The sequence below is a fragment of the Sinohyriopsis cumingii genome, chromosome 2 (assembly GCF_028554795.1).
Source record: "Sinohyriopsis cumingii isolate HCF-2022 chromosome 2, ASM2855479v2, whole genome shotgun sequence".
NCBI lineage: Eukaryota > Metazoa > Mollusca > Bivalvia > Unionida > Unionidae > Sinohyriopsis > Sinohyriopsis cumingii.
This window is the reverse complement of record NC_142962.1, coordinates 25,229,524-25,373,702: the sequence shown is the minus strand read 5'-3', so window position 1 is coordinate 25,373,702 and position 144,179 is coordinate 25,229,524. Positions and strand designations below refer to the sequence as shown.

Below are 144,179 nucleotides of genomic sequence, written 5' to 3'. Positions count from 1 at the left end.
TGTTATGTACCACCAACTAACACCACAACAACTAGAGCACCTACCACAACCACAGCAATACACAGTACAATCACAACAATGCCAACAGTCACAACCAAAACCACAACAACAGCAACAACAAAGACTGCATCAACGTCCACAACTACATCAGCCTTTACTGAAACCACAAGGATTACAGCCCTCAACGCAACCACAACACCACTGACAGCAGCCTCAACCACAAGCACAACTACAACATCAGCAGCACCTACCACAATTGCAAAGACAGTTTTCTCGTCCACACCTATATCAATAACGCCTTCAACCACAAACAGAGCGACAGAACAACAGGGAACGACGAAAACCGCCGTTACTGTGCGTTTGGACTACAACGTGTCTTCTGCTGACAATTTATCCGACAGTGGCACCTATTCTCGATATGTCGATATCGTTGGAGAATCTGTAAGTATATTTTTTTCCCGATGAAAATCTATAACATCGACGAAATGTTACAATTGCATTTGGTAAAGTCATACATAGTACGTGACCTCTTTTTTAAAATAAATTTTTATGTATACATCAGTGTTACACATTATGGACCTCAACGCCTGGTAGAATCACAAATCATGTGTTACCGACATTTTTATGTATACATCAGTGTTACACATTATGGACCTCAACGCCTGGTAGAATCACAAATCATGTGTTACCGTCATTTTTATGTATAGAACAGTGTTACACATTATGGACCTCAACGCCTGGTAGAATCACAAATCATGTGTTGCCGACATTTTTATGTATAGAACAGTGTTACAAATTATGGACCTAAATGCCTGATAGAGTCATATATAATGTGTGAACTCTGATTCAAAATACATTTGTATATACACGTCCATGCTAGGAATCCACTACCTAAATATTAAAATATAACATTTGATGGATTGTAGTAAAGGCTTAAGAAAGAAATAACGAATAACGGAAAAGTAGTAAGAAGAAAGAGAGTACCTTGGAAAGATAGAAAAAAAAAAAACCCACGAGAAAGCTGAAGAGAAATGAGTATACAGGAAACATATTAGTACAAATTTTAGCTGTATAACGTACTACATTATAATGAAGAAAAAGCGTATCTACGACAAAGTTGCCCCATGTTTATTGTAAGTAGATATTTCATGCTGTGTGTTGTCTACATAATATAGAATAATTGTATTTTTTAAAATATAAGAAGAAGAATATCAAGAAAATAAGTGTTGGTTCCTGTGAAATAATGTGTAGCAATTATGTCATGTTTTGGAAATCATTGAATACTCGTGTGATTTTTTTTTTAAATTACAAGATTCAGAAGGCGTTGTTCATGCTTTCAGCTGAGAGAATACTATACGAGGAAAGTTGGTCAAGACATCCAAATAAATATTCGGGACATAAGGTAATTGTCTTGAAACACACACACACACATACATACATACATACATACATACATACGTACATACGTACGTACGTACGTACGTACCTACCTACCTACATACATACACATACATACATACATACAAACATACATACATACAAACACATACATACATACATACATACATACATACATACATACATGCATGCATACATACATACATACATACATACATACATACATACATACATACGTACATACATACATACGTACGTAGGTACGTACGTGCGTACGTAGGTAGGTACGTACGTACGTAGGTACATACATACATACATACATAGAGCTGAAAGCATAGTGCGAAGCAGATGGTTACCATGGTGCGATGATTAAGCTGTTTGTAGTAAGAGAATTGAGTATTGCTTGGATTTTCAGATAAAGCAATTCATATATACGTCAACCAAAGCATGGCCTCAGATCAGATTGGAAAGTATATTGTACAAATTTTAATTTCCTTATTCATCGATACATTTTTATATCATATCTTCACTGACAGTAAACTTCTTGCTTAATGAAATTACTAAAACTATTTTATAATATCGTTTAATGAGTCCCAGTGACATGCCCAGTCTATAGTCGCAAAAGGTAATTATCATGCATCGCCTTCAAACAATGTACGGATTGACCCTCGCACTCCCAACCCCGGTACTGAAATAAAATGCATGATACAATATTTAATTCTTATTCATCCATTTGAGCTATCGATAAACAGACGAGTAAGCACTACGTAACATTGTAGGAAACTTAATGCATGTTTACGACTTTTACGTTGCTCTTAAAAACATTCATGGCATTTTAGTTTATCTAATCATGTACTATAGAATATCTTAGATTCATCAAATGCAGTACAACTGTAAAGCAACCCAATATAGCGCGATTTCTCAAATAACACGAGCATTCGTGTTGATCCCATTTGGTGATGACTATCACTGGTATGTTGTACATACAGCTGTATAAAAAGATCCCCACTGCTTGATACTGTCCACAAAAGCGCGTTATAGTGAGCGACCTGGTTATTATATTGTTTTCATTATAGGAGAGGCAGTCTTATCGTGGAATACGACGTTGTCATTAAAAACATACAGACAGCTCAAGTTGCTCTGGCCAAAGCTAATATAGATTTGGCTGCTGGGGAAAACATCAGAGTGGGTGGACAAGTATTAGGTGTGGAATCCATGGTAGTTGAGAACATGACAGGTAAGAATACCTTTACGAAATTGATTAAACTAAGAAACATTGAAAATTTTAAATCATACTGATAGAAAATATAGACCTAGCTTGCAGTATTTTAAATATGGATAGTTTTGTCAAAATGTATGATTTATGTCAGTACTTGATATTAAACTTATGCACAAAGAAATATTTATATTCATTTCAAAAATTAAAACGAAAGCTATATGATCAAATTGCTTAAATGGCATAATTCAGCTTTGTAATTGGGGCCCCGAGTGGCTGAATGGTCTAAAGAGCTCTCCGTTATGGATCACTGCCATCTCACCTCTGTCTGCGTGGGTTTGAGACTCAGATTCAGCCAATGTGGGTAGAAAGCTTGCCAGTAGCTTCTCGTGGGTCGGTGGTTCTTTCCGGGTTTTTTTCTGGGTTCCTCCTCCACCATTAATACTGGCCGCCATGTATAGCCTATCGTGTGCTGAAAAATGGCGTTAAACCCTACAACAACAACAATAACAGCTTTGTCATTTTTTTCGCTTCTGTAATTGACATATCCTTTTTCCTCTATTTGCAGTGCCGATTGGTAATAGCAGTAGGGATCGACTGTGTTCAGTATATATACTCATAGCAGGAGGTTGTCCTGACAACTATAAATGTGTAGTGTTCAACAATTCTCCAATGTGCCAGTAAGTATAAATAATAATAATAATAATGATAATAGCAGCAACAACAACAATTTAATTGAATGAGGGCTGGTAAATCCTAGTACTGCGAAAACGTATCTAAAAAGTTTCACTATAATTACCTTGTTGCATTCTATCCTATTGCATAGATAGTCAGAGTGTGGTGCAATTGTCACGATTAATGATTTTTTTCCGATGAACGGGACTGCCAATGTACTGGATATCTTGAGGTGACCTCTAATGGGATGAGCTCTAAAAGAAAAGTCATATTACCGCGGTAGTCGAGAAATACAGTGACCCTCGTTAAGAAGATATCAACGCAAACAAATACACAAATCAGGAAATATGTACAGTCAACAACATTTCAACACTAAGTTCATAAATTTAATAATGTCTAAATATGCCGGAGACGTTAGTAACTCCATTGCATAATTATGTTTTTTTTTTTAAAATATACTTATGTTGTTGTACATGGCATATTCATTGTTAATCCCAACCCACGTAGACGTAAATTGTGATCCTTATGTCCAAAAAAGCAACTTTTATGAATCTGAAGGTATGACAATATTGATAATCTTGCCTTTATAACTACTGATCAAAGTACCCACACTGAGAAAATACTCACCGAGTTTGGAAATACACCCTTAATACACACCCCCAAGTATGATAACATTTTTAACAAAGAGCGCCAGTCGTGCCATCTGTTCAGCGTGTATTGTTTAAATTATGAAGCAAACAATCTGTAGTCATTGTGGTCAGCACGAGTTTGTGTTTGAAAAGTGCAAAATGAGATTAGAACTTGATATGGTACATGTGTGATTTGATTCGATAAATTACTTACTGTACATGTACAAGAAATCTACCGTTTTGTTCACATTGAATATAATTATTCTTCAGAGTCTTAGTATTCGCTGCTACGTCAACATCGTAGCATTATTATGTCCACACAGGTTATTCAGATGTTTCACATGCTGACATAACTGAACACAACTTTTTAAATACGGCACTAATAGGCAACCGCGGTAATAGGACGTGCCGCTGTATTTGTTCTTTTAACAATTACTACTAAAAATAGAGATAATATAATTGCATATGGATGAACTTTTACCAAAGATGTGGAACAAGTCCATCAGCGACAAAGAATATATTTATTTTTAGAACACCATTAAGAAGAATCACAAACCCAACGTAAAAACGCAACGTATTACTTATGTTTACATTCGATTCACCCCTCGTCCTGCCCTAAGTGTAGGTTCAGTTCACAAGCGTCTTCGCTTAAACCGCCATTAGGATTACCAGCGCCTTGCCCTTAACCTAACTTGGGTTCACCAGTGTCTTGTCTTGTGTCTACATTAGGTTCACCAGTGTCTTGCCTTAAGTATACATTAGGTTCACCAGTGTTTTGCCTTAAGTATACATCAGATTCACCAGCGATCTTTAACTTCTTTTCAATAAACATATTAATTGCAAATGGAAAATGCATGATGCTCCTATAATATTGATGTCATAGTTCTACAATGTTAGTTTACTTACGTTCCACTTATCTGTTTGCTATTACATTTCATCAGGCTAGTTTTTTCTATCAGATCTCTGTCTTTTCGAATTTGTCGAATATCTCTGTCAATCAACGCCATCGACTGGAACAAATATAAGTATATTCAGTGAAAGTTCATATCACATTATGCGACAGTTGGATTAATGTCATTATTTCTTTTTCTTAAAGGCCAATAAAAACTACAATGGGTAAGTTTTATTTGAATTTGTCCACATCGTAATTTTAATGTTTACAGTTGTTACTGGTTCTGGTTTATGTACGACGTTATTCATTCATCCGCACTTTTATAGCCAACGTAGAAAGCGTTTGGCCTTGAGTCGCTTGAAGACCGATTCAGAAGGAAGTGTTATAACATAGCAAAATAAAAGTTATAACATGGTAAAGTTTAATTTTTATTTACAACAATAACTGCTAACTAACCTTAATACGTAAATGTTAATATGAAATTATATTACATCTCTTACTTCATCTGGATATGGCAGGAATAGTTAGCAAAGAGAAACAACATACACTATTAGAGGATACGCGATATTAACATTGCCAAAAACAGCAAATCATATATTTATGGGTCTCTGATTATCATTGTAAAACATAACAAGATTGTACCAAAAGAATCATTCTAATAATAAATATGATAATAATGAGGCGAAGTGTTTGACAATATTACCCAAACAAAATAAACCGCAAGGTATGTGTCTATCGTTACAGATATAGTCCCAGTTACTGTTGCGGCTGCAGTGTCAGGGCTTGTTATCGCCATTGCCGTGGTGGCTTTAATATGCTCTTTACAACGACGATCTAAAAATAGAGCCAAGCATTTGGCTGACCTGTCGAATGATAGCAGCTCAAAAAGCCAGGTAAATCCATTTTTTAAAATTATTTTGTATCATCTGCCTGAAATTGCACCAGTTAATTTTATGTATTAATCCAAATTCAAATCATTATGGGAATACCGCATTTTCTTTAATACATCTGAAATATAAATTCTTGATTTACTTCTGTATTCATTTCTACACTTGCTTGCAAAATGCAATGTTATAATGCTATACAGGATAAATATGTCAATGTCGTATGAAAATGATGTTCTCTCAGATGTGACGGAACTTAAGAGGATGTGTTACCCCTTTTTGTATAAATTGTTTTAGATAAACTGTACGTATTTTACACAGGTATAAATTATATAAACGATACAACCCGACTGTTTATATTTATTTTTGTAAAGTTTCTTTTATTTGCAAATTCCAATATGTATTTGTTCTACAAAGGTACGATAATATAGAAATAATTCATGTTCCTTCAACACTTCTGCTGACCACGATCTGCGATTACGATTATTTATTCCATACAAATGGGCAACAGTATATTAAAAGATTTTCAATACGTACGAAAAGATCTACATGCATATTTTGTTCGGAGACAGCGGGAAAAACGAGTTTAATATGTCGCAGGGTTACGTCGAGACCGTGGAACCGATATGTATTCATATAAAGTCTGAAACGAGTTCTTTCCCCGGTTTGTAACGAAATACGAAAGCGGCTTTGTATTTATGACATAACCCGTATTTTGAGCTTTTGAAATAGATTTGAGCTTTATTGTATGAATGAAATTCAAAACAAACTGGGATTTATTCTACTGGGGTCAAGAAAGATACCTACGGTAGTTCGAATCTGGATGTGTGCTACGGAAATATTGATTAAATAGCTGTATGGACCGCCAGATCAATCATGTGGATGAAATGGGTATATAGAAAGAGAGAGAGAAACCCACAGTTGCTCGATCTAGGCCGCCTGAATGGCATATGTTAAGAAAGTATTCACAAATACTGTACATTGTCTTACCCCACTGTCGCCTGCAAAGAAACTCTCTCTCTCTCTCTCTCATATGTATATATATATATATATATATATATATATATATATATATATATATATATATATATATATATATATATATATATATATATAATTTTTCGGCGATATAAAAACATTTTTTTTCATCATCTACCAATATCATTAATCAACTTTCAGATGGAATTGCCGCGTCCAGCCTACTTCAGTGAAGGCCATCCACGGCACGAGTTATCAAATGATCAATATCCGAACAATTTGCAGATGCGCACGAATGGTATCCGGGCTATGACCACAACAACACAGCTTTAGATGGAGGGAGTGGAGGAATAAATAGTCACTACTATTACATTGATCTTGAATATTAATACTAATTATTTTATGTACATCATTTACCGTTACAGTTACTAAACAACTAGAAAATGGCATAGCAGACATGTTTTTGATGCTCTATTTTACTAGAAAAATTACCAGTTATAAATAAAAAAAGATATAAAGTTATGGGATTATTTACAAATATACGTACTATGTACACATGTATTGCAATATTATGAATATATTTAATAAGTGTGCTATATAGATGCAGGAATCTTGTTTATATATTGCTTAAATATATTAGATTTTGAGACGCTTTCTGTGTTGGTATGATCGCTTATTTTATATCGACGATGTTTACATGGACTCCTTTTTAACTAGTGAGTTATATTTTCATTCTATTTAAACGGGAACATCATTGCTCCTAATTTACGGTGAACATCGTGGCTCCTAAACATTCAACTAAGATTAGCTGAACGCATATTTTACTTTCAGGTCACTGTGACATGCGTTTGATATTAAATCCACTTCTCGCAACTAAAGATGGACTTTGAAATTTTACCATTAGTTCAAAGTTCAAAGTTCATAGCTATAAACACAGTCTTTCTTAGCATTACAAAACTAATTGTTTTTATATTTGTATTGTCTTTTGTAACTTGTATTTTTTATTGTTGTAATATTTACACACCTGCTGTTCACAATCATAAAAGGAAATAAACTATTAAGAACTTGATTTGAATATGTGTGTAATCGCATGTGTGCTGCAGTCAAATACACGGGGACTCAAATTTGAGATCCATACACAGGTAATCAACAACCTCAATTATCAAGGCGATGTTGAAAGTAGCGACAACAAATTTCCATGCTGTTTCAGAAACGTCCCCATTATTTATATGCAAGTCTGGTTCGACCCTTACAAAAGTACTGCCATGTAGAAGGCTTGCCGGTGGAAGGGCCTTTCCATAGTGCGAGCTACATATCCCATGAATATGCGTTGTTTGATCAAAAATGGAACAAAGGTTTCACATACTGATACCCTGTTTTCCACCATTAACAGCTACCAAGCCAGCTTGTGCTAAACAAATGTTGAATGATAACGAAAGTCTTATGCTAGAGTCAGATTCACTGGCCTCAGCATCGAGCTTTGCGCGAGTTCTAATGCATGGGTCTGGGTGGTGTCCGTGATAATACATTGTCCTAATGCATGGCTCGGTGTGGTGTCCGTGATAATACATTGCTAATGCATGGCTCTGGGTGGTGTCCGTGATAATACATTCTAATGCATGGCTTTGAGTGGTGCCCGTGATAATACATTGCTAATACATGGCTCTGGGTGGTGTCCGTGATAATACATTGTTCTAATGCATGGCTCTGGCTTGTGTCCGTGATAATACATTGTTCTAATGCATGGCTCTGGATGGTGTCCGTGATAATACATTGTTCTAATGCATGGCTTTGGGTGGTGTCCGTGATAATACATTGTTCTAATGCATGGCTCTGGGTGGTGTCCGTGATAATACATTGTTCTAATGTATGGCTCTGGGTGGTGTCCGTGAGAATACATTGTTCTAATGCATGATTCTAGGTGGTGTCTGTGATAATACGTAAGACAAGACAGTAAGTAATACCTGAAAACTCCAGTTTCCTCTACAAGTGTACCTGTAATGCACTCAGTTTTGTATCAATACTGGACACAAATGATATGGCACATATCGTTTAACGCATATGTGTCAAACTCAAGGCCCGCGGGCCATATCAGGCCCGGCGTACAATTATATCAGGCCCGAGAGGTCTTGACCGGCGTACCGTTATAATTTCGAGCTTTTTCGTAACCCATTTGCCATAGACGTGGAAACTGCACCTATAAATTTGCAGATGGAGCTAATAGAGCTGCAGTGTAATGGGACACTAAAGGCAAAGTACGACACTGTGGGGCCTGCACAGTTCACTCGTTTCATTCCTGAAGAGATGCCCCAGCTTCGTTTACATGCGGCTTGAACCTTGAGCATGTTTGGTAGCACATATCTGTGTGAGCAGCTGTTTTCTGTGATGAAGATTAAGAAAACATCACACAGGAGTCGTCTTGCAGTCCATCATGAGAATCTCAATGACACAGAACATTACTCCCAACATAAACGAACTTGTAGCCAAGAAAAGATGCCAAACATCCAGCTCTGACAAATTGGCATAAGAGCGAAAATGGGTATGCCAGTGATTTTTTATTATTAAACTTTTTCTGTTTTAATTTATATTAATGTTTAAAAAAGGTTTAATTTTCCGCTTATTGAATGTTCATCCTGTTCGGCCCGCAACCTTACGTGTGATTTGAGTTTTGGCCCGCTGAGCGATTGAGTTTGACACCCCTGGTTTAACGAATAAAAAGTGTTTAAATATCGTCTCATTTTTCGTAAAGGTGGTTAAGATTGGTTGTGCTTTCTAGGCGGTTAAGGCCGCCTTGAAACTTGATAAATTGGTAAAAGTTACTGATTAACTCCTGCTCATGTCAAACAATATTGTCAACTGGCTATTCCTCATACTCTTGACATTCTGTGTCACTTTGACAGACCTTCCATTATTATGAACACCTGTAAGACCTTGCCAGATATTGTATTTTTCTTGACATTCTGTGTCACTTTGACAGACGTTCCATTATTATAAACACTTGTAAGACCTTGACAGATATTGTATTTTTCTTGACACTTGCTATTGGCTCTAACATATATTCTTTTAACTTAACACTTGCTATCTCCTTGACAGAACAAGTATAAAAAGATACTTTTGCTAAGCCGAATTAATGTGTGATTTGGATTTTTAACGTAGCTTTAACAATTTTTCAGTCATATTGCTACGATGTCTGTTGTGTGACAGTTTATAGTGATGTCTAGCACTGGGGAATCATGCCTAACACTGACCTCTTATTGCTGAGCGCCATGCGAGGCAGCTGTTAGTACCATTTTTGTAAGTCTTTGGTATGACTCGGCCTGGGATCGAATCCACGACCTCCCGCATCCGAGGCGGACGCTCTAACCACTAGGCCACCGGAGCTGTTATTTAAGCCGGATTAACATAGGATGTTACTACTGCTTCAAAGTTAACACTATACGTAAACTAATGCAAAATAAAGCACACATTTTGATGCTCAGTTACTTTCATCCGACTCAGACTTCGTATTTCCTATTTGTCGCATGTTTGTTAAACACGAATTCTCGATTGTATTTACTGTTCTTTGATGACAATTTACTTAAAATCAATTAGTTTATTTTTTCTTTCATCCCGAACAACATTCAGGGTTGATTTTCAGATAGATTACTTAAGAATTTCTATATTTCGGCTTTGAGACAAGCAGCTTTTCAAGACAGCATAGCATCTCATTGTCTTGAAAACTTCTTATGTAAAATACATGTTTAGTAGCAATACGAATAACGGGGCCACCGAGTGGCCAAGTGGTCTAAAGCTCTCACCGTTACGGATCACTGCCATCTCACCTCTGTCTACGTGGGTTCGAGTTTCGGGTTCGGCCTATGTGTGTATGTGAGAAAGCTTGCCAGTAGCTTCTCGTGGGTCGGTGGCTCTTTCTGGGGTTTTCCCGGGTTCTTCCTCCACCATTAATACTGGCCGCCATGTATAGCCTATCTTGTGCTGAAAAATGGCGCTAAACCCCACAGCAACAACAATGTTACGAATAACAACTTCAGCATTTTATTTTATTCTTTCAAAATCACATTGCTGTTATTCCTGTCGGAAACGGTTTTGAAGTATATCAACGATGTTTAAACATCTACTTGCCAATGAGACCAGTGCCTTTAGTATAACAACTGAATATTGACATGATATATCTCTCACATTCGTAAAAACAATCGACAATATTCCGAAAGTGCATATCGTTATTATAAACATAAATTATGATATTTACTTCTATTCCATTCGTATATTTACCAAAGGGAATCATTTTATAATGCACATCTCATACTTTTAACGATGGTTCAGTTAATTATTTCTGATGAAGTAGAAATAATTGTAGATAAGTGTGACCAAATGATATTTTTTCAAAGACGAAAACTTTATTATATTCTTGCATTTGTTATGAATATTTGCATAATGAAAACCGTGTAATAGAATCTTCATTCAGTAGACTGATCCTAAACTCTGTATTTGCTAAATGTGTGCACAATATATTAATTAAGATGGCTATTAATAGAAAAATACATGTATGCATTAGAATGACATATATTTTAACCATACCCAATTGGTTTTCAAAAATAACTGATACGTTGTAAATTCAAGAATCTCAGTTATCAATTGAAATATTGTAAATGTTGGCGGCTGATGAAACAAATAAAAATAATAGATACGTGTATTTATACATTATAAAACTTACAAATACTATTAATGCTATGCTTTATTTGCACTATTAGTTAGCATGAAACTAGTGGCCTAATCCTCGTACACTGACCAGTCGACCGCTTCGGTGGCCTTAGCGGTTAGAGCGTCCGCCTCGGATGTGGGAGGTCGCGGATTAAAACCCCGGCCGAGTAATATGAAAGGCTTTACAAAAATGGTACTAGCAGCTGCCTCGCTTGGCGCTCAGCAATAAGTTTAGTGTTAGGACTGGTTGGCCTGGTGTCAGGATAATGAGACTGGGTGGGACATGATGTTACATGTCTGCGGCATGTTTCCTTAATGCTAGACATCACTATAAACTGCCACACTGCAGAGATCGTAGCGATAGAACTGAAAAATTGTTCAAGCTACATAACAAATATCCAGATCACACACACACACACACACACTCTGCCGGATCAATTGTGTTTAAATACTACAGATGCAATAAATAAAATGAACTTTATCGACGAAGTGCAATTATACCATAGCTCAAGTTTTCCTTTTAAAATCAAGGAATAATGCATATGCAAGTATAGTAGTTGGTGTAATAAAAAAGTATACATTGTTCAATTTATTAGGTACATGTATATATCTTGCGTACAAAGTAAGTCAACGACTAAGTATGGAAACAATGTTCACATAGAAATCGTTCGCAAACGGCTGTCCTGGCAACCTCATAACTTTAACAGTGAAATCCCGACTTGCACATCTAAAAACGAGGAAAAGGGGTTGGGTTTAGATCAAATTCTGCAACATAGTGTCCATAAAATGAACACAGTCGTGTACTACAAATAATTTTAAATTTATATATCTATTGACATAATTGGGCTCGATGAAACTACTGTCTATAAAGAATTACTCTTTGTGTCGACATATATTGCAAATCTCTTATTTTGCCACTGGCGTTTATTTCCAATGAGATTACGACGTGGAGGTTATAAACTTGAGATGGTTAGTTATTCTCTCCTCTTCTGTATTTTCTATCTCTTTATATTCAATTATAGGACATATTTGTTTATATTCCGACGATAAATTGTTTTATTTCTTAAAAATGGTGCCACTCCATATCGTTACAAGCAGCAAGATAAACCTATTAAGGAATACGTTCTTTTGGCGTGAAGTGTGGATGTCATCACAATGTATTAAGTCACTAATAGAAATCTGTAAAGGAATATATGTTAGATGGACTGAAACTGGAATTTCTCACTATGTATCAGGATATGCAATAAGAGAGACATAATAAGGAGTACATCTGTTAGGTGCCGTGGAGAGTATTTCATCACTAATCACGCTTGCATGGGATTTAACTACACATCAACACAATTATGTCTATAGAGTCTCGAGTGAATTTATATATCCCATAAAAGCAGTCAGAACAAATATATAGGCAATCAATACATTGCACAATCAGTTTTCTGATATAAATCTCACTCTTTTAAAACGTCTAAGATATTTTCAGCTGAAGCTACAGCACGTGACGCATTCCACAGAAAACAGGATGCATCCACCCATCGCCTCATACGACATGATTAAAAAAACGGGAAAATTCATATTATCATTTTATCATAATTATTGTTTGTTTTAAATTTGCAACTTTCAAAGAATGGCAGATTTATGTTAGTCTGGTCCAAAAGTGGATGCTATTAGTAATACACATCTTTTTTCCTTAACCCCCCCCCCCCAGTTATCACGGCAGTTATTTTTACGATAATATTTATGACAAATAGCTTCCTACATAGATGATCCCTTTTATCGAATGGTATTTGGTTTTTATTTTTATTTTACGAATAAGGGTCCAAAATTGATGTAGCAGTCTATGCAAAATCAAAAACAGACTTATTCACGAGTTTGCACGCATTGAATCAAAAACACATAATACTAAATGTGAAATAAATGTACATACATAATTAGGACTGTATGTATTTATGAATAAAGGCTTGTATGTACTTGGAAACAAGCATACGTATGTTAATATAGCGTTAACAATAAATAGATGTAACACCCAGTTTTTCAGTTGCTTTTAAATAAAACCAACTTATTTGCACAAATATTTCTGTGATATATGTTCATAAAGAAATGCTTATAATGCATTTATAGCATTCTGTGATTTAGATACTCGTTTCAGATAAAACATTTCACAGATGTTATCACACATATAACTATTCCATGTAATAAAGTCTTGTGCCAAACGTATAGGTCGCGGATGATACTACACAAGTATGTTCTTTTTTTTTTCTCTAATAAAGTATATTTCTGATGTATAATCAGGTAAAGAAATAAATGCACGCGTAATTATTATTAAACAACAAATTGGGTGTACGATATCTGCCCTAAACGAAGTGGAAAAACTTCCGTTGCTAATAGTTTCGTTATCGCATCATAACTTTCATTCTTTCTTTCAAATATAGCGTGCTCTAGAATCTTAAAATATATTTTTGAGTTCATGATTTACTTTCAGTTGTTGGACTTCAACACCATAGATGTATAAAAATACCACATGTGTCAAATATGTTTTCAACAAATAGATACCATTTTGTGGTAGTTGTAGACAATATAATTTCAATTAATTAGAACTGATATAAATATTCGATCAGCAAGATATCTTTCTAATTCAACAAAAGCCCAATAGTATACTATGTGAAACTCCAATATGATGAGGAAAGAACCAGCTCAGTGATTTACGTTTCAACCGACAGGTGATTAAAAAATCGAGGCTTTATACATTATTTTATTAAGTCGGTATGTAATGTTACCTGCGGCAATTATGGGTGATGAAGAATCGCTCTATCCATTTCCCAACAAAAACAACCCCCTATTTTGTAACCAGTCTTTGTTGAGGTCGTTAGAGATTTGTCCTAATCCAATCCAAAGAAAATAGTATGTGTTTTGCGTTGTTTTTTTTTTCTTTTTTATATTAATGCTGATTACATAAGCTGTGGAAATAAAGTTAAGATTTAGTGATATCATATCATTTAATTAACACTTATCTTTTAAATGTCTTCCGGTTACACTGGACAACAAATTTTTACAAAAGTCATGTTACTGAAATAAAATTAGTCAATTCTTATCAATTTTTATGTGCTGAACACGAATATGACAGTCAAATTGCAAAATTGGCTCTAGTTTTTTTGTAATCTGCAAGAAATTAATGTTTGCATAACGAAATGCATTCCAGTAGTAAAAGGTCAACTGTAATAGCCTACCTATAAAAAATCAAGTCATTGACTACATCTTAGATTTCTTCGCCTGTCTCTTGTACAGCTGTTCGGGAGCATCTCTGAGGAGTGTCCAGCAGTAGTCAGCCAGCATTGTAGTGGACCATTTTCCCTGGTATCTTTGTTCCATTGTTGCGATATCTTGATGAAAACGTTCGCCGTGTTCATCACTAACAATACAACAGTTGCTAGGAAAGAAATCCAAATGGGAATGAAGGAAGTGAATCTTTAGAGACATATTGCAGCCAAGTTTCTTATACTTCATCAACATGTCTTCTACTAGTTCCTTATAGTTTTCTGCCCTAACATTTCCGAGGAAGTTTGTAGAAACTAGGCGAAAAGCATTCCATGCTTGTTTCGCGTCACCTTCCAGCAAGTTGTTGAACCGGTCATCTTTGAAAAGCTCTCGAATCTGAGGACCCACAAAAACTCCCTCTTTAATCTTTGCTTCGCTGAGTCGAGGGAATTTTTCATGCAGGTATCGGAATGCTGACAAAGTCCGGTCAATGGCTTTCACGAAGTTCTTCATCAAACCTAGTTTGATGTGAAGGGGTGGTAGCAAGATTTTCTGAGCCTCAACCAGAGCTGGGTGTTGGATATTCTTCTCTCCAATGGCTACATTCTGCCTGTGAGTCCATTCCTTCCTCATGTAGTGCATTTCCCTTGCTCGGCTATCCCACTCGCATAAGAAACACATGTATTTTGTATATCCTTGCTGCAGTCCCATTAAAAGGGCAACTACCTTCAAATCACCACAGAGGTGCCAGCTGTACTTGTTATACTCAATGGAATTCAGTAGCTGCCTTAAGTTATCGTATGTCTCTTTCATGTGGACAGCATACGCTACTGGAATAGATGGAAGAATGTTTCCATTGTGCAAAAGCACAGCCTTGAGACTCAGTTTCGAAGAGTCCACAAATAGTCTCTATTCTTGTGGGTCATGAGTGATTTTTAAAGCATTCATGAGGCCCTCAATATCGGAACAGAATATCAGATTACTTTCCTTTCTGAAGAAAGGCTCCAATTGCTGGTGGCGCTTTCGATATGCAGTAATTGTGACATCTTCTTCTAGAAGATTCCATTGTTGGAGTCTTGATCCTAGCAATTCTGCCTTGTTCTTTGATAAGTCCAAATCACGAATCAGGTCATTTAGTTCTTCCTGTGTTATTCTGTGTGGGGTTGATGATGCACCACAGTGAAAATCTGGATCACTGCATGCTGATGGACCAGGAGAAGAACAGGTCGACTCACCTTTGTCTTCGTCAGATGAATCAAGAGAATATTCTGCTGGAGGTTCTGGAATAGGAAGTCCCTCACCATGTGGAACTGGTCTCAATGCAGACGGAATGTTTGGGTAGACTATTCTCGACTTCTTTCGCTTCGTTATTCCGCCGGAAAGAGGAGGAACCAAGCAGAAGTAACAGTCATTTAGGTGGTTGCTTGGCTCTCTCCACACCATTGGGACTGCAAACGGCATTGATGACCTTTTGCAATTCAACCGCTGTGAAAGCTGTGTTGTACATGTAGCACAGCATATATGCGGAGCCCAAGGCTTGTCTTGGTCACCAACCTTGCATCCGAAGTAAAGATGATATGCCTTCTTCACTTGAGAATTGATACTTTTCTTCTGGTTGGCAAATGTCACTTCCCCACAAATATAGCAAAAATTGTCCGCGGTATTAACACACTTTCGAGGCATTACTGTTCTTTATTGTACGTAAATGGATAAAATAATAAGTTTTATGTAACAGTAGCTTGAACTGTCTCGCACAACGTCTAAAATATTTTAAATGCTGAACCTATCTGATTGGGCTTTATATAGTACACTGCTTACGTCAGCTTCAGCAGCCGCCTGGCATTAGTATAATAGGCCTACACATGTATAGTACACTGCTGACGTCAACTTACTTCAGCAGCCGCATGGCATTAGTATTGCATTGCATCAGAAAATGATGCAATCAACTGTGGATGATGTGAGCATGATGGTATTATGCAATGTTACATCATTATTCCGGATGTTGCTGCAGTCCTACTGGAGAAATTTACACAGTGAAACATAGAAAATGAGGTATATGAATATCTTCAAAACGAGAGCCAATACAAATTTTTCACGGTTATATTCGTGTTCGGCACACCAAAATACTACAGATTAGGGCCTTTTCAAGTCAGTAATGATTTCACTGTTGACCAGTGTTATTCGTCTAGGTGGTTAAGATTTAACACCTTTCCAATATGGCTGACGAGGACTGGAAAATTGATAAGTTATCAAATGTTATTTAACCCTTGTTTATATAAAGCAACATATACAACTGTTTGTTTGTAATCAAATATTCAAAATATTTATATATCAAGAGATAGATAAATTCACAAGAATATTACACTTTAAAGGCTGTAACCGAGTCTTCTTAACACGTTTTTTTAATACATTTTCTTTACAAAAATAAATTGAAGCTACGCTTTTCACAGCAGAAATCATGTAAATAACGTCGTCTGATAAAAATAGAAATAAATACCTTAACAAATAAAAATAATATGAAGCTGTATTAGTAAGAATATTCCTACGATTTAAGATCAACAAGGATATAAGCTGTCATTTGGGATAGTTAACCTGTCTCGTCACAGGTTCTTCGCAGTATGTCATACACTTTCTTCAATACTTATTGTCATTGTAACCTAGACGAAATGCGTAGATTACACTGATCCATTCTTTGCATCATATTTGTTATTTAATCAACATACGTATCTATAATTTGTGACTGAACATGTAGCGAGCTCGCTAGCATACAAACGTCACACACACACACACACACACACACACACACACACACACAAATCTGGTTGTGTTATTTAGACATGCAAGCTCCAACACGGCAATAGCTGGAAGTGTTGCTTACGCGTCATGAATGAAGCCCGATCTACAAAAGCAAAATAGAAAATAAAAGGCGAACCTCCTGCGTGGAAAATTCAGGGCTGATTTATCGTATACTAGTTGTCCGAGTGTGGTCAGATATATCAAATGGAATAAATAAATTGAAGTGGGCGTGCCGAGTCCATACCATTTGTCATATTAATATGATAGAAATCTACAATAAGCACCAATTCGTTTTCGTTTTATCTATAACGAAAAGTAACGTATGGAGAGATTATTAGTTTTGAAATAATATTTACAACTAGTACGATGAGTAGCTTCCTACACATTGGATCCAAGTTATATAAGGGTAGTTGCTTTTAATCTTTGTTATTTCTATCAGGGCCGAAAGTTGTGGTACCAGTTTATGTTATACAACAAATCGATTTATTACTAGTTTTGCAACCGCAATATAGAAAGCCTTCTGTTAAGTATATTATCCAGGATGTGGAATGAATGTTATCGGTAGGTATAATCAGGGTTTGTGAATACCTACAAACATACAGATGTGAGTAAAGATACAGAGTTTTCAATAAATGAGTGCTGTACGATTGCTTTCAAATTAAATCAACTTATTGTTAGAGAACTTAAATTCAGATAGCTGACCACTAATCGACTTCCCAATGCACATAATGCTGATATATTTAAAAAATAAAATAATTTCTGCATTAGGTTTACATACAAACAAACAGGCTTCCATTAGTTAAAGTTAGATATAAAAAACGTTTTTCGCGTGGTTATTTTTTTGATCTTTTTACTTTATTTAGGTACGTGCTATTAAAGAGATGAACCCTCTGGTCTGCGTCAAATAACAAAGCTATCCAACAGGACTTCATCTGCTATTTTGTCAGAAAGAAATTATATACAGGATATCAAATTGAAAGTAAATATATTGTCGTCAACTAATCTCCGTCGTATAAGTTTATTAAAGTGTCTATCAAAACAAATTTGTATAACCGGATGAATACTCGCTGAAAACTCGACTGATTCAATCTCAACAAATCCAGAAAGATCGATGTTTGATAGTGGCCTGTTTATTGCAACTGGTGTCATTTCGTGTTTTGGGTGCCCGAATCGTTCAAGATAACGATGACACTCGCCAGGTCCAACAAAAGTCACCGGATAAGCAGCGATATTGTCAGCAGAAATCATATCGGAGGAATTAAAATGTTGCGTTCTAAAGACTGCCATGATCAAATTTAACACAAGATTGTGATACATTATCGAGAAATTCTTTTCTTTGGAGTTGGTCGGTATGAATGTTTTTGTTGGGTTATATACATAACAGCAGACGGCGCCGTAAAACAGTTATTGAGTAATTCATCGTTGTCTATGTTATATTTTAACAAAATAGGGTTGTATCATTGATTCCGATAAATAACTGCAGCTGGTAACATAAACTGATCAAATGTTGATTCATCTGACTCAAAGTCATTTCCGTGAAGCAACCAGACTGATACAGGGTGATGCTTACTTATATTGTAGATTTCTTTGTAGAGGTCAGCGTGGAAAAATCGTATTATTCTTTCTCTTTCGTATTATTCTTTCTCTTGGAAATTTTGTTTCCGAGTCGGTCCACGCATCAGAATTATGATCATATACAATTATTGGAGCACCCTTACAACATTATTTGCTAGAATTGTACAAAATCTTGTTTGAGATTGATTTTATAATTATTCGAAATTTTTTTAAAATAACCACATCATCTATCTTAGCTCCGTTGATAAGAGGGTTTTCCATTGTGCTATATTTTAAATTCGTGATTCTGTAAGTCCATTTCCACATTTGGAGTTTACAAAATGTTCTCTGACACATTGAGCCACGCAATTTAGGGAACCTGTATTCATCAAAGCAAGAACAGCTAAGTCTGGTTCATTTAAACGATAAATTGCGTAAACAACTGTGGAAACTGGATAAGAGTTATTTTGCATGGTTTATCGATTCCAGTGAAAATATATGGTTTAGAATTTTTATCCATTATGACGACATTGCTGTGTTGACGTCATTGTTTAACAGGGTCGAGTTTATCACGAATAATCCACTGTGAACCATCTTGTGTGATATGTTCGACAAAAAATTTTATTCTGAATATGTACTTGCTGTCTTCAACAAGATTATTAACAAAAGTAGCCGCTTGTTTGTCATCCACTGTGGAATCAATACATGTTCCATCACCGTCTATTTTAAACGCCGACCAAGCATGAGACGCACTGATATTGATCATTGATATATTCGTCTTCGTCATTTTGATAAAATCACGCAACTGTAGTTCGAATGGTGGCTGTTTCTTATCTTTGGTTAATCTGTCAAAGTCGAACTTGATGATGTACTCTGTTTCTATCTCCGACAATCTCTTTCGTTCTCGTTCAAAAACTTGTCTCTGCTCTTCTTCGGCTCTATTTTTGTCAATCTCTCAGTTTCACTCGGGGTTAATAGTGATTTTATCTCATACCGTAATTTTTCTTGTGCAAGTTTTGACCTTGTGAAAGCTGTTTTTCCCGGTGAGACTAAAATACTGTTCTTGCAGTTGTTTTGCTACAGTAGAATTAGTCATTTGCTAGTAAATGATATACTTTTTCTAATATAATATAAGTTTTTTTTCTAATTAGAAAAATTACATAGTATAATTATGCCGACCACAAAAGAAATACCTGTAGGAGGCTAAAGATCGGATCAATAATTGCTTGTGGAAAAACCTGTTACGGAGATTATTGGAGTGTTCACATGATAAATATAAGACTTGGCAGTACCGGCCCAAAACTCTGTCTGAATTGTGGCGTCGGAGTTAAAGGTAAGACACAATCATGTATAGCTTGCAGCGAACAAAAAATATCGTGAGTTGAAAAGATACTTTGAGATAACAAATGCATCCGATGACGTAAAAATAAAAGACACGCGAGACTACATAGAGAAATATATCAAACATAGAATGTCGTATTAGAGAAAGTAGAATAATATAATAGAGAAAGCTGAAAAAATGTTGATCAAGATGAATTTAGATGTCATCCAATATTCGTTAATTACAAAGCGAGCAGAGCCGGTGCTATAGAACATGGCAAGAACAAAAATCCTATCGGTGTTGTCAAAAATACCGGCTACATGCGATTCACTGTTGGAAAAACGATATCTTTCACACAGATTTATTTATGAGTGTTTTAACGACGTTTATCAATGATGGGTTAGTTATTGACCACCTTAACTCAGAACAGATAACCATTTGGAAAATTTACCTGCCATCACACAAAGTGAAAATACAATACGTGGATAAACAGACACACATACTAAAAACAGAAGCCAGTTAGTTCAATAAAGTTACAGACCGGAGAAAAAAGACTTTTCATCGATGTACGCTGCTGGAAAATATTTCGATATCAAGGCATGCTCAGTACAGCTTGTCGCAAATTGTGTAACTAACTTTGCTGCATCAAAATTGTTTGATCCAAAAATAAAATTTCAGTATATCCAGTAACATAACGTATTTTTTTCCATTGTTTCCAACTACATTGAATTTCCTGATCTGAATTATATTCATTATACTCACAGCGTAAACATTGCCCTGGTCACGTGTTTGAGCTAAAATACCTATGCGTTTTTAATAACACGCAGGGTTTCCGAGCTATTTATACATTGCCCTGGTCACGTGGTTGAGTACACTCATTAGAGAAATATACATATTACATTAAATAAAAATACTTAATAAAAAATTATACTATCTAAATGCGTGTGTATGTTTAATGTCTGTCTTTCTGTTGAGTACGCGTATACTCATATAAACAATTGTATCGTATATTCCTAAGTGGACAGTGGCCGAAGTGGTTAAAGCGTACGAACGAACTTTCGATCGCCCAGTGAAAATGACTTCATGGGTTCGAGTAAAAAAAACGCAATTGGCGTATTGTCAGCGGTGGGGGGAAACCCGCGACTCATTGAAAAAGATGAGATATACTTAAATGGGTACTTGCAACTTGTATATAAAAGAACTAACGCAGGTGCAACTTGCCTGCCTTCCCCCCCCCCAAGCCCCAGATAGGGCGTTTATTTTAAAGCTCCAGGGGTTTGGGGAGGGGGCGTGCTTGATTATAAATTAACAAACCAAAAACACTCCTTCGTACTTAGCGATCCAACAATTGCTATAAAGAAAGAAAAATGGAAAAAGAAAAATCCTCTGAATCTCTAAAATTTTGCACTTAGCGATCCAACAATTACAATAGAAAAAGAAAAATATAACAATTACCCAAGATTTAAGAGACATCCAACGTCATTCAGCCTGGACGCGAGCACTTTCTTTTTTTTTTAGGGCAGATAAATTTGTCACCCCCGTCTCATAAAAGCCTCGGATTGGCCTTTGGATAGTTGAATGAGTCACCACCACTTGGCTAAAGCAACATATTTTTAGCCACCACTTTGCAAAATCGGACATTGATTAGGGACTCCCACAAAAAATCGGCCGCCATTTTTGTTTCGGTCTGCCCCCTCCCCCTCCGCTTGTTGCTCAGGGTAAGGGGGTGGGGTGGGGCAGACCGCTGTCTAGCTGTAAGCATGATTGTGTTATGCCGAGTCTGAATAGCTGTAAGAATAACAGTGTAATATGTTGGGTCTGTCTAGCTGTAAGTATAACAGTGTAATATGTTGGGTCTGTCTAGCTGTAAGAAAAACAGTGTAATATGTTGGGTCTGTCTAGCTGTAAGTATAACAGTGTAATATATTGGGTCTGTCTAGCTGTAAGTATAACAGTGTAATATGTTGGGTCTGTCTAGCTGTAAGTATAACAGTGTAATATGTTGAGTATGAATAGCTGTATGTGTGTGTGATTTGGGTTTTTAACGTAGCTTTAAAAAAAATTCAGTCATTTCGTGACGATGTCTGCAGTGTGACAATTTTTAGTGATGTCTAGCACTGGGGCATCATGCGCAGACATGTAACACGATTTCCCACAGTCACATTACCCTGACACCAGGCCGACCAGCCCTAACACTAACCTCTTAATGCTGAGCGCCAAGCGAGACAGTTGTTAGAACCATTTTTGTAAGTCTTTGATATGCCTCAGCAAGGGATCGAACTCACGACCTCCCGGATTCGAGGCGGACGCTCTAACCACTAGGCCACTGGACCGGTCGAATAACCGTAAGAATAACTGATATGTTGAGCCTGAATAGCTGTAAGTATAACAGTGTAATATGTTGTCTGAATAGCTGTAAGAATAACAGTGTAACATGTTGTCTGAATAGCTGTAAGAATAACAGTGTAATATGTTGTCTGAATAGCTGTAAGAATAACAGTGTAACATGTTGTCTGAATAGCTGTAAGAATAACAGTGTAACATGTTGTCTGAATAGCTGTAAGTATAACAGTGTAATATGTTGTCTGAATAGCTGTAAGAATAACAGTGTAATATGTTGTCTGAATAGCTGTAAGAATAACAGTGTAACATGTTGTCTGAATAGCTGTAAGAATAACAGTGTAACATGTTGTCTGAATAGCTGTAAGAATAACAGTGTAATATGTTGGATCTGTCTTGCTATAAGTATAACAGCGTAATATTTTGGATCTGTCTTGCTATAAATATAACAGTGTAATATGTTGGATCTGTCTTGCTATAAGTGTAACAGCGTAATATTTCAGTCTGAATAGCTGTAAGGATAACAGCGTAATATGTTCAGTCTGAATAGCTGTAAGTATAACAGTGTAATATGTTGGATCTGTCTTGCTAAGTGTAACAGTGTAATATGTTGAGTTATAGCAATTTCATAGTTTAACCTAGCAGCAAACTTTGTTTAAAAAAAAGCGTCTGTCCAAATTAATTCTGCCTGATAAATATATTAGCAAAATCGCACATAGCAGTATTGTACCGTAATATGGTGTGTGTCTGTTTGGCGTAAAAAGTACATCGAAGTGGTTTAGTGGGGTATCGTATCCCTGGTGAGAGAGAGAGAGGTAACATGTATATCGATCGATTCGTGTTGGTCATAACTATAGGCTTCGGACCTTGTTCCAAAGTTACATACCACCCCACCCACCCCGCATTCCATACGTCACTCATACATAATACGATTGATTTAGTTATCAACAGCGAAGCAATCGACTGGGTGGGTGCCAGAGAGCTAATTCAAAAGTGTGTGTGTGAGATTACAAGAATTAGAACTGGCAGAGAGAGAGAGCCCCACCTTTACACACAAGTTCAGGTTTAAGAAGATTGCTGAGAAATCGAAATGGCCAAGAGACATTGGACTGTTTTCACAAAATGTACTTATTGGCAGAGCTCGTGATATCTACACTTCACAGTCAAAAATTATGTTTTGGTGTGTGTGTTTGTGTGTGTGTACGTCCGCTTTGGATGTTTAAGGTAGCTTTAACAATTTTTCAGTCCTGTCGCTATGATGCCTCTGTGGCAGTTGATAGTGATGTCTAGCACTCGGGCATCATCCCACAGACATGTAGCATAATGTCCCTCCCAGTCACATCATCCTGACAAAAGGCCAACCAGTCCTATCACTAACCTCTAAACGCTTAGTACCTTGCGAGGCAGCTGTTCATACCATTTTTGTAAGTCTTTGGTATCATTCAGCCGGGGTTCGAACCCGCGACCTCCGGCATCAGAATTGGACGCTCTAACCACGCGGCCACCGGAGCGGTCTTGTGGTTAAGTAATTTATCAGTTCTTTTTTTTTTGAGAGCTAAACCCCAGAATTTATATGATCTGTGAAATGTATCCAGTGAAGAAACACTCAGTAGTTCTTCGTATTTTGGAACTGTTCCTTTCAGCAAGAATTATAATTGGATGCCTTACTCAACAACCTACATACCATAATTTATTATTATTATTATTATTATCATTATTATTATTATTATTATTATTATTATTATTATTATTATTATTATTATTATTATTATTTCATGGCAGAACATTTTATTTTGTCTGTGGTACGTGTTTAGGCTCTTACAAAAGTAACAAGAAAAGAGCGAAGACAACAAGCCTTGTACAGTTTAACAAATAATTTTTTCCCCGACAAACAAGGTAAAAATGAGAAAATGAACTTACGCTTTTAGGAATCAAAAATTAAAAAATAGAAGTTCTAGTAATTAAAAGTCCTAAAGAAACTGAGTTTGAACCCCGAGGAAATCCAAAATGGAAGGGGATGACGTACGCTATGGTCAGTGTCGTACTGATGTGTCAACAGTCCTTTTATGAATCGCAGAAAATAATATTCCAGATTTTTAATTCTGTATATATTTCGCTAAATGTCTTTGTCAAAGAATTAATTTAGAGCACTAGTATTTCCAGGGAAAGCAAACTTGAGATCCAGATAAATTGAAGAAAACAAAATAATTAGCTAAAAACTGGTCACATTATAAAACACTTTAACTTCTCAAGCGTTAAGGCAAGAATGACTATTGTTTCTCAAAACACCAATAATAAATCTAAGTACAACGCAAAACAGATGGCTGAAAGTGGGTGAATCCTCTGGAAAACCAGAGTTTGTGACAAGTGCTACATGTTATTTGACACGTAGGCCAGATATGGCCTTGACTGAAATCAATGATTCTTACTCTAAGAATGAATATATTTTTATTTTTTGTTTTGTTTACCAGAACCCTTTTAATGGTTATGAATCACGGCCAGAAACTAGAAACAGTGTTTCTATTATTAGTTGTTTAAAACTTAATTAAATTTCTGGACAATGTCAAATCCAGTAAATAAAATTACATTACAATAACATGTAATGGAATAAAAAAAGTTAAAACTAACAAACACATAATTAAATTAAATATAAATCAACTAAAATATACATAACAGTCAGAGAGAGAGAGAGAGAGAGAGAGAGAGAGCAAGTTTTAACGAGAATCCACAAGCTAAGCGACTTCGACGTTCCGCACACGAGATGAGTATAATCGATTGTTCATGCCCTTGAGTTTGAAGAGAACATGATCTATCCCAATTCAGTATTATCTACCTCCACCATACGGAGAGAGTCCAGATCCATAAAAAACATGAAAATTATTATGTAGCTTTTGAAGATTACTGTCACATTCCAGCAACTCAGCAAGTGACTTTCAGAAACCTTCAAACGACGGCTAACACATACATGGTGGAATTTTCAAGAGTTCGTGTCTTGTATTTCACCAGAGGAAGGAATTGTCAGTAGTTCAGGTCTTGTATTTCACCAGAGGAATAACTTTTAAGGAAGTATGCTCTTGTATTTCACCAGGGGAAGCATGATGGGAGTAATTATTAGAAACACCGAAACAAATGTCAAGTTCCAGATAAAGCTCGCTTGAGACCACACGCCAGTTAGAAGTCTCCTGCCTGGATCAAATTTAGTGGAGATGCAAAGTTGTCGATACAATCCAATACGTTTAACTATCTGGCGACGAGTTTAATTGAAGTTTAGAAGATTACACCCATTCTTGTGTACGCCACTATGACCTCCATTATTGTAAATATACCTCACTTTGATCAGCTGTATTGTAGTAAAGTACTGTTTTTGGCATTTGTACATTATTTTACCCTCTTTGACCACAAAGTAAGTCCGATTCATCCGTGCACTCCAGCTTGTTTATCACGGTTCTCAAGGCAGTTAAATGGCCCCGATTAAAATGTTTTCGACAAATATAGTTTCCATGTCAGAAAGGTAATGGAGTTTCCACGTATTTGTTGTAACTGACAAAGTGCTCGTGTTTATTGTTGCATGCATAACTTCTGCTGGCACACACAATAATTTGTCACATAACTTGATGTAAAACGTGTTTTATCGCATGTGAAATACATGCTTTTTCACGTGTGAAAATATAAGAATTAAACATATGTATGAAAATTACTTAGGTATATAATAAAATGTGATTATTGTGTCAGATAAACGTAAGATCTATGGATGAAAGGGTCACTTTAGCTATATACCCTCATTTAACCTAATTGACTGGAATATTGGTTGCTGTTATGAATATGCAATAATTAAAATATGAATCATGATGATTCGTTATAAATCTCGTCAACTTATGCAAGCTTTATTTTTTACGGACTAGTTTTGAAGAAAAAAAAACCCATAAAACTACAAAATTAATCAATCCGGGACGTCGTTATGCATTTTACTGAAAAGAATTTTTAACGGTATGGCATTAGACTTCACGTTCAGTCTTTCTCTAATTTCTTGCTTTTTGTTGAGATTACACTAACAGATTGCACTAAAAGCTAAATTAACACGTTTTCGGAGAAATATTGACTTGAATTAAATTTTCTGACACTTTATTAAACTGTTCCTTTGTCTCCTTGAAAATATCTTTAATGAGTAGAATTTTATTTTGTTTATATACGATGACTAATCAAATTGTAATGTTGAGGGAGGCACACCTGGTTGATAAGTGTTCTCTGGTGAGTGACTATATTATTTAGTTTTAGTTTTACAATATGAAGGACAAAAACATGTCTTGTACAAGGAAATAATTTCCAATACTTTAAATTCATATGGCGTTATGAAATACAGATCGCACTCAGCACATGAGATTTCTCCAAGATATGATACTTTCATGTGGAAAATTCGGTAGAGTTTTTGATCGACTTAAATTAGAGTACAGCCAAGAGATGTTCTTCCACATTTCAAAACATCTGGGCTGAAATATATGAATTAGCCAGTCGAATTCCATGATGTTTTAAAATTCTATATGAACGCAAAGTGTGTGTGTGTGTGTGTGTGTGTGTGTGTGCGCGCGCGCGCGTAAGAAAGAAAGAAAGAAAGAAGACGCTTTAACTAAACTCAGTAAAGCTTGGCCTAAACACTTAATTCTCCAAGATCGATAGGCTTATGGGTTTACCCACGGTTAAGCCACATATGAGGTTTCAGAACAAAAGAATACAGCAAACGAACCACTTTGCGAAATGCTATCGTAATAGCCCTGCACATTCCTTCGGGGACAAAATTTATACTGTTATAAGTTGATTGGAAAATTATGTATACCGTAAATACAGCAAATTTGATGTATGTCAATGACTATTTGATTTATATTCATTATTTTAAAGTATGTTTACGTACAATTAGACATTAACTCTAAACAGGTGTCGGTTAATTTAAGGTGTTCACTCAAACCACGTGTCCTTTGTGAGCAGATGTTCATGGAGGTATGGCTCCAGAGCAAACTCACTTATGAAAATAAAATATATTAGTTTTAGTGTATGTTGTAATGTTATCTCCCATATCTATTTGGTGATACACAAACCACCCTGTCTACGGACAGAGTATATCACTTTATCTCGCCACTATTTGTTGGTTGACTGAAAGTATATTCATTTCAGAGCATGGACAAACAATACGAATATAGTGCAAACACTCGTTTATACAATGCTGTAGTCATTCAAATTAAATATATACTTGTAATCCAGGTGGCAAGTAGCTATAAAACAACACAAATGACTCTAACTACATAGTATTACAACATTATGCCTAATTCAGGAAACAATTACTATGTTGACGATCATGGTTCTCATCCAACAATCTTCTCTCTTGAAATTCAACGATGTGCTCTTGTTGTCTCCTTGAGAACTTGTATATTACTCTGAAATGTCACTTTCAATTAACTTTCTAAAGATTTATAGAGCCGTCTAGTTCTTTTTCTATGCAATTTATAATAAAGATGGATGACCAATCAAAGTAAAATAAATAGCTGTTCGTTTATGATACTATATTTTGAAGAAAAAAATTCTAATTCTTGTCGACTGAGTTGAATTTGATTTTGATTTGTTTAGGATCTCATATTACACCTGACATGTAATTTCAAGTAAACTCTCAAGGCAAATGTTACAAATATTTTCATATTTTTTCCGCCACAGCAAACTCCGCCTTCCCTGGCCATAAAGATAACTATCTCGTCCTCCTCAGAAGCTTCCAGAAGATTCGAAATTATTGATTTTTATAACATCGCCCATACCTTGTCTAGATTTCTAAACTTCCCCATAGTGCACATATTGTATAGAATATCTAAATGCCATCTCTACAACTACAAAATAGTTAGAAACTGCAAGCTGGAAGATTTACATTCAACTTCGTCATGACGGCACTGATCCTTTACAGGCCCAAAGAAACAAACAGACAATAAACTACATCAATTTATGTCACCTAAATCAAAATTACAAATATTAATATCTGTACAGTTCTCATCAAATAATAGCCTAATTTTAGGCAAATATACAATCAGCAACTAAAATGTGTTGCACTTATCAATTTAAAAGTTTAAATTCCACTATTTTTCTCAGTGAAACTTACTAACAAATATCATGCTCTCTAATCAAGTTTAGACTGGTATATAATTTTTAGATTAAAGTTATATGTAATGTATAATTTATCAACGGTGCTTAAAGTTACTGTATATCATAGTTTGTTACTTCCACTATTTATGTTGTTGATTTTTCTTTAACTAGTTTTCAATGTCATTTTAGCGATCTACTGATTGTGAAAGCAAGAGAATATAATTTGGGGGAGGGGGGAAGGTGCACTTTGTTTTACATGAATTATGAGTAGTCCAGCTCTGAAACTGTCGGACATCTCTTCCTGAAAGAGGGAAAGAACTCCTCTGTCTTTATCTTACACTCCACCTCTCCTCCTTCATGATGTTGTTGTTGTTTCTATTACTGTTGTTACTGATGCTTCCATCTTAGAAAGGTTTATTAACTTTCATGCTCTCCCTTGCTTTTCTTCTCCTCCCATTCTTCTCTTTTCATGACCATTTCTTCTCTTATCACAATCAGTCATTTTCAAGTTAATATTAGCCTTCTTATTCGTCTTCTTCTGGATGAGATGGTGGCTAACCCTGTGAATGCGCACCAGAGCTTCGCTCGGTTGTGCAATTCTAATTTTTAGCGATTAATGAGTTACAATGATGTCAAGACTGATCTTCCTGACTTATCCTTAATTAATGACGTGTTCGGCCAGTTGTCCATCTATGTCGACTCCTATAGTTTTTAAAGGGGCTACCATTCGAGAATATGTAACCCCCAATTTGAGTTCGAGCAGTATTTTCGGGGCTTTAAAAACTGTACGCGTAGCACACTAATTAATATCTCCATCAGGTGGAAATGGAGCCACCTCCTGGTCAGCACCCCCGACTAGGCGCGCAAAGAAGGCACATTCGGGGATTGAACATTACTGCATGCACATAATACTTCTTAATTAGTTGTTGCGTGTGAGAAATATCCAATCACCTGAAGACACCCAGTCAAACGTTCAAAAATGGCAAGCACGGGTATTGGGCTTTTCATTGTGAGCATCTGACACTGCAGAATAATAGGTCTGGGCGAAGCAAGGGAGGAAAAGTCCGACACGGGACCCCAAACGTGTGCTGAAATTTTCTGAAACGCCAGAATTACTATTGATCTAATTCTGCCTAGTTATCTAAAGCGGGCTATTCCAGTATACCTACTGTGTATAAGTCACACATTGTAGTTAGGATCACGCTAGTCAGTTGAAAATTTCGTACACTGTTATTTTATAATTTTATGTACAGATAGTATTACATATATTTTACGAAGTCACAATGAAAATTACGAGGTCTAAGTGACCTATTAAATTTTTGCGCCCTTGGTCTTATAATAATGAATTACTATTTTCGAACGGTGGCAAATGATCATATTTGAAAAATTAAATCAGTGATATCGAAATGGGTTTTCAAGTCAAAATGAAAAATCTAGGTATAAGAGGCAAATTGATCATTTGCCCAGAAAAGGGTTGAGGTCAAACCTATAAAGGCAGAAGCAGAAACGGTCTAAGGTGTTCAGGTGGCATGAATTTCTGCTTAATCCGCCCTTTTCTGGTGTTTGGGATGATGTGACGAAAGGAGAGTTGCAAACGACTGTCGTCTTTAGCTTTCCACTATCGTTTCAATATCTGTCATAAGGAATCCCACACATTTGTAAAGATACCTGCTACTTTCGCTCGTGTGACATCTGACTGGAACTCTTTAAATTTCACACTGTAAGAGTAAACGTGGTTCGAAATTGTCTGCAAGTCACTTTTTATGCCTTCGAATCGTCAGCAGCTACTGAACGTATTTTTTTTTTTTTTGGTGGATCTTGACTCTCTTGTTCTTGTAGTAGTTGCGGTAGAGGGTGTTGGTTCAGACTCACCCGTTTGTCTTCGAAATCACTTGCACGCACTTTGCTAACACTTCCAGAATCGTATAAAGCGACACCGAAAGTCTTTATAGCCTGGCTTCCTCCTCTTCTTCTTCTTCTCAGCATAGTATGATCGTTTCATATTGATTCTAAAATTTGATTTAACTAATGTTTTACACGGTTAACCCCTGTATATAGAGTTTCGCAACCTATGAGTATATATTCATTCAGCATTCATACTATGAACAAGATGGAAGAATCAAAATGGATCGCCCTTCTCGTCAGAGATTTACAGTCATTTGAAGGTATGGTTCCAGGCAAGGCTATGGACTACTAAACTAGAGAAAAACGTCAAAATACTTGCTATCTCTACCAAGAGAAAGGACGTTGGGTTGAGAGAGAGAGCCTTTGTACATTTTCATATTTAATTAATAATTTTCTAGAATATTATAACAGGTTTAAGAAACGACAACAACAACAAAATATTATATACATCGCAATCTCTGCACCACGTACCCGAGAACTTTACCGTATAATGTCGACAGGTTTGCAACTTTGTATCATTGATTATATAAAACATCGTAGATAAATCCCAAGATAAGTGCACACATGTTTTGTGACTGGATATGGATACTATTTAAAACAAATTGTATCAGTCAAATAAATGATAGGTCTCATTACTGTCGTAAACATTTTCGCACTTTCTAACCGGCATCTAGTTTTCTGAAAATAATACAAAGAATGAAACGGAAATCACGCTTTATTGTAGATTTTTAACAAGGTTTTTGGATATGGAAGGTAATGCAGATATACTGGAGAAATGCTCTCCTTTCAGAATGTGAAATAATTACGTTGTTGTTTGATTTTGGCCATGTCAATTTCAAAATACTGCTTTCTGTTCACTCAATTGCGATCACACTAAGCGCCTTCAGTGAGTAGAATGCCGTTTATCCCAAATTCTCTGGTCGTGGATTTGACCACGTCTGTAGGATCTATAATGCTATTTTTCTCTATATCGTAATATTACATATTAGCCTGATCATGACACTGTCCACTTTACGGAAACAATCTTTATAATTGTAAAACCTTCTATCATCTTGTCATCTGATTATGAAATTAGTTTATGTATTAAATGTTTAAAACTTCTATAAAGTCATACTTATTGAACATAATGCCATGCTATTGGATAAGACATAACCTTCACGTTAGATATTGTATAGTTGAACGGGCAAGTTCAGTTCAATGACATGTCGTAAACGTTAAACGGTGAGAAACATTTGAGTTTTTATAACCCATTTCTATTGTTGTTGTAGTAGACATACTCTTGTATAAAAGTGGTAATTATAATAATCTGGTATGGTAGTTGTTATGAAAGAAGAATTTAATACATGACGAAGCCAGTTCGAGAGATCATATGCGGAATGTATATCACTGTATACGCATTTAAACTTGTCTTACACGATTCAGTTATTGTATTTTTAGCTGAAGAAGAATTCGTCGAACTCTGTGTGGCTTGTTCGCCCGGACATTGGAGTCAGTGGTGATGTTGGTTTAAGGGATGCTGCTGGTTAACTCAGTGTGTGGAGCAAAGGATTCTGGATCAAAAGGTCTACATGGTAATGGAGGTTGTCAATCAAAAGGTCACAAGGTAATAATGGTCCTTAATCCGAAGTCTACAAGGTAAGGAGGGTTCTATAGATATGATTCACATACCGGGCGGAGTTGTTTATAAGGGAACATTCATCATCCATTCATCAGAACGGCTGATCAGAAATATCATGATTATCATTATAAACCTACATTTCACTGTCATTTAATATGTGACAATCTAATGTACCATCGTCTTTGCTGATGAACGATGTATATCGATCATATTTGCTGAGAAATCCATACATTGACCATATCTGTTCATAAATCTACATATTAATCAGGTATGTTGATAACATTCATACATTGAACATATCAGTTGACAAACTAGATAATTTTTTATATTTTGTAGAATATTCATGCATTGGTCGTATTCATTGAAGAACATTACCATTTTGCTATATCCGTTGATGATGTGTATGTGTAGGGTAGTGTTTTCAGTCTATTTAGTTTCATTTTGTGTGAGACGGCAGTATGGGTGTGTGCTAGGTTGTCAAATATTCATTTTCTAATTATTTGCCTTATAAATAAACATACCACTCATATGCCTGTATTAAGTGTCGTCGCAGGATCGAAATCAACGGCTTCGTCCTGTAACAACACTAATTTCAAAAGAAAAAAAACCAAAAGACCGTTTCTGATTTAGAAATAAAACAGAGATGAGTAGATAATAATTCTCTTTATTTATTCACATTGAAAAAATATTAACAGTTATCTATTGGCAAGCTTCCAAACATCCATCTTGTTAAATAAAGTAGGTCAAAAGCATGCAATTCTTAAAGGCGGATGCTATTCACAAAAAAAAAAGAATGTCAGTGTCGGTTAATGAAAGAAAAGTGAAATAGAAAATGTTGCACTTGAAATACAGTTTTTCTCTTACGGTGGTTTGAACAATGTTTAAGATAAACATGCATGCAGAGAATAACATCTCTAAACATTGAACCATAAACGGAATGTGGATTATTCTCGTAAAGTTTCGCCTAAAGGTAAGATGTTTTTATTATGTTTTTAATACTTCATAGGAAAATGCGACATGATGGCGACTACAGCTATTGTCTGTCATTTTAGGTATAGCAAAAGTTTTCGAAAAATTCAGACGCGTTACTTAAACTTAGATTTAGGTTTTCAAAGTCTGAGATTACTCAGTGCTAACACTTTAGTTAATTCCATTATTTATAAAAGAAAATCCCAGATATACAAAAGATCCCTCTGCGTTGCTTCACTATATGCACCAGAAAAAAATAAGTATATATGAACTGACAAAAATAAGAAATAACCCTGCTCATTATTATTACAATAAAATGCACTATCGTCGTAAACACGACATCGTTAACCAAGATAATAATACTACTACTAATAATAACATAATAATAACAATAATAATAATAATAATAATAATAATAATAATAATAATTATTATTATTATTATTATTATTATTATTATTATTATTATTATTATTATCATTATTATTATTAACAAAGTAGTTGCTCAATTTTAGAATGTTAATACACATTCTGATTCAAATACACCTTCAACATTTGTTGATATTGGCCAGCATTAGAGCTATCAGTCTTTTCCGTTGTCAGCAATCAAATAGAACAAACTTTGCTTGCGAATGCGACGTAATTCATGGGTTTTAGATATTTTTGGCAAAGAATATCGGTGAAGGAGAATTTGCTGTATTGGGTTAAAAATTATCCAAGCAGTTCGACCCTGCTCTCTTTTCTAACTCTTGCAACGTCGGGCTTCCTCATTTTGGGAGGCGGAATAGAATTCTCGAGATCGGGGTCCACTCTGTTGTTCTTCCAAACTCTGCTTTGTTGTATTGTCTGTCGTTCATGTGTCATTACAGTCGTGTTCGTCTGTCCAGCATTCATCCATTCCGAAGAAGGTTTTCTAGAACGTTCCCCATCTTTTTTTCGATTCCCACATGAGCGGTGCGTTACCATCCACAGACATGCACCCAGTATTGCTAAACTCACAATACCGCCTAGGACACCAGCCACAATCTTGATTATGTCATGTTTTCGGTCTCCTGTATATTCATCCTGTACATAGAAAAAGAAACAAGAGAGTGGCAGTGAGATTGGATGGGTGAATGAACCATAGAAAGCATACCTGGAAAGAGAAAAAACGACAGTGTTTTCAAGTAAGGCATTTGTATAATGATTCAACATTTCACTGAGCTATTTGTGCTGGACAAATGTGTATAATTTTGACTTCTAACTAGTACAGAAACCAGAGTTCCCTAATTTTATCCTTTCTATATTTCCATTCAATATATTTGCTGACGACACGCCTTCATAGTTGTAGTCGTAGGAATGGCGGCTTTGAGTGACGAAATTTCTATAAGAGTTATTCAATGCATTTATCGTGTGTAATATAAAATTCCTCGAGAAGTTTGAGAAAAACGAACTTTTATAAGTTCTCGTTGAAAGTTTGCTGTCAAAGAACTTCTAATATGGTTGAAGAGGAATGTTTAAGTATGTTCGATGGAATTTAAATTTGAGCGTTGACGAAGGTGTATTTTGTTTAATTGTTCACATTGGTAATGGGTTTAGGGATTCTCATTGTTAACGCAGGTGTGAATGAAGAAGTAGTTGTGCTATCACTTTAAATTTCAGTTCTTGACAGCGACGTTGTAGAGTTGAATGTGGATAGTGTGGAAGACAAATTTGTGATGGAGCTGGATTTGGACACCTTTGTTACTGTTATAAATGTAGTCCTTGAAGCTCTGTCTGATGGTGTCGGTATTTGGGGTGCCGATTTAAATAAAACAGGAGGTACTCTTGTAAGATTAACGATAGATGAAACTGTGGAAAGTTTCGTTGAAGGGCTGGGAGTTGAGTACATTGTAGATGTTGTCATTGTAAGCCTTGATATGGCTAAGGTTGTATTCTTTCCTTCTTTGGAACGAGAATTAGCATATACTGTTGTATGGGTGTTTTCTTTAGAAACAGCAACAGCTGATGTAGTATTGATAGGGGTAGTGGACGAGGATGTGGAAGCTTCTGTCGATGGGCTGGATACTAAAAATATTGACGAAATTCTTGTTAGAATGCTCGTTGACGCTACACGGAGGTCTGAAATGAGGAATATATAATGTATTATGCACCTTTACAAGCAAGGGACAAATATTCAAATGTCTAATCACAGGAATTATTGGCTATTCACAAAGAACGTGTTTAGATATCAGACGTTTGTAAAGATTCATAAAAGAATGCATTTAACTGATAAAGAGCTAAATGCGATACTCTAGGACATTATTAATCTGAACACTGGTGAAACAAAAGTTTGATGTTAAGAGACTGCAAAAACGGCTAGGATTTAAAATAATTCCAAGTTTCAAATTTTGAGGATACTTATGAATTTTACTGCATTTGTTATTAAAATCCACAGTATATTTAAAGTGTCTCACAATTTTAGAAAAACTATTGTCATTTTAAATACAAAATAAAAAATCGTTACTATTACTACCACGAATATGTTTAGAAGCATCAGTTACACCTTCAACAGCCTTTACTCTCCAATAATATCTTTTTACCCTCCTTTTGTATTACGATTATCTGATTGGAGTAGGAGACTATTTATACTGCTGCTAACAAAACTTGAGCTTTAGAAAGCACTAGTACGAAGTTTTCAGCACATAGAAAAATGTGTGTATAAACTGCATGAAATCATGCCACATAAGAAAGACGTATTTCGATATGAAACATAACTCAGAGCTCATTGTTAGTTCAGGTTCGTCAATAATCTGGAATACCTGCTTAAGGTGCTATATTACTCACGTTCATCGCAGATTTTTCCAGAGAAATCCTTCAGACACACACATCGATAGTCTTTTCGCAACGATATGCAGGTACCCCCGTTTATGCATGGTTTTATATCACATGCATCTATTTCATGTTCACAATGTTGCCCAGTGTAACCTGAAAAATGCAATATGATATTAATGGTGAGTGTTGACCTTCTAAGCAGTCGTTATGATAAATGAGTTTTTTTGGGGGTAAAAATCTGGCAAATTTAATGATCTTTTCATTAAGTTGTAAACTCACCTGAAATATCTAAAAAGATACATTTATTGCTTGATTTGATTGTCGAAGAATTATCATAGCTAATAATCTACTTTGTGAGCAAGTAACGTTAGTTATAATTAGCTGTCTCGTTCCAACGCACTAAATGTCATTCAAGGTATACTTATCACAATATAATTTCCACGCACACTCAAAAATATTACAACTACAATGTTGTAAAATTTTCTTGGTTGATGGTCTTGTATTAATACAAACTTCCATTAGAAGAGTTAGCTATTAATTTGAACCCTAAATCACCGTTATAGAGATCATAAAACTTAGTACATTGCAATATTATTATGTTTTACTTTCTCCCAGATTAAATGTATCCATACGATATAATTAAATGCAAGCATAGATTTACCATATATTAAAACCAATGTTTGCCCAATGAAAACTCTCCCCAGTATATTTTAAATTAATTAGAATATTCATACCTTCAACACAGTGACAGTTATAGCCCTTCCCTGAGTCTAAACAGGTCGCGTTGTGGAAACATGGAGAATCCAAACATCTGGCAGCTGTGGTAGAATGAATACAACAATATTTAAAACATACTTATTTCAAATTGCTTACATTTCACGATTATTACAATATTATTTTAAGCACTGCGTATGTTAATGAGAAATACGATGGACAACCCATGGAGTAACCATTAATTACATACCCGAATTTGACATATTCCGACACCATATACTCGTTATTTGTGTATATTCGATAAATCTATACTAGATAGATACAGCTGCTTAAATGCAACACAGATTCATATAGGACATCAATATGAAAATATTAGGATTTGGCAGGAAATATCTCCAGCGTACCAAAATTTGTTTTTCTCTTTCAGACAAATAATTATGAAGAAACAAGATCATATCCAGCTACATATATTTGCTGGATGTCAGTGTGATGAAAATATTGTTATGGATTGATTAACATATAAGACCGTTTTTGTAGGAATAAGCGTTCTTAGAATACAAGTGTTTTTGGTTCATGTTCTTGATTTACTATCCCTATCTTGGTGCTGTAGTTTCCTCACAAGACCTTCTACTATAAATTTAGGAATTAGGCTATATTTATTACAGTTACGAACATGGCTCACCTTAGTTCTGGAGAAGATATGAATAAGGAAAAGAGGGAGAGTTAGGGGGAAAGAGAGAAAGAAACGGTTCTGAATTAGAACGAATATTTATCTAATTGAAGTCAGTGTATTTATTAATATGGCACTTGCACATGAATGTGTACAATTGTACGTCTTGTTGCATGCATGGTGCACGTCTGGCGGAGACTCATGACGAACCTGTGTATTTCTGCAATAAAAGTTCAATAGAAGACAGCCTAAATCCTAGTTACAAACCTTACATCTCAGACCATGATCTGCAACGTCCAGAAGCCCTACTTGAGTGTGGTGGACACGATTCCGTAATACATTGGTGGTGGCAGCTGATTGGATAGGATTTAATTTATTGTTTGGAGAAAACATTTAATAGCTCCAAATCCTTCAGAACCACAGTATTACGCCAATGTAACTACTCTGCTACTGGGGGACATTTAGTCAGAAATGAAACATTGAGTAAGGTCACACGGACTTATATTTCCTTACTGATCAACGCCGCGGTCGCCAATGATGCGCGACTTGTGCAACTTGCTCTAGATGAAAATCACACGGTCGGAGAAGACGGGCACCGATTCAAATGTAAAATGAAGGAAAACCCATGGAGAAAGCAATAATTGATTTACTTTGAGTCAGTTCAAAGAATAATTTGAGTCACGTATACATCCTTTTTCACTAAATGTGTCGAATCTTTGTCGCTTCCGTATATAGAAGCGAAGCATTTTCCTGAACATTTGTTGATTGTTTAGTTAGCAGGTTCAGCGTCCCTAGGACAGACTGTACAGATTATTCAAGAAAGTCAGTTAAAATTAAAGTTTTTTTCCCCCATGTATGTGTTCTTTCTTAAAATTCATAAAACTCGTTTAACACTTTTCCACTCTATCAGATGGGATGGTCAAAGGCATAAACCGAAAGCTTGAAAAATGTGTTAAGTGTATATATTGCAGCAAATCAAAATGAGTGGAAAGAACTTCTGCAGATGTGCACGGCGTACGCTCCTGCTATACTAAACATGCCAGCTCGAGTTTTTCATATGCGTATTGGGCATTAGCTGACTCTGACAGTTGCCAGAGGGCGGGGCGGAGTTTCAACTTACGAGTACATGTCCAGTGTAGAGAAGCGGTCGGACTACTGCATATCTTCGCACGAAACCCTATTAGATAAAACGTTACGACAAGAAAATGCCAGCATGACATCAAACTTCACTGGAATAAACACGGAACAGGAATGAAAACTTGATTGAACACCCCGTATCGTAGCAATTGCATTTCACCAATGTTTCAAGGCTGGTGGACGAGTCTACACTTTGTAATAATTATCTTCAGCGATACTGCATGCTTGATACAGAAGCGTTTGAAGTCTCTCTTAGTGCATATATACAACCTATAATCCATGGTTGAACGCAACACGGACGTAGAAATTGCTGAAAGTCCCGAAGTCATATTCATTTATAGTGCTTATGGACTGTCAGACCATTTGGGCGGTAGTTTTTGTATCTCTGTTCTTCTGTATACAGCCACAAATCAAAATAGCAGACCTGTGCCGACTCATGCCGGTTTGTGCCGATCTGTGCCGACCCGCACCAACCCTTTGACTGGTGATAATAGACGTGAAGGATTAAAGTAATTCATCGAGTCAGAGAGGCCGATACGGCATCCAAATGATTTAATGATTATCAGCCTCATTGTCTGACCACTCGAAATCTAAAGCATAAATAGGGAACGGCAATCATTTGATTGTTAGACACTGGATTGGCAAGGATTAAGCCAACATTGGGCAAATTACGTCAATGCAGGAATGTCTTCTGTGCATTCAGAGTTTTAAAACTAGGAGTAAGTCTCTTAAGCACATTTCTGAAAAGTATGATACGTCTCTTGGGTGTTATTTATGTGGTTCCTTTTCGGAAAAGACTACTTTCACTAGAAGGAATTATAAGAGACACCTGGACTGTCTCCCTAAGGAGGCGTCACCAAAGAAACGAACCCTGGAAGTTATTGACCAAAGGAACAATCAACCCATGCAAATATTTACACCAAGTGAATCTTAGACTGCTGCCATTAGTCCCGCGTCTCAGCTACACGAGTGTTTTGGGATGCTCCACAACTACCAGTATCCTGAGAATGACCGAGACTTGTCCTTTGATATATTGGAGGACAGTATGGCTCCAGTTCCAGATTAAATCTTCGTAAGTAGGGTTCCGCTCACACGACTCAAACTGCTGTGTTTTCATAGGGGACCGAAACAAAACCAGGTAGGAAGCGTTTCAAGGAAGCGTTTTAAGGATTGTTGGGCCAAAACAGATGAGGTGTCGAAAATTCAGCAGACATGGACTGGATGTTGTTCTCTGGTGGAATCTCAATACGTATCAGATGTATAAGTGCCATTCATTCTGCATTATTCTCTTTCTTTCTAACTGGTGTTTATTTAATGCTGTTCGTCAAAATTCCATTCTGATAAAGCGCTCAGTAGAGACGTTGTGTGTAATGTGGACTCTGAAGAGGAACCAATATTCCTGAATAAGGCAGAGAGAGAGAGAGAGAGAGAGAGAGAGAGAGAGAGAGAGAGAGAGAGAGAGCAGCGTTTCAGTATTAGAACTCCTCTTGCAAATGACCTACGCATTTTTTGATGTGGTGCATAAGCAAGACTGTGTATCTTTGTACTTATAGTTGTAGATGGGTCACATCGCTGACTGGGACTCATACAACAACCTTCGCGTTTGTATAACTAATAGTCAAAAGAGTAGGTCTTTTACATCCTTCCTTAGAGTAGAATGTATAATTCCTAGTTTCGAGGCTTCTACAACAACTAAAACGCTACATGAGTGTGGTGGACGTGATTCCGTAACAGTATATTTTGTTACCCAATTATTTTTAATTTCATTTGAAACCTAAATACTCATTGTTTCTAAATATAGATTTTTTTATATCTTTGCGATAGCCCGAATAGAACGGTATACAATAATTGTGAATGTAGCTATTGAAGTATTAAAAGATACATTCATCATAAAGCTCTTACCGTTGGCGCAATTCGGTGGCTTAAAACCTGGATTGCAAAGGCACGCTTCGCTTTTATAAAGATTTATACACTGACCATTGTTGTGACACGAACCAGTCGGACCTGGACATTCATAGTCATCTAAAATAAAAAAAGATATTAAGTATATTTAATAATAACTTCTTCACATTTCTATGAAATGCGAGAAATATTTATACCATTATTTCATGTCACTGAATATATATATATATATATATATATATATATATATATATATATATATATATATATATATATATATATATATATATATATATATATATATATATATATAGTACGCACAGATGAAAGTGTGCCTTAAGTGTGTGTACATAGAGGACCTGGCTATTAACCAGTGAACGCTATCAGTACAGTTCCAACTGTATCCAAATACAAAGTTATATTTTGTGGAAACAATAGTAATAGAAGGGTACTGGACGCCGAACAGTCAACACATGGATTTTGTCCCTCTTAAGAAGGGAAAGCAATTGGCAACCAAGACAGCTCGTAAGAGTTCACAATAAGAAGAAAGGGTCATCTAAAATTTCATTTCATTCCACCTTTCATTTTTCACTTACATATTTGTTTTGTTGATCACCGTTGTGATCTTATTTTCATTTAGTTATCCTTTTGCATTAATTTGAATTGTCTTGTTTTACATTAATGGTAATCTATTGCAGTCTGAAATCCTTTGTTTCAGTATGCTTTTGATAAATTAAATTTGATAAATTAATGACTTAATGCTTTTGTGAGTATACAAATAGTACATTGTCTTACGCAGTGGCGCGAGGCACAGTGAGCGAAAAATCACATCGCCCAGTGAGCTAAATCTATTTGAGTGGGAGTTCACCATTGTGGTCTTCGGTCTTTTGGTAAATTAACAATCCCTGTCATTAATTGAATCTTCCTTGTGCATTTATTTGATACACTTTATAGTAATCTGATCTCTTTGCTAAAGAATATTTTTGCTTAGTTAATTTACGTAGTTTACTCAGTGGCGTGAGCTGTGAAACCTTTAAATCAGAGACACTGTAACTATCCTTGAACAGCCAACATGATACAGGTACAAAGAAAATATACAGAGGTGCAAGATTAGAACAGTACTTCGAAGTTTGCTTAGAGAAGGGGGATGCTAGAGACATTAGTGGCATCCCACCCCCAAGGATGTCAACTGTTAGACTTCGGGGCAGTAAATTACTGTCCCAGACAGTCTGACATAATTACGACTCTGAAAGTAAAAGGAATCCCAGTAGAGAAGATAGAGAGGATACAAAACGGGGATCGAAACAAATTCATATAATATCCGAAAGATTTTGATACCCCCTGCTAGACGCCCCCAAATAGAAGTGAAAGGGTTAACGGCATACATGTCTGATGCACCACCCATCACCAGAGGGGTAGAACCCAAATCAAGAGATACCATGATCTCGGGGCTCACCTTCGAAGTAGACACCGAGGTGCTGGTGGAAAAATACTGCACAAATTCCAAGTTAAAATACAGATCCAAAAGATGGCAAGAGTATGGGGTTATCAGGAAATAAAAACTGGAATCAGAATTATCAGGGTGGCCAAGCAAGATGCAGTAAAAATACCAACCTTTTCTATGTGCTTGGGTTCTTGGTAAAGTCTTGGTATAGAGGCTGTGAGCAGGAAAGACCGTGCTCAAAATGTAGAATGGTGGGTCATGCACCTAGAGATTGCAAGAACTATAGAGGCTGTGAGCAGTAAAGACCGTGCTCAAAATGTAGAATGGTGGGTCATGCACCTAGAGATTGCAAGAACCCAGTTGCACAAAAGACATACGCAAATGTAGCCGCGACAAATGATAATCAAATGGATGTGGAAAAGGCAAAAGAACTAGATATAGTGATCCAAAATGAGATCGAAATTGGAAAGAATTCCCTTCAGTGCAAAGGAAATGTAACAAATACACCGACGGTGAATGAAAATACAACACCAACAATCAATACAACAGGTGGCAAAGACTTGGAGTGGGAAGATTTCGTGACTCCCAAGAAAACTTGTCACCCAGAGCTTCCAGAATACGCAGAAGAAACACTGGAATCCAACCCGTATTTTCTCCTGCATATAGAGGACGAGGACGAAAATGACCAACAGACTTAGAAAAAGCGTGAGGAGGAGGGACCGGTAGATCTACTGGAGATCGCACCCCTGACTTCAACACCGGCCCAGAAAAAAGAAAACACGGGACGTCATCTCACAGTTCCTCCCCTGAAGGAGAGTTGAGCTTTGACGACCATGGACAAAATCTAACCTTACAAACTATAATCCCACCGGTAAAGCCAACAATCATGTCAACAAAAAAAACCCCAAGAAAAACAAAAGAGACAGATGAGACAGAAAACGACCAAGACACGAACACGGATATCATAACAGACATGGACACGGAAACGACATAACTGAAGACGGAAATGAATAAAAATAACGGAGTCTCTGGATATTACCCAGAGCCCCACACCAACAGATAGTAGTCAGTCAAACGAGGCTCTGTGGTCTACCCGGAGCCCCACACAAATATAAAAATATTATATTATAAATTTGAATAATACGTTAACCAACAAGAATATTACAAATAAAATTGATGCGGCATCTGGAGTAGTGGAGCAAAAAAAAATATGAAAGGAACAAACTTCCGAATCGTTACCATTAATAGTAATGGAATAGACAAAGCGAAAGCAGACAAAATAACCAAAGAAACAAACTTTGATGTTATTTTGTTACAAGAAAAAGATAATGGAATCACGCCGCAACTCAAATACTTAATAGAGGACAAACTAAATGCAAAAGTTATATGTAATGATTTTAAAAAATAATGACACGGGGTGGAGGGTTGCAACAATTATAAAAAATAAACAGGAGCAAGTTGGGAAAGGTTTGACGAGGGAGTGTTTTTTTTTTGAGGGACGCCTACCATACATAAAATTACAAATGGGACAGAATTGTATTAGATGTGGTGAACTTGATATGTAAATGATGTGTTTGCACGGGGCTTTGGGTTAGAACGGGAGGGATTGGTGGAGGAGGAGAATAGGACCTGTATGGGGGTAGAATGTAAAAGGGAGGAAACTTGTCAAGATAAGATTCATGTGTACTGAGGTTCTTTACACGTAATTCAAAAAAATTGTCCATCCAAAGTAAGAGAACGCCTACATAAACTTATAAAAATTCAAAGCTGGAATATACATCCATCATTTGGAACTCTTAACACAAGACCACCATTTGGAACCCTCAACACAAGACCCAGATAAAGTAGTTTGAACAGATTCAGCTCGATTTGTATTAAACAGTTCGTACAAAATGTACCATTGAGATTCAGTAACAGTACGATGCATCTACCACCCAACCCTGACATTAGTAAGGGCTGAAAGATATAACCAAAAGTTCATTACGCATGGTGAACTTGTAATAGCATTCCTCAGACACTTGCTTACTTGATGCCTTCAAGTATGCCATCCATCACATAGAGCATGAACATATGCTATAATGAATTATAATTTATATAATATTTAAACGTTGCTTATTTTTTCCTATATTATTAGGTCACTCTACGGATAGGCGCAATATCCTCCCTCAGTAGTTGATGTCTGTAAAGCGGATTTTTAAGTAGTATTGAAATTAATAGTTCTATACCCCTGACGCGTGCATGCGTCCGTACCAACAAGAGAAGGAAATTGCAATACTCGGACTTATTACATCAACTGCGTCAAAGTTTCATCTATCGCTACAGTTCAAACACTTCAGGATATTCTCATGAGGTTTCAGTAGTGCCCGTTAACGTCGAATATGAACTGTGTCGTGTAAGTTACCTCTAAATTGCACTCAAGCCCTTCCAAAACATATCTGAAGTCACGAAAGTTATATAATATTTATTTGCTATTAGATAGAGCACCCAAATTGCCAAATAAACAGTTCAACAAGGGCGAGTCTCATTGTCACAGCTGTCAGATTTGACAACTCGAGACATGCATCGCGCGCGGGGATTCGTCCATGATCCAAATAATTATCAACTAGTAGTTGTATTTCTGGACCAATCCCCGCCTTTTGAACAGCGGAATAGTTGTGGTATTTGACGTTAAAAAAGAATACTCAATAACAGTCGCCGGTGGGACAATATGACGTTAATCCGTAATGGTCGAGCCATGTTTGATTGTGTAACGCTAACGGAACAGTTTATACAATGATTTTCGATAAAGGAGTCATATCAGCAATCCATAGTTACTGGGGGTTGGTGGGGAGAGGGGGTACAAAATACCTTGAATCAGAAATCACTGAGACAAGTGAACAACTTTCTATTTTTATTTTATTCTCGAAGTAAAGTGTTTGGTTTTTATCAAGGTCATACTGGGAATACGTGACATTAGATGTAAACAGCCTCTATTTCGCAATTATGTATTTTCCGAAATTGCACAGTAGTTAGATTTAATAGTGATGTTTAGAGAGATATTTCTCAGTTTGGGTTTTTACAATGGACACTGGAAAAGTGTTTGTTTGTGACCAGTTTGGAGTTACATTTTAATTTTTATTCAAATTAGTTGGATTCTAAAAGATTAATTCTTTTTTCTGGAAATATTAGAGTGCTCATTCAAAATTCTTAGAGAAAGAAATGTCTTTAAATTTTATTCGGAAATTCAAACACCGGAGTATTTTTTGTGGACCTACAAAGAACTATAGGCACATTTGTACTATAAAGGCTACAGTATACGTCATCGCCTTCCATTTTGGAATTTTTATTGCGACTCGAATTTGAATTCATTAGAACATTTCATTACTAGGACTGCTAAAATGTAATTCGTGGATTATTCTTGGATTATTTTTGCATTTGATTCTTAAAACCGTAAGTTCTAATTTTTCATTTTTACATTGTTTTTCCAGGGAAATAAATTATTTGTTAAATTTTTCAAAACTTGTTGTTTTACTCATTCTTAGTTACTGTTTATTGGAGCCTAAATACGTAACATAAGAAATTAGGGGCTGGTCCGGGATATTTTAATGTTGGCTAAGTATTTCAGAAAATTTAGTTCAGTGAAATTTTAATTTCCCCATATTTTTTTAATCTTTTAATAATCCCAGGTATTCGTTTACAATTTTGAAATTTTTAATGAAATCATTAAGATTTATCTACATTATCATCAAAGAGAGAGAGACTTTTTGGAATTTTTCTCAGCGGTGGTTGGAACTTTTGTAAATGGGAGTACAACTAGAAAAGTTGGAATCAGGGATAAGACAGGTTGAGTTTCAGATAAAAAAGATACAAATGAAAAGAGAGATGAAAGTAAGACGAATGCAGTTTCAGAAAGAGATGGAAGTAAGACGATTGTAGTTGCAAAAAGAGAGTGAGGAAAGAGAAAGACAAAGGCAGTTGCAAAAGAAAGAAAAAGAGAAAGAAAGACAAATGCAGTTACAAGAAAAACAACTGCTATTAGCTAAGTAAGAAAGAGAGAAAGAGAGGGAATTTCAAATTCGAAAAAAAATTAGAGCTGGCAAATGGAAAACACTCGGCTACTTTTGATGCTTTAAGAAATATCAAGTTAGTATCTCCTTTTCTGGAAAAAAAGTAGACAAATATTTCCCTCGTTTTGAAAGAAGAGCAGAAAATTTGAAATGGCCAAGAGAGCACTGGACTATATTGCTACAATGTGTACTCACTGGTGAGGCCAGTGATATTTCCAATTCATTGTCACAAGAACAGAGTGCTGACTATGATGTAGTTAAGGACTATATCTTGATGAGTTATGAGTTAGTCCCTGAGGCTTATCGGCAAAAGTTCAGAAACTATAAAAAAAGATGTGTTATGTGTGATGTGATTTTGATTTTTAACGTAGTTTTAACAATTTTTGAGTCATATCGTTACGATGTCTGCAATGTGGCAGTTTAAAGTGATGTCTAGCACTGGGGCATCATGCCGCAGACATGTAGCATGATGTCCCATCCAGTCACATTATCCTGACACCAGGCCGACCAGTCCTAACACTAGCCTCTTAATGCTGAACGCCAAGCGAGGCAGCTGTTAGTACCATTTTTGTAAGTCTTTGGTATGACTCGGCCAGGGATCGAACCCACGACCTCCCGCATCCGAGGCGGACGCTCTAACCACTAAGCCACCGGAGCGGTTCTATAAAAAAGAAGCTGACCAGACCCTTGTCGAATTTGAATTGGAAAAAGCACGACAATTTGATAGGTGGTACTATTCTAGAAAAGTTAATAAAGATTACGAGAGTCTCAGACAACTCACTGGTTGAATTGTTCAAAAACTGTATCCATAGTGACAGTAGGATTTATCTTGACGAACATGCGATCGAAAGCTTGGAAAATGCTGCTCGTGCCGCTGACGAGTATGCTTCAACTCATAAAGTTTCTTTTGTAAACAAGACTTCCATTCAGCAATTTTCTAGCAGAAAAGTATTTCACCCTAACACAAGCCGTTCTAAATCTCAAACTGGCACAACTTCTAAAAATCAAGCTTCAGATATGCTTGATCAAAAATCAGTGTCTCTTCGTTCGTGTACTTATTGCAAGAAGAAAGGACACGTTATTTTTGAGAGCTACAAATTCAAAAATAATCATCAGAATCAAGACATACCTATTCAAAATGCTCTTATTTATAAGAGGTCAAGGTCATGGACATGTATTGAAAGCAAAACATTTGTTGCGTCTAATGAATCCCAGTCTGATTTTATCATGGAGAATTATGAACCAGTCATATTAAAAGGTTCTATATCACTCTTGAGTAATTTGGCCAATCCTATCCCAATTAAAATTGTAAGGGACACAGGAGCTTCTCATGATCTTTTATTGTCAGGCACTTTGCTTTTTCTGAGAAATCTTCTTCTAATGAGAGTGTTCTTATTCAGGGAGTAGAGTGCGGCTTTGATAATGGTCCTCTCCATTGTGTAAATTTGACATCAGACTTAGTTTTAGGACCAGTGACAGTCGGAGCAGTGTTTGTTTTACCCGTTGAGGGCATTCATTTATTACTAGGCAACAACCTAGCTGGAGACGAGGTTGTGGTTAATCCAATTGTAACAGACAAGCCTTGTTTGGATCAGAAAGTTGATCCAATTAAAAAAGAATTCCCTGATTTATTCCTAGCTTGTGCAGTTACCAGAGCTATGGCGAAGAAGGTTCTTGAGAATGATGTTGATAAGGAAAGTATTCCTTTCGCTGACACATGTATTGGTCAGGTTTTTGATGAGGTCACTTTCACTCCTTGATCGGATCAATCAGAAGGTATTGGTCACAGTGATCAACTTTTAACTTCCCGTTCTCTTTATTCTAATCACGATGACAAACGAGAATCGCTTATCGTCGAACAAGAAAAAGATCATGAGATCTGTTTGTTTCAAACGGCTATTAGTGAAACTGATGCAAATGAATTACCTGTCTATTATTTCATTAAAAATGGAATTCTTATGAGAAAATGTAGACCTCCCGAGGTACCTGGTGGTGATGAGTGGTCAGTGAACTATTAAATTGTAGTTCCAGAACCTTACAGATAGGAAATACTTAGTCTGGCTTATGAAACTCGTGTGGCTGGTCATTTAGGGATTAATAAAATTATCACAACATCTTGACTCACTTTTATTGGCCGAAAATCAAAAGTAATGTTGGTAAATACTGTATATCTTGTCATACTTGTCAAATGGTATAAAAACCAACTAAAAAATACATAAGGCTCATCTGCAACCTATTTCTGCATTTGACCAACCATTTAGTACAATTATAGTAGATATTGTTGGCCCATTACGTAAGACCAACTAAGGTAACCAATACTGGTTGACCATTATGTGTGTGTCAACAAGGTTTCCAGAGGCAGTTCCTATCAGGAATATTTAATCTAAAACAAGAGTTAAAGCTTTAATAAAGTTTGTTTACTCAATTTGGCCTTCCCCAATTTGTCCAATTGGGTCAAATTTTAGGTCTGGAACTTTCCAGCTGATTAAGCTTGAATTTGGTATCCAGCAAATCAAGTCTAAAGAGTAAGTATGGTTGGACAGAACAACAATGGAGGAACGTTTGAGTCTGGTAAAACGTTCAGTCTCTCCTGCTCATTCTTCAAATTTTTTTCTTTCAGATTAGCTATTATGGCCCTTATGGAGTTAAGAAGAAAATGAATGAGTGAAATTATAATATTCGTGCTCCTGGGATCTAAAACAAATTATTGGAGTACCAGTATATTAAATGAGATTGCCAGGTTAAACATGCAATCAGTTTAGTTGTACCTGTCCCACTCTTGTACGCCAGTGAGAACTGGACTCTGTACGCCTCACAAGAGAAAAGACTGAGCGCCTTTCACATGCGATGCATCCGATTAATACTCGGGATCACATGGAGTGATCGAGTAACAAACAACGAGGTTTTTGAACGTGCCTAGATTCCCAGCATGATCACACTCCTCCGCCAACGTCGCATCAGATGGCTGGGCCATGTATGTCGGATGGACGGATTCTTTATTCGAAACTTTCCTCTTGCAAAATGTCGATCGGACGGCATCTCCGCTTCAAGGATGTCTGAAAGCGCGACATGAAAGTCCTTGACATCGATGTCAACACCTGGAAAGAGCTTGCTGTAGACAGGTCCAGCTGGTGACATGTTCTGATCACTGGTCTGAAAGACGGCGAGGACAGGCTACGCTTGCTAGCTGATGAAAAGCGATCGCATTGGAAGAAGAATCAGCTCCAATCCAGACCAGACTTAACTTTCAAGTTCAGCAAGGAATGTCGCTGCCATGTTGGGCTACATAGCCACAGTAGACGCTGCACAGCCATCAACCGGGACATCTCTCATGGGTGCACTTCCATCGTCTCTCGTGAATAACGGATGCCAACAGACCAGTCCCACTCAGTGAAGATTTCAGTGAAGGAATATCATCGCATTCTACTGATATTGGAGTGACAAATCTTCGGAATTCAAAAATTATGAAAGATCTGGACCAGAAACTTTCACGTTTGCAAAAGCAAGAAAAAAATGAACATTAACATTATTATTTGAATATGAGCACTTATTTCAAAATGTTCCTACAAGAAAACCTTCCTACAATAAAAACTTTTTCTATGACTTTGAAATTTTAAATTCCAAATCTGCGAAACAACACCCGTACAGGATGAACCCTTTCGACCAGGAGTACTTGAAAAAAGAAATTCAGTATTTGCTGAAGAATAATTTTATAGAGCCCAGTAAAAGTGACTGGAGTTCACCATGCATACTTGTTCCGAAACCAGATAAAAACTTTCGTATGTGCACTGATTATAGGAAGGTAAACAGTGTGACAAAACAGATTCATTTCCATTACCAAGAATCGATGATTGTATTGATAAGATCGGGAATGCCAATTATGTCACCAAATTTGACCTTCTGAAAGGATTTTGGCAAATTCCACTGATGGAAAGAGCAAAAGAAATTCCTGTATTCGTGACTTCAGATGGACTTTATCAATATAGCGTGATGCCGTTTGGGATGAATGGGTCGCCAAGTACTTTTCAACGTCTCATGGATATGATTACTTCTGGTCTAGACAAGTGTGATGCTTACATCGATGATGTCATCATCCATAACGACACCTGGAAAGAACATTTAATAACAATTCAGAAATTCTTTGACAGACTGACCGACGAAAGTCTGACTATTAATGTATCCAAAGGTCAAGGCTATCTATGAATTCCCTGTGCCAGTTAATATAAAGCAACTGATGCGAATTTTAGGTATGGCTGGATACTGTAGTAAATTTAGTTACGTAAAAGCTCGCCAGTTCTTACAGCTCCAAATTTCAGCCAATCATTTAAACTGTCTGCTGATGCAAGTGATGCTAGGGTTAGAGCAATTTTGATTCAAGGAGACGAAAATGGTATTGATCATCTAGTGTCCTATCTTTCTAAGAAATTAAATAAAATAAGCACCAAATACATTATTCAACAGTCAAGAAGGAATATTTGGCTTTCATATTGGCATTGCAATAGTCTGACGTTTGCATTAGTTCAGCTCCTTCTTCGATTATTGTATTTAGTGACCACAACCCCCTTAATTTCATCGGCAAGATGAAAAAAATCAAAGACTACTAAGGTAGAGTTTGTTGTTACATGAATCTAATATTGACATCAACCACATCAAGTGGAAAGATAATTTAATCGCAGATACACTTTCCCGTGTATAAAACTGTATTATCACATATACACTTTATATAATTTATAAGAGTTCTTTTTAACCTCATGTATAATTAATCTATTTTAAAAAGAAAGCTTTATTATATAAATCTTTCTTCTTTATTGAGGGAAGTATTATGTGTATTTGATTTAAATTATATTTGACTTAATTGTATTGTCTGTTTGTAAGTTTTAAATTTTTTTAAATTTCATTACATGTCTAAGTAATGTAATTTTGTTTACTTGATTTCGCATTTTTTTTCTTCAGAAAATTCAGTTTGACCTGACTCTTTTTATAAACACATAATAATAGAAAGTATGTTTCTATTTTTGACTTAGTTCCCGACCTTGATTCATAAATCACTGCGACAAGTACGCAACTTTCTATTTTTATTTTATTCTCGGAGTAAAATTATTGGTTTTTATCAAGTTCATACAGGGAATACGTGACTTTAGATGTAAACAGCCTCTATTTCGCAATTCTGGGTTTTCCGAAATTGCGCAGTAGTTAGATTTAATAGTGATCTTTAAAGAGATATTTCTTAGTTTGGGCTTTTACCTTGGACACTGGAAAAGTGTTTGTTTGTGACCAGTTTGTTGTTAAATTTTAATTTTTATTCAAATTATTTGAATTCTAAAAGATTAATTCTTTTTCCGGGAAACATTTGAATGATTATGCATAATTCTTAGAGAAAGACATTTCTTTAAATGTTATTCGGAAATTAACACACCGGAATATTGTTTGTGTATCAACAAAGAACTGTAGACACATCTGTACTATAAAGACTACAGTATACGTCATCGCCTTCCATTCTGGATTTTTTTGTCGGGTCTCGAACTTGAATTCATTAGAACATTTCCTTACTAGGACTTCTAAAATTTAATTTGTGGATTATTCTAGGATTATTTTTGGATTTGTGTCTTAAAACCGTAAGTTCTAATTTTTCATTTTTACATTGTTTTTTCCAGGGAAATAAATTATTTGTTAAATTTTTCAAAGCTTGTTTTACTCTTTCTTAGTTACTGTTTATTAGAGCCTAAACACGTAACATAAGACAATGTCCCAGTAAGAAATAGACCGAACACAGTTGAGAACTGAGAATGGCCACAAAGATGGTCCAAATAAATTTCGGTCGCTTTGTTCGACAACGAACTGTCCGAAAACGAATGAAGCGACATCTATCTTAAATTCATTACGGATCTCAATCACGCGATGGGCACGACATATTGTGAGGGTCATTTCTACGCCTCCACTGATAAATAGTAATGTGTTTCGGATGATGTTATCAGTGTTATCGCACCAGTGACAATGATTTTAGCTACACTTGCTAGTGTCGTATTTTATGTGTCCTGTGCGACTTTATAGTGGCGAAATATTTAATGGTGAAATTTCACCCAACGAAAAGTCGCCGAGTATATTGCACCACGTCATTGTAGAAACGAGTAATTGGTCAAAAAAGGCATATACCACCCCTGGAAATTCGTCCAGAAATCTGAGTGTCGTTTGTTTATTAGTATAGCGTATCCCCAATATCGATACAGGCATATACTTACCAATGTGACACCAGCACGCCAGCTCCTACTCGGCGCTATAGAATACCTCACGTGGAGGTGTTCCATGATTAATCGTAGAATGTCCAAGTAGAATCATCAAAAAATATATAAAATAACCCTAAGCCGCTAGGCACCACTATTCTTCTGGAAACGCGACGCCGTCGAAGTATTAGGTCATAGCTCCCCTGTTATCATTCAACATCAACTCAGATATGTCTAAGTTTATAATGCAGACGTGTCCGCATATCCGCACAACTACGTACGAGAACAACTGTTGTGGTTTTATTCGACAACCTCTGATTGATCTAGATGCGTCCGACTAGACTCTCCTGATCGTGAGAGTATTCAACATCGATTATGACGTATGCGTGAAAGATATGAACAACGATCACAGATATCACATTTACCGAGATGCATCATCGTTATTCGCTGCTGAGGGCATACTTGAGATCAACAGTTCCATCCACGCGTTGTTTCATTATCTCGACGTTGATGTGAATGCCGATCGACACAGTTTCTGACTCGCCACGACATGTAAGAGCAAGTCATCGTCCACAAAAGAATTTCAGCAGGAATTATTCTGTCAGATACACTTGCCTGTCAGTTTGACACACCAAAATACGCTCCTACACGTGAGATTACGGTCACATGCGATGGATAATACCTCGGAATAACAAATTTAATCTGATCGCAGAAAGGTATGAACGCACTTGAAACAGGTTTCTATCGATTGTCGCGATCAGCTTACCTCGCTCTTGCATCACTGATTGAGATTCTTGTGCACAGTCTAATTAGATTAGACTCGCCATAGAGATCATAGACAATATTTTACCTTCACCCATGACTTTCGTGACGTGACGAAAGACATGATCATATCGATGATCGACCAAGAAGTAATCACGCTAATATTTTCCTTCGTATCGGCACATACACGTACGTGAGTGAGAAGGAGCATGAGGGACCACATGTGCGTGAATGTGGTTCCAGATGTCATGGACTCGACAACGATTAAATCAATCATTGACAAATATGAGGCCGCATGATGAACAATCGTGAACAATAAATCCGTGCAAGCAGGTTCATAAAGGAAGATATTCACGAAAAACTGCTCCCGATAAACAACTGACCACTTCCATGGAAGTGCCTTGATCAATGAGATCACCTTTACAACCGAGTTCGTGTAGTCTATGATCGAGTTGATGGAGTCTATGATCTTTTTATTCTTGACGAGTGCCATAAGAAATATATACGAGTCCGACAATAACTAGATAATTATCAGCGCAAAACCGTCACTAGCAAATCTCAAACATCTACGTGACAATGCCTTGAGGACCATCGTGCGAGGTGAAAAGATTGCAGTATTTACTCATTACAAACGTTCAGGCGAATTATCCGTCGAAGAAATTGCCAAAGAAAATCAGGAGCGTGGTCTCCATTGTCGATCATACATTCACGCACATGTTATGTTTTGATATTGTATAGGATCGATCGAAGTGATAAAAGAGGCAATCCATTGTTCAAATGCGTCTATGTGATCCGTTTCACGGATGTGAAATCATTCACTTATTTCAGCAAGAAACTGACCATCGTACGGTTGAAGGACCTCATTCACACGCGTAATATTAAGCAAAAACAAACTCGTTACGTCCGAATTCAGAGTTCCTAACACCAGTGACCTTGCATTACCTTTTAGACAAGCATTCTGCTCCGTTATCATCGAACAAAACAATTCCAAGAAGTATTCAGCCATAGACTGATCGCATCAATGATTGACTATGAGATACACTGTCGATGGCATTATGTCGTGAAAAAATACACATGACTGATTCGCCCTAGGCTTTGTAAAGGACAATTTCACCCAAACTGGCCATTCAGTTTGGATTAGGTATCGTTTAATCATTACCTACCGCACCATGAACGAAATGCGCAGACGAAACTATAGTATAGTATTTGCGTTCGACGACATCCTGACAGATCCGTACCCGAAGAAGTCGCCGAGGATGTTGTACATCAGGTAGACACGGTCACGCTAGATTCAGCGACGGTCAGATTTCTTAAAACACACGAAAACAACTTCGTGCAATTGAGCAATACATGGTCGCAGATCCGTCTTGGCGATCATTCGTCTATGCACACGCCCGTCCGAAGGTAATAAACTTTCCGCACAACGTGCATATTTGACCGCATTGTGCTTTCCTGGTGCTATTCCTGTGGATTTATCTGGGACCAAGACTGCAGTCTCAGGCACACAGTTACGCTACCGTGGCACTGTTTGTTTGCTGATCTGATCCCTGCACCGAGAATCATTGTGGAAATGAACCGCATGGCTCGACAGTTAATTATTAACGTCAGATTGTCTTATCGGTGACAGTTATCGAGTGTTATGCAATGTCAAATACCATAATGTCAGCGTTGCAGAAACGTGTGATTGGTCCAACCATGACCTGAATGAAAGGTGGGGATTCGTCTAAAAATCTGAGTGTCAGTCGTTCATTATTTAGATCGTCGACGAATCCCCACATGCTATGAAAATCTCGAATTAAAAGTGTAACACCTGTGGGGCAGTGAAGTACGACAGCTGTTAATTTGGCAATCGGAGAAGTGTATTGATACAAATTTGATGTAGTCATATTGAGCGTTAAATGAAATATCCCAACAGGGCACGAAATTAAATTATATATATATATATATATATATATATATATATATATATATATATATATATATATATATATATATATATATATATATATATATATATATATATATATAAGAGAGAGAGAATTACTAGTATGCACCAAACAGAACGGAAAGTGCTATCCCTGGATTATGTAGGTGAATGCTTGATTATAGTTGGCAGAATTAATATTTAATACCAATAATACTATCATACAGGTTAGATAATTTTTAATATAATTGTTGATATCTATCTATCTATCTATCTATCTATCTATCTAGCTATCTATCTATCTATCTATATATATATATATGTTTGTGTGTGGGTGCCAAAAATCTAACAAAATATTGATATTGTTGGCAGGAAATAATGGCTAAATAATTTCTTGACCCGTAAACGACCAGTTGGACACACATACACAGAAACACTTGTTGATAGATGTATTATCCGTTCACATTTTCAGCAATGCGAACAACACATTGCAGTAACAAGCATCATATGTAAGTAGAGTGCATCGTGTGACCAGTTCTCAAAGGCAAAAGTTCCCGATTAGCCGCGTGGTCCATGACGCTCCCCTTTACAGATCACTCAGGTCGTGCCTCTGTCCGCATGAGTCATGGCTCGTCCAATGTGGGAATGTGAGAAACTTAGCTCATAGCTTTCTATTGGTTGGTGGGTCTTCCCTGATTCTTACTCTACGAAATCTACTGACCGACATGTATGACCTATAATGTGTTGAAAATGGTGCTAAACTCCAAAATGTCACAAATCACAATCCAAATCAGTTTGTCACTAAAATGTGGTGAGCAGCATTAAGAAGGAATTTTTGTTTAACCGAGTAAACGGAACTCCTATCATTATGAAAAAAAGAACGCGGCGACACGGTGATTAAGGCATTATATTAGTGACTGGAAGGGTGCTGGTATCAAGATGTATGAGTTTTGCCTTAAGGGCCATCGAGAGAGTTTACCTCGTACCACTAAAAGGTGGAGGAGGGAGGAGGGTCCATTGTTGTCATGTCGCATGCATTATTTTATCATATACGAAGAAAATGTCCATGCAATTTCATTTAATCGTTTCTTGAGATCTACTATAGCGTAATTTTGGAGAGATCTTTTCTGTTTGTTTAGGGGCCCCGAGTGGCCGAGTGGTCTAAAGCGCTCTCCGTTACGGATCACTGCCATCTCACCTCTGTCTGCTTAGGTTCGAGTCTCGGATTCGGCCAATGTGGGTATGTGAGAAAGCTTGCCAGTAGCTTCTCGAGGGTCGGTGGTTCTTTCCGGGGCTTTTCCCGGGTTCTTCCTCCACCATTAATACTGGCCGCCATGTATAGCATATCGTGTGCTGAAAAATGGCGTTAAACCCTACAACAACAACAACAACAACAACAACAATTCTGTTTATTTGCGGCCACCATTGTTTTTGTACATAGAAAGTCTTGTGATCGATCACTCAGTAGATTTCGTACTCGCTTGAAGACAGGCTGGGCGGCCTGCATCTTCTCAACATGATTCTTGGAGTCGTCCCAAGTGAGTTTGCCATGGATGTCGTACAGTCGTGGAAGGTAACGGCCCAGTCATCTAGGACGCACATACTTCCGAACATTATGGACACTGTGTCCATATGTGCAAAATTATACATATTTGCTAGTATAGTAGTAGAATGTCTTCGTGCTACCAAATTCTCTTCATTGGTATTTTAAGATACAATATAATACATGGGATGATAAGGCGACACGGTTTGAGCAAAAGTATAGTGTTTAGCAAAAATTGCAATAAATGCTATCCGAAAGTAAAGTTAGCCCTGACAAAGAGTACGCTGTAGCAAAACTCAGTGAATTGTTAAGGTTGTATAAACAATGTTCTCATTATTTCCATGTGTGACTTTTTCCGAAAACAAATTTATGCATGAGACGTAAACATACTAGAGGGTCATCCTCCCGTAGACACACACACACAGACACACACACCACTTTGTTGTGTTTCGAGAAGCAAGGAAGAATATAGCTCGGGGAGCTCTCGCTGACCCAAAGCGCACAGACAACTGAGTGGTGGGAGTGGTGGGAGGGGTAGCGGTAGGGCTTCGCGGGAGATTGGTTTAGTTCAGAGATTTCCCTACCTCTGGTCGCGACCCAAATCAGAATAAATACGTGACCAGACCCCAGTAGTGAAGGGGGGCACTTTACGGACAATGGGAATTAGCATTAAAAACACCCTTGGGGCACTTTACGGACAATGGAAAATTAACATGGAGAAAAATCGTGGGGCACTTTACGGACAAGGGGATTTAACATGGGAATAAATCGTGGGTCACTTTACGGACAAGGGAATTTAACATGGGAATAAATCGTGGGTCACTCTACGGACAAGGGGAATTTAACATGGGAATTTTTTTTTTAAAAAAATTTTAAAAAAAATTTTTAAAATTTAAATTTAAATTTAGGCAATTCAAAGACTATCTCTTTTCGAGATATATGGCTGGCCCTGAAAAGGGCCTTTGGGTTTTATGTTAATGTATTCATTAACATAAATGGCACCGCATTGGTCTTCTTCTTGTCCTTAGGCTGCGTCTTACTGTTGGTCCGTACATCAGCACTCTTTTCAGGCATCCTTGTCTTTCGACGTAGATCCTACGTATCCACAGGCTGGTGTTTGTCCTGTGGACAACGGTCCACTTGGCTCGGACATACATGAGCATGTCCGTCCGGAACATCATGGAAGACACAAGGGTGGATGACTCAACTGTGGTCCACATCTTGAAGCGACGAGAACAGGTGAATCAATGCAGTGAACGGCGCTTATTTATAGGCGGAGGAAGGATTGAAACGGATTGAGTTCATTTACCAATCCTAACACGCGTTACAGAATTCAGTCAGCTCGCATCCAATCCGAAGAGAGCAGTCTGTGACGTCACGTAGTCAATATAGATTCGCTAGCGCTTGTGTGCAGTCAATCTATGCGACAGTGATTCAACATGACGGAAACTCAGAAAACGATTCAGTGGGGTGCACCAGCAGGGGAGACTGCCCAAGGGAACCCGGACTTACTTTCAGAAGAGGTGAATTGGGATTTTGTGGATTTTCTCTCCTCGCAAGAATTTGTTCCGGAACCTTCGTTACTTTCTTCATTACCGCAAGTGGAGAATTTTAGACAGAGACAGAAAGAAGAATTGGAGAAATTTATACAACGACAAAAGGAAGCGGAACAGACTTTTCTCCTACAGCAACAGCAACAAGAAGAAGAGGTAAGAAAAAAACAACAGCAACAACAGCAAGAAGAAGTAGCAGCAAAGAAACAAGAGGGTGAAAATCAAACGGTCACGGTACTGTTGGACATTTTAGCGGAGTTAAGAAGTCTGAAACAAATGTATCAGACTTCTTTATCACGACCGAAGAGAATACGACCTTCCCGAGCCAAACATGTCAACCCTGTGACTAAGCCTACCGTACCACCCTTAGTGATTTCAACCCAATCATTATCATCATCATCAACATTACGCAGTCCAGAAGTAGGCCTTGGCCGTGGCAAAGGCTTAAGGCAGTTAAAATTGATTGCTTAAACTCACCCCTACACCATGAAGAAAAAAGGCCCTTTTCAGGGCCACCCACATTTCTCGAAAAGAAATACAATTTCAATTTGCCAATAACTCAAAAAAACTCACCCATGTTACCCTTATAGTACGTGTCTGTGTATGAGTGTGTGAGTGTAGCTTCTTATTTTAAAATCACAACTCAAAGACACTTACCTTATATCATTCATTTATTCTTTTCTCCATTTTTTTACAATCCAATTCACAATTTATAACACAACACTTTAATAATAAGTTCATTAATTTCTTCTTTTCTCCTTGTTTAGTCTCTCTGTTTTTTGAATTTCTTCACCGTCACACTCTTTTCCTCTTCTTCCTCCTCGCTTTCTTCCCTTCTTCTTTTTTTCTCCTGTTTCTTTTTCTTCACCTGTCTTCTTTCTTCCTCAGAAGAATCCCTCTCTTCCTCTGAAGAATCCCTCTCTTCTTCTGAAGAATTCCTCTTTTCTTCTGACTCCTCTTGTTTCTTTTTGGGGCAATCTGGAGACCAATGTCCTTTTTCTTGACAATAATAACAGGTATCTTCACTTTTGTCTCTTTTAGTCCCTGTTTTTTTTCTTTTTTGACGGTCTGGACACTCTGAAGACCAATGCCCTTTCTTCTGACAGATATAGCAAGTATCTTGACTTTTATCTCTAAAGGAAGGAGAGTAGTCCGTAGGCTGGTCTGAAGAGAATTTTCTAATGACCCCTCGCAAAGCTCTGACGAAACGTTCCATCTGGTCAGTCTCTTCCATCGTTGTGCTCGGCTTGAGAGTGAAATGAATAGTGAAAGGACAAGACACACACCCTTTTATATACGCTGGTCTGCCAGGACTATAAAGTAGTTTATGGTGTTTGAACTTGAGTCATTTGACTTTTTGCTTTCAAGATGAAACGATCCCATTCATTCGAGAAGAAAGAAGAAGAAGAAAGTAAGAGGCAGAAACGTGATCTATCGCCTCGTACCAGGGCTGAAATCTTGGCACAAATTCATGCCAGTGATTTTGAAGAGGACATGAGTGAACCAGAATCCAAACCCTCTAAACCAAGTTCACCACCCTTTGTCAACCCTGAAAAGTACTATTCCATTCGAGAGACGGAAAAGCGCTCCTCTAGAAAATTTAGAACCACAGCTTACAAATACACGGTGAAGTTTAAAGATTTCAAGTCCGAAGTACCGTTAGAGAAAGCAGAAGTGTTCATCACTGAGGTGTGGGATTCTTTGCTCACTGCACTCAAGCGACAATGTCAACCCAAAGAAGACGATCGCTTGAGACTTTCCATACAACACGACGGTTTGAAATCCCCTGTTTGGATCGAGTTTAGCACCCCTGCAGAATTAACTGCTTCCAAAGTCATGGACAAGATTCAACACGTACAACAATCTAATGATCAGTTTGACATCACCGATGGTAAAGCCACACTGGACATGACCCACGTCTCTCCTCCTCAAGGGACAGGACGCAAAAAGATGTTATTGGTGGACGACCTTCGCAACACCAAAAAGAGTCTCGTCCGAATTAGCAACCCTCATGACCAGATGTGTTTAGCCCGTGCCATCGTGGTGGGACGAACCTATGCCAACAAGAACGACACGGTAGAATGGAAAAGAACCTGGGACACTATTCAACGTTCCCATCGAGCCAAACAAGGAAACGAAGCAGAACTCCTGTTGCAACAAGCTGGCCTGTCCAAAGACACACCCTGTGGCATTCCTGAGATGCAAAAATTGCAAGATGTCCTAGCTCCACGATATACCTTGAAAGTGCACCCTCAAGAAGTGCGCGGACCTCTATTGTTTCGAGGGCAAGACTTTAAGGACGGAAAATACATTCATGTCTATTATCACGATGAACATTTCGATACCATTACCAGTATCACCGGATTCCTGAAATACAGTTATTACTGTGAGAAATGTGACCATGGTTATAACAATCGAGAGCAACACAAGCATTGTGGATCGAAATGCACAGGATGTTTGGCCTCTTCACCCTGTCTGAGCGAAGAACCAGTGCCTTGTTCCACTTGTCTGCGCACGTTTGTCAGCCCTACCTGTTACCAACAACATCTGAAAACGCAAGGTTCACAGAAGAAATGCGCTTGTCAACTGCTGAGATTGTGCTCTACGTGTGAACAAGTCATACGTACCAATAATGCCAAGGCACACGTATGTCGAGGAAAGAAAAAATGTCACATTTGTCACCACATCGTGGACTTGGAACACCAATGTTACGTGCAAAAATACCAACCCCCACCAGAGAAAGAGGACGGTCACAAGAAGAAAGGCAATTTCATCTTTTTCGATTTCGAATGCATGCAAGAAACTGGCATTCACATTCCTAATTTCTGCGTGGCTCATCGAGCGTGCGAGAAGTGCATTCAAGAACCTATCTTCAGTCATTGCCCTCACTGCAGCAAGATACCCGGAGGGCGTGAAAAAATCTTTCGGGGACCGAACACGTTAGCCGATTTTGCCCAATGGGTCTTAGACCCCATCGACAAGACGTGGAGCCAAGAGGACATCGAACGTTACGGAGATTGTCATCGTCATGCCACAGTGATGGCTCACAATTTCTCCGGATACGATGGACAGTTTCTTTTGAGGTACTATACGGAACAAGGCACCGAGCGTCCTAAAGTGACTTTGAACGGAGCCAAAATCATTTTCATGCAAGTGGGACAAGTGCAGTTTAAAGATTCGATGAGTTACTTGGCCATGCCTTTGAGTCGAATGCCTAAAACGTTTGGAATGACAGAAATGGCTAAAGGGTACTTTCCACACTTTTTCAATACGGAAGCCAATCAACACGCCGTTCTACCCCATTTGCCTGAGGCTCACTATTACGACCCCGACAACATGCGTACCGAACAACGAGAAGCTTTCTACGCTTGGTACCAGGCTCACGCCTCGGACCCTTTCGACTTTCAGGAAGAAATGCTAAAGTATTGTCGTTCCGACGTGGACATTTTACGGCGTTGCTGTGGAAAATTTCGAGAACTGTTCATGGAACACGGAGGGGTCGATCCTTTGAAAGAAGCTTGCACCATTGCCAAAGCGTGTTCCTTAGTGTATCGACAACGATTCATGCCTGAAAAGACCGTGGCTGTCATCAGTCCTCAAACGACCCACTTTGTCAAACGTCAATACTCGGTCAAAGCCCTACGCTGGTTACATTACTTGTGCGACAAGGAAGACAAGTGGATTCAGCATGCCCGCAACGGAGGAGGCGAAAAGACCATCGGAACGTATTCGGTCGATGGCTGGGACTTAGAAAACCCCAAGATCGTGTACGAGTTTAACGGTTGCTTATTTCACGGATGTCCCGTCTGTTACCCTGACCGTGGCACTAAAAATCAGTTTTTGCAACGAACCATGGAAGACTTGTACCAGGACACTTGTCAGCGACGCCTAAAGTTAGAACAGGAAGGATACCAAGTGGTGGAAATGTGGGAACACGAGTACGATCACCGTATGAAAACCGATCCCGAGTTTAAACGCCTCGTGGAAAGTTACCAGTTCGTGGACCCGCTGAACCCGAGGGATAGTTTGTACGGAGGAAGGACCAATGCCACCTGTTTGCTGTACCAAGCCGACGAAGAGAAAGGAGAAGAAATCAAATACTTGGACGTGTGTTCGCTGTATCCCTACGTGTGCAAATATTGTCGTTTTCCCGTAGGGCACCCACAATTGCTGACGGAACACATCGACCTGAAAAACATTCGACAATACGAAGGCTTGATCAAGTGCAAAGTTTTGCCTCCCACGAACCTCTACCATCCCGTCTTACCTCACCATTGTCAAGGCAAACTGATGTTTCCCTTGTGCCGTACTTGTGCCGAAACGTGCAACCAAGACCAGCCTTGTCAGCACAGCCAGGAAGAACGGGCCTTGACGGGAACCTGGGTCAGCGTGGAATTGTTCAAAGCTCTGGACATGGGATACCAACTGTTAGAAGTGTACGAAATTTGCCACTTTCCCAAGACACAACAGTACCGCAAGGGTGACCCCACGCAGAAAGGCATTTTCGCAGACTACGTGGATGCCTTTTTGAAACTGAAGCAAGAAGCCAGCGGCTATCCTTCCTGGTGTCACACTCCCGAAGACCAAATAAAATTCAAAGAGAAATATTACGAACAAGAAGGTATCACTTTGGACCACATCGAGAAAAACGAAGGCAGGCGATCGTTTGCCAAAGTGATGTTAAATTGCTTGTGGGGTAAAATGGCACAACGACCGTGTTTACCCAAGACGGAATATTTGACAGAACCTTCCCGCTACTTCCAGATGATTCACGACAAAACCAAATACATGAAACACGTGGACGTCGTTCGAGAGAATTTGATCTTGGTCAATTACGAAGAAGATCTGGACTTTGTACAAGACGACCCTTTTGGAAATGTCATCATTGCGGCTTACGTGACAACCCATGCTCGCTTAAAATTGTACGAAGCTTTAGAACTGTTAGAAGAACGCGTCCTGTACTTTGACACGGACAGTTGCATTTACATCCATCACCCGATTCAACATCACCCTAACATCGAAGGAGACCGTTTAGGAGCCTGGACAGACGAGCATCCCGACGACAAGATTCTAAGTTTCGTCAGTGGCGGTCCCAAAAATTACGGCTACGAATACCGGGACAAACAAGGAGAAGTGCACACGACGTGCAAAGTGAAAGGACTGACTCTGAATTATCGTACCAGTCGAGTGGTCAACTTTGGGGTATTGAAAGAAGCCTTGCAATCGGGAGAGGATGGAAACTTTAAAGTGACCACTCACCAACCTAACAAGATTGTACGTTTACCCACTCACCACATCGTCAGTCGGCCCTTAGAAAAAGTCTATCAAATCGTGTACCAGAAGCGAGTTCGACTTCCCAATCATTTCACCTTACCGTATGGACACGTTGGTATAAAACATTGGTTGTAAGAGGATAGTTACCCCACCAGAAAGATGACTTCGCCACAGCAAGAATCGAGTGAGAAACCCGATGAGAACTCCAAGTTCAAACCCTACCATTTTCCAGTCTTCTTACCTGACTATTGTGATTGTGCCCGTCGATTGGACACGTTTCAGAAATGGCCTACGGATAGGGAAGGATTACCTTCTTCGCATGTTTTAGCTAGAACAGGATTTGTCTACTTGGGACCTAAGTCAGGATTGGGATACGAGGTACAGTGTTTCGCTTGCGGACTGAAGTTACGAATGGATCTATGTATCTATAAAGATTCAGCTATTCTGGAGCATACTCGATGGTCTCCGCACTGCCCTTACCTTTCTATGGCCTTTCCACCCATTACACTACGGTACAATGTTGACGGTACCTTAGAGACGGTACCTTCCAGAACAGGACATAAAAAACTTAAAAAAGGAAAGATGTACAAGTTGGAGACTGCATTGAGACTAGTATAAAAAGGGGGGCTATGGTCAAGATCGATAGTTCATTGTGACTACCAAGACCGAGCGAACAAGATGAATACTTTGAAAAAGACATCGTTTCAGTTTGGGGATTGTAAAAAAGTTGTATCTTCCTCTAGTGTGACTAATACTGGATGGATAAGACCCATGCATTGCGACGGAAAATGTCCGGAAGGAAACTGCGATTGTCCATGTGGTTACCATTGTAATTGCGTAACGGAGTTTGCAGACGAGTGCGATTGTGAGCCTTGCGATGGGACCGATGCTGTACGTTGTGACCTGAGCGATGCCGTAAAGCATCATGGGAACTTTAGTGCTCCTACCCCTGTCATGGAAAGTGATGCTGTGCGTGTCAGACCTGTGGGATGCGAAAGCGATGCTGCTCGTCCTCTTGGACATTTTACTGGGTTTCGTTTTAAAGGGGAATGTCCACCTTCACGTCTACCCCCTTACGGATGTCATCCAGCCCTGAGCAAACTCCTGTTCCTGTCACCCAACCCTCATCGAAACGAACCTGTGAAAGACGAATATTCGTTCCCTGTGCGTTTGTCGGAATACTGCGACTTTGAAAATCGTCTTCAATCGTTCAAAGGAAAATGGCCAAAGTATCTGGGAGGACCGACCCCCGAAGAATTAGCCAGAGCCGGATTTTTCTACTTGGGCGAAGGAGATAAAGTCAAGTGCTTCAGTTGCGGTGTGTCACTTCACCACTGGGAACCGCAAGATTCGGCCTACGTAGAACATGCTCGATGGTCACCGAATTGTCATTACTTACCTTTAGTGGGACCGAGACATTGAAGTAACTTCTTACCATAATCATTTGTTCATGGATACTTTACAAGAGAACATTCGTGCTTTGCCTGTGGAGTTGAGAGAACGCATTTACCGAGAGCTGGTCAAAATACAAGTGAAACGTAAAGAACAATTGCATCCGATACGTCACCGGTGTTTGAACCACTGGTACCTGAAGGCTATACAAGGACTGATTCAATTGAAAGTGTTCCATTGGACAGACATTGATCAACGACCTTCTGGTTATAAAAAGGAATGGTTTGGTATGGACGATTGTAGTTACTACATTGTAAACGTATTGCATCGAATTCCAGAGGAAGAGTTAACGAATTACAAACTTTTTGAACACAATGTCAACTTGGTGAAAGAGGAAACTTCTGAACGAATTGTAATGTGTAGATTAGTGACTCAACAATTTAAATTCGACACTGAAGTGAAACCATGTTTGTGCAAAGAGTACATTTCTTGTGTCAGACCAAAGAGGATTTAGTATGACCTATTCATGGATACTTTACAAGAGAACATTCGTGCTTTGCCTGTGGAGTTGAGAGAACGCATTTACCGAGAGCTGGTGAAAATACAAGTGAAACGTAAAGAACAATTGCATCCGATACGTCACCAGATCTTTAACCACTGGTACTTGAATGGTATAAAAGAACTGATTCGTCAGAAATTCTTTCAATGGTCAGACATTGTTCAACACTTTGAGGTCGCTAATGATCGACATGTTCATAATTATGGTTACTTCGAGATTCACCTACAGCAATACATTGAGGAAGACAAGTTAAAGGATTACAAACATATTTTACGTGGAATCTACTTAGAGGAAGAGGAAACACCTAAACGAACTCTGACGTTTCGGTTACAGTATGCAAGATTTAGATTCCCTACTGGAGAACGAAGATCTCTGGCTAGAAAGTACGTCTATTGCATCCGAAAAAAAGAGAATATAAAAACAGGCTGCCATGCCACGGTTTATGTCACATGTTATCCAACAGATTCCGTGGAAGGAACTCAATGACCATATTCAAACCGTGGATCATTACCATCAATTATTACAAGAACTGTATCCATTCAATTTTGGACGACAAGTGGTGTGTGTCTTAGTGACTTGTTTTCTGGGATTTCGTTTACCAGTCGATTCTTTGTGGACTCTTTACGATCAGTACTTACCACCTCCATGGCCTTAAATGGTCACGAAAAACTCCTTTTGCTCAAAGCCTTGCGTTTTCATCTGGATACTTCTCGACCTCTACGGGAAAAAAAGATTCGTCAACTTTTAGCTACCCAAGACGTGTATGACGATGTGTGTGTAGCTTGTGACTTACATCCCCATTGGACAGATGTCCGTGCCTGGAAAGAATGGGGTTTTGAGGCTTGGACCCAAGAAGTGGCCCAGTATGCACGAGAGTTGTTCAAGGAAAAAAGTTACTTTTCAACCCGTGTTAGTGACGGTGCCAGAAGAACCCGTCACCCAGGACAGGACTGTCATGGACAGACCTGAAAGACCCTTTCGGGAGGACACTTGTGTGACCTTACCCCCTGTTGAACTGGTTAGAACATTACCCAAAAGATGTGATTGTTGTACAGACACTTGTGTTTATTCCACGTTCATCGTTATCATGTGCCTTTTATCCTTGTACTTAAGCCTTTGGCTTTTATGTATTTTTGTCTTTCGTATTCATGTTTGAAAAAAAAACATTCAATAAACGTGTTCTGAAAAAGTATATAAACTCTTGTCTTGTTTGTTTTCGTGTCACAAGTGACATTTCTCACACCATGGCTACCTCTGCTGTCTCTGCTCCCTCTTCCTCTACTGTCAAAGTCATTGACGAACACTTAGATCGTGCCAGTTGGGAGGCTTTGTATCTTCGCCATCCCTTTAACATGCTCATTGCTGGACCTAGCGGTTCAGGCAAAACCGAATTCGTCAAACGTTTGATCGAACATAAACATCATTTGATCGATCGGCCCCCTCAACGGATCGTGTGGTGTTACAAAGAGTGGCAATCGGCGTACAGCCTCTTGCGTGAAAGTCAAGGCAATTCCATCGTGTTTGTGGAAGGCATTCCTAAAGAAGACGATGGCATCGTCTCTGACTCCCGTCTAACCCATTTGGTCATTTTCGACGACATGTTAGGAGAAGACGAAGAAGAAATTAAATTGTGGTTTACGCGCAAAGGGCATCACCGTAATGCCAGTGTCGTTTACATCACCCAAAATTTGTTTCAACAAAGTAAAGCCCATCGCACCATCAGTCTCAATGCGCATTACGTAGTCTTGTTTAAAAGCCCTCGAGATAAATCGCAAGTGCAAGTCTTAGCCAAACAGTTAGGAACGCCTTGGCTGACTCAGGCGTACGACGATGCCACTCAAACGCCACACGCCTATTTACTCGTCGATTTGAAACCTACGACCCCCGAGGATTTGCGATTTCGTACCCACTTGTTTCACCACTGGTGCCAAGACGGAGGGCCTGTCCTGTACACGTCTCCGTCCTCGACTTCATTTCACTCCTCCCATGAAAAAAATCTATAAAAACCTCAGACCCTTTTTCGTCTGTCTCACACAGTGTGAACATGACGTCCCTTCAGTCGCATCTTCCCGTCAAATTGATTCGTGCCTTGTATGGCATCAGTCGAGAAAAAGATCCACAAACACGAGCCCGTGTCTTAGAAGCTAGTCTCAAAGAAGTCTTACGATGGTTCACGGTGACGGCACGTCAATTACTCCAAGGAATCATTCAGATTCCTCATCAAACCCAACGCTTTTTCGATCGAAACAAAGTCGCTTTAGTCCAACTGGCCGATCCCCGCATCGACACTCAAACCAAAAAACAAATCATTTTGAAACCTGGAGGGAGCGGTACTCTAGGAGGGGTCATCATTCGCTCACTCTTAAGATGGGATCCTAATGCCCCCAAAGTTATCCCCAAGACAAAAGTCCAACGAAGCCCCAAGAAGAAAAAGAAAAAGACCAAGTCCCCAAGAAGAACTTCTCCAGTGGCGGGACCCTCCTCTTACCAGACACCACCACCATCACCCCGGAAAAAGAAAAGAAGCCCCCAGAAAAAGAAACAGAGAAAAAGTCCCCAGAAAAAGAAAAGTCCACAGAAGAAGAAAACTAGTCGCAAGAGAGGCACTTCGGCCAGGACGCAACCTTACACTCGCAAGCCACGACCTGCCACAACGTCTCCGGCAGCCTCACGTTTGTCCACTTCTCCGTTGATGTCACCAGGAACTGAAGAGTACTTGGAGACGTTGATTACACCAAGAACTTCTCCGTTGATGACCCCCAAAAGAACTTCCCCAGTGGCAGGACCTTCCAATTTAGCGGCAGTGGCTGCTGCTCACAAAGTACCTTCTCCCAAAATCAAAGTCCATGAAAGATCGGGCATGTTACAAAGTTTACTGGATTTGTCCAAGCAAGAACTGGCTCGATTTAGTCCGTTACGTACCCCTGCACGACGTGTCATGCCTGTCGTCAAACTGATAAAACGTAAAGACAATCAGTGGCGACGCGTTCCAGTATAAAAAAGGCCTGTGACCGAGTAGGGTATCAGTGTTTTTAGGTGCTCCTAAAGACTCAAAGATGTCACCCTCCAGAAAACCGCAAGGAAAGAAAAGAAAAGGACTACCACCACGTTTAGCCAAACATGGGGACCTGTTATCTGTCCTGTCCAAAGCTTCTCCACCCCTACGAAAAAAACTCATTCAAACAGCCTCCAAAGAGGTCATCGATACCGTGTGCGAATGTTGTTTGAACGTTTTGAAAGGCACGATCCCTTTGTCCAAACACCAGAAACAATGCTTAGGCAAACATCGTCACGTTCTTCGGAAAATGGTTCAAAAGAAAATTCCCATTCGTCAAAAAAAGAAGATGTTGGTCCAACGTGGAGGTATTTTACCTCTCTTGTTAGGCCCCATACTGAAAGGAGTCTTGGGAACCATGTTGGGAGGACTGATGGGAGCAAGATAAAAAGGCCTTCGGAAGTCCCAAGATCTCAGAATTCACCCCTGACAACCCCATGGAAGGACGAAAACTAGCTTTAGTGCCTTACAAACGATGGATGGAATACCATCGGTGGCAAGAACAACGCACCCCGCATTTACCTCCCAATCCCAATTTGAGCGAGATGTCCCAGTTACAACACGAATTGCAATCCTTGCTGGATCGCCAAGATTTGTCCGAAACAGAAAAATCGCAAAAGTACGGTCAACTCTTGCAACGACTGCAACTCTTTCACCAGAAAGCTTTAGACGAAACAGCTCTACCCACTTTGAAAGATTTTAAGACCTTGATGAAAAGTCCAGCACCATCACCAGTACCAGTACCAGTACCACCAGTACCCGTGACCAAGACAGAAAAAGGAAAAGAAGAAGAAGAAGAAGGGTTTCAAACTCCACCAGAAAAAGTACGCAAGTTAACAACACCACCTACCTCCAGAATTGGATGGATTAAAAAGATGATGGCCACCCCTTCTTCCTCACAAGAGAAAAAGAAAGTGAAGACAGAAGTGAAGACAGAAGTGAAACAAGAACCGATATCCCCTGCTCAGACATCCTCCTCCTCTTCGACACCTATTGCTGGCCGCACACGCAAAGCCTTGCAATCCAAGAAAATACCCCAAGAGAAAAAGAGTAGCCTCTTCCAAGAGTGGGTGCCTTATTAAGACACCAATCAACACAAAAAAATGGAAAAAGTCTTAGCTAGCATTTACTACGATCCCTCCCATCCTGCAGGTTACGCAGGAGTTCAAAAATTGTATCGTGCTGCCAAAACGCGACTGAAAAGTCTCCGTTTACCTCAAGTGCAACGATGGTTACAAGAACAAGCTACCTACACTTTACACAAACCCATTCGACGCAAGTTTGCCAGAAGTCGCACCCGAGTGGAAGGCATCGATCATCAATGGCAAGCCGATTTAGCTGATGTCTCTCATTTAGCCAGCTACAATCGTGGCTACAAATATTTGTTTTGTGTCATCGACGTCTTTTCCAAATTTGCCTGGGTCGTGCCTTTGACTTCCAAATCCAGCAGCGAGTTAGTGCGAGCCCTGCAACGGGTGTTGAAACAAAGCGGCCGTCACCCTCTTCGATGGCAAACGGACAAAGGCACCGAATTTCTGAACCAAGCTTTCCAAAAAGAATTAAAGAAACGTGACATTCATTTTTTTACCACCGAGAATCCCGAAACCAAAGCCAGCATCGTGGAACGTTTTCAACGCACTTTGAAAGAACGCATGTGGAAATATTTTACGCATCACCACACTCTGAAGTACATCGACATCTTACCTCACCTGGTGCAAGCGTACAACCAATCTTACCATCGAAGCATCGGACGTGCCCCGCAAGACGTGACTCCCGAGAACGAAGTGCTGGTGTTTGAGCGCCTGTTTGGTACGTCCCCGACGAGGGCTGTCCCCAAGAAAAGTGGAGAGTTGACCGTAGGAGATTGGGTGCGCATCGGCAAAACCAAACGCACTTTCGACAAAGGTTACTTACCTAACTGGACGACCGAATTGTTTCGCGTCACTGGACGAGTGCATGGCCGTCATCCTGCCGTCTATAAATTGGAAGACATGAACGGAGAAGTACTCAAAGGAACGTTTTATTTGCCCGAGTTACAACGTGTCACCAAAAAAGAAGACGACGTGTACGACATCGAAAGCATTCTGGAACGCAGAACCCGTAAAGTGGGCAAACGACGTGTCAAAGAAGTCAAAGTACGTTGGAAAGGATATCCACCCAGTTTCGATTCTTGGATCGACGCTTCGCAAGTCATCGACTATAAAAAGAAGAAGTGACCATCATGCCCTTTCACACAGCAGCAGACGCAGCTACGTCGACCAGTCCTTCTTCCCCTAGTTCTTCTGTGCAAGATTTACAAAAACAACCCTTGTGGGTGTGGTGTGGAGAACGTGTGCCTAAAACGCAAATCGTCTTTTTCTGCCAAATCTTCGTGGTGTATTGTGTCATCGGGGCAGCCATCGCCAATTTGAGTTTGCAACAAGGAGACAAACAATTGTGGACCATTTTATTGAGCAGTTGCATCGGTTACCTACTTCCCAATCCCTCCCTGAAATTCTCCTCGAACGGGAACGTTGTGTCCAGTGCCAGTGCCAGTCACCAGTCCAACCACAATCAGAACCCCATTTTGGGCGGAGACACACCTCTGACATCCACTAATATTCCCTCGGACAGCCACAGAACTCTGGAATTATGAGTCACCAAAACCAATTTTACTTAACCTTACCCAGTGACAGTTCCATGGAGGTGTTTCCCAACAACACGTTGTGCTGTTACACGGCCAAATTACCTCAAGCCATCCCCTTAGATCACGAAGCCCATTGGGAAGTGGCTTTAGTAGAAATGATTCACCCGACCCAAGTCCTCAATGTCCTTCCCAATCAAAATAAATTTGATGTGGAAGTTCATGACGAACAAATGCAACAGTACTTGGATACCCATGGCAAATATGACAAGAAAACCCGTAACACACAAAATCCAAAGTGGACCACCTATCACTTGTTCATTCCCCCAGGCTATTATTTTAGTGGTCAACATTTGGTCAGCACCATAGCCACCAGGTTTAATGGTGTGTTTCTGAAAGCTTTGGAAAGTGTCAAAAAAAGTGTCACCCTGGAGTACCACAAAACAGCTCGTCGCTTCCTGATAAAATTTCCTGAGGGGCCCAAAATCATGTCTTTCTTATTTTGTCCTGAATTGTTTGACATGTTGGGCGGGGACATGGAGATGAAGAAGAAAGTAGAACAACAAAAAGGCGAATTACTAGTCATTTCTGACAACGATACTTTTGCCAAGTATTTTCGTACCCCGGTAGAACTGAACCAAGGACTGAATTTGATGTTCGTGTACTCCGATGTGGTGGAATACAACGTGGTGGGACACACCTCCGTACCGTTACTGCGTGTCATTCCTTTCAAAGTGGATTCTGCCGCAAACGCTGACGAGGAAGGTGGAAACACTTACCACGTCCACCGCGAATTTGTCCATCCTCACTATTTGCCGGTCAGCAAGTCGTATTTGGACACGGTCAACATTACTATAAAAGGAGATTTGGGACAAAATATTCCATTCACCAAAGGAAAAGTCACGGTGAAACTCCATTTTCGAAAACGGTTCTCTCACGATTCGTAAGTAAGTCATGTATCCAGTGTACCGAGGGGTGGCTCGACAGCGAGGACACGGTTTAGGAGACATGTTAAAATCGGCCTTTCGTTCGGTGGCCCCGGTGTTGAAACCGATGGTGACACGCGGATTGCACGCCTTGAAAGATGCGGCACTGACGCAAGGCAAAGAATTTCTCCAAAATGTCATCATCGACAAACAAAACCCTAAAGAAGCCTTCATGAGGGCAGGCAAAAATGTCTTGCTGCAAACGGGTAAAGACATTTTGGGCCGACGAGACACACCTATAAATCCCCTGCACGATACCGAGTCAAGCATTCAGCAAGGACAAGGCAGAAAGAGACGAAGAAGAAAACACCCCTTCACCAGACTTCAAGCGAGAAAGGCCAAGAAAAGAAGAACCGTACGAGACTTAGACGTTTTCGATTATTGAGAAAAGAGACAAAAAAATGATGCACCGAGAATCTTGCGCCTGTTCCAAGACGGAACTGGATCTGTTTGCCATGCCCCCCACCATGATGACCATGCAAGAATCCCAATGGGTGGAATTTCACCCCGTCTCCTCATTGACAGCCTCAGCTCCCATCGAGTTTGAAATCAAAGGACAGCCCGAAGATTACATCGATCTGAATAGCAGTTACTTGTACTTGAAAGTCAAACTTGTCGATGAGGACAATTCGACCCTAGATGGCGATGAGGTAATAGCTCCCGTCAACAATTTCATGCATTCCTTGTTTAGCGGAGTGGACTTGTACTTGAACAACAAACTGGTCAGCAGCAGCATGGATACTTACCCTTATCGAGCGTACCTGGAAAATCTCTTGACGTACGGAATAGACGCCAAGAACACTCATCTCAATGCCTGTGTGGTATGGGAAGCTGACGAAGCTGAAAAGTTTGAAAATTTAGAAACTGATGAAAAGAAAGAAAACAATGACGGATTTATAGAACGAAGAAAGAGAATCAAAGATGGACAGAGTTTAGAACTGATGGATCGTTTACATCTGGACATGTGGTTGCAAGAGAAATATTTACTAAACGGGGTCAATGTCCGCCTGAGACTGAATCGGAGCAGTGCCGCTTTCCATTTGATAGGTAATACTGTTTGCAAAACTGTCATCGAGGAAGCCAGGCTCTACGTACGTCGTGTGGAAGTGTTACCTAAAGTGGGTAACGACATCAGTCAAACGTTGAGCAGAACGACAGCCAAGTATCCCATACGACGTGTGGAAGTGAAAACCTTCACCATTCCCAAGGGACAACGATCCATGATCGAAGATCATCTGTTCCAAGGACAGCTACCCAAGCGTTTGATCGTTGGTATCGTCGAAAATGAAGCCTTCAACGGAGCTTTGGCTAAAAATCCTTTCTACTTTCAACACTTTGGCGTGTCCAAGATCGAAGTCAGTCGTGACGGCAAGACCTTGTGTACCCGACCCTTTGAGCCTAACTTTGCCCAGAAGAATTACTTGAGATCGTACTTGTCCCTGTACGAAGCCACCGGACAGTTAGGAACCAACACCAGTCACGGTATTACGTACGAGGATTATGTAGGAGGCTATGCTTTGTGGGCTTTCGATTTCACTCCAGACCAAGGCAGCGACGAGGGACATTTCCACCCTATAAAATCAGGCCAGATTCGTGTGGAAATTCAGTTTGCAAACCGAGACCCTGATGTAACGGTGAACGTTATCCTGTATGCAGAATTCGATAATACCATAGAAATCAACAGTTTGAGAGAAGTCATCCTAGATTACTAGAAAGCCATGGAAGACTGTTGTCCCTCTTTACCTAGTGAAGAAACTTTGGAGATGGAATGTAAGGAGACCGTGGAAGGAGAAGTAGATATCATGATGAAGTCGAGATGGCCAGAACAAGAAGCCCATTTAGTCTCCTGTTTTGCCAAACACTTGGTCGACAAAATAACAGAATTGATCAAGAAAAATTGCTATGGATGTCAAAACGATCATCCCAGTCAAATTCAACACGATAAATGCCTGATGTTGAGTCAAGAAGAAAAATTGGACGAGTATCTGGACGAAGCTTGGAGTCTCATCTCGAACAAAGACGTGTTGCACCAGTGGTATAAAGACTTGCGTGAACATTCTTGTCCAGCATTAACCACTCAAGAGATCCATCGTATCGAAGCTCTCCTGAATCAGAGTGAGGAAACAGAACGAATAACCGTTTATTCGTCAGACATTTTCAAGCAAAAAGTCAGGATCGAATTGACGACGTATTATTACCTGTGAAGAAGAAAACAAACACAAAAACAATGGATACCTGGGAACTTTATTACCTTTTGAACCACAGTTCGTATACGTCTTCTTGGAATCCTGTCGTCTGTGCTAAAGATGAACTCCCTCATCGCAAACCTAAAGACCATCAAGCTTACGTGATCAACACGGACGATAGTCATCTCCCAGGAACCCACTGGGTAGCCGTCTACTTTCCTCAAGAAGGCTGTGTGGAATATTTCGATTCGTACGGATTGCCCCCTTTGGAAGACGATATCATCGACTTTATGAGAAGAAATGCTCAAACCACCCGATTCAATAACGTGAAATTACAAGGCACAGATTCCTTGGTGTGTGGACAATATTGTGTGTATTTTCTGCATCATCGCAGCCTGGGCTATTCCTTAGAACATTTAGTGACTCATTTTGATCCTCGTTCTTCTGCTAGAAACGATGTGAAAATAGATCGATGGTTTTGTGACCATTATGCTTATCTTTTGTCTCAAGCTAGGAAACGTAGTGTCCATCAATGGCCTAATGATTTCCAACAGTGGAAATCACAATTTCATTCACAACGTTGTCAGCCTTGTTTAAAGTAGATTGTATTTGAAGAAAAAAATGTTTGTGATTTGAAAAAAATTGTTTGATGTTATAGTGTTGGATTATTGTTAAAAATGTTGTTGTTTAGTGTTAAGTGATTTTTTGAATAAAAAATGTTGTGTTTAGAAAAAAATGCCTTTGTCTTTTGTTTAGCTAGAAGAATGTTGGATTGATGCTCTTTCATTTCTTACTATCCCTCTCATGAACGTTGCGGCTCGAAAACCGTGTGGGGGATGTTTTCCTTCACGTCCGCGCTTTCACTTTAAGAACCGGGTTGTTCCCAGTCTAGCCATCCATTGTCGACTCATCCTCCTAAGAAGATGTGCTCCAAACTAGCTAAGCTCAACGAAGCCTACGTGAATTTGCATAGGGTCAGACACAGTCTGATACCGAAGCCAGAAGAAATAGAGAATGTGAGAATGTTAAAAATCACTGAAGACCTGATAGAAGAGCTCTTCAGAGAAGAAATGAACAAGGAGAAAGAAGAATGGACAGAGAAGTACAGACTTCAGAGACAGCAGCAACAGCAGCAACAACAACAGCAGCAGCAGCAACAACCTGAAGCTGACAGAGGCTTTGTCGATTGTCGTATCGACACCAAAGAATTCTTCTTCTCTTTCCGAAGAAGCAGACCTATTGCCAGAAAGTCTATCCTCAGAGGACATCGCATTCTTAGAAACTAAAAAGAATGCCATAGCAAACAAAAAAACAGCCCTTTTCAGGGCTACCCAATACTCTAGAAAAGAAATAACGATCGATTTGCCAATGTGTGTAGGTAGAGTAGTGTGAAAATAAACACTAACTCTTTTTAAAAATGTGAGGGTATGTGTTGGTGTGTTTGTGTTTGTAAGAGCTCAAGTAAGTTGGTGTGGATAGTAGATTAAAATGATATCTTTTCTTAGTGTTTGAGGTGTATATTTGGAGTTAGATTGAATTGCTTTGCGTATGTGGATAGTCTATTGAAGTGATGGGTAGCATAAAAAAGTGAGCGAGTGTTTCTTTTAGGTCCGCGCGTTGTTGATGTTTTTTGGTCATGATCAAGGTAAGATGAATTTTATGTTTTTAGGGGATGTTTTCCTTCACGTACGCGCTTTCAGTATAAATTGAAACTCGTTCGGCAGTCCAGCTACCCTTGTTGATTGATCAACACAGCCAGAAGAATGAACACGAGACTTGAGAAACTGTTGGAGCTTCATGTGCATCTGGAATATGCCAGGCGCATATTAAATGAACTGGCCGCGGAAGCCATTGTAGAGGAGGGAAGGGTAAGAGAGGAGGAAAGAAGAAAGAAAGAAGAGGAGGAGAGAAGATATAAAGAAGAAGAAGAAGAAAGAAGATATAAAGAGGAAAGAAGAAACAAAGAAGAGGAGGAGGAAAAGGAAAGAAGAAATTTCAAAATCCCAGAGAGCGAAAATTGGGATTCTGAAGCGACATATCCTGCCTCTGCTCTCTGCCCCCAAAAGGTAAAAAGTAACTGGGGGATAAGATGTGTATGTGGCGCCAGGCCTGGAAGGTGCCACCATTAACCAGGTGTCCATGAAGTTCCAAACAAAAACAGCCCTTTTCAGGGCTACCCAATACTCTAGAAAAGAAATAACTATTAATTTGCCAATGTGTAGGTAGAGTAGTGTGTATATAAACACTAACTCTTATTTTAGATAGTGTGAGGGTATGAGTTTGTGTGTTTGTGTGTTTGTGTTTGTAAGAGCTCAGGTATGTTAGTGTGAATAGTAGATTATGGGTTTCTTAGCGTATGTGAAGAGTATAGTTAGGGTTTCATTATATGAAATGAGAAAGTAGGGGGATGTTTTCCTTCACGTAAGCGCGATGTTGGGTCATGATCTAGGTAAGATCCATTTTATGTTTTAGAGGGATGTTTTCCTTCACGTTCGCGCTTTTCGTATAAGAACCCACAGTGCTCGTTGTTCAAACCATTCTGCAAAGAATACAAAGAAGATGGCTTCTAACCAAATGGACAAAATGGAAAAATTGCAAAACGTCCTCGACAATTTAGGAATGATAGAGCAAATGTTGGTTAACCTAAACGAGGATCACTATTCATATAGTCCCCATCGAGTGAAGATGGAGATAAACAATTTACGAAAAATGAAGGTAATCATCAGTGATCTGTTGAAAGAAATAAAGGAGGAGAAGGAGGATGAAGAGGAAAAGATAAGAATAAGAACATGGAACGAAAAAATTGAAAAAGAAGAGGAAAATGAGAAGAGGAAGAAAGAAGAAGAGGAGGAAGAGAAGAAAGAAGAGAAGGAGAAAAAAAAGAAGAGAAAGAGTATTGGAGATAAAATAAGAACTTGGTGGAGGAAAAGAAGAAATTAGAAGAAGAAAACCCAAAGGCCCTTTTCAGGGCCAGCCATATATCTCGAAAAGAGATAGTCTTTGAATTGCCTAAATTTAAATTTAAATTTTAAAAATTTTTTTTAAAATTTTTTTAAAAAAAAAAATCCCATGTTAAATTCCCCTTGTCCGTAGAGTGACCCACGATTTATTCCCATGTTAAATTCCCTTGTCCGTAAAGTGACCCACGATTTATTCCCATGTTAAATCCCCTTGTCCGTAAAGTGCCCCACGATTTTTCTCCATGTTAATTTTCCATTGTCCGTAAAGTGCCCCAAGGGTGTTTTTAATGCTAATTCCCATTGTCCGTAAAGTGCCCCCCTTCACTACTGACCCCTCACCCAAGTCATGAATTGTGACCCAGGGCATGAGAGCCATTACCCGATGCATATATCACTTGTCTTTTTGCTGTAACTACATACATTATCGATAAAGCTATGTGCGTCACCACCCCAAAACAACTAAGAAAATGGCTTTATGGAGTGGGATTGAAATGTGCTCTATAAAAAATGACGAGACTTAGTAGTATGGTCGTTAGACAATTATGGCAGTAAAATAATTCAAACTTACAGAGATTACTTGTTGCAGGAATTGGTAATGTTACTAAAGATTATCAGTGACGAGTCGATGATCACAAACTATAAAAGTCTATGAAAGTCCTTACAAATTTCAAGACCGGTAATGTAATAGTCCTCCAAAAACCGTGACGTTGTTAAGATGGTGTTGTACAGAATTCCATTGAAGTATTTAACCATTCTAGAATAATATTATATTCCAAATAATAAGCACTTTCTATTTCCACTAAACAGTCCAAACAAATGTTTTTCTCTCGAATAAGTCTAAGTACAAAATAAAACTCGTCTGAAAACTTACAACAGGCACAAAAGAAATGTGAATTACTCCAAAATAGGAATGAAAATGATTGCTTTATTCTCACCTTATATACGCTGTCTATTGCGACTGTATTTCGCAATAGACCACACGTGACAGAGTACATTATTCATTTTGCGTCGACTTGAGCTACTCATGTGATCTAGCACAACCAATGGGAAATTACAGAATTATTCTAGAAACGTCGAAACCCCATCAGCCGCTGAGAAATTAAGCCAATGGCGCCCATTTAATCTTATTATTAAGATTATTATTATTATTAATTTTCAACACATTCATAAGCATCTATTTATAGATCCTATGTAGCTACTATTCTCTTAAATTACTCAGGTCATGTATGGAAAATGTAATTAAATATATTTTGTACGATTTATAGCCATGAATAAAAATAATAAAAATTAGGTAAAATCATGTGCCTGTAGTGAAACAAAATTTAGACATGCATAACAGAAGTTTATATACTCCTTATTTCAGGTGTGTGTGTGTGTGTGTCTGCATAGTATGTTCTCAGCTTTCAAAGAAATAAACATTCTATCATTCTTTCTAATGTGATTATGAGTGTAACTTTTATGTAAATGCATGACCTATTAACCAACATCGAAATACTCATGCACTCTTAGAAGTATCATTTCGTCCTGCAACTCGACGATACTGAAGTAAAAATCTGGTAACAAATCGGAAAATATCATTAGAGTCACACGATAGTACTCAAATGCCTTCAGTTGTTTGAAACTGGCGAAGTACAAAATGACTACATATGCCTACAAAACGACACACACAACGAAAATGCGATTCAGCATGTAATAGGTCCTCCACGTGCATATAATCTAGCATGTGGATATATGCTTAGCTAATTTTTACCAAAACTATTGATAAAATTTGATGACTAAAATAATCATCAAGCACTGATGTTTAATTGACTTTCTGATACTCTTAGAGGGATCCAAAGGATAAGATCCAAGATTGTGATGGGTCATGAGCATGCTTCTCCTGATGACGAAATAAATATCAGGTTGAGCCAACTGGCGTTTAGTAATTGAGGGGTAAAACAGTCACAGATAGACTGAGGAACGGAGTGGCGCGAGTTACCGTGAGTAGTAAAGGGGGGCACTTTACGGACAATGGAAATTAGCATTACAAGACCCCTTGGGGCACTTTACGGACAATGGAAAATTAACATGGAGAAAAATCGTGGGGCACTTTACGGACAAGGGGAATCAACATGGCGAAAAATCGTGGGGCACTTTACGGACAAGGGGAATTTAACATGGGAATAGAGTTTGGGCTTGTTTAGGGACAAGGGGAATTTAACATGGGATTTTTTTCTTTAAATTTTTTAAAAAGGGGTAGGCAATGGAAAGGCTATCTCTTTTCGAGAAATATGGCTGGCCCTGAAAAGGGCCTTTGGGTTTTCTTCTTCTAATTTCTTCTTTTCCTCCACCAACTTCTTATTTTATCTCCAACACTCTTTCTCTTCTTTTTTTTCTCCTTCTCTTCTTTCTTCTCTTCCTCCTCTTCTTCTTTCTTCCTCTTCTCATTTTCCTCTTCTTTTTCAATTTTTTCGTTCCATGTTCTTATTCTTATCTTTTCCTCTTCATCCTCCTTCTCCTCCTTGATCTCTTTCATGACACCACTAATCTTGTCCTTTGCTTTCCTTAAATTGTTAATTTCCATCTTTACACGATGGGGACTATAGGAATAATGGTCTTCAACGAGTCTTATTAGCATCTGTTCCATTATTCCTAAGTTGTCTAAAACGTCTTGCAAGGTTTGTAATTTGTCCATTTGGTTTGACGCCATCTTCTTTTTATTCTTTGCAGAATGGTTTGAACGACGAATACTGTGGGTTCTTATACGAAAAGCGCGTACGTGAAGGAAAACATCCCCCTAAAGCATAAAATGGATCTTACCTAGATGATGACCGAACATCGCGCGGACGTGAAGGAAAACATCCCCCTACTTTCTCATTTCATATAATATAACCCTAACTATACTCTCCACATTTGCTAAGAAACCCATAATCTACTATTCACACAAACATACCTGAGCTCTTACAAACACACAAACACATACACTTCCACTATTAATAAAGAGTTAGTGTTTATTTTCACACTACTCTACCTACACACATTGGCAAATTAATAGTTATTTCTTTTCTAGAGTATTGGGTAGCCCTGAAAAGGGCTGTTTTTTGAACTCCTGATGCACCTATCTAATGGTTGCACCTTCCTGGCCTGGCGCCGCACACGCATCTTCTTCCCCAGTCTTCTTTCACCTTTCTTTTGGGGAGCGCAGAGGGAGGATGATTCGCTTCAACACCCCAATCCTCTGTCTCGGGAATATTGAACGACATCCTCTCTTTTCTTTTCTTTTCCTCTTCTTCCCTCTCTCTTCTCTTCTCCTCCTCTTCCTTCTTTACTCTTGCTTCTTCTACTATAGCCTCTGCTGATAGTTCGTTTACTATCCGCCTGGCATATTCCAGGTGCATCTGGAGTTCTAACAGTTTCACTATTCTGCTAGTCATTCTTCTGGCTGTGTTGATCAATCAACAAGGGTAGCTGGACTGCCTAACGAGTTTCAATTTATACTGAAAGCGCGAACGTGAAGGAAAACATCCCCCTAAAAACATAAAATTCATCTTACCTAGATCATGACCTAGAGACAACAACAACGCGCGGACCTAAAAGAAACACTCACTCACTTTTTATGCTACCCATCACTATTGTAAAATTTTTATTAATCACTTCAATTGACTATCCTCATACGCAAAGCAATCCAATCTAACCTAAAATATATACCTCTAACAGCCAAAAAAACAAACATCATTTTAATCTACTATCCACACCAACCTACTTTATCACTTACAAACACAATCACACATTTTTTAAGAAAGAGTTAGTGTTTATTTTCACACTACTCTACCTACACACACTGGCAAATCGATCGTTATTTCTTTTCTAGAGTATTGGGTAGCCCTGAAAAGGGCTGTTTTTTTTTTTTTGTTTTTTGCTATGGCATTCTTGTTTAGTTTCTAAGAATGCGATGTCCTCTGAGGATAGACTTTCTGGCGATAGGTCTGCTTCTTCGGAAAGAGAAGAAGAATTCTTTGGTGTCGATACGACAATCGACAAAGCCTCTGTCAGCTTCAGGTTGCTGCTGTTGCTGCTGTTGTTGCTGCTGTTGCTGCTGTCTCTGAAGTCTGTACTTCTCTGTCCATTCTTCTTTCTCCCTGTTCATTTATTCTCTGAAGAGCTCTTCTATCAGGTCTTCAGTGATTTTTAACATTCTCACATTCTCTATTTCTTCTGGCTTCGGTATCAGACTGTGTCTGACCCTATGCAAATTCACGTAGGCTTCGTTGAGCTTAGCTAGTTTGGAGCACATCTTCTTAGGAGGATGAGTCGACAATGGATGGCTAGACTGGGAACAACCCGGTTCTTAAAGTTAAAGCGCGAACGTGAAGGAAAACATCCCCCACACGGTTTTCGAGCCGCAACGTTCATGAGAGGGATAGTAAGAAATGAAAGAGCATCAATCCAACATTCTTATAGCTAAACAAAAGACAAAGGCATTTTTTTCTAAACACAACATTTTTTATTCAAAAATCACTTAACACTAAACAACAACAACATTTTTAACAATAATCCAACACTATAACATCAAACAATTTTTTTCAAATGACAAACATTTTTTTCTTCAATTACTAACTACTTTGAACAGGGCTGACAACGTTGTGAATGAAATTGTGATTTCCACTGTTGGAAGTCATTAGGCCATTGATGGACACTACGTTTCCTAGCTTGAGACAAAAGATAAGCATAATGGTCACAAAACCATCGATCTACTTTCACATCGTTTCTAGCAGAAGAACGAGGATCGAAATGAGTCACTAAATGTTCTAAGGAATAGCCCAGGCTGCGATGATGCAGAAAATACACACAGTACTGTCCACACACCAAGGAATCTGTGCCTTGTAATTTCACGTTATTGAATCGGGTGGTTTGAGCATTTCTTCTCATAAAGTCGATGATATCGTCTTCCAAAGGGGGCAATCCGTACGAATCGAAATATTTCACGCATCCTTCTTGAGGAAAGTAGACGGCTACCCAGTGGGTTCCTGGGAGATGACTATCGTCCGTGTTGATCACGTAAGCTTGATGGTCTTTAGGTTTGCGATGAGGGAGTTCATCTTTAGCACAGACGACGGGATTCCAAGAAGACGTATACGAACTGTGGTTCAAAAGGTAATAAAGTTCCCAGGTATCCATTGATTTGTGTTTGTTTTCTTCTTCACAGGTAATAATAAGTCGTCAATTCGATCCTGACTTTTTGCTTGAAAATGTCTGACGAATAAACGGTTATTCGTTCTGTTTCCTCACTCTGATTCAGGAGAGCTTCGATACGATGGATCTCTTGAGTGGTTAATGGTGGACAAGAATGTTCACGCAAGTCTTTATACCACTGGTGCAACACGTCTTTGTTCGAGATGAGGCTCCAAGCTTCGTCCAAATACTCGTCCAATTTTTCTTCTTGACTCAACATCAGGCATTTATCGTGTTGAATTTGACTGGGATGATCGTTTTGACATCCATAGCAATTTTTCTTGATCAATTCCGTCATTTTGTCGACCAAGTGTTTGGCAAAACAGCAGACTAAATGGGCTTCTTGTTCTGGCCATCTCGACTTCATTATGATATCTTCTTCGTCTTTGTCTTGAGATTCTTCTTTTTCCACGGTCTCTTCACATTTCATCTCCAAAGTTTCTCCACTAGGTAAAGAGGGATAACAGTCTTCCATGGCTTTCTAATAATCTAGAATGACTTCTCTCAAACTGTTGATTTCTATGGTATTATCGAATTCTGCATACAGGAGGACGTTCACCGTCTCTGTTAGATTTGTAGTAAACTGAAGTTCCACACGAATCTGGCCTGATTTTATAGGGTGGAAATGTCCCTCGTCGCTGCCTTGGTCTGGAGTGAAATCGAAAGCCCACAAAGCGTAGCCTCCTGCATAATCGTCGTACGTAATGCCGTGACTGGTGTTGGTTCCTAACTGTCCGGTAGCTTCGTACAGGGACAAGTACGACCTCAAATAATTCCCGTCACCAAACTTAGGTTCTAAAGGCCGGGTACACAAGGTCTTGCCGTCGTGACTGACTTCGATCTTGGACACATTGTAATGATGAAAGTTGAAAGGATTTTCGTTGTAGGCTCCGTTGAAGGCTGAATTCTTGACGATACCAACAATCAAACGTTTGGGTAACTGTCCTTGGAACAGATGATCTTGGATCATGGATCGGAGTCCAGAGGCAATGGTGAACGTTTTCACTTCCACACGTCGGATCGGATACTTGGCGGTTGTTCTGCTCAATGTTTGACTGATGTCGTTACCTACTTTAGGTAACACTTCCACACGACGCACGTAGAGTCTGGCTTCTAGGATTTTGGTTTTGAAAGTGGCATCATGAGCAGCCATCAAATGGAAAGCGGCACTGCTGCGATTCAGTCTCAAGCGGATATCCACCCCGTTCAGCAAATACTTTTCTTGTAACCACATGTCCAAATGCAAGCGATCCATCAGTTCTAAACTACGACTTTGATGAATTTTCGCTCGTCGGTCTACAAATCCCTTTGAATGTGCAGCATCCGCAGCAAGTACAATAGCGTTGAACTTAGTTGCTGGGTCAGGTTTCCATACCACGCAAGCATCTAGATGAGTATTCTTGGCGTTTATTCCATACGTCAAGAGATTTTCCAGGTACGCTCGATAAGGGTAAGTATCCATGTTGCTGCTGACCAGTTTGTTATTCAAGTACAAGTCCACTTCGCTGAACAAGGAATGCATGAAATTGTTGACGGGAGCTACTGCATCATTATTGTCTAGGTCATCGTTGTTCGCTTCGGTTACTTTGACTTTCAAGTACAGGTAACTGCTATTTAGATCGATGTAATCTTCGGGTTGTCCTTTGATTTCGAACTCGATGGGAGCAGAATCGGTCAAAGAGGAGATAGGAAGAAATTCCACCCATTGGGATTCTTGCATCGTCATCATGGTGGGGGGCATGGCAAACAGATCCAGTTCCGTCTTGGAACAGGCGCAAGACTCTCGGTGCATCATTTTTTCTGTGTTTCAATAATCGAAAACGTCTAAGTCTCGAACGGTTCTTCTTTTCTTGGCCTTTCTCGCTTGAAGTCTGGTGAAAGGGTGTTTTCTTCTTCGTCGTCTCTTTTTGCCTTGTCCTTGCTGAATGCTTGACTCGGTAGCGTGCAGGGCATTTATAGGTGTGTCTCGTCGGCCTAAAATGTCTTTGCCCGTTTGCAGCAAGACATTTTTGCCTGCCCTCATGAAGGCTTCTTTAGGGTTTTGTTTGTCGATGATGACATTTTGGAGAAATTCTTTGCCTTGTGTCAGTGCCGCATCTTTCAAGGCGTGCAATCCTCGTGTCACCATCGGTTTCAAGACTGGAGCCACCGAACGAAAGGCCGATTTTAACATGTCTCCTAAACCGTGTCCTCGCTGTCGAGCAACCCCTCGGTACACTGGATACATGACTTACTTACTTACGAGTCGTGAAAGAACCGTTTTCGAAAATGGAGTTTCACCGTGACTTTTCCTTTGGTGAATGGAATATCTTGTCCCAAATCTCCTTTTATAGTAATGTTGACCGTGTCCAAATACGACTTGCTGACCGGCAAATAGTGAGGATGGACAAATTCGCGGTGGACGTGGTAAGTGTTTCCACCTTCCTCGTCAGCGATTGTGGCAGAGTCCACTTTGAAAGGAATGACACGCAGTAACGGCACGGAGGTGTGTCCCACCACGTTGTATTCCACCACATCGGAATACACAAAGATCAAATTCAGTCCTTGGTTCAGTTCTACCGGGGTATGAAAATACTGGCCAAAAGACTCGTTGCTGTAAATGACGGTTTTTTCTTTTAGTGTTTGTTCTACTTTCTTCCTCATCTTTACGTTACCACCCAACATGTCAAACAATTCATCACAAAAATAGAAACCCATGATTTTTTCTCCCTCAGGAAATTTCATCAGGAAGCGACGAGCTGTTTTGTGGTATTCCAGGGTGATAGCTTTGGACTTGAAATTCTTAAAAGCTTCCCCAAACACGCCATTAAACTTGGAGGCTATGGCGCTGACCAAATGTTGACCACTAAAATAATAGCCTGAGGGAATGAACAACTCATAGTCGGTCCACTTTGGATTGACTTTGTTTTGTTTTTTATGGGGATATTTGTTATTCTCATTCATCCACTTTTGCAATGGTTCGTCATAAACTTCCACCGTAAATTTACTTTGATCGTCAATGACATTCAGGACTTGGGTTGGGTGAATCATTTCCACTAAAGCCACTTCCCAATGGGCTTCGTGATCTAAGGGGATGGCCTGAGGTAATTTGGCCGTGTAACAGCACAACGTGTTGTTGGGAAACACCTCCATGGAACTGTCACTGGGTAAGGTTAAGTAAAATTGGTTTTGGTGACTCATAATTCCAGAGTTCTGTGGCTGTCCGAGGGGATATTACTGGACGTCAGAGGCGTGTCTCCGCCCAAAATGGGGTTCTGGTTGTGGTTGTTGGAGTGGTGACTGGCACTGGCACTGGACACAACGTTCCCGTTCGAGGAGAATTTCAGGGAGGGATTGGGAAGCAGGTAACCGATGCAACTGCTCAATAAAATGGTCCACAATTGTTTGTCTCCTTGTTGCAAACTCAAATTGGCGATGGCTGCCCCGATGACACAATACACCACGAAGATTTGGCAGAAAAAGACGATTTGCGTTTTAGGCACACGTTCTCCACACCACACCCACAAGGGTTGTTTTTGTAAATCTTGCACAGAAGAACTAGGGGAAGAAGGACTGGTCGACGTAGCTGCGTCTGATGTGTGAAAGGGCATGATGGTCACTTCTTCTTTTTATAGTCGATGACTTGCGAAGCGTCGATCCAAGAATCGAAACTGGGTGGATATCCTTTCCAACGTACTTTGACTTCTTTGACACGTCGTTTGCCCACTTTACGGGTTCTGCGTTCGAGAATGCTTTCGATGTCGTACACGTCGTCTTCTTTTTTGGTGACACGTTGTAACTCGGGCAAATAAAACGTTCCTTTGAGTACTTCTCCGTTCATGTCTTCCAATTTATAGACGGCAGGATGACGGCCATGCACTCGTCCAGTGACGCGAAACAATTCGGTCGTCCAGTTAGGTAAGTAACCTTTGTCGAAAGTGCGTTTGGTTTTGCCAATGCGCACCCAATCTCCTACGGTCAACTCTCCACTTTTCTTGGGGACAGCCCTCGTCGGGGACGTACCGAACAGGCGCTCAAACACCAGCACTTCGTTGTCGGGAGTCACTTCTTGCGGGGCACGTCCGATGCTTCGATGGTAAGATTGGTTGTACGCTTGCACCAGGTGCGGTAAGATGTCGATGTACTTCAGAGTGTCGTGATGTGTAAAATATTTCCACATGCGTTCTTTCAAAGTGCGTTGAAAACGTTCCACGATGCTGGCTTTGGTTTCGGGATTCTCGGTGGTAAAAAAATGAATGTCACGTTTCTTTAATTCTTTTTGGAAAGCTTGGTTCAGAAATTCGGTGCCTTTGTCCGTTTGCCATCGAAGAGGGTGACAACCGCTTTGTTTCAACACCCGTTGCAGGGCTCGCACTAACTCGCTGCTGGATTTGGATGTCAAGGGCACGACCCAGGCAAATTTGGAAAAGACGTCGATGACACAAAACAAATATTTGTAACCACGATTGTAGCTGGCCAAATGAGAGACATCGGCTAAATCGGCTTGCCATTGATGATCGATGCCTTCCACTCGGGTGCGACTTCTGGCAAACTTGCGTCGAATGGGTTTGTGTAAAGTGTAGGTAGCTTGTTCTTGTAACCATCGTTGCACTTGAGGTAAACGGAGACTTTTCAGCCGCGTTTTGGCAGCACGATACAATTTTTGAACTCCTGCGTAACCTGCAGGATGCGAGGGATCGTAGTAAATGCTGGCTAAGACTTTTTCCATTTTTTATTTTGTGTGTTAATAAGTCACCCACTCTTCGGTGATGCTACTTTGGGTGGGACGAAAGGGTGGTTTGGAAACGGATTTACGTGTCCGATGGGCTACGGGAGTAGAAGTCGAAGGTAGTGGTGGTGGAGGTGGAGGTGGCAATGGAATGACTTTGGTTTTCTTTTCTTTTTTCACTTCTGGTTTCCCTTCTTTCTTTTTCACTTCTGTCGAAGAAGGCGTGGACATCATCTTTTTAACCCAAGCTTTCATTTCTTCTCGTTGGGGTGTGGGGGACGGGGTCAACAAGGATCCTGCAATCTTACTCGAAATGGGAGCTGCTGACGGTGTTTGAAACACTTCGCGCATCTCTTCTTCCTCAGGTCTTTGTGGGGTAGCATCTCTGGTAACCCTTGGGGATGGTAGTGGTGGTGGTGGTGGTGGTGGTAATGATGGTGCTGGACTTTTCATCAAGGTCTTAAAATCTTTTAGAGTGGGTAAAGCTGTTTCGTCTAAAGCTTTCTGGTGAAAGAGTTGCAGTCTTTGCAAGAGTTGACCATACTTTTGCGATTTTTCTGTTTCGGACAAATCTTGGCGATCCATCAAGGATTGCAATTCGTGTTGTAACTGGGACATCTCGCTCAAATTGGGATTGGGAGGTAAATGCGGGGTGCGTTGTTCTTGCCACCGATGGTATTCCATCCATCGTTTGTAAGGCACTAAAGCTAGTTTTCGTCCTTCCATGGGGTTGTCAGGGATGAATTCTGAGATCTTGGGACTTCCGAAGGCCTTTTTATCTTGCTCCCATCAGTCCTCCCAACATGGTTCCCAAGACTCCTTTTAGTATGGGGCCTAACAAGAGAGGTAAAATGCCTCCACGTTGGACCAACATCTTCTTTTTTTGACGAATGGGAATTTTCTTTTGAACCATTTTCCGAAGAACGTGACGATGTTTGCCTAAGCATTGTTTCTGGTGTTTGGACAAAGGGATCGTGCCTTTCAAAACGTTCAAACAACATTCGCACACGGTATCGATGACCTCTTTGGAGGCCGTTTGAATGAGTTTTTTTCGTAGGGGTGGAGAAGCTTTGGACAGGACAGATAACATGTCCCCATGTTTGGCTAAACGTGGTGGCAGTCCTTTCCTTTTTTTTCCTTGGGGTTTTCTGGAGGGTGACATTTTTGCTTGTGGGTTCCGGGACATTCACCGAACAGACACTAACGTCGATGACTTAACGCACACCCTTTTATCTTTTTTTTCTGGGACTATCGCTTTGTCATAAAGGTGACAATGTTTTTCCGAAAATCGCCAAGGAATCCTCCCCTTTGTTGACGCCCCTTTTTCTTGGAACGACTGTGTCTTTTTCTAGGGTAACGTCGATGCTTGGCTAAGCGCTTTGTCGGATGACGCGTCTGCCTTTGTCTCTTTCTTTTGTGGCTTCTTGGAGGTGACATCTTTTACAAGTTCACTGATACCCCCGACTTGGTCACAGGTCTTTTTATACTGGAACGCGTCGCCACTGATTGTCTTTACGTTTTATCAGTTTGAGGACAGGCATGACACGTCGTGCAGGGGTACGTAACGGACTAAATCGAGCCAGTTCTTGCTTGGACAAATCCAGTAAACTTTGTAACATGCCCGATCTTTCATGGACTTTGATTTTGGGAGAAGGTACTTTGTGAGCAGCAGCCACTGCCGCTAAATTGGAAGTTCCTGCCACTGGGGAAGTTCTTTTGGGGGTCATCAACGGAGAAGTTCTTGGTGTGATCAACGTCTCCAAGTACTCTTCAGTTCCTGGTGACATCAACGGAGAAGTGGACAAACGTGAGGCTGCCGGAGACGCTGTGGCAGGTCGTGGCTTGCGAGTGTAAGGTTGCGTCCTGGCCGAAGTGCCTCTCTTGCGACTAGTTTTCTTCTTCTTCTTCTGTGGACTTTTCTTTTTCTGGGGACTTTTTCTCTGTTTCTTTTTCTGGGGGCTTCTTTTCTTTTTCCGGGGTGATGGTGGTGGTGTCTGGTAAGAGGAGGGTCCTGCCACTGGAGAAGTTATTCTTCTTGGGGACCTGGTCTTTTTCTTTTTCTTCTTGGGGCTTCGTTGGACTTTTGTCTTGGGGATAACTTTGGGGGCATTAGGATCCCATCTTAAGAGTGAGCGAATGATGACCCCTCCTAGAGTACCGCTCCCTCCAGGTTTCAAAATGATTTGTTTTTTGGTTTGAGTGTCGATGCGGGGATCGGCCAGTTGGACCAAAGCGACTTTGTTTCGATCGAAAAAGCGTTGGGTTTGATGAGGAATCTGAATGATTCCTTGGAGTAATTGACGTGCCGTCACCGTGAACCATCGTAAGACTTCTTTGAGACTAGCTTCTAAGACACGAGCTCGTGTTTGTGGATCTTTTTCTCGACTGATGCCATACAAGGCACGAATCAATTTGACGGGAAGATGTGACTGAAGGGACGTCATGTTCACACTGTGTGAGACAGACGAAAAAGGGTCTGAGGTTTTTATAGATTTTTTTATGGGGAGTGAAATGAAGTCGAGGACGGAGACGTGTACAGGACAGGCCCTCCGTCTTGGCACCAGTGGTGAAACAAGTGGGTACGAAATCGCAAATCCTCGGGAGTCGTAGGTTTCAAATCGACGAGTAAATAGGCGTGTGGCGTTTGAGTGGCATCGTCGTACGCCTGAGTCAGCCAAGGCGTTCCTAACTGTTTGGCTAAGACTTGCACTTGCGATTTATCTCGAGGGCTTTTAAACAAGACCACGTAATGCGCATTGAGACTGATGGTGCGATGGGCTTTACTTTGTTGAAACAAATTTTGGGTGATGTAAATGACACTGGCATTACGGTGATGCCCTTTGCGCGTAAACCACAATTTAATTTCTTCTTCGTCTTCTCCTAACATGTCGTCGAAAATGACCAAATGGGTTAGACGGGAGTCAGAGACGATGCCATCGTCTTCTTTAGGAATGCCTTCCACAAACACGATGGAATCGCCTTGACTTTCTCGCAAGAGGCTGTACGCCGATTGCCACTCTTTGTAACACCACACGATCCGTTGAGGGGGCCGATCGATCAAATGATGTTTATGTTCGATCAAACGTTTGACGAATTCGGTTTTGCCAGAACCGCTAGGGCCAGCAATGAGCATGTTAAAGGGATGGCGAAGATACAAAGCCTCCCAACTGGCACGATCTAAGTGTTCGTCGATGACTTTGACAGTAGAGGAAGAGGGAGCAGAGACAGCAGAGGTAGCCATGGTGTGAGAAATGTCACTTGTGACACGAAAAACAAACAAGACAAGAGTTTATATACTTTTTCAGAACACGTTTATTGAATGTTTCAAATATGAACACGAAAGACAAAAATACATACAACCCAAATAGTGATGTACAGGAATATAAAACACAGCAAAGCGATCAAAGTGGAATATAAACAAGTGTCTGTACAACGTGTTTTGGGTAACCAAGATGTCCTAGGGACAGTGTGTAATGTTCTTACAGTCTCTACATGAGGTATTGTCACACAAGTGTCCTCCCGGAATGACCTTTCAGGAATGTCCATGACAGTCCTGTCCTGAAGCGAGTGGTTGTTCTCGGTGACGGGTTCTTCTGGCACCGTCACTAACACAGGTTGAAAAGTAACTTTTTTCCTTGAACAACTCTTGTGCATACTGGGCCACTTCTTGGGTCCAAACCTCAAAACCCCCCTTTTTCCAGTCACGAACATCTGTCCAATGAGGGTGTAAGTCACAAGCTACACACACATCGTCATACACGTCTTGGGTAGCTAAAAGTTGACGAATCTTTTTTTCCTGTTGAGGTCGAGAAGTATCCAGATGAAACCGCAAGGCTTTGAGCAAAAGGAGTTTTTCGTGACCATTTAAGGCCATGGAGGTGGTAAGTACTGATCGTAAAGAGTCCACAAAGAATCGGCTGGTAAACGAAATCCCAAAAAACAAGTCACTAAGACACACACCACTTGTCGTCCCAAATTGAACGGATACAGTTCTTGTAATAATTGATGGTAATGATCCACGGTTTGAATATGGTCATTAAGTTCCTTCCACGGAATCTGTTGAATGATATGTGACATAATCCGTGGCATGGCAAGTTGATTTTATAGTGTCTTTGTTTCGGAAGCAATAAAGGTAATTTCTAACCAAACACGTTCGTTCTCCAGTAGGGAATTTAAATGTTACATACTGTAACTGAAACGTCAGAGTTTGTCTAGATGTTTCGTCTTTTTCTAAGCAGATTCCATGTAACAAATGTTGGTAATCCTTTAACTCGTCTTCCTCAATACGTTGCAGTAAGTGAATCTCCAAGTAACCAAAATTACGAACGTCTAGCCCATCATCATCATTCATATACTGAAAGTATTCAACAAGGTCTGACCAGTGAAAAAATTTCTGACGAATCAGTCCTCTTATACCATTCAGGTACCAGTGGTTAAAGATCTGGTGACGTAACGGATGCAATTGTTCTTTACGTTTGACTTGTATTTTGACTAGCTCTCGGTAAATCCTTTCTCTCAACTCCTCAGGCAAGCCCAAAATGTACTCTTGTAAAGTATCCATAAGTATATACACTGTTTTTGGAATCGCTGGGTGGTAGCCAATAGCCTCGTTTAACTTTGTGCCTAATGTAATATCCACTCATAATCAGTCGTCTTGTACTTTGGAACAGAGCATAATTTAAAAACGGATGAATCACTTTGAGTTTGCGTTTCACTTGTATTTTGATCAGTTCTCGGTAAATGCGTTCTCTCAACTCCACAGGCAAAGCACGAATGTTCTCTAGCAAAGTATCCATGAATAGGTCATTACTAAATCCTCTTTGGTCTGACACAAGAAATGTACTCTTTGCACAAACATGGTTTCACTTCAGTGTCAAATTTAAATCGTTGAGTCACTAATCTACACATTACAATTCGTTCAGAAGTTTCCTCTTTCACCAAGTTGACATTGTGTTCAAGATGTTGGTAATTCGTTAACTCTTCCTCTGGAATTCGATGAAGTACGTTTACAATGATGTAACTACAATCGTCCATACCAAACCAATCCTTTTTAAAACTAGAGGATCGTTGATCAATGTCTGTCCGATGGAACACTTTCAATTGAATCAATCCTTGTATAGCCTTCAGGTACCAGTGGTTCAAACACCGGTGACGTAACGGATGCAATTGTTCTTTACGTTTCACTTGTATTTTGACCAGCTCTCGATAAATGCGTTCTCTCAACTCCACAGGCAAAGCACGAATGTTCTCTTGTAAAGTATCCATGAACAGATTATTATGGTAAGAAGTTACTTCAATGTCTCGGTCCCACTAAGGGTAAGTAATGACAATTCGGTGACCATCGAGCATGTTCTACGTAGGCCGAATCTTGCGGTTCCCAGTGGTGAAGTGACACACTGCAACTGAAGCACTTGACTTTATCTCCTTCGCCCAAGTAGAAAAATCCGGCTCTGGCTAATTCTTCAGGGGTCGGTCCTCCCAGATACTTAGGCCATTTTCCTTTGAACGATTGAAGACGATTTTCAAAGTCGCAGTATTCCGACAAACGCACAGGAAACGAATATTCGTTTTTCACAGGTTCGTTTCGATGAGGGTTGAGTGAAATGGGTAGGAGTTTGCTCAGGGCTGGATGACATCCGTAGGGAGGTAAACGTGAAGGTCGACATTCCCCTTTAAAACGAAACCCAGTAAAATGTCCAAGAGGACGAGCAGCATCGCTTTCGCATCCCACAGGTTTGACACGCACAGCATCACTTTCCATGATAGGGGTAGGGGCACTAAAGTTCCCATGATGCTTTACGGCATCGCTCAGGTCACAAGGTACAGCATCGGTCCCATCGCAAGGCTCACAATCGCACTCGTCTGCAAACTCCGTTACGCAATTACAATGGTAACCACATGGACAATCGCAGTTTCCTTCCGGACATTTTCCGTCGCAGAGCCTGGGTCTTATCCATCCAATATTAGTCACACTAGAGGAAGATACAACTTTTTTACAATCCCCAAACTGGAACGATGTCTCTTTCAAAGTATTCATCTTGTTTGCTCGGTCTTGGTAGTCACAATGAACTATCGATCTTGTCTAGGGTTCCTTTTTATATACAAACCAATACCGACGTGACCGTACGGTAAGGTGAAATGATTGGGAAGTCTCACTCGCTTCTGGTACACGATTTGATAGACTTTTTCCAAGGGTCGACTGACGATGTGGTGAGTGGGTAAACGTACAATCTTGTTCGGTTGATAGGTGGTCACTTTAAAGTTTCCATCCTCTCCCGATTGCAAGGCTTCTTTCAATACCCCAAAGTTGACCACTCGACTGGTACGATAATTCAGAGTCAGTCCTTTCACTTTGCACATCGTGTGCACTTCTCCTTGTTTGTCCCGGTATTCGTAGCCGTAATTTTTGGGACCGCCACTGACGAAACTTAGAATCTTGTCGTCGGGATGCTCGTCTGTCCAGGCTCCTAAACGGTCTCCTTCGATGTCAGGGTGATGTTGAATCGGGTGATGGATGTAAATGCAACTGTCCGTGTCAAAGTACAGGACGCGTTCTTCTAACAGTTCTAAAGCTTCGTACAATTTTAAGCGAGCATGGGCTGTCACGTAAGCCGCAATGATGACATTTCCAAAAGGGTCGTCTTGTACAAAGTCCAGATCTTCTTCGTAATTGACCAAGATCAAATTCTCTCGAACGACGTCCACGTGTTTCATGTATTTGGTTTTGTCGTGAATCATCTGGAAGTAGCGGGAAGGTTCTGTCAAATATTCCGTCTTGGGTAAACACGGTCGTTGTGCCATTTTACCCCACAAGCAATTTAACATCACTTTGGCAAACGATCGCCTGCCTTCGTTTTTCTCGATGTGGTCTAAAGTGATACCTTCTTGTTCGTAATATTTCTCATTGAATTGTATTTGGTCTTCGGGAGTGTGACACCAGGAAGGATAGCCGCTGGCTTCTTGCTTCAGTTTCAAAAAGGCATCCACGTAGTCGGCGAAAATGCCTTTCTGCGTGGGGTCGCCCTTGCGGTACTGTTGTGTCTTGGGAAAGTGGCAAATTTCGTACACTTCTAACAGTTGGTATCCCATGTCCAGAGCTTTGAACAATTCTACGCTGACCCAGGTTCCCGTCAAGGCCCGTTCTTCCTGGCTGTGATGACAAGGCTGGTCTTGGTTGCACGTTTCGGCACAAGTACGGCACAAGGGAAACATCAGTTTGCCTTGACAATGGTGAGGTAAGACGGGATGGTATAGGTTCGTGGGAGGCAAAACTTTACACTTGATCAAGCCTTCGTATTGTCGAATGTTTTTCAGGTCGATGTGTTCCGTCAGCAATTGCGGGTGCCCTACAGGAAAGCGACAATATTTACACACGTAGGGATACAGCGAACACACGTCCAAGTATTTGATTTCTTCTCCTTTCTCTTCGTCGGCTTGGTACAGCAAACAGGTGGCATTGGTCCTTCCTCCGTACAAACTATCCCTCGGGTTCAGCGGGTCCATGAACCGGTAACTTTCCACGAGGCGTTTAAACTCGGGATCGGTTTTCATACGGTGATCGTACTCGTGTTCCCACATTTCCACCACTTGGTATCCTTGCTGTTCTAACTTTAGGCGTCGCTGACAAGTGTCCTGGTACAAGTCTTCCATGGTTCGTTGCAAAAACTGATTTTTAGTGTCACGGTCAGGGTAACAGACGGGACATCCGTGAAATAAGCAACCGTTAAACTCGTACACGATCTTGGGGTTTTCTAAGTCCCAACCATCGACCGAATACGTTCCGATGGTCTTTTCGCCTCCTCCGTTGCGGGCATGCTGAATCCACTTGTCTTCCTTGTCGCACAAGTAATGTAACCAACGTAGGGCTTTGACCGAGTATTGACGTTTGACAAAGTGGGTCGTTTGAGGACTGATGACAGCCACGGTGTTTTCAGGCATGAATCGTTGTCGATACACTAAGGAACACGCTTTGGCAATGGTGCAAGCTTCTTTCAAAGGATCGACCCCTCCGTGTTCCATGAACAGTTCTCGAAATTTTCCACAGCAACGCCGTAAAATGTCCACGTCGGAACGACAATACTTTAACATTTCTTCCTGAAAGTCGAAGGGGTCAGAGGCGTGAGCCTGATACCAAGCGTAGAAAGCTTCTCGTTGTTCGGTACGCATGTTGTCGGGGTCGTAATAGTGAGCCTCAGGCAAATGGGGTAGAACGGCGTGTTGATTGGCTTCCGTATTGAAAAAGTGTGGAAAGTACCCTTTAGCCATTTCTGTCATTCCAAACGTTTTAGGCATTCGACTCAAAGGCATGGCCAAATAGCTCATCGAATCTTTAAACTGTACTTGTCCCACTTGCATGAAAATGATTTTGGCTCCGTTCAAAGTCACTTTAGGACACTCGGTGCCTTGTTCCGTATAGTACCTCAAAAGAAACTGTCCATCGTATCCGGAGAAATTGTGAGCCATCACCGTGGCATGACGATGACAATCTCCGTAACGTTCGATGTCCTCTTGGCTCCACGTCTTGTCGACGGGGTCTAAGACCCACTGGGCAAAATCAGCTAACGTGTTTGGCCCCCGAAAGATTTTTTCACGTCCTCCGGGTATCTTGCTGCAGTGAGGGCAATGACTGAAGATAGGTTCTTGAATGCACTTCTCGCACGCTCGATGAGCCACGCAGAAATTAGGAATGTGAATGCCGGTCTCTTGCATGCATTCGAAATCGAAAAAGATGAAATTGCCTTTCTTCTTGTGACCGTCCTCTTTCTCTGGTGGGGGTTGGTATTTTTGCACGTAACATTGGTGTTCCAAGTCCACGATGTGGTGACAAATGTGACATTTTTTCTTTCCTGAACATACGTGTGCCTTGGTATTATTGGTACGTATGACTTGTTCACACGTAGAGCACAATCTCAGCAGTTGACAAGCGCATTTCTTCTGTGAACCTTGCGTCTTCAAATGTTGTTGGTAACAGGTAGGGCTGACAAACGTGCGCAGACAAGTTGAACAAGGCACTGGTTCTTCGCTCAGACAGGGTGAAGAGGCCAAACATCCTGTGCATTTCCATCCGCAATGCTTGTGTTGCTCTCGATTGTTATAACCATGGTCACATTTCTCACAGTAATAACTGTATTTCAGGAATCCGGTGATACTGGTAATGGTATCGAAATGGTCATCGTGATGATAAAGATGAATGTATTTTCCGTCCTTAAAGTCTTGGCCTCGAAACAACAGAGGTCCGCGCACTTCTTGAGGGTGCACTTTCAAGGTGTAGCGTGGAGCTAGGGTATCTTGCAATTTTTGCATCTCAGGAATGCCACAGGGTGTGTCTTTGGACAGTCCGGCTTGTTGTAACAGGAGTTCTGCTTCGTTTCGTTGTTTGGCTCGGTCGGAACGTTGAATAGTGTCCCAGGTTCTTTTCCATTCTACCGTGTCGTTCTTGTTGGCATAGGTTCGTCCCACCACGATGGCACGGGCTAAGCACATCTGGTCATGAGGGTTGTCAATTCGGACGAGACTCTTTTTGGTGTTGCGAAGGTCGTCCACCAATAACATCTTTTTGCGTCCTGTCCCTTGAGGAGGAGAGACGTGGGTCATGTCCAGTGTGGCTTTACCATCGGTGATGTCAAACTGATCATTAGATTGTTGTACGTGTTGAATCTTGTCCATGACTTTGGAAGCAGTCAATTCTGCAGGGGTGCTAAACTCGATCCAAACAGGGGATTTCAAACCGTCGTGTTGTATGGAAAGTCTCAAGCGATCGTCTTCTTTGGGTTGACATTGTCGCTTGAGTGCAGTGAGCAAAGAATCCCACACCTCAGTGATGAACACTTCTGCTTTCTCTAACGGCACTTCAGCCTTGAAATCTTTAAACTTCACCGTGTATTTGTAAGCCGTGGTTCTAAATTTTCTAGAGGAGCGCTTTTCCGTCTCTCGAATGGAATAGTACTTTTCAGGGTTGACAAAGGGTGGTGAACTTGGTTTAGAGGGTTCGGATTCTGGTTCACTCATGTCCTCTTCAAAATCACTGGCATGAATTTGTGCCAAGATTTCAGCCCTGGTACGAGGCGATAGATCACGTTTCTGCCTCTTACTTTCTTCTTCTTTCTTCTCGAATGAATGGGATCGTTTCATCTTGAAAGCAAAAAGTCAAATGACTCAAGTTCAAACACCATAAACTACTTTATAGTCATAGCAGACCAGCGTATATAAAAGGGTGTGTGTCTTGTCCTTTCACTATTCATTTCACTCTCAAGCCGAACACAACGATGGAAGAGACTGACCAGATGGAACGTTTCGTCAGAGCTTTGCGAGGGGTCATTAGAAAATTCTCTTCAGACCAGCCTACGGACTACTCTCCTTCCTTTAGAGATAAAAGTCAAGATACTTGCTATATCTGTCAGAAGAAAGGGCATTGGTCTTCAGAGTGTCCAGACCGTCAAAAAAGAAAAAAAACAGGGGATAAAAAAGACAAAAGTCAAGATACCTGTTATTATTGTAAAGAAAAAGGACATTGGTCTCCAGATTGCCCAAAAAAGAAACAAGAGGAGTCAGAAGAAAAGAGGAATTCTTCAGAAGAAGAGAGGGATTCTTCAGAGGAAGAGAGGGATTCTTCTGAGGAAGAAAGAAGACAGGTGAAGAAAAAGAAACAGGAGAAAAAAAGAAGAAGGGAAGAAAGCGAGGAGGAAGAAGAGGAAAAGAGTGTGACGGTGAAGAAATTCAAAAAACAGAGAGACTAAACAAGGAGACAGAAGAAATCAATGAACTTTTTATTAAAGTGTTGTGTTGTGAATTGTGAATTGGATTGTAAAAAATGGATAAAAGAATAAATGAATGATATAAGGTAAGAGTCTTTGAGTTTTGATTTTAAAATAAGAAGCTACACTCACGCACTCATACACAGACACGTACTATAAGGGTAAAATGGGTGGGTTTTTTTTTTTTTTGAGTTATTGGCAAATTGAAATTGTATTTCTTTTCGAGAAATGTGGGTGGCCCTGAAAAGGGCCTTTTTTTCTTTATGGTGCAGGGGTGAGTTTAAGCAATCAATTTTAACTGCCTTAAGCCTTTGCCACGGCCAAGGCCTACTTCTGGACTGCGTAATGATGATGATAATGATTGGGTTGAAATCACTAAGGGTGGTACGGTAGGCTTAGTCACAGGGTTGACATGTTTAGCTCGGGAAGGTCGTATTCTCTTCGGTCGTGATAAAGAAGTCTGATACATTTGTTTCAGACTTCTTAACTCCGCTAAAATGTCCAACAGTACCGTGACCGTTTGATTTTCACCCTCTTGTTTCTTTGCTGCTACTACTTCTTCTTGCTGTTGCTGCTGTTGTTTTTTTCTTACCTCTTCTTCTTGCTGCTGTTGCTGTAGGAGAAAAACTTGTTCGGCTTCCTTTTGTCGTTGTATAAATTTCTCCAATTCTTCTTTCTGTCTCTGTCTAAAATTCTCCACTTGCGGTAATGAAGAAGGTAACGAAGGTTCCGGAACAAATTCTTGCGAGGAGAGAAAATCCACAAAATCCCAATTCACCTCTTCTGAAAGTAAGTCCGAGTTCCCTTGGGCAGTCTCTCCTGCTGGTGCACCCCAATGGATCGTTTTCTGAGTTTCCGTCATGTTGAATCACTGTCGCATAGATTGACTGCACACAAGCGCTAGCGAATCTATATAGACTACGTGACGTCACAGACTGCACTCTTACGATTGGATGCGGGCTGACTGAATTCTGTAACGCGTGTTCGGATTGGTGAATGAACTCAATCCGTTTCAATCCTTCCTGTCCCTATAAATAAGCGCCGTTCACTGCATTGATTCACCTATTCTCGGAGCCTCAACATGTGGACAGACGTTGAATCTTCAACCCTTGTGTCAACAATGATGTTCAGGACGGACATGCTCATGTATGTCCGATCCAAGTGGACCGTTGTCCACAGGACCAACAGCAGCCTGTGGATAAGAAGAGTCTATATAGAGAGACAAGGTTGCCTCAAGAGGACTCTGATGTATGGCCCTGCTGTAAGACGAAGTTTGAGGAAAAGAAGATGTCGCAAATGCCCTCTATGTTAAGGGCATATTAACATAAACCAAAGGCCCTTTTCAGGGCCAGCCATATTTCTCGAAAAGAGATAGCCTTTCCATTGCCTACCCCTTTTTTAAAAATTTAAAGAAAAAAATCCCATGTTAAATTCCCCTTGTCCCTAAACAAGCCCAAACTCTATTCCCATGTTAAATTCCCCTTGTCCGTAAAGTGCCCCACGATTTTTCGCCATGTTAATTCCCCTTGTCCGTAAAGTGCCCCACGATTTTTCTCCATGTTAATTTTCCATTGTCCGTAAAGTGCCCCAAGGGGTCTTGTAATGCTAATTTCCATTGTCCGTAAAGTGCCCCCCTTTACTACTACCGTGATATTCTCGATCATGCTTTCCTCGATAAAAAGGGTCAACATATGGAATCTGGATTCCACCCTGAGTAACAAGTGGTTTTGAACATCCTGGCTGCTTTAGTACTAACAGTGGGAAATAAATCTTTTTAATTTAGGAGCACAAAACTTACAGTTATCTTAACAACTACTATGCATATGAGGTGTGTGGGAATATATATATTAGCCATCAAGTAGTATCTTCACCGAGTAAAACTGTCAACGGTACAGAAGCTGAAACAGGTACAGACGCAATCATTAGCTAATGGATCTAAATGCTGGAAAAACAACAAAGCCATCATCAAGAAACTGTATGCATCCCACACCAAGTGCTTAATAAGAATAAGAATTGTTTTGCATAACATGGTACGGAATGATGAATTGAAGTCAACATAGCGCAAGGCCTGTATAAGAAGCGGTAAAAGGAATGTAGATGGAGATCGCTTGGACATGTTTTAAGAATACACCGATACAGCCTGCCCAACATGACAATGAAATGGACACAACATGGGAAGCGTGGAGGATGGCGCCCGAAAAGACATGGAGACACTCCATGGAAAAATATCTCAGACATATCAACCTGACATGATCAACAGTAGGTCGCAAGGCAGCAGAACCCAAGGATTGAAGAAAACTCGAAAATATCTCATGTGCCACCTGTGGGGAAGATGAGAGAGAGAGAGAGAGAGAGAGAGAGAGAGAGAGAGAGAGAGGGAGAGAGAGAGAGAGAGAATTCTTACAACGTAATGCTGCTGTCAGTTATTAATAACTGTAGGTAAAAACGTTGTGTTTCACAGACATGAAGAAACAAAACAGATAACTTAATAACTTGCTAAAGTAATTTATTCATAGAACATTGCTACCGTCATGGATCGAAATGTGTTACAGTACTTAAAGGTATTCTAGAAAGCTATGCTGACATTACCTTGCACAATTTCTGTCACACATCGGGCACCTGACGTCAATCTAAAAATGCAAAATGTTTTCAGCTAAAATTATTAAGAACGATAATAGTTCTCATTTAAAGGCACATATTCCTTTGCAAGGTGATCATTCCATGCAAAATCTATTTTTAAGTGAGTCCTAATTTCCTTTGTAACGTGATCATTCTTTACAATAAGTATTTAACAGAGTCGTAATTTCTATAAGTATTTAAAAGAGTCGTAATTTCTATAAGTATTTAAAAGAGTCGTAATTTCTATAAGTATTTAACAGAGTCGTAATTTCTACCTCTTTGTCTCGAATTACGAGGATACTGCCAAATGCAATTGAGCATTGCTTATTTATTTTAATGAAATTATAACATATACTCGTTTGCTATATTATTTTAATGATTGATAACTGAATACAAAATCAGCGCATATAGCAACAATTATATCACTCATATGGTAAGGTAAAAAGCAAGTCTTCTAAATACGTGCGGTATAAATAAAGATCTGCCTCCATCTTTCTGTGTTTAGATGCAGTACATTTTTAAATACAAGACAAATTCAGATAGCTTACCCATACTGATCGGTGCCCCAAACACATATTTGGTAATCACCAATTTGCGACAACTTGGGTAGCCAGTATATCTCAATTTTTGTCACATTACGTCTCCCATACTTAGCATCATCATCCAATATTGTATAATTTGCATATGCTGGCGCACTTACTTGAAAGTCAGTAGTTCTAAAAAAAGAAGTCAAAAGGGTGCACCACTATTAGCTAGAACTGATTATACGAAAATTTTTCGAATAAAATATCTAGTTGGAAATAACATAATATTTACCGACAGCAAATACATGAACTTGTAGGACATCAGTGTGTGCTTGTGCACTGTGGCTTTCAGTGCCAACTACAGTCTGAATATTATCACAAGATGATGAAACAAGACTACCGTATATACTCGCGTATAAGCCCGTTCACGTATAAGCCGAACCCCCAAACTGAACAGGCATAAACACTAAAAAGTGCATGACCCGCGTATAAGCCGACCCACAACTCCGAGACATCTCAAGATGCACGAGGTAAGTTCTAAATGCGTTTATTTATGCAAACTTATATTTAAAAATAATTACATGTATACTTAAGTAATTTATTTAATTTTATGTTTTCTTATTGTTTCTGCGTAATTTATATTTGTGTATAATCTGATCGAACGATTACAAGAATTTAGCAATCGCGAGTTGCTGTAACACTACCTCTCTCTCTTTTGACTCGATTATTTTTTTGTTTATACATTATTGCATTGTCCATTTTATATCAGTGCACCGGTAATTATGTTTTTACTTTGCTTTGAAATTGTAAATACGCAACTCATTCAAATGTAATCCCAGTATGACAACACAACGAACAACAATACGGTTCGATTCAACGCTCACAAATAGGCTACTTTACGTATTTATATAAGGGCGCCACCGCACGTACATTGTAGGTTTGATTGCACGAAGAATTAAGCAGATCCCATTGAGTCGAATCATGGGCACCATTGCGCTAAACTTTAATGATATTTCCAAGATACAATAATGAAGTTTCAGAAATAATGCTTCGAAAATTATGCTCATACCGCAAAAGCTGAGTTGTAGTTTGCTTTTGATGTAAGCGACCTTACACCTTACCCGTCAACTTTCATGCAAAGAGGAAAAAAAACCTCCCTACTTTTAGGGTCGCTCCACGCCTACCTCCCGATTTAATATCTTCCGATTTTTGCAGAGAACTCCCGATTATTATGTCTTCGATTTTCATTTCTTCTAAACAAGAAAAGTCCTACATGTTCTGTTGTATCACCTGTGAATTATTGTTGTGACAAAATAATTACTTTACTAGAAAGAATTCGCTTTTTCACTAAATATAATGTTAAGTTTAAACAGTATTCACGTAAATTAATGATTTTTTAAAAATTCTACAACAGTACAAAAATAAAAAATAAACCAGTACAAAGAAAACGTCGTCCACAATTAATTTCAATCCCAAGAGTGATCACCACGAGTAATGTAACTTCATATGCTATAGGGGCCCCGAGTGGCCGAGTGGTCTAAAGCGCTCTCTGTCACGGATCACTGCCATCTCACCTCTGTCTGCTTGTGTTCGAGTCTCGGGTTCGGCCAATGTGGATATGTGAGAAAGCTTGCCGGTAGCTTCTCGTGGGTCGGTGGTTCTTTCCGGGGTTTTCCCGGGTTCATCCTCCACCATTATTACTGGCCGCCATGTATAGCCTATCTTGTGCTGAAAAATGGCATTAAACCCTATAACAACAACATCATATGCTATAGCGCCAAGAGGCTGGCTATTTTGGTACCTTTAGTTCAACAAATTTGGGAATCATTATTTGCCAATCAATTGCTGGTGCTTGCGTTTACACACAATAGTGTAGGACATGGTTTCTTTGAATAACGACTGAGGGCCAGTTGTTTTCACCACATATTTGCATCGATAAGGATTAACTTTTAATTAGCCACGCTAGCTTTCTTGCTTGTTTATTTAAGACTAATCTTAAGCTATTGTACAGTTTGACCACAGCTGACCAGACTATGAAAATAAGGCACGGTTGGGGGAAAATATGGCGTATCACAGGGAGAAACGACCAGTCTTTTTGCAGATTTCGCGCATATTCGACCAGAAAGATTGATCAATATTTAGTGAACTCATGGCTTTAAAAATGCCACGAAAAATCTCCGGGTTTTAGGTCGCAATCTCTGTTTTTTTACTCTGTTTTCCTACTTAGCTTTTGAAAAGTTCATAGGTATGCCTTATACCCCGTTTTACGAAATCGTGCTAATATTATGGAATAAAAGGCAATTACACATCAATGTATTGGTATAGTCAAAATTCCCTCTTAACACAAGCTAGTTTCAGGATTTTAATGATTAACTGGCCTGTACTGCTGTCGCAAAATGAAAGACAAATTCGCCGACTATCAACATAGGAGACGCCGAAACATCAAGCTTTCCATTGTGTGGAAGGTTATGATGTCTGTTCAGCCAAAACACAAAACTAAAATTGATTGGCGTTGATCTTACTTGAACTATATGAGAATTTAGATTTTATTATTACCACTCTTCCTGAACATGTAAATTATGCTGGTTATGTGCCATGTACAATTAAACGTGCATACCTTTTCTACAATATTACCTCAATTTGTAGGATCGCTTGTATCATTGAAAATGAGTAACTCATGAGCGCGTGATTCAACGTAAATGAAACAGCATATGAAGGACTAGCCGAAATGTTATCTGGAAGAATGCAATTTGGTCGAAACAATGAATAAAGCAAAATCTGCATCTAACATGATTCGGAATAAATAAGGATTTAAGTGATGCTATGCACGCTTTGCACTGTGTAAGCACTGTACATTATAGTTCAGCATGGTCTCCCGTGTAAACCCAACCGGCCCGCGAATTATGAAGTCTGTATTTAACTTTATTTAATGTCGTGTTGGAGAAATCAGAAAATATGCACTTGCAAATTAATAATAAAATCAATCATAGTACTTTAAAACAGTTTAATAAATGTCGGGTTACCGAAAGTTATTTTTTGTACATGCCTATGTCTTAGGACACGGAATAATTAATGTTTCTTGTCCCAAGATTTACAGCCATTACAGTAGTCAACATAAAGACCTAAAACTGTCAAATTTAGACATTGGCCCGTGGATAATCCGACCCCCTTCTTCTTCCAGGCCTTTTACTTTTATTAAATTATTCGGCTTATACGCGAGTATATATGGTTGTACTTTGCGCATCTGCAAAATGTCAAACTATGATCAGTCTCTGCACTACAGGTATATAATGTTTCTTGTCCCAAGATTTACAGCCATTACAGTAGTCAACATAAAGACCTAAAACTGTCAAATTTAGACATTGGCCCGTGGATAATCCGACCCCCTTCTTCTTCCAGGCCTTTTACTTTTATTAAATTATTCGGCTTATACGTGAGTATATATGGTTGTACTTTGCGCATCTGCAAAATGTCAAACTATGATCAGTCTCTGCACTACAGGTATATATTAAAATCCATTTCTACAGGAACAGTGACAGTTGCAAAAGTTTAAAGCTTATTAAAAATATTGCAAACATCTAAAAGATAATTTAATCTTATAAATATTTCATCAATTTATTTCAGTTTTTCAAAATAAAAACTAAATTGCTAACGCTAATCAGATAATGTTTTAGACATTCTAAGAAATAGCGACTAGGTATCACTGCAGTCACCTATGCTTCGATTAAAATCGCGAAACTTTTAATTGTTAATGCTTGGAGAAGTTTTTAAACCCTATGTGATATTAATACCTGGAAAGCAAACATTCTAAACAATAGAGAAAAATATAAACGGTCACCGTTAAAAGAACGTTCCTTACAGTGTCCTTTGTCTTTTGTATCTAAGATTGCTCATAACAAGGAAAGCAATTTATTGTCAGTAAATAAATTTATTTATTTCATTAAAATGTGTTCACTTAGTAAGTTACTTATCAAGTAGGTAGGTAGCTAAGCAATTAAATGTGCAGGTAAATGAATAAATAGCAACACAGACGTGTATAATTAAGTAAGCAGAAACAAATGAAGAAACAATGAATACTGAATACGTAAATACTTATATTAACGAGAATTTAACAATAATAATTGGTTTAGTGTGTGTGTGTGTGTGTGTGTGTGTGTGTGTGCGCGCGCGCGCGAGAGAGAGAGAGAGAGAGAGAGATTTGTGGCTGCAATTATGTTACGATTTCACTAACATTCTTCTCTAAAAAACTAATTTATTTCAGAATTTTTCAGTAACATTACGATCATTCATTCATTCGTTATTTATTTATTTATTTATTTATTTATTTATTTATTTATATAGAGTTCTATATTTTAAATAATTTCAATATTTCAGTCTAATATCTCCGTGTAAATACGAAGTAATGATATTTTGTCACATACCTTTTGTTCTCAGTCTCCAAATAGAAACCGATTTTCACCAAGACTGAATTTGATATACTGTGGTTAGTATAAGACATGCGGACAGGTCGTGCAGTTGGTCTAACAAACGTCATAAGGGATCTACACTCACGGCCAGTATCAATTATTCGCAGAGTGAGCTGAAAATATACACAAAACATGTCATAGTTACAATTAATGGATACTTCTTTAGACAATTTCTTTTGCTACTTTTGAAAAATCATTCACTATTTAATGAGCAGACAGAAACAAATGAAAGCCTAGCATTTTATAAGACACATGATTACTATTGCAACCCCTAAAATTCTTACGCGGAATCAGTATATAAAGCAATAGTTATTAAATCGTGCGAAGATATAGTACCAACATATGTTTACAAGTTTTAATGAAGAAAACGTAATCTGAGCCATTTTTAAAAATTACCTGCACAGGTATACTGCTTAGACTTGTTTCTTTGTTCTTAGCATCAGATCCAAGTGTTATGTTATGTTTTGGAAAATCCTCCACCATAATCGTGAGGCGATAAGTTTCGTTTGAAAAGTAACCTTGGAATGAATATGCGTTGATTTGTACGGAACAGTTTACCTGAAAAAATGTGCTTAGAACATTATGTAAATACCTTTATGACGCAAGCCTTTATATACGTTTTAACATAAAACTATGACGAATTTCAAATTAAATAAAAATATTTCCCCGAAACATTTTAAACCTTCAACTAAATTGAAATGAATTTATTCTTTCTTTGTGTATAGTTGAAATATTTTTGGTAAAAACGTTGTTCTAATGAATATCTGGATGAGTTAGATAATTATTTTCAAACGTTATTCATTGAAATGTACAAATTTATAATTTCCAATGTCATTAAAATATTCCCATTTAGATCGCGAGTCTTAAAATTTTTGGTGACTGAAATACACTTACAGCGAGTCAACATTAGATGAAATAGTCTTATGTTACTTGTTTAGGCTCTAATAAACAGTAACAAAAGACTGAAAGAAACGTGCGCTGAAAAACTTACCAAATAATGATTTCCCTGGATAAACAATGTAAAGAAAAAAAGAACTTACGGTTTCAAGAAATCGCATCCAGAAAAAATGCAAGAATAATCCACGAATTAAATTGTTAGAAGTCCTAGTAATAAAATGTTCTAATGAATTCAAGTTCGAGTCCCGACGAAAAATCCGAAATGGAAGGTGATGACGTATACTATAGTCAGTATAGCGCTGATGTGTTTACAGTTCTTTGTGAACCACAGAAAATAACATTCCGGTGTTTGAATTCCAAATAAAATTTAAAGAAATGTTTTTGTCTAAGAATTCAGTATGAGCTCTCAAATATTTCCAGAAAAAAAGGATTAATCTTTTAGAATCCAAATGATTTGAATAAAAATTAAAGTGTAACTCCAAACTGGTCACAACGAAAGGAACTTTACGTCCCAGTATTCAGAAGCCCAACTAAGAAATATCTCTCTAATCATCACTATTAAATCTAACTACTGCGCAATTTCGATAAACCCAGAATTGCGAAACAGAGGCTGTTTACATCTAAAATCATGTACTCCTAGTATGACCTTGATAAAAGCCAATAATTTTACTCGGAGAATAAAATAAAAATAGAGAATTGTTTACTTGTCTCAGTGATTTCTAAATCAAGGTCGGGAACTAAGTCAAAAATAGAACAGTGTTTCTATTATTAGTTGTTTCTGAAAAGAGTCAGGTCAAACTGAATTTTCTGGAAAATATCAGATTCCTAGTAAACAAACTTACATTACTTTGGTATGTAATGAAATTAAAAATAAAAAGATTTTACAATTTACAAACAATTAAATTAAATCAAATATAAATAAGAATATCAAAAAGCTAATGGTGTTATAAAGATAAGATATATTCATGAATATACTAACCATTGTCTGATTTATATTCATTGATTTCATGTTTGCTTGTATGAAAATTCAAATATGGAACTTAGTCTACGGAATCAGGCTTCGTTCAACTAAACATAATTTATACGTCTTTATGGAAATAATTGCTAAAGACTCTTTATTTAATCCAAAATATTCAATAACTTATCAAACGTGAGATGAAATAATTTATCATTGGTTATCATTTTATCTCTTTCACTGACACTCTACTCGAAATGACTTTCTGTTCAAGTCTTATGTTTCTGTTTGTTAGGCAGAAAAGTGAATAATACGGTACATGCATTCATTAGTGTTAGGAAATTTGAGGTATCTATCAATTAAATATCAAATATCAGAAAAAATATGATAAATTTATTTGACAATGACCTAGTACATAACATGTTTTTAATACATACTCTTGTGAGTTGTTGTTGTTGAAGACCTTAGATCATAATCCTTTTCTAAAGATAATAATGACATGGCTGTTGTCAATAGGCATGACCTATATTTACCTTGTTCAAGAGTACAGTGTTGATTGGTACATTTGTACATGCGTTGTCACATTCATGAGGTTCTGACCACCGACAACGTACCATATCTCCATCAGGATCGTACACAGGTAATTGCATTACAGTGGAACAATTCAGCTGTACCCTATGAAGATATAATTTGTCTTGAAACCCGGTAAAAATGTACCTTTTCAATAAAACTTATAAGAGGTGGATATCATCTAAATAAGGAATGGGAACAGTTACTGGCGGTCTTCCGATTACCCTATTGCTTATGTACATAAACCCTGAACGTAACGAATGTGTGTATGCTCAGTTTTCATATTTACGTTATGAACGTTTTCTTATATGGATTATACTGATATGCTTCAATGGAAAAGAAGATCTTTTTATTTCATATAAAATCTGATAGTTTGTATTGGACGTTGCTATAAATGTGCTCAGCATGTTTTATGTTGCAGTAATTGAAATGATAGCGATATGCTGGAGGTTGGAAAGAAGAGTAATTAGTAATTACAACTTCATACCCTATAATTGACTGAATGGATACATAAGGACTGCTGTTTGTTAGATTTATATCGTTTCTCTTCCTCAGATCAACAACTGTATACATGTAGCCGATTTCTGATACTGGAGAGCGTCCAGAAGGTATCCAGGGAAAATATTTCAACCTGTAAATTTAAACCATATTTTAGTTCATACTAAGGTTCTTTGATAGAAATAAGTATACTAACATAGTACAGTGCATGTCTTGAAATTGAAGATAATGCATGTGTATACAAATAAAGATTGCACTTTATAATTATTTAAAATATTCTATGGTTAAATAATTATAATTGTTTTATTAATCATTAATGACACTAATTATTCAGAAACGTTTGCAGGAATTATTTTCATATATGGATGGTTCTACATATTGTCTTTCAAAACGAAAATAAAACAACCTACAAGTTTTTTCTCTTCCTGTACGGAGACCAATGTTCAATGCACTGGAATGACAAGATAGTTTATTAATTTTCTCTCGATCACCTAAAAACAAAACAGTGACCTCACAACTTTTCGTAAGCATGGAAAATGGGTTGTATCGTTTTTTTTAAAGTATTTCTCAGCTCCTATTGCCAATACCTAAGTTGCAGACAGACAACCGATACATCAGCTCCCATTGCCAATACTTAAGTTTCAGACAGACAACCGATAAATCGGTTCCCTTAGCCAATACATAAGTTTCAGACAGACAACCGATTTAATCAGCTCCCATTGCAAATACTTAAGTTTCAGACAGACAACCGATACATCAGCTCCCATTGCCAATACTTAAGTTTCAGACAGACAACCGATAAATCAGCTCCCATTGCCAATACTAAAGTTTCAGACAGACAACCGATAAATCAGCTCCAATTGCCAATACTTAAGTTTCAGACAGATAACTAATACATCAGCTCCCCTTGTCAATACCTAAGTTTCAGACGGACAACCGATACATCAGCTCCCATTGCTAATACATAAGTTTCAGACAGAGTACTTATACACCGGGTCATCAATTCAACAACTAGCCATTTATATTGTGGATGGAAAGATTTCTGTCATTTGTACTTACCAAACCTTGAATGGCCCCGTGCCATTGAAGATGTGCTGAAAAGACCCTTCTCCTTGCTCCCATCCATCAGAATTGCGACTGACTGATGTAAGAAAGTAGTTAATATCCCAAGGACCCCATTTGTATCCACAATTTATGGAGCACTGCCAGGTAAGGTTACTTAGTGATGGGGTAGTCACGTCACCTTGGTTTCCAATTATCGATGCGTCACATCCAGCTCCACATGGTCCTGTTGATTTTTGCCAGGCCAGGCGGTAAGTGAATAGTATCTGAAATTCCCAGCAGAGGACAAATGTTTTGCTTATGTCATAGCAATAAATGACAAAGGTACTACTACATGATGGATCACAAGTAATAACATTATTTGCAGGGATCAGGTAACTAAACAGATGCAACACCCTCCGTATTTTGCAGTTGCTATTAGCTTACTCTTGATCTGGCTATCACTGTTTTTAATGCTCTGAGGGTACACTGACATACAAAGATCATTCATAAAACAAACTATGTTCATCATTCGTCTAAATTGTAATTAAATATTTATATTATTTTCAGAAAGAGACATACATGTCTGACGAACTAGCACGACAGGTAATCAGAAGATCTTTGTCTTCCTCCTCCTCTTCTTCTTTTTATTATTATTATTATTATTGTATAAAACAAAATTACATTCTTATAACAAATTTAAAACAACAACAACCTCATATTTCTACCACAGGAAGAGTCTCAAAATTCTGATGGATTATTCCACTTTTTTTTACATACAAAACACAGTTTATGGAAAAATACATGAGCCTTTTCCCGTGTAATATCCATTCAACACGCTTGAAAATAAAATATTTACAAAATCAAAATATTAACATAAAACTGAAAGTAGAAAAGAATAGATGACAGTTAATTTAGAAGCGGAAATATACTTGAGCGAAATTTAAGAAAACCTCAACACTGTCGACTGTTCCAATAGAAACAGAACCAAACAGCCGTCTGAGAGTTGATTTGTTCTGTGGGTGTTCTGGGGCGATTTCCAACAAATTATTGGCTTTATCATGCTAAACATATCGAAGCTAACTGCTTTTCTCAATGACACATAGAGGCAGAAAAACCAGGTTTCACTGCTATCGAACCCTTGGATTACGAGTCAGACAATCTATATACTGAGCGACAGCGGAAGTCTGAGAGTTAGTATATGAAACGATACATTACTAGTATAAACATCAAAGCAAAGATAACACCTCTAAATATTTGGAAGCACTTGTTATCAAGTGTGTTACCTATTTATTTATAAAAACGACTGCTCAGGTGGCCTAGTGATTGGAGCGTCTGTCTCGGATACGGGATTCGCGGTTCGAACCCCGGCCGAGTCATGCCAATGACTTATAAAAATTGTACTAACAGCTGCCTCACTAGGCACTCAGCATTAAGAAGTTAGTGTTAGGTCTGATCGGCATGGTTTCACGATAATGTGACTGGGTGGGACATCATGCTACATGTCTGTGGCAGGATGTCCCACTGCTAGACATTACTAGAAACTGTCACACTGCAGACATCGTAGCAATACGACAGAAAACTCGTGAAAAATCCAAATTATAGATACACATACCTTTATGAAATTGATTCTGACCGATAATATTTAACTGATAATACAAATTATGGGAATCGCATATAGTAATTCCAGGCTCGAAGTGCGTAATTGTAACTGTGGTACTTTTGAAGGGCATACATTCAGTAAAAGGAATATTAAATATGCTAAATTTAGAGCAAAGCATATGCTTTATGAGCAGGCCATATTATGTGATCAGACAGCCAATAATTATGTTTTAACATTCATAACATTTTCGACTGATACTTGTGTTATGGATATTTAATTCGCATTATTTGTTGGCTTTTCTTAATGAGTATATGTTATATACACCTGTATCTTATACTTGACCTTGTTCATTTTGTACCAGTCCAGTGTCATTTATTTTTTAAACAATATAATATATTGCTAATATTTCTCTATGGCTGTGGATTAAATATTCAGATCATTATCAATGGTATAAACATGTTTATTTAAATCTGGGTCTAGGACATGGTTTTCCACTCGAAAATCCCTAAAGTTGTTGTAGACTTTGAATGTTTTCTAGAATTGACTGGTCTACATCCTGGTTATAGTATTGTGTCTTAGTTTTTTTATATAATGTTGTTTACTTGAAAAATTAATCATTCTTATTGTAGTGTTCACTTTTTATTTTTATCTGGATGGATTAATTTAGTCACATTATAATTCATTATAATTACAAAGTACTCAATAATATTAGTGGAAGAAAACATCAATTTGGAATCATAGTGAATTTAGACAGGGAAAGTTTTGGATTATATTATTGTGATAATCAAAAGACTTAGCACTTCATCACAATCCAGACTGGCACATTAGCATATTCAAAACTACATGCACATCAACACATTCATTAGGAAATTATTTGGAACACCACTGAAATTCAGTCGTCACTTCATACACTGGACTTGTGACAGAACTTTCAATGCCATTTGGGATTTAATTCAAACACTATAAGTTGGTTTCAGTTTCAGCAGTATTTCTCTATGCCACATTACTACCAATCACCCTAACCCTTTTTGCGAACAAGTATATCCATTATATATTGATAGGCAAAGAAAGGTTTATTGCCATTTCTAGTCAGTTCATTTGAAAACATGATTAATGTCAATAAAGCAAAACACCGGCATTTTAATACCTTATACGTACAATAAAACTATGTTTTAAAAATGAACAAGATTGTTCCAACAAAGAGAAAATAAAGGATGAAGATGAGAATGGCAAGGAGGAAACAAATGTTACGTATAAAGAAACTTAATATAGTAATCCGTCAGATAAACTAATGATTTATAATTGATCATTAATTTTCTATAATGTGCGTTTTGCTGAAATGAAACGCCGTGCATCCCTAAATGGGAGGGGCCACGGAAGAGGACGGTCAACAGAGATAAAAAGAAAAGAGAATGGATCTGATTTGGACCAGAAACAGGTCAGAAAATACTTTTCAGGTTTATATGTTTCTGAGTAGGATGATCGTTTCCTGTCATCACTGACACATCAGGAAGTATTAAAAGTGGAACGTTGACCTTCTACCAGTAAACTGTATCACAAATGTGGCAACTTGAAAGCACTATTTCTGCAGAATTATCTTTTCGATACATGCCATATTTTACTCTATACCGTGTTAATTGGTAAATATATTTCTTTAAAGTATGGTGGGTTTGGTTGGATTGTGGCTCACCGATTTTCGATATAAAAGAATTCACTTGTGATATACTATCCAGCAAGCGTTTTCACAAATTAAGAATGGGTGCACGTTAGGAACAATCAAGATTAGTGATTTCTAGAGCGTTAGAAACTTTGAGATATTAAACATGTGATGATTGAGTAACGTGTTGGAATCTTTCTTCAAGCCCAAATACTTTTTGCAACCTTATTTTGGGATTAATCATTTTTACCCCGAAAACAAATTTTAAAAAAAACAACAACAGACAGGGTGATATATTCAGTAAATTGTCCAGTAAAGGAGGGACTATAGTTTCAAAACAATTTGGATTTGTTGCTACTTTTTGTTGTTTGCTTTTCATTAAGGTAGGGGCCAGTCATGCTCTTGGAGGTTCCTAGCCCGCAAATAAATATGGCGTAAGCTATAGAAACATAAACTAACTTAATTTTAAGTTCCATTTATTTATAATTCCTTCTCTCATTATAAGAAATGTCTGATCATTCAACATTTCAAATCAATATTGTCACTTATGAATTTTTTAAAGGTAAAAGCGAAAACTAATCTATAAAAAAGACAGGGCGGGGCGACGCGACCCCTACCCAAATCCATTGGTGGTGATTTTAAGTAATCATTATGTATAAGTAGCATTAACTTTTCATCATCATCGTATGTTCAGCAGTATGTTGCTTTCATCCTGTAATGCAAATTACAAAGAACTGCATATATGCACTGATAAAGTTGCTTTATATGGAAACAATACAACAGTAACTCGGTTGTCATATTAAATACAGTCTATAATCAACTCTCACTGATCCCATTTACAAAAAAGCATATTTGAGTATGATAGTGAGAAAGGTTATTGTGGAATAGTAATAGCAAAGGACCATCATCTAAGTTTGCTTTCCTGTCGCTATAGGGATGGGGGCGAACGATTTAAAAGTTTGCATAACATTGAAGTATTGGCTATTTGAGTGAATGATGGTTAAATTTCTGACTTAAAATAATTGTTTTTAATCCCACGCTCATTTTAAAGAGAATGTTTACCTCCCTGATCAACAAGCTTGTGAAGAGCACTCCAGGATTGGCCTCATCTATAGTCAAACAGCACTTCAAGATGAATTAATAGCCTATCGACACAGTATCGATTCAGAGTTTATACATATATGCAACGCAACGTAGAAATTTGTCCAGAGTCGAGAGGAAATTATTCAAAGTAAGAACATCACTTGTTAATTTGCCGTAAAGACACTTAGATATACAGTCAAGTATGCAGTTGTGTCTTTTGATGCTAATAAGACACTTAGATACACCGTTAAACGTTTGATAGTGTTTCTGATACTAAATAGAGCACTTGGGTTACAGTCAAGCATTCCATGGTGAATTTTGATATTAAATAAACCACTTGGGTAACAGTCAAGCATTCAATAGTATTTTTGTTACTTAATAACCAAGATACAAGAGGCTATTTTCAAAACTAGCAACAAATATATATTATCATCTAGGGTTGGTATTATCACAGCTATGGACCAAATCTTTTCGTAAATCCATAATAAGGTATTTAGAACCTGACGATGTTATAGACCGAACCGTGTTATAACCAACAAATATTATCATCTAGGCTTGGAATTACCACGGCTATGGAACGAATCTTTGTTTCAAATCCATTATGTTTTAACAGGAGCAGCAAGTCATTATAGTGTCGGTGTGTGTGTGTGTGTGTGTGTGTGTGTGTGTGTGTGTGTGTGTGTCAGAACATGTATGATAAACATTTTGAGTACTCGTGTACTGAGGGTATGAACATATATTTGCAGGATCCTTGACCATTGGTAAACAGTCAAGCATACAATAGTGTTTTTGATAAAATAGATATACATTAAAATAATCGTCATGCATACAATAGTGTTTTTGATAAGACAGATATACAGTAAAATTGCAGTCAAGCATACAATAGTGTTTTTGATAAAATAGATATACATTAAAATAATCGTCATGCATACAATAGTGTTTTTGATAAGACAGATATACAGTAAAATAGCAGTCAAGCATACAATAGTGTTTTTGATAAAATAGATATACAGTAAAATAACAGTCAAGTATACAGTAGTGTTTTTGATAAGATAGATAAAGAGTAAAATAACAGTCAATCATACAATAGTGTTTTTGATAAAATAGATATACATTAAAATAATCGTCTTGCATACAATAGTGTTTTTGATAAAATAGATATACAGTAGAATAACAGTCAAACATACAAAAGTGTTTTTGATAAGATAGATATACAATTAAATAACAGCCAAGCATACAATAGGGTTTTTGATAAGAGAGATATACAGTAAAATAACAGTCAAGCATACAATAGTGTTTTTGATACGATAGATATACAGTAAAATATGCAATTGCGTTTTTGATACTAAAAAAGAAACGTATATATAAGTTACAATTTAGTGTTGTCTTTTTCAACTAAATAAGACCCTTTTATATAATCGTGTGTTTATACTAAAAAGGACCCTTAGATATACAGCCAATAATGCTGTAAAGTGACGTATATGTACAGCCAAGTATGCAACTGTGTTTTTGATACTCAATGGGCATGTCAGAAACGTAAATTCAAGTCCAAGGTCTCGACAAGTTAGCTAACGTTATGTTTTTTTTTTCATGCGGTGTTCAACGAAGATGAATATGTATTTAGAAAAGGCTGGTTAAAAACTCAAATCCTATTTTTAATTAAATAACTGTGCCACGAACTTTTGTAGGTTTTGCGAAAAGTTTCAAATTTACATATTTTTGTCAACCATATATACAACCTTCTATTATGCAAAGTTATTTCATATTGGAACAGGTATAAGGTCATGTTTAAACACTGTTCAGTAATCTTATTTTCATTTTGTCATTTACATTACAATTTGTACTCTAAGAGGTTCTTTAGTTCTTAGAAGCGATATGCCGTTTAATTTTTAAATTTTGTCTTGATTGACTGAAATAGTTTTGAACGTAATATGATATTCTGTAGCTTTTCTCTATATGAATTTTGCAGAAATTGGTAGGAAATTACTTCAAAGAGATGTATAATCAGGTTAGTAAATTTGTCTTTAACAATCAGTAATATACTTTTCTTCCCTATGTCACTTACGGTTTTCTGGGTACTTTACTTCTTGTTGTTATTGATGATGATATTATTGCACAATATTCCACATTACTGCAGTTTGTAAAACATAATTTAATTTATAAATGTTGGACAAATTATGATATATCTACTTTCCTATACCAATTATCAAAATTGTCTATTTGTACTGGATGATATGTGAATGCAACTCACTATTGGCAAGCTCGACCCGGTGTACCCAGGCCTCACTTAGCAAGTTCGACCCGATGTACAATGGTCTTACTGAGCAAGTTCGTCCCGATGTACAACGGTCTTACTGAGGATGTTCGTCCCGATGTACAGCGGTCTTACTGAACAAGTTTAGCCCGATGTACCACAATCTAACCAACAATATTTACCAATACAAACACTATAATTATTCAGTATCCATACTATTATATGATACTTAACGGAAAAGTACACCCTATGGTTAGCCATATAAAGTATTTGGAATCGGTGATTTGCATCGCCATTTAAAAGTTGCGATATAATTCCTGTCTAAATTTCAAAAATCTTAGTCCTTTGACATAGTCTATCGCATGTTTCTATCATACTGATGTGCACGTTTTATTTAACCGTTCATTGCCATCAGGTAAGAAACTTAAAATGTAATAGTTTGTATTGGTTTCTCCGTATATAAAACAAATGCGGGATATTGTAGAGATATAGGTTTAGATGAGAAATAGATCCTTATAAATGTGTGCGACATCTATCTAATTGCGACAGCATGTCCACTGATATAAAGCATTTCTAAGAAGTCAAAAAGAAACGCATCAATTCCTTATGTTGCTAGGTATTTAAGGTTAGTTGACAATTAATCCCGTGAACGGAGAATGTCACACGTATCCAATATAATCAGAATTCCCTTCTGAAATTAGTAGAGGTAAAATAAGCAAAATGCAGCTCATATTCAGGAAGATATACGGGATATTTATCAATGTTTTACACCAAAAATTGTCTGAATTAATTTTAATTTTGAACATTGGGCTTCTCGTTCTTATAGAACAAGAGTAATTACAAGTATACATTTATCAAACGGCATATAAACGTTAACAATTAGGGGAATATGGAAAACGAAGAGAAGGGCTCAGATATTTTAATTTTAATTTTAGTTATTTTTCTTAAAACATTTAGAAAGTTTCATTCAGATTGTTTGAATCAGACAAAATAACACCATGAAAAAGAAAAAAATATATATTTCGTGTGTTTTCAATAGCAAGTTATGATGGTGACTTAGATCTTGTACTAGCAAAATGATTGCAAGGTATTAGATTTATCAAGGTTTAGACTGATACTTCAGAGAAGAAATGAAAATTAAAATATCTGTCTCTGTGTTGTATGTGCGTGTGTGTGTGTGTTTGTGTGTGAAATGAAGATCACGTTTATTTTGAAATTGTATTTTGCTTGACATGTCAGGACCACCATTTGGCATCGTTCAACACCGATAATTAATATGATCTTTTGCCTGATCAAGAGGACAAGCGCGTGTGAACTTTAACATCACGTATTGATTTCTATGTAATTTGTACATTTCTATACTGTTATCATTTGACAATGAGATCAAACAGAGAAATGGAATAATGATGAATTGATTTAGTTTCGTCAAAATGTTCACTGACAACAAAAAATGGCAAAGAACTTTGGTCTGTTTATAGAGCGTGCACCCGCACATGAAGAAGTAAACGTGTTTTGTACAAAGCGAATAAGGTATTCAAAGAACGAAAGACCTAGATGTGCTTGTAATTTCAAGAATGGTCAGGTTTAACAGCTGGAGGGTGGTCCAAATAATAACGATGTTGATTTTACTAGGATCAGCTGGAGGGTGGTCCAAATGATAACGATTGTTCTTTGTAGAAGTTTTTCTACTCTCTTATATTGTAAAATGAGTTGGACTTAACGTTTTCTTTCGTCATGATTAGAATACCTTTCCGGTAATGTTGTGAATGAAGACTCTCCGTGTAAGTTTTGGTTTAAAGAGCTTAATTAGTTTGAGATTTTGAATGTCTTTCTTATTGCTTTGTTGGCAACCATCACTTTCTTTCCCTAAGCATTTATTAGGTATTCAAATTTAACATTCAGCCAGATACCTTATGCTGACATGAAAGTGCCCTAATTTATCTTAGACAAGCATTTAAATCAATACAATGTTTCAAATCTATTTTTTTCAAGTATAGAAAAATTCTTTCGAGTAAAAATATACAGACATTATATAATCTCGTTTACTTATTGACATATGTGAATCCTAGAAACGAAAATAAAGTTTGAAGAGGAAACATTGAGGTAATTGAAATTAAACAACATACAATTAAATCCCATCAATAGCGAATTATTCCTATATAGACACGAAACACACCCAACATTATTGTAACAAAATATTATTTATAGGGAACAACTACGTGAGAAATTCTTCTTGTTTCCAAATAGTCTAACATCCATCAAATACGGAAACCCCATATATACATTAATTTATGCTGCTTTAATTTCAATCAATTAATACTTAATTAAGTATCATTTCATAAATAAGCATGTCCTGGACTTATTTATGTTCATGCAATTTCTTATAGTTTCCATGATACGTAACTCATAGTCTCCGTGGTACATTCCTTTTGTCTCCATGATACATACCTCAGTTTTCATGATACATATCCCAAGTCCCCCATAATACAAAAGTATAATAAGATTAAAATACAAACTCCTACTTCTAATGATTATATTTAACGAAGAAGCTCATTTGGTCAACTGACCAGTCTTCCATGAGACCATGAGATCATGAGATGCAAACGTATGCATCTTATAGTCATGTCAATACATTAGTGTAGTGAAAATTGGTCATTTTCATCATATGAGAAATTTAATCTCAAAATATTTTCTACGCCATGCAAATACTAAACATCATTGTACAATGTCAAGAAAGATAGAAATCATGATATTGTTTTGATAAAGTTATATATTACTGATTCTAAAAATGTATAAAGTATTGACTCTACAAACTGAAATATAAAAATGTATACAGTATTGACTCCATAATATTACATAGTATTGACCCTATACAGCTATATACATTTAAGTAAATTATGTTTATAGGATTGGTTCTATTAGACAATAACTACAAACATGTAAAATATTCTCATATTGTTATACACGTTTTAAAGGACAATGTAAAAGGCAGTACCATCAGTTTTTCGGTCAAAGAAAAATACAAGGTTTTTTTCATTATTTGTTTGTGCTCTTAACGTCATCAATTTTAATCCTTCTTCTAGAAGCGTCAAATGTGAGAAGTTTAGAAGAAAACGTTATTGCTTTGTTTTTTAAATGTTGGTCAATTCTGAGAGAAATACTCAATTTACATTTCAACTTCACCTGAATGACCTGCACGCATACGATGATAAACGATACAAGCTCTCTAACCCGAACCGACAGCAGTATCCTCACAAAACATAATTCTTTTGAAAGAAAGTTTTTGACACAAAAGAGATAGAAAAAGAAATAGAGAAATAAGAAACATACTTGCAAAGAACGTTCGCAGGTCGAATGTGATAAATAAAACAAGTATACCGAATATCAACAAACGGCGAAAAATCGGCATGACCTGTGGGTGTTCATATTTCTTTCATGTACTCATGGCCTTGGTTGTATATTCTTTTGAACAGTTATATTATAACAGCACATAATGAGTTGATACATTGAAAGAGTAACGCCATCGTGAGTACATATTCAGGCATGATGCAGGTTTCCATTGATATTATATTTCTGTATTTGGTTGCAAAGGGTTTCGCTTACGTCTTAAGACGGAAAGGGATTCAATTAGGTTTTAATTTTTTTTAAAACATGAAACAAATAGATAATGTAAACATAATTAAAATACTTTAGAAAACATTCAGTACTTCAACGGCATCATCACCACCACCCGTAGTTCCATATGAAGTTCAAGAAGATTCAGACACACGACATTATTATTTTTGTTGTTGGCAGTAATAGTAAAAGTAATAGTATTGTTGTTGTTTCTTATATCATTATTATTTTTGTCATCTTAATTATTTAATATTGCTGCTGACCGATGTAGTAGTTTTATAAAAATAAACATAATGCTTTTACCTAACAGTCCATTTAGAGATGTTTTTGTGGTAGAAAGATGATCCTAAATACACGTGAACACCATACACATCGATCGCTGAAGGACATACCGTTTCCACGTGGGAAACACTACGAATATCTATATTTATGCCATTTTTGTTTGTTTCTTTCTACACCTGGTGATACACTCACGTCAAAAAGCCGACTAAAAATTATTACCAAGACCTAAAATTATTACAGCTAATAGGAATACCAGAATATTAAGATTATTGTACGGCTAGCATTAGGGAAAAATTATGAAATATTTCTCACACTACACACATATTTTAAGACTTATAGAGGTTTGCTCCTTTTAATATTGCATTTTGTTTCCCTTATTTCTTTCATTTCCCAATCTTGAAACAATTTTGCACCAATTACCTCTATCCGTTACTGATCAACACTGAATACACTCATTTACTGACCTACAAGTACGCAGGTCTGTCCGCATTGAGAATTAGACGTTTTGACTGTTCATTTAAAGGTCATGATATATAAATATGTACCTTGTTATAATTAGCATCACAGTGAAATTCTACAATTGTAAATATAGAAAGGTTCACACACACAAATACTTATTGGCATGATGAGAAAGCTGTATTAGCTGCAAGGTTATTTATTCAGTATTTATTGAAAATGATTTTTTTGCACCATTCTGAATGTGTGACCTCTTTATTTATTTAAGGGCGTGGCATTGACCATGTGACATTTTCGGCTCTAACGCTTTTTGCACAGGCTGAGAGGTCAATTCTGCATAAATTGCATTCAAACAATTCAGCACCCACTATCTCCTTGAATAATATTTTTACTTGTTTCTTTTTAGAAGATTTAATGTGTTTAGTCAAATATGCGGAACATCGTCATTCGAGTTGGTTTTTAGTCAAATATGCGGAACATCATTCGAGAAGGCTTTTACACATAAGAACTAGAGGATGTCTATGGTCTTTATTCAAATGCACAAGCTAGGTCCTGTATTACCTAATACGATAGCGTGCAAAATTTCTTCCCAGATAACAGTAGTCAAAGGAAAGGGTAAAGGATAATATCGCGTAAAAACAAACTTTAAAGAAGCAAAAAGGAATGTTATAATTGACCTCAAATCGATGAGTCAAATTGCTGAGTTAATGCTTGTCACTGACACATTTTGAATATTTGTTATAGGCAATCCTTAATGGTGCCCTTTCAAATGGGTAATATCTGTCACTGAGTAAGTTAATGTGTCATTGATTAAGTCAATGTGTCATTGATTAAGTTAATGTGTTATTGATTAAGTTAATGTTTGCCATATTAAGTTAATATCTGTCATTATTTTACGTAGTTTAAACCTAATACATACATACATACATACACACCCACCCATATATATATAAAAGTAAAACAGAATTCAGAGCTGTTTCACACATCTAGTACAGATTCGTACAAAGCAAAACGCCTCTGTGATTCTTTACATGAAGCTGGGATTCAATCGTAAATCTTCGTATAAAAGTCTTATTTTCTATTAGAATTCTAATAATTCCGTCCCACCAAATCCTTTACTAACTTTGACATATTTTGCAATCATGTAAGTACCACAATTGTGTTCAGTGTCACATAATGTTTCACAGCTGAATAAACCGCATGGTTATGCCATCAATTCTAATCTTGGCTTGTGGTGCACTTAAATCTAATAACATAATTGGTTGCATACAAGGATTTATAAAGGAAGTCAATAAAGTCTTGTCAGTTCTTAATCATAAGATATCAAGGTTTTATAATAAAAGAACTTTGAAAACCGCAGTTCACAAATCATATGATAGCTTTACAATATAGAAAATTGTTGTGAACGTTAAATATGAAATTGAAAAGCTTATAAATTCATAAATGTCTAAGAAATAGAACACATTAAGTACAGTAATCAATTTACGGGGGGGGGGCAGCTGCGGTATCTCAGCTAGTAAAATGTCGGACTCACAATCCAATTGTCGTGGGTTGGACACTCGCCCAGGACAGCCTGGGCAGACTGACTTGGTCTATTAGCTTAGCTCCATTTCATCTGTATGATATAGCCATTAATAATATGTTCAAAGTGCCGTTAACAAGCAAAAAAAAACAAAAACAATGTGTAGTCATTGAGAACAATATTGGTTGCAGTAATATCATTGAAAACTGAAGGATACAGCGACGAGAAACTCACATCTGGTGTGACATATTAACGACAGCAAAGTAAACTAAAAACGGTATTGCATGAGGGATTCAACCTTTTTAACTGTACATGTTTTATAATAATAATAATAATAATAATAATAATAATAACAATAATAATAAACATCTATCTTTAATGAGGATAACACTTTTGGCCATGGCTGACCCATCTGCCATGTGGTCCTCAGTTTTTGTAATCGGCTATGTTAAAAAAAAATTGTGAAGAATGAAAAAAATAAAAAAATAAGAGTACAAGACCATGCACATAACCAGGTATCTTCGCACGCTCATTCGTACATATTTAACATGAATGACTATGTGTAACTATACTGGGAAACATACAAATATAAACAATATTCAATACACATGTACATACATATATATATATATATATATATATATATATATATATATATATATATATATATATATATATATATATATATATATATATATATATATATATATATATATATATATCGAAAAGATCTCGACATATCATTTACGGATATGATGATAAAGTTTTCTATTCAGAGCTTTAAATATGTCACTCCAGCTGGTCAAGAAATAATTTCTTTAATGATATTTTAAAAGAAGAAAGGGAAGTTGAACTACATATCCTCATTGGTAAGGAATTCCATACAGTAGGTGCTGATACAGTAAATGAGCTACTGTAATGATTTGTTTTCGACCACGGAATCTGGATATCGTTGTTAGTCGTCGATCAGAGATTTCGCTCAGTATTTGATGATCTTAATTCAATTATGTTAGAGATATAATATGGAGAAAGACCGTTTAAAGACTTTTATGTCATGATTCCTTTAAAATAAAGAATACGTTTTTGTATAGGTAGCCATTGCAGACGTGAAAACAAAACATTCGAGGGAGTCATAACAGGATGTTTCAATATTATTTGGGCTGCCCTTTTCTGGAGTTTATCAATTCTGGACAGATTATCATTTGATGTGTTTCCCCAAATGGTACAGCCGTAATCTATCAATGGTAGTATATAAAGTTCAAGTGATTGGGGAGGTAGTAATTTCGAAACCAATTTTAACAAAGTTATTCTTTTGACTACCATTGCACATCTGTTCTCGATGTGTGCATTTCAATGTAGATACCAAGAAGTTTTTGATTTTTGACGATAGATACGTCTAAGCCCTTTTGAGTTAGAAGTAAATCCATGTTAGTAGATAGACGCTGCATTGTTCTGATTGTCATACATTTCGTTTTAGAGATTTTAAGATGCATTTTGTTTTGGTGGTGACACCACACTGATATATTGTTAAGGTCGATTTGAAGTTTATTTTTAATGGAGTCTAGAGATTTTCCAGATAAATGCAATATACAATCGTCAGCGAAAAGATCTGTTTTGGACATATGCAAGTCTAATAATAATTAACTGTACAGGAATGGGACATGTGCAGGTCAAATTAGGCGTACAGGTACTGGACATATGCAAATCCAATTAACTGCACATGTATTGGACATATGCAAGTGTAATTAGGTGTACAGGTATTGGACATATGCAAATATTCACTACTCTTCCAATGTACATCTTTCATAATTCATAGCGCTACATAAAAAATATACAGACTAATGCACATTTTACATGTTACACAGTTATATAATTGGATAATTTGTCAACTGAGAAAATGCTGACCTTTTTTTCACTTTTTGTTAGTTATATTTTAATTAGCTAGCATCTAAAGCTCCAGCAAATATAAACAAAGCTCCGTGGAAGTCTTGAACAGAATATATTGATTTGGCGAAAATATGCTCGTGTGAACGATTGATAAATTATTTCATATTCATTTCGTGTGTTAGAAAACTGCAGAACATTGACGTCTGGGTACCATTTGTGCAATAATTACCATAATCTGTTTTTTTTGTTTTTTTTGTGACATTTTTCCATAATTACAATCATTTATTATTTTTTCATGTCAGACGATAACAATTTTAATAAGTGTCGAATACATTATTTGATCTTCAAAATTTAATTTAATAAAATGTCTTTCAATGCATTACTGTGGCATGTCAACGTATAAATCTTCTAAGAATATATAAACATATCAAATAATATTTGACACTTCTAGCTTAAAAGCTGATGAATTAAAATTATGTGATCTATTATGAACAACTTCTATGTGGTTTACAAAGTAAATCCGTGTTGACTATTCTTACTTGAATTATATCACTATAGGTATATGCCATGTACCAGTGTCTACAAAATCAAGAAGACTTTTTAATGGACTGATCTCTTGTAAAATGTCATTAACGTTATGCCTGTTTCTTAGTAATTGCAATGTTAACAATAGGTCTTAAACTGCAGCTGCCAAGAAGTCTACGAGGAAGCAGAGGACTGAGTACTAGTCAATTTATGTTCTTTATTTAAAGGATAAGTATCGATATGAAATTTAATAAAATATATACATAATTGTAACTTACCGCATGTTCTGGTGACGGTAGTGACATCCAATGAATAGTTCCTCCTAAAAAATAAGCGCTGCTGAAGGATAACGATAATACAAGGACAAAATAAAAATATATTGGACATGAATGCATGATGTGTCTCTGCAATGGCGTTGTTCGTGTGCTTTATAGTCCAATCTTCGACATGTTCAGCCTTATTTTGATATCGGTCCTTATTTACAGAAACATATATCATTTGCTTGAAATTTATTTCATCACATATAAATCTACTACTGCTAAATTCACTGACCAATTATATGTCTATATCATGTCACGCGACCACATATTCTTGCCCTCCATTGGTTGTTAGGATACTTGGTCCGGATACGCGTAGGCTATAAAGTTCACTGTGTTCTGTAATCGTGAGACCAGAATATGAATTCACTTATGATAATATTGTCATTAAATTACCGTTCTGACAATCGAGTTTATCTGGCTTAGTTATTTCCTAGATTAACAACATAAATTCAAAAAATAAATAAATAAATAAATTTTATATATATATATATATATATATATATATATATATATATATATATATATATATATATGTATGTATGTATGTATGTATGTATGTATGTATGTATGTATGTATGTATGTATGTGTGTGTGTGTGTGTGTGTGTGTGTGTGTGTGTGTGTGTGTGTGTGTGTGTGTGTGTGTGTGCGTGCGTGCGTGCGTGTGTGTGTGTGTGTTATAGTTCTGCTCTTTAACAAATAAGGAAAATATGACCATGAAAGGAAGAAACTAAATGCGCTGGATCTTCTTAAGTAATATTCAAATAAAATGTAAAGCTATGCTGTTTTTGGTCACGTTAATAGTATATGTGGAGTTTGTTTAATTAGTTACATAAAGATGTAATAACATTTCTCCACTGCCGTTTGTTTGAAAAATGTCTCATGACACCAACTGCATGATACGCTTTATACCAATATAACGGTTTCAATATAACTTTTCTCAGATTCTTTTAAATACCGTTTGTCGAAATTACCTCCTAAAGGGAATCTATTGTGTTTCATTTATAAACCCTAATGAAACGTTTCATTCGGATGATAAGGTTCTCACATCGAGCAATATCTAATTTATTACATATAGACGCTGACGCACTAGCTGGTGAATAAAGTCATTTTCACAAGCACGATTTTGCTTAGATCATAAAATTTAAAGGAAGCTTTTGTGTGGACTCGGATCTTATACATATTTACCTATTTACATTTATAGTAATTCTTAGTAAAATATTGTTTTTACACATTCCTTTATTCAAGAGTTTTATTTTTCAACTAACAGATTCAATGTAGGTGTTTAACCATCCGAAATAGGGTTGAGATCACGTTTCTTTTAACGCCATTAAGAAAGGTATGTTAAGACTGACACTTTGATCCTCATTTCTAAGGTTCATCTCACATGTTCTGAATAAAGTTTATATTCGTCACAAGTGCCGTTCAATATTGGATCGATTCAAATTCACGAACTGATAGTAATGGAGAAAGTTATATTTTGCCTGTGAATTATTGCATTTACCTTGTTCAGTTAGGCCCTTCCATGACTCACCCATTAATGTGCATATATATATATATATATATATATATATATATATATATATATATATATATATATATATATATATATATATGCATTCATTTATGGCTCCGGTGGCTTAGTGGTTAGAGTGTCGTGCGTTCGATCCCCGGCCGAGTCATACCAAAGACTTATAAAAATGGTACTAACAGGTGCCTCGTTTGACGCTCAGCATTAAGAGGTTAGTGTTAGGACTGGTCGGCCTGGTGTCAGGATAATGTGACTGGGTGGGACATCATGTTTCATGTCTGCGACATGATGCCAGAGTGCTAGACATAATTATAAACTGATACACTGCAGACATCGTAGCGATATGGCTGAAAAATTGTTAAAGCTGCGTTAAAAATCCAAATCACACACACACACACACACACACACACACACACACGTTTATTCATTCATTCATGCATTCATTCATTCATTCATTCATTCATTCATTCATTCATTCATTCATTCATGAGTCCATCTATCCATTCTTACGCCCATCCATCCATGTATTTCTAACATACCCGTTTTATCTTACATGCTTGATCAGGCATTAGATACAGCTGTCTTTTCCGTATTTTCGAATTATACACCCAGGTTCGAACTACTTTAATGCCTTCATTGATGCCCGCGCGTAGATATTTTAGAAGCAGTGAATAGAATTTAAATCAGTCCAAGTTCGTTTTATTTATACAGTGAAGGTCACTTAAAATATTAAGACAGCGTAAGAAATGGGGCATTAATAAATACAAAACCGCATTTGTGTTTTGTATTTAATCGGATGAACTTGTTTGATGTCTTATAACTACATCTCAGCCTAACGACCTTGATGATCACTACGCATTCGTTCTTCCCGCCGGCTCCAAACAAAAAACGTTTGGAGTCTTGTGTATTTATTAATCCATCCACTCATCCACGTGTTCTAGATATACTGAATCCACTTAAATTTTCAAACTATATCAGCAAATTCAAATATCTGAACAACAACAATAGCAGCAATAATAATAATAATAATAATAACAGTCTTCATTTATATAAAGGCCATTCGCTTGATGATAATGCCGACAAACCAATATAACGTAGCTGGTGTTAAATTCATATATTAGAGAAGTACGATATAATTCATATATTTTATGCTAACTTGGAAGATTTTACATATTTTCTATTACAGTTTCTCGAACTATCAAAGCCTTATAAAGAAAGATTTCTAAATTTGATTTAAGTAGGTTTGAATAATTAATCCAAACATATGAGTACATGTTTCGATATTTTGGATTACTATAGATAGATGCATGTATAAAACGTTTCCTTAGTTCAACAAAGATATTTATATTTCTCTTCAGTTTCTACATTCCATAATTGGTGTATTTTATCTACATAACACATGTGCTGGCACATTTATTTTTAATTTCAATATGCAGAATTAGTATATTCTATCTGCGTAACACCATATGGTGTTATATTCCTTATTAGCTCTTAGCGGTAAATTCCCGGATCTTAGAATCGTTATCTTGATCCTAAATATGTATCACCATAGGTTTACTAAATAATCTGACAGGTAAAATCACCTCTTTAGTACTTATAAAACACAAACAATATCTTTACATCAGTAGCGTACAAACGGGGGGTGGGAGTGGGTAGGCCGGGCGTTTACCCCGGGTGGTAGAGGTCTTCGGGCGCCAAAATACCTGATACATATTAAATGGCAGGTAAACGTTTGCTGGACCATCGTCGTCGTCCAGTACGCCATTTAGCCTTAGTATGACACTGATGTACACGATTGTTTAAACGTTATAAAATATACTCGTTCGTTGCTAACTTCTTGTCGAAATCACACACCTACAAATCCAGATCTCAAAATAACTTGTCGGACACTATTTACCCATCCTGGCAATTTTATTTTATGTCAATTTCAATTAAAGATTTTATCGTTGTTTTGGAAATCTGTTATCTGCAATTCAGATAACTCGTATCCAATATTTCAATATCCATCATCATCTTTATTTCCTTCCATGGAAGATTACATGATATAAGAATAAATCATCTGAATACAATCAATAAATATAAAAAAAAAAAAAAAAAAAAAAAAAAAAAAAAATATATATTCTATATTGGAATACAAATTCTTACACAATATCAATCAACAAAGTGTTCGTCAACTCATAAGTTGCAAGTTTCAGTACCTTATTTACAGAAGATAGCTGCACACTGCATGACAAAGTATGCTGCATACAGGACGAATAGTTTGGAGTTTTCTTTGTCGATTACTCCTGATGGTAACCTTTTACCTAAAAGATATTGTAGTTGCAGCTCATCTTCTGCATTAAATAACGTAATGTGCAGGCTCAGGGGAAATTTATCAGTAAGGAAATCCCAGAAAGAATTTCGAAAGTTCGACATATAAGGACAACTAACACAACAATGAAGTATCAAGTCTGTATAAACATTCCCACATCTAATACACATATCAAGCTGTGTTTGTGGAACAGCAGCCCATAGTTTAGCTACATATGTAAATACCTTAGTGTGTTGTCTAGTTTTAGCCGACTGCCACACTGAGGCAGGTCGTAAGTATTCGTGTATCGAAGAGAATCTATCAAAATCTGCTTGATTAGACATACGAACTCTCCAGAGGCTATTTTCAAGACCAACAATTTTTGACCTTACAGTTTCTTTCCAATTATGTTTATCTGGAATTTCAGAATGATGTAAATAATCAGTTAGATACCCGAGCAAGTCAAACTTCTTTGAGGTATAATATAAATTTGAAATTAACCCGCAGCTTGACATGCATCCGCTCAGAATGAAGTGAAATAACGCAACGTTAAACACACGTTTAGTATGTACATTGTTAGGCATCAAACACAATCTGTGTAAAAACATCAATTTTCTTCTATCAATTTCGGACTGCGCTGATGTCCATCCTAGCATTCCCAGGGCAATGTCTGATCTTGTATGTATTGGAAAACCTTGTAAATGTTTGGCAAAATACCTCAGAGTTTTATCCAATAAAGCGAGGTCACTTTTTGAAATGTTACACCATAATTCACTTCCATAAAACATTGAAGGGAAAATTACCTTTTTAATTACATTTGCAGCAACCAAAGGATTTAAACCATTCGGTTTAATGCCAATACCAAACAGACCGTGAAAAGATTTTTTCCCTTTCTTGCATGCATCGAGTATTGCGTCATGCGACGTCAGCTTTGAGCTAATCCGGTGACCCAGGTGTGTTGCCGAATCGGTGACCGGCAAACATGACGGGCCAAGATACCATTTCATATTGATAAAATTCTTGTATTGGGGTCCGAAAATGATAATGTATGACTTTGTAACACTAAGCTCGAATCGCCACTTATTACTGTAGTCGTATGCTATATCTAACAGCTTTTGTAGATTGCTAGGATATATAGCCAAAAGTGAAATATCATCAGCTAGGGTTGGATTTCCCACAGCTAAGGATCCAATCTTTGCTCCAAATCCACTATTTTCTAACTGTAGCAGCAAGTCATTTATAAATATTGTGTACATCAAGGTTGACAAAACACCCCCTTGTCTCACTCCTTGGCCAATTGAGAACCAATCTGAAAATTGCCCATTTACAAGAACTTTACTCTGTAAATTTGTATACATGTTAAAAAATATCAAAAGGGATTTACCCGTAATTCCCAACGTGAATAATTTAAAAAGCAGTCCTTCGTGCCACACGGTATCAAATGCCTTTTTTGTATCAAGAAAAGCAGCAAAAACCCGTGAACCCATGTTTACATTATATTGTACTGATTGCAACAGCACAAAACTCGCTGTTGTGCAGCCTAAACCTTTTTGGTAACCATGTTGTTGTGAACTGGGTATACTAGAATTAGTATCTTTGAGCCAAGTTACCAAACGTTCATGAATAATTTTCTCAAAGGTTTTGTAGATAACAGGCAGTAAAGTAAAATCACCTCTTTAGTACTTATAAAACACAAACAATATCTTTACATCAGTAGCGTACAAACGGGGGGTGGGAGTGGGTAGGCCGGGCGTTTACCCCGGGTGGTAGAGGTCTTCGGGCGCCAAAATACCTGATACATATTAAATGGCAGGTAAACGTTTGCTGGACCATCGTCGTCGTCCAGTACGCCATTTAGCCTTAGTATGACACTGATGTACACGATTGTTTAAACGTTATAAAATATACTCGTTCGTTGCTAACTTCTTGTCGAAATCACACACCTACAAATCCAGATCTCAAAATAACTTGTCGGACACTATTTACCCATCCTGGCAATTTTATTTTATGTCAATTTCAATTAAAGATTTTATCGTTGTTTTGGAAATCTGTTATCTGCAATTCAGATAACTCGTATCCAATATTTCAATATCCGAATATGTCTTTCTCACGATAATTACATAATTCATTGCAAACAAAAATATCCACAATATGTTTTTCTAATTAGCATTCGAAACATTTCTATATATTGTACTTTATGAAAACATCAAACTTCGATCCTAGGTTAAAGATAGTCATAATTTTTCTATGAAAATATTCAGCACAGGCTTGGCAAGCAAATGTCCAAACTTCGATTTGAAAAAAGACGTCAGCGAATGCGCAGTTTTGGAATCTGGTATGTTTAGATACATGAACCATGAAATTTTGGGCGAAGATATGCAATCTAAATACTTGTAATATGAATCTACGATGACCTCGGCTGAATGGTATCAATATCTCCGATAGCTACAAAAATAATCTTACTACTAAATAAAAAGACTGTTTTGTTCTTCAAATGGTAACCGTCTATGAATATATTCAAGAACAAAGACGAAAAACACCTATCCTGCCTCACATCATCAGTTACATCAAACGAATTGGTTACTGTCATTCTCCAATGTGCATTGCACAACATTTTTCAATGCCAGTTAGAGTATGAACTATGTAGAGAGGTATCAGACTCTTTTGTCAAGCAACATTCCAAATAGTCATCAATAACTGACCGAATCAAATGCCTTACTAGAGTTTAAAACATGTCAACATATACAAACCATTTTCCAAATAATAGTTGACAGTTTCTTTAGTGACGAAGAAGTATAAGTATATTTAATGTTGTCTCTTAAAACCAAACAGGTTATCACAAATCGGAAGCGCCCTTATTATTACTGGGTAAAGATTCCAAATAATATTTTCACTGTTACAGGTGCTAATTTTGCCATGATTCCAATTAGTGCAAGATGGTAACCACTTGGAAGTGGTACTAGTATTTTGTTTAACTTGACTCCACACTTCAAGTTGGTCCAAAGTTTAAATGTATTTGTAAATGGGCCTACTCCGTTTTAATTCTTCCTTCTTGCATAGTCTAAGGGCATTCTTAAAATAATTCCTAGTGTGACCCATATAGTTATTTACGAGGTTTACCGTTATCATGCCACATATGATAAGTATTTCGTACATATCTGTGCAGATTTTTGGAACAATTGTTTGGATATAATGTATGTCTGCATCTTTCTATCTCCAGTATGCTTGCAATATTCATATCATAGGAACAACTTTGCCATTACATTGATATCATTATATCTTTTATCGTATTTGAGAACTATAAAACATTCAGAAGATACCAGGACCTGAAAGATTGAAAGAAAGGAATTAAATAAAATCATTTCATTTTAATATTTGAATCTTTAGAAACAAAATATTTATATCTAATAACTTATAGACGAAAGTCGTGTTATATGTTGTACTGAAAGCAAGCTAGATGATTTGGTTTCAATTCAACGTCAACAATTAGACAGTTTTCATTGTCCAAATCGAACCTATGGAACAAATTTTGGCAGAGGAGTAGCTATATACATATCTGAACTGTTACTTCCAATTAGATGCTAAGGATTTAAAACATCGGAACTTTAAAAAATTCTAGGTAGAAGAATCAGATTATTTGTCTGCATTCTGTACAGATCACCAAAATAGGAAATAAAATAATAGTTTTGGTCACCGTTTGATAACGCGGTAACACGTTATATTATTAGGATATTGTGATCAGAACATTTATTTTCATAATCAGAATGCTGGAATCTTCTTGACCATACGTAAACATAATTTTCAGCAAAACCGACATACAACTCCTAGACTCGGTTGGACCCTATATTTTTTAACTAATAATATAAAAATCAAGTAAATAGGCACAAAGGGCATGGACCGCAATATGTAATAATGCAATAAGGATTATAAAATAACTTTTTGTTCCGTCTATTTTATAGCTAACCATAATTGATGTTTCGATCGAAAAGTTTGGATCGATACAAAATGCAAACTTTAATAAATTTAATGATCAGATCAATAGTTTTTATTGGAATCAACAATTTGTTTGAAGCTAGGATGTCAATGTGTGCCTATTATATTCAACACTACATTCGTAACCTTCATTAAAGATTGTGATTCCAGTAAAATATTGTGATATGATGAGATGACCAAGTACGGATCGAGTTGAATATTAGGATGACGAGTAAACACTGGTAATGAACGCGCAAAAGGGTTATTCGTATCAGCAACTCAACAATAAAAATAACAATTAAAGTTTATATTATCGAAAAGGAGGTTAAAATTATTTTATATCAGCTTATTTTTAAGAATTTAAATTCGTCAGTAAAATAATTCAAGACAGTTTTGGAAACTCACTATTTAATGATATTTCAAAGTCCAAGAACCAAACGAGAGCTTTGCAATCTTCATTATACGATTCATTTGCATGCAATGATATTGAAAAACCTGAGATTTTAAACGCCAAGTTTGTGTCAAGGTTAAGGATTGATGATTTAAACCATATCCTCTCCAAACTCGACCTTAGTATTTGTTAATACTACTGAAGATGATGTCTTGGATTGTCTGCATACTTTGTGTGTCAGTAAGGCAGGCGGTCTTGACGCCATTAGTCATAAGAATTTCAAACACCATTTCATGTCACTATTTACAGTCCTATGCTGCTCATTCAACAAGAAATGTAATTCGAAAAATAAAGCGGAGAAAAGTAATACTTTGACAAACTGAGTGCGATTTATGTGAATTACCTATAAAATCTCATATCAAAGTTTACATCCTAAAATTAATTCCTGAGATCTTTTACTATCCCTTCTGGTAAATGACATAACATTTTTTAAACTCTACATATTTTGAAAATACCTTTTCAGCTAGACAACCCAATATATTTTAAGCCTTAAAGCTGAAAAGCATAGCATACATCTGGAGAACTGAATCCCCTCGGTCGTAACCTTGTATTAAATTGACTCATATTAAACATATTTTAATCTAACACGACAAGAAACAGAAGACGTTTTTGTGATGTGTCTATGCCAAAGTCAATTTTTACAGTACGATTAGAGAGGTGGAATTTATGTCGAAGTCTAATCATGGGATAAACTTTGTTGCAGGCTTAAACGTACAGTAATGCAAATGAGTAAATAATTGCCTTAAATTTTATACGCTTACTAACATTAGTATATATATGAAGTCGATGACAAGTATGTGGTAGCTACTGAAGTGTTGATATGTCACTCTAGGCAAAATATCAAATCAACAATTTCAACAAACTGATCGCTTTGTAAGATTGATAAACTGTACCAAACTAGAAAGAATAAATGATGATGAACTAGATCACGTTACACCGTGTGCGTCTTTCGATTTTTCTGTTCTTGATCAAGAAAATAATAATAGTTTCCATTGGATAAGCACTAAATGACAGAAATCAAGGTAAAGCAGATCAAAACATACTCAAATGCATTATAGTATAGAAATAGAAATTGGAGATAAAAAAGAAATGTTGAACAAAAATCCAGATTAATTGCTGTATTATGAACACATTGAACAGTTTCCTTCCGATTATTCCGAAATCTAAATATGTGGAAGTTACCAAAATAGCACACATTGCAGCTAGCTTATATAACAAAACGCCAGTGGAATATCTTCTTTTGATATCATCCGATTAACTTCTTTTCCATATTTAGATAATAATTAATCGGATGAAGATGGATCGATTCTAAAAGCAGATAGAGTACCTTAGCTTATAGCAAGGATCTCTCAAAAGGGTAGTACAAAACTTTCAATAAGCTAGTTCACCAGAGACACAAACCTGACGAATTTGGCCCAATTGCTTACGGTAATAAAATAAAACCAAATTGAAGTTTTATAATATCACCAGTTGTCAATTTGATAATATAGGATCACATTTTCCTGCATACCGTAGGTAGACATTGTGCCTGTTGAGACACGTGTAAGCTCGATACAACTCTCTGTTGCTGTGTTCTGTAAATTGTAAGACGAGAATTAATGCGCATCGGATAATGCTGTCATATCTATCACCATTCTGACAATCGAATTTATCTGGCTTACTGTTTTTAACCTAGTTTCGCACTGCAAGGTCGATCATGTGTTGATGCTTGTCTTACATCGTTACATTGGGATTTAAGGATTTCTGACTTTTATACATACAGCTGTATGTCCTTCATTTTATGTTGAAATTAGATGACTAATGGATTATGATAACGGTTATCTTATCACTCAATTTAGTGTGAGAACGTTTTGCCAAATTCCAGATCAATTAGAATTACAATTTTAAGCTAGAATGAATGAACAACCAATTTGAAATTTTAGCTCATGTTCATTTTGGTTATGCAGCATGATGAAATAGCTTCAATTTTTCAGGTGACTAGTCTGCACGATTTATGTGGGAGCTAATTAAATGAGAATTGGTATTCATTATGGACATTTTCTTTACAGTCTTTCTTGCTAGATTTTTTGCGTCGTGTTGTAGAAAGAGCGTGATATATTAGAAAAGTGGTCATGGGTCACCCGGGTGAGTGAAGTTTGATAGAATTTCAATACGTAAAATATTCTAAATTTATGTGCATTTAAAGAAAATTTGTCGTTGGATTTGTGCAAGATTTTTCTTTTGGAGTGAACTTTTACAAAATTCTAAAATTAAGGATATCATATACACAATGATACACAAACATATTTTCAATAAATACGTAATGAGGTTGAAGTCGACTTTTTACGCCGACTCAGACAAACAAGTTAGTTATCACATTGCAAACAACCACTTATTTCAACACAGTTACAATGTTACAACCACATATTTCAACATAGGTACAATGTTACAACCACATATTTCAACATAGCTACAATGTTAAAACCACATATTTCAACATAGTTACAATGTTACAACCACATATTTCAACATAGCTACAATGTTACAACCACATATTTTAACACAGCTACAACGTTACAACCACTTATTTCAACACAGCTACATTGTTACAACCACATATTTCTACACAGCTACAATTTTACAACCACATATTTCAACACAGATACAATTTCTTAGTGAGTCTTCGTATCAGTCTGCCACGCATAAAATCGTCAGCGTGATTTGTGTCTAGTTTATCCTGCATCATTGGGTATTACTCCATCCGTTTGACACTCTACTTATTTTGATCCTTTCTGAGAAGAGCTGAATTAAAACCCTAGACTTTATACTATTCAATGCTTATCAATTTTACACGACATATATTACAATAATTAAAGAGATTTATATTCCTATAATTATTTGCTATATCTAAGCGATTAAATTATTTCTTTTGGATACCGTCCATGAACCAAGTTTCTGTTGCAGAGATATTTAAACCTACATAATATAAATAATTACTCTATTTAGCTTGCTGAGCAATAAACATACTACACACCCTTATACACCATTTCTTTTCGAGTAGCACTAACTTTCACTCCATAAATTGTTTAATAATATTCTGTGTTTTCATTTTAAATGCAATCAAGCATGGCCTGCTTCCAACTTCATATTTGGGAATAATAATATATATATATGATAAGACCTGGATAGCTCATACGATTTGCAAATTTTGTAAATAGCATGCACTTATTTCCCAGACCTAAATTATATTTCTTTCATTTCACTGAGTAGACAGTAAAATAAAATGAAATGAATTTTGACAACATAAATAGTGGACATGGCTGATTAGTATACACGGTAACTTTAATCACGCTTTTGAACGACATTATATTTCTATACCCATCTAATCAAGATTTGATAGCAGTTACGCGATTCTAGTTTTACTAAGTTTCACAGAGAATAACAGTAGACAGTTCTACATTAAATTGATAAGTACAACAATTTGGAGTTACTTAAAGTTTATTTACCTATAAATAAGCCGTTATTTGATGTGAACTGAACATAAATTAATCTTCGTGACTTGGATTTGGGTGATATATATTTGCGTGTATTTTCTGTTTATTCTATTCATGTCTGTCCAAGATCACACTGTTCATGTACAATTGAATGTTCGGCTTAAGACTGAGAAAATGGCATTTTGATATGCTACACCATATGTGTTCTATTAGATAGTTTAGAAATTGATACCAGATATCCGCACTATGTTCAAAAATCGATAACAAAAGATTCTATCGAAGTTATGCCGTTAACTGTAACCCTGGGAAGGATGGGTATTTGGCATGAAATAAATAAGAAAATGTTTACAACTTTACTTTTTAGTTTACTTCGAATAACTCCCAAATTTTACCACTAGGCCATGCTCGTAATTTGGAAGATGACACTAGTGAGACTGAGCTAACATCCTCAGCTTCTCTATCACAATATCAAGAGAGTCCAGATCCACCAAAACCGAAAGTCGTTCAGTATCTCACAATATTAGTATCAGATTCAAGAGACTCAAGCACTGGCTTCCAGCAAATTTAGAACCACGGCTTGCACTTACACGTAGAAATTAAAGAGTTCAAATCCGAAGTGCCACACACGAATGAAGAAGATTTCATCATATTTCTGTGATTCCTTTTTAGAGACACTTAGTGGACAATGTCAAGCTAAAGACGACGGTCATTTAAGACTCTCAATTCATAATGGAAGCGTAAAGCCCCTTACCTGGAACGAGTTTGGTACACCCCAGAATTAGCAACGTTCACACTAATCGACAGAAGTTAGCACGTCCAACAAGCCAATGACCCATTGAACATGACCGATGGTAAAGTGAAACTTCACATGACACGTTTCACCTTTTAAAGGCATTGGGCCACGGACAGTTGTACTGGTGGATGACATTCGCACCACCAATTCGTCAAGAAGAGATGTGCTTAACCCGTGCTATCGTCTTGTGATGAACGTATGCTGACAAGAAGAAAACCGTAGAATAAAAACGAGCATGTGAAAGCATTCGACAATCGGACAGTACCATCACGTGGTTTGCAGAACGCTGATTTTGGATGACGCGATTTCCGAGACAGGAAAATACAGTCACTTGTATCATCATCAGAAACATTTCGATGCAATTACTAGTATCACAGCATTTCTAGATACTCTTATTATTGTGAGAAATGTGATCAATGATTTAACAATCGGTGCAACGCATTTATTGCAGAGAGAGAGAGAGATGTCAGAGTTGTTTAGCTTCCAAGCCATGCATTCCTGAAAGAAACGTACGACCTCATTGCTCTTCCTGTAAGTGAACCAATATCTCCAAGGTACAGGTTTGTCAGGGAAAGAAAAGATTCTATTTTTGACCAAATCGTGGATTTTGAACATTAGTATTACATTAAAAATTTGATAGAATGAACTGGAGGAAGACATCAAGGACGACTATAACATGAAGAAAAAGAAAGTGGATTTTACTTTTTATTTTGAATGTACGCATGATATTTTCATTCACGTTCCTTATTTCTGAATAGTTCACAGATCTTGCAAAAGTAATACAAGAAGGTATATTTGTTCTTTGTCTCGATTGCAGTAATAATTCAGGAGAAGTGAACAAATCTTTCGGGGATCCCGCACTCTTTCAGATATTTTACGATTGATCTTAGATCTTACCGCAACACTTGGAGCGATGAAGGCATCCAGTGTTATTCGGACAGCCATCAATATGCTACAGCTTTGGCCCAAATTTATCGGGATACGGGGGACAATTTCTGATGAAATATTATTCAGAATAAAAGCATGAATGTCACACAAGCACCATGAACGGAACCAAACATATCTACACGAAATTACAGTTTAAAGATTCCACGAGTTAGTTAGCGTTGCCTTTTTGTCGAATGCCTAAAATATTTGGAATGACAGTATTAGATAAAAAATCATTTTCCGAACTTTTTCAATACAGAAGCTAATCAGCAAGACGTTCTCCCACATTTGCGTGACGCTCACTCTTACGAACCCTATGGTATGCAGACAAAACAAAGAGAAGCATTCTACGCTTGGTACCAAACCACGCATTCTTCAAACCCCGTTGACTTTCGGGAACTTTGAAATATTGCCAGTACAATATGTACATTTTATGCCGCTGCTTTGGAAAATGTCGGTCAATATTCTGTATTACGGAATTATGGATCCTTTGATGGTCAGTTCTACTACCGCTAAAGCGCTTGGATTAATGTACTGAATGAAATTTATGTCCGAGAACAAAGTAACCATCATGACCTCTAAATCTTACCTCTAGGTCAGATATGGATACTCCGCGAAAGCTTTGCATTGGTTGCATGACACATATAAAAGTAAACACATAAGGATTCGACGTGCTAGTAACGGCAGATACAAAGAAAATTCGAGGTCTCTCTGTGTATGTTTTGGATTTATAAATCTTAAGATAGTCTACAAATTCCAGGTATTATATTACACGGCTGTCCCACGTGTTCCCTTCAACGAAATATTAAAATTCCTTTTTCAGAATTCAGCATGGAAGAGTTGTATCAGCAATCACTGAGTAATATTTCTTTTGTAAGAGACGTGGTTGGCCATAAAAATGACATAGGGTGTTTGTTGTTTTAAATACTCGTGAACTTAACATCATGAGCTTTACCTATTTCATGTACTTTTCCACTACCATGACTTACACCTCCTTCTCCTGTTGCTGTTGCTGCTTTGGTAGTGGGACCAGTAACTACTGATGTTGTTGTTGCTGTTGCTGCTGGCGTCTCAGTTGCAGTGAAAGTGGATGTAGTGATGATGGAAAGCTTGGAAAGAATGACACACGAAGGTCTTTTGTCTAGTGTTGAATTAAAGAAGTCTGATACAGGAGCTCACATATTTTTACTCTCCAAAATGTCTCCTAGCACACACATCGTTTTGTAACACTGTCATACATTCACACATTGAAGTTGTTCGCTTCTTCCTCTTCTCATTTTCATCTTTCCTCTACTTGCTGTTGTTGAATAAAAATACTTGTTCTGCTTCTTTCTGCCGTTATAAAACTTTTCCATCCTTCTCTCTCTCTCTTTCTGAAATCCTCCACCGAAAATTTAAATGGAGAATGTAGTGAAGGTAGAATTAATGTTGCAGGTAAACATTCTTGTGATGAAGAAAGAACACCTGCTTAATCCAGGTCATCCTCTTCTGGAAGCATTGCGTTTGCATTTGTAGTCGTAATACAGTCAGTCCCCATATTTACAGCAGGTGCACCCCAAAACATGATCTTCATGGCTTCAGCCATCTAAAACTATGCAGGAATGACACAAACGCGTCCGCCTCAGATGCGAGATGTTGTTGGTTCCATCCCCGGCCGAGTCATACCAAAGACTTACAAAAATGGTACTAACAACTGCCTCGATTGGCGTTTAGGTTAAGAGGTTAGTGTTATGACTGGTCGGCCTGGTGTCAGGATAATGTGACTGGGTGGGACTTTATGCTACATGTCTGCGGCATGATACCCCAGTGATACACATCGCTATAAACTGCCACACTGCAGACATCGTATCAATATGACTGAAACATTGTTAAAGCTACGTTAAAAAATCCAAATCTCACACACACACACACACACACACACACACACACACACACGCTATCGCGCCTATATACTGAATGTGACGTCATGCGGCCGGTTTATTTTGATTGGGAGAGACACAGTCTCAGACCGAATTTTGTAACGCGCATTTGGATGAGTGGAATATTTCAATCCGTTCCGATGCGGCCTTAGGCTATATATACAAGAGTTTTGTCTCTTTACTTTACCTATCGGATGTAAACTATGCTGGCTATCATTTATGCTTCACCACTCATTTCGGGGATGTTATTTGACCAGGGCTATCATATGTACGTCAAATCATCATGACCGATCACACGCATAACAGAAACTAGAATATGGAAGAGACAGATCGTATGGAGAGACAAGACTGTCTGAAGAGGTATTGCTGTATGGACCCACTGTGAGACGAAGGTTGAGGAGAAGAGCAGCGAGATATCACTTATGTTCACTAACTTCGGTTGACAAACCCCAACTGCAATTTGTGTTTGTATGCTTTGTGTATGTGTTTGCTTATGTCTATATTGTTGACAACAAATAAAATCTAAAACCCCTTGCCATTACCATACGCGTTTGACCCCATAAACACTTAAGACCCTCTAAAGACATTTTTCATACCAAGTAATTAGCCAGTTACTTGGCTTAGCTTCGTAAAAGAAAAAATACCTAATTTTGTACCAAAAAGATTTCTAAGGATATTCTCAAGTACATTTGTTGGGTAATTTGAGATGAGAATAAATATGTGTTTTAGGTCTTTGTGTCATGTTTCATAGTACGTTGCATGAAACTCAGATATACTTAGAAATTAGTACCAATAAACGATGCAAATGATTTATTGTATTTTCGCTTGTAAGAGCTCTTCAGGTGACAGCGACCATTTTCTTGAAGTCCTTTGAAAGAGGGGAAACATTGTCCTTAATCCAGTCTCAACAAATATGTGAAATATTGGGCTTGGTAATACAAGCATGATATTTGGTATTCAGCTAGGGTATGGCCCAATGAATAGTTTCAACTATAGGACCGACACAGATTTCCCAGAGACGAAAGTGGAAGGCATTTTCCAATATGGTATCGTCTATTTGAATGCGGCCCCGAATCTGATTTTACTGGATTCAATAGTGTGGTTGTAAAATGTATTATGTTATATTACTTCAGTTAAATTTGCAGTCATACAAGAATGTATAGCATTATATAATTCATTATAAGATTTAACCGTATTAAAACATTGTTGTTGTGCCCAGGAAGCTCATCTGTTAAAACATGAAACAAGCACACCATATGGTATGCGTGTAGGTGACTGACCTGCAGCTGTATAGTCGTTACACGGAAGCATCAACAATTCAGTTCGGTGTGCGTATCAGGCAGCGTGATTTAAAACTGCAGGATCACTCAAACCATTGAAGCGAATTCAAATGAAACATCCAAAGTACAGAAAAACATTTGTGCTTAATTGATTTGCTTAATTGTGATACATCACAGGCATTAATACATAAACACATGCAAGACTATTTGCACATCACACATTCAATATTGGAATTCATTCGGAACATTCTAAACCTTTTGATATGTGAAAGAACATTTAGGATTATATGGGATTTAATTCATTATACTGTATGTTCCTCTTAAAATTTACCTTTATAACTTGAGGAAATATATTTATTTGTTGATTTTACTAAAGTTGTTGGCTTAGTGTCTTTCTGTAACAAAGATTAAGATGGGTAAACGATTAAAAATATCTGAAAGATATGGAACAAAATTTAACAACAGATAAACTCGCAATTTACAAGAACATTATGAAGTTAAAATGAAACAAAACCAGTTAAAATGAAGTAATTGCAAATATTTTCCATATAAATAACGATATAGATGAATCTGAAACAGAAAAAAACACATATTGAAATTCGAGTCTGAATGAAAAACTACACCATGGGTCTCAAACTCCAACCACCCTGAGAGCCGCATGAGGGCATAGGGCCGCACCAACTTTGTTGTCTCTCATGACACCTTGTGATGCCAATCATTTTACGAGCCACAAGATACGGCTTGGCGGTCCGCATGCGGCCCGCGGGCTACGTGTTTGAGACTCATGTACTACACTATGTACAACTGTATTGATGACTTAAAATAAGAATTTTACTGATGCAAGAAAAAGTTTCAGAGAATATTATACCTGGATATGTACTGATTTATGATCATAGCATTGAAAGGAGTTATACGATTATTTTAGTTCTATCGCACAGGACGAATTCTCATCTTGAAAACAAAGAGCAGATAGAACGACATCGTTAACCTAGTCAATAATAATAATAATAATAATAAGCATCATCATCAAGATCTTTTTTATTGACATGTTTTTTTTTTCTCAATCTGAGAACGTTAATAAATTGTTCTTTTATATTGGAAAGAGTATCAAATTTATGTATTTTCTCTTGTCTGGAATCATGTACGTATTCAATGGCTTTACTATTAATTTGCCTATCAACATCGGAGAATTAGAATCTTATGTATTGGGTTAGAAATTATCCACGCTTTTTACTGGTTCTCGAAGCAAATCTACCTTATTCTCTTTCCGGAATTTTGAAATATGGGGATTCCTCGTTTTGGTTGGTGGGCTAGAAATATTGGAATCGAATTTCGGACAGTGGGTTTTTCAATTGGTTCCACCACTCTGCTCTGTTTTCTAACCACATGTCGTGGTATGTTCAGTCGTGCAGCTGTCATTAAATTATAGCCACCTGTCTAGCATTCCGTCATGCCACAGACGGTTTTCTAACACGTTTCTCGTCCTTTTCTCGTTTCTAACTTAGACTATATATTACAAACATGCTCCAGCAAGCCCTAGTCCCACCAGCCGCCCATGACACCAGCTACAATGTGTATTACGTGAAGCGTCCGGTCTGCTGTATATTTGTCCTGTAAACAGAAGGGAAAAATGAGATATCCGTAATGGAATTGGAAGGTTGAATTGGTTCTAGACTGCATTCCTTCAAAGAGTAAAAGAGACTTTACCAGTAACGTTGATCTGTTCCTATGAATAACGTTTGTACGATAGTAGAAAGGTTTGATTTGATGATCAGAAAGATTTGTATTAAAACATTTTCATAAATTGCTATTATACTTTAGCCAGTGCACCCTATTCCCTTAATCTATCAGTCATAAATACGTAATGTTCAGTGCAAATGGATATAAATTGTACTAAGATTAGTGTAAACTTTAAACCAAAAATTTGATTCAATTGAAAACAGGGGCTTTGAACACTGGATTTATCCATGCGTCATTAAAAGAAACGAAATATCCTTCCGTAAAAAAATGTTTCTTGCAAATATTTCGCTCAATAGTAGTGTTTTCGTGGCATTTGAAATGATTAAATTTTCATTGGGGTCTCTTGAGGACATTAATGGAGGGTAAATATATCTTGCTTTGGACTCTAGTGTCCACATATTGATTCGGCTTCTCACAAGCGTATAAGTGTGACTTACATCTAGTGTTGAAACTCGCTTGCCCCAATATTGTCTTTATCATATTTCCATTAAATATAATTCCTGACGACGAAGAAGTTCCTATACTAGGTGTATGAGTTGCTGGGCTGAGTGATGAAACTCTAATATCTTTAGATGTGCCAATATTTTCAACTTGTGTATTGAAATATTTGCATTTCTCGAGATGTGTGATGTAAACGAACTTCCACAAGTTCTAGTTGAAAGTTAGTTTATCGAAGAAGCTGTCAGTGTTGTCATAGACGATGCTGCTATAAGCGTGCTCGGGATAATACTAAGATGAGTGATGTTGAAGGCGTGTTTCTTAAATTGTTCAAACTGGAACAGACCCTAGAGACTCTCACTGTTGATACAGATGAGGAATAAGATATGGTGGTGTTATTACTTGACGAAATTTCATTTTCTGATATCGTCTTCGTATACTCGAATGTAGATTGTGTGGAAGAACTGGATGTGGATACGTATGTTACTGATGTAAATTCATTCTTTTTTAGCAGTGGCTGCGGATGATTACACGGGTACATGAGATGCATGTTTAGGTCAATAGGAGACCATCTTGTTGTAAGATTAGGGATGGATGAGCCTGTGAAAAGTTTACTTTTGAAGAACGGGGCGTGTAAAACATTACAGGCTTTTTCATTATAGGGCTTGACATGGTCAAGGTTGCGGTACATCTTACATTGGATCTAGATACTTAAATGGTTGCAGAATTGAAGATAATGTAAAAGGTAAAGATTACGAAGTGTTTGATTTCAATATAGCAGTAGCTGATGAAGTAAAGATGGTATTTGAGGCCAATACTAGAGAATTGTCTGTCGATGTGCTGGATACTGTTGAATGTATTAAGATGCTTCTTGAAGCCAAAGAGACATCTGAAATGAGAAAAAAGTAATGTATTATGCTAATTATTTCGCTAA

General features: G+C 37.8%; 2 protein-coding genes across 3 annotated transcripts in view; one reads left to right on the top strand and one right to left on the bottom strand.

Annotated features, from left to right (window-relative positions):
* LOC149804496 (uncharacterized) overlaps window positions 1–7,741 on the top strand; it is a 57,396-nt gene extending 49,655 nt beyond the window's left edge. For both annotated transcript variants that reach the window (XM_089940710.1, XM_089940709.1), the window contains exons 16-22: window positions 1–441; window positions 1,341–1,402; window positions 2,475–2,635; window positions 3,183–3,294; window positions 5,015–5,034; window positions 5,555–5,703; window positions 6,874–7,741. The exon at window positions 1–441 is cut by the window's left edge and continues 89 nt beyond it. In XM_089940710.1, coding sequence (XP_089796836.1) covers window positions 1–441; window positions 1,341–1,402; window positions 2,475–2,635; window positions 3,183–3,294; window positions 5,015–5,034; window positions 5,555–5,703; window positions 6,874–7,005 — 1,077 coding nt within the window. In that variant the 3' untranslated portion in view covers window positions 7,006–7,741. The remainder of the gene's footprint in view (window positions 442–1,340; window positions 1,403–2,474; window positions 2,636–3,182; window positions 3,295–5,014; window positions 5,035–5,554; window positions 5,704–6,873) is intronic.
* Window positions 7,742–33,792: 26,051 nt separating this feature from the next.
* On the bottom strand, window positions 33,793–124,578 carry LOC149804495 (uncharacterized). Its single transcript, XM_089933044.1, has 13 exons — window positions 124,391–124,578; window positions 109,247–109,515; window positions 108,177–108,320; window positions 107,653–107,794; window positions 105,664–105,825; window positions 105,223–105,380; window positions 100,826–100,993; window positions 100,248–100,288; window positions 40,458–40,577; window positions 36,769–36,852; window positions 36,047–36,187; window positions 34,959–35,341; window positions 33,793–34,306 (listed from the first exon to the last, which is right to left on the bottom strand). The coding sequence occupies exons 1-13, from the start codon at window positions 124,505–124,507 to the stop codon at window positions 33,953–33,955; spliced, it is 2,283 nt and encodes a 760-aa protein (XP_089789170.1). The 5' UTR covers window positions 124,508–124,578; the 3' UTR covers window positions 33,793–33,952.
* Window positions 124,579–144,179: the final 19,601 nt, after the last annotated feature.

What these genes read in the sequence shown, in the direction of transcription:
- LOC149804495 (XM_089933044.1), bottom strand. Translation starts at nt 124,507, where the DNA reads ATGCATTCATGTCCAATATATTTTTATTTTGTCCTTGTATTATCGTTA. An exon ending in TCCATTCAGTCAATTATAGG is followed by an intron (nt 107,795 to 108,176) that starts GTATGAAGTTGT and finishes ATATCTTCATAG; the next exon opens with GGTACAGCTGAATTGTTCCA. An exon ending in GCCACCGAATTGCGCCAACG is followed by an intron (nt 36,853 to 40,457) that starts GTAAGAGCTTTA and finishes ATTCTACCACAG; the next exon opens with CTGCCAGATGTTTGGATTCT.